General features: G+C 32.9%; 7 protein-coding genes, 1 long non-coding RNA gene and 1 pseudogene across 17 annotated transcripts; 2 read left to right on the forward strand and 7 right to left on the reverse strand.

Moving 5' to 3' along the window:
• The first annotated feature begins 7,700 nt into the window (after positions 1 to 7,700).
• Positions 7,701 to 14,137, forward strand: LOC107937262 (uncharacterized; annotated as a pseudogene).
• Positions 14,138 to 25,153: 11,016 nt separating this feature from the next.
• LOC121225149 (uncharacterized) lies at positions 25,154 to 26,209 on the reverse strand. Its single transcript, XR_005923067.1, has 2 exons — positions 25,661 to 26,209; positions 25,154 to 25,389 (listed from the first exon to the last, which is right to left on the reverse strand). It is a non-coding gene; the product is annotated as an uncharacterized lncRNA (long non-coding RNA).
• A 9,328-nt stretch (positions 26,210 to 35,537) lies between these two features.
• LOC107937252 (O-acyltransferase WSD1) lies at positions 35,538 to 38,252 on the reverse strand. The gene is made up of 7 exons (XM_016870107.2): positions 37,958 to 38,252; positions 36,825 to 37,388; positions 36,656 to 36,722; positions 36,467 to 36,579; positions 36,178 to 36,387; positions 35,966 to 36,085; positions 35,538 to 35,885 (listed from the first exon to the last, which is right to left on the reverse strand). Exons 1-7 carry the CDS (start codon positions 38,207 to 38,209, stop codon positions 35,724 to 35,726), a joined length of 1,488 nt encoding a protein of 495 aa, XP_016725596.1. The 5' UTR covers positions 38,210 to 38,252; the 3' UTR covers positions 35,538 to 35,723.
• Positions 38,253 to 54,676: 16,424 nt separating this feature from the next.
• On the forward strand, positions 54,677 to 57,580 carry LOC107937237 (F-box/kelch-repeat protein At1g16250). Of its 4 annotated transcripts, none has more exons than XM_041109194.1 (5): positions 54,677 to 54,804; positions 54,915 to 54,978; positions 55,290 to 55,692; positions 55,776 to 56,351; positions 56,603 to 57,580. In XM_041109194.1, exons 3-5 carry the CDS (start codon positions 55,610 to 55,612, stop codon positions 57,174 to 57,176), a joined length of 1,233 nt encoding a protein of 410 aa, XP_040965128.1. In that variant the 5' UTR covers positions 54,677 to 54,804; positions 54,915 to 54,978; positions 55,290 to 55,609; the 3' UTR covers positions 57,177 to 57,580. The 4 variants fall into 4 exon arrangements, with proteins under 4 accessions (XP_040965128.1, XP_040965129.1, XP_016725579.2 ...); XM_041109195.1 differs by having other exon boundaries at positions 55,293 to 55,692; XM_016870090.2 differs by having other exon boundaries at positions 55,606 to 55,692.
• A 456-nt stretch (positions 57,581 to 58,036) lies between these two features.
• Positions 58,037 to 60,728, reverse strand: LOC107922444 (myb-like protein X). Of its 3 annotated transcripts, none has more exons than XM_041109197.1 (2): positions 60,590 to 60,728; positions 58,037 to 59,071 (listed from the first exon to the last, which is right to left on the reverse strand). In XM_041109197.1, exon 2 carries the CDS (start codon positions 58,972 to 58,974, stop codon positions 58,195 to 58,197), a length of 780 nt encoding a protein of 259 aa, XP_040965131.1. In that variant the 5' UTR covers positions 58,975 to 59,071; positions 60,590 to 60,728; the 3' UTR covers positions 58,037 to 58,194. The 3 variants fall into 3 exon arrangements, with proteins under 3 accessions (XP_040965131.1, XP_040965130.1, XP_016707979.2); XM_041109196.1 differs by lacking the exon at positions 60,590 to 60,728 and adding an exon at positions 59,486 to 59,874 and having other exon boundaries at positions 58,037 to 59,221; XM_016852490.2 differs by lacking the exon at positions 60,590 to 60,728 and adding an exon at positions 59,486 to 59,865.
• LOC107937226 (protein EMBRYO SAC DEVELOPMENT ARREST 30) lies at positions 60,184 to 66,812 on the reverse strand. Of its 2 annotated transcripts, none has more exons than XM_016870080.2 (11): positions 66,413 to 66,812; positions 66,084 to 66,300; positions 65,894 to 65,984; positions 64,602 to 64,672; positions 64,433 to 64,521; positions 64,108 to 64,351; positions 63,347 to 63,459; positions 63,053 to 63,143; positions 62,706 to 62,834; positions 61,404 to 61,957; positions 60,184 to 61,078 (listed from the first exon to the last, which is right to left on the reverse strand). In XM_016870080.2, exons 2-11 carry the CDS (start codon positions 66,246 to 66,248, stop codon positions 60,652 to 60,654), a joined length of 1,974 nt encoding a protein of 657 aa, XP_016725569.2. In that variant the 5' UTR covers positions 66,249 to 66,300; positions 66,413 to 66,812; the 3' UTR covers positions 60,184 to 60,651. The 2 variants fall into 2 exon arrangements, with proteins under 2 accessions (XP_016725569.2, XP_040965127.1); XM_041109193.1 differs by having other exon boundaries at positions 65,894 to 65,978; positions 66,413 to 66,805.
• A 5,829-nt stretch (positions 66,813 to 72,641) lies between these two features.
• LOC107940082 (probable glycosyltransferase At5g03795) lies at positions 72,642 to 74,395 on the reverse strand. The gene is made up of 3 exons (XM_016873504.2): positions 74,008 to 74,395; positions 73,334 to 73,901; positions 72,642 to 73,258 (listed from the first exon to the last, which is right to left on the reverse strand). Exons 1-3 carry the CDS (start codon positions 74,360 to 74,362, stop codon positions 72,754 to 72,756), a joined length of 1,428 nt encoding a protein of 475 aa, XP_016728993.2. The 5' UTR covers positions 74,363 to 74,395; the 3' UTR covers positions 72,642 to 72,753.
• A 7,359-nt stretch (positions 74,396 to 81,754) lies between these two features.
• On the reverse strand, positions 81,755 to 83,916 carry LOC121225150 (probable glycosyltransferase At5g03795). Of its 2 annotated transcripts, XM_041109199.1 has the most exons (4): positions 83,357 to 83,823; positions 82,454 to 83,021; positions 82,246 to 82,285; positions 81,755 to 82,144 (listed from the first exon to the last, which is right to left on the reverse strand). In XM_041109199.1, the coding sequence occupies exons 1-4, from the start codon at positions 83,679 to 83,681 to the stop codon at positions 82,112 to 82,114; spliced, it is 966 nt and encodes a 321-aa protein (XP_040965133.1). In that variant the 5' UTR covers positions 83,682 to 83,823; the 3' UTR covers positions 81,755 to 82,111. The 2 variants fall into 2 exon arrangements, with proteins under 2 accessions (XP_040965133.1, XP_040965132.1); XM_041109198.1 differs by having other exon boundaries at positions 81,755 to 82,285; positions 83,357 to 83,916.
• A 21,843-nt stretch (positions 83,917 to 105,759) lies between these two features.
• Positions 105,760 to 110,983, reverse strand: LOC121203053 (cellulose synthase-like protein E6). Of its 3 annotated transcripts, XM_041109201.1 has the most exons (9): positions 110,598 to 110,905; positions 110,199 to 110,523; positions 108,784 to 108,924; positions 108,538 to 108,669; positions 108,104 to 108,313; positions 107,590 to 107,817; positions 107,139 to 107,486; positions 106,518 to 106,995; positions 105,760 to 106,057 (listed from the first exon to the last, which is right to left on the reverse strand). In XM_041109201.1, exons 1-9 carry the CDS (start codon positions 110,888 to 110,890, stop codon positions 106,047 to 106,049), a joined length of 2,166 nt encoding a protein of 721 aa, XP_040965135.1. In that variant the 5' UTR covers positions 110,891 to 110,905; the 3' UTR covers positions 105,760 to 106,046. The 3 variants fall into 3 exon arrangements, with proteins under 3 accessions (XP_040965135.1, XP_040965134.1, XP_040965136.1); XM_041109200.1 differs by lacking the exon at positions 105,760 to 106,057 and having other exon boundaries at positions 106,288 to 106,995; positions 110,598 to 110,983; XM_041109202.1 differs by lacking the exons at positions 105,760 to 106,057; positions 108,104 to 108,313 and having other exon boundaries at positions 106,288 to 106,995.
• Positions 110,984 to 115,101: the final 4,118 nt, after the last annotated feature.

Consider the following 115,101-nt stretch of genomic DNA (forward strand, 5'->3'; position numbering starts at 1 on the left):
TATTTTCACTTGAAACACTATATAATTAAACGTTCTTGTTGACACCTTCATTTAAGCCTTATTAACGTAGTTCTCATCCCTAATTTGTAATTTGGCTTAGTATAAAAAAATAATCAAAACATAGTGGTTTATCTAGGAAGTACAGAAAGGAAAAAGATAAAAAAAACGTCTTTATATATATATCCTATGCTTATTTTTCGAGAGAGAAAAATGCGGCTTTTTATAAAAATAATAGTAAACAATTAATTAATTATAAATTTGGGATGTTTGCTAGAATAGATTTGGGTGTTTGAAATACCGATAAATTTTGTAGAGTTTAAATTAATAGGAAAATGAAAAAAAGTTGAAAAAAAAAATTGTGATGTCGCTTGACATATTAGCGACATTAATAAATTTAAAAAATTTTGATAGAAAAAAAGCTGAAAGGGTGGGGGAAAATTGGTTTTTGATTCCATACAACAAATTTTTCTCTACATTTAATGTCTTAATAGTTTTTCTATGCATTTAATGTTTTAATGTCTTTTTCTTACATTTAACTTTTTTTTCTTATATTTAATCCCTAAAACAACAGTTTTTTTTTTATTTAACTAAGAGGTGCGCCGGACACATTAATGACATCAATTAAATTTTTTTTTGCTTTTTTAGCTTTTTTCTATTAGATTAAAAAAAAATATTGATGATGTTAATGTGTGAGGCAACACACAAAGTTACTGTAACAAACATTCTATTTTCGTAATTAATTTGTGACCATCCAATTTTTATAATTAACTATTTTTTAATATTATTTTTATAAAAAAAAAGAAAAAAGAAAAAAAAAGTGATGTTTAACAGGTTGTACTTTATTCATTGCCATGTGAAAGTTTTGTTTGGTAGCAATGAATCGATGGATTTCCATGTAGATTGTGACTATGAAAATCATCACTTTTCAACATCTTTTTCCAATGAGAAATTAAATTGTAATATATAATAGATATTATCATATTCACCACAACCATTATAGTTTGATTTCTTTTGTGTAATTTAATGTTCAATTTCAATTCTCTATAATTGTTACTTTTCATTAACTGAATATAAATAGCATATATTATGGAAATAATAGGATACAAATAGAAGCCATTTGGATGAATGCAACTATTTTAAGTATAACTTTAAGTTGTACCAAACTTTTCATTTTTCTTAATCTTAACTTTTTCTAAAGGCTTTTTCTAAAGTCAATAATGACTTTTATATATTTTTATGACATATTTGACTCATTTGGTAATTTTCAATCAAATTAAAGATGTTTAGGCATAAACTTGACTTGGGTTTTCTTACATGAATATGACTACTACATTGTTAATACAATGAGAGACAGATTGTCCTTGACTTGTTGGTGCGCTATGGGCCCTTCACCTTCTATGACGTTAATCTTGTATCCATGGAGCCATTAGCTAGCAAGTCACAGGAAGAATTGGATTTTGACATCTATAATTCGGAGCGTAATGAATGGAAGTGCTTTAAGGTTGGGATATCAGACTAGGTTAGCGCTCCACTGAACCGAGAAACTCAGATGGAAGAGGACTTTTTGGAGAATGAGGCTGTTGAACCTCCCGTTCTTTTTATAGTCATTGCAAATTGTTCAAGTGTAACGGTGGGTTGTAGAGTATATTAACATGCTGCTAAATCAAGATAAGTTAATAACCGCAGGAAACCATCTATGAGTAATTGCGTACAACATTTGAAGTAAGGTTATCTTATTTAATAGACCATACTGTTGAAAGTTGGCCAACCATGCAATAGTGGCGTGCAAGCCAAAAGTGCAATTCAAAGTGGCGGACAGTCTAAAGAGTAAGCTAAAGTGGCGAACAAGCCAAAAAGTAAGCCAAAGTGGCGTGCAAGCCAAAAGTGGTGTCAAGCCAAAACTATAAGCCAATGTGGCGGATAGTCCAAGTGTAAGACAGAATGATGGACAGTCTAACCACCGACTGCCTGTAGCTTTTGTTACAAGCTAACAAGTTGTCAACTTGTTTTGAAAAGCTGTTAGATTATTTTATATATCTTTAATCTAATAGGTTAATGTAAACGGTGCTAAAAAAGATAGAAATCAGCCAATAAGTGATCCAATGTACCTAGACATGCCAACTTGTCAAGTTGCAGTTGGTAAAAATTTCCTATTTAAGTGTATACTTTGTATGTAAAAAAATGTAATGCAATGGAAAAATAGCAAGTCAGTTTTGATTGCTAAATTTTTATCTATCCATATTTTCTTTCTTAGACAAAAAAAACTCAAAAAATAGTATCTAGAGCTAGTCATCTTTGAGGGCTTTTGATTTATTAAGAAAGAAAGAACAACCTCTATTTTCTTGTTGTTTTGTAAAAATGTCTTCAGTTAGTTTTACACCTCCTTCACCACTAGTCTTTAATGGTGAAAACTACATATTTGGGTAGTCAAAATGAAGACCTACCTACAAGCTTATGACTTATGGTAGGTTGTGAATGTGGATGTAGAGCCACCACCATTGAGAGCCAATCCGACGATAGCATAAATCAGGCAGCATAGTGATTATCGTGCTAAGACATTCAAGGTGATGTCATGTCTTCAAAATGGTGTTTTTGATGTAATTTTCACCAGAATTATGGCTTGTGAGACTCCAAAGCAAGCTTGGGATAAGCTGGTTGAAGAGTTTCAAGGTATAGACAAGACAAGGCAACAACAAATTATCAACTTGAGGAGTGATTTTGAGAACTTGAAGATGAATGAGTCCAGAACTGTTAAAACAGTATTCTGACAGAATCGTGGTCGTTGCAAACAACATAAGATTTCTTGGAGATCACTTTCTTGATAACAAGGTAATCAAGAATGTGATCACTACACTTCTTGAGAGGTATGAATAAAAAATATCCTCTCTTTCTATTAGAGTTGATAAATGCCCTGTATGCTCAAGAACAGAGGAGAGCTGCAAGGCAGGAGGAGCATGTTGAAGGAGCTTTTCAAGCAAAAAATAAGGAAGGCTCAAGCTCCTCAAATAACAGAGAAAAGAAAACCTGGTTAGACAAGACAAAGAAGAGTTGGAGAGATGGTAGCAAGGAGAAAAATCTACCATGCTCTCATTGCAAAAAGAGCACTCATTTGGAGAGGTATTGTTGGCTCAAATCAGCCATTCAATGCAGAAGTTGTAAAAAATTTGGCCATATAGAGAGAGGATGCAAGGATAAGGGGCAACAACAGCAGCAGCAGAACCATATTCAAGCTCAGGCTGCTGATGAAAGACAACCAATGGAAAAATAGCAAGTTAGTTTTAGTTGCTAACATTGATCTGTCCATCTCATCTTTCTTAGACAAAAAAAAAACCAACACATACGTTAGCGATATAAAATATAAAAGGTGGAAGGTATCCATCATCAATGTAAAATGTAAAATCTAAAAGGTGTAGATTACTCGTTGGTTGTATATAAAAGGTGCAACCGTGGATGATTGCAACCCGAAATTACACAGTAGAATGCCAAAGGTGCAACCATTGATTCTTACAACCCAGATTTACATAATAGAATGTCAAAGGTGCAACTATTGTCAATGTTAGCTTGAATTTACATAAAAAGTTATATGTTGATCACACAACTGTTAGCAATATCAACTTGGATTTACATGGAGAGTATTGGATTGATGGCACAACCGTTGGTTCTTACAATTCAAAATTACGTGGAGAGTAATAGGCTGATCGTACAACCATTGGTTCTTACAACCCAGATTTATATGATAGGATGTAAAAGGTGCAACCGCTAGCAATGCCAATCTAAATTTACACAAAGAATTATATGTTGATCACATAACTGTTGGCAATACCAACCTAAAATGTACATGGTACAATGCTTGTAATTCCATGTACATGTGAAGATAGCAAAGTTTAGCGTTTGGAATAAAAATTCATAACAATCGGGGTAAAAATAAATTGAATAACAACAATAGTTTATAATGGTAACTTTAACCTTTATAGCAGCTTTTTTATCTATACCAACAACAGTCATGAAATATAAAATACATTCATTACTAAATTTAAAATATCTAATAAGGTTTTAAACAAACAAGGAAACTTTATTTTGTTGGATGTCTTCTTTTACTGACATTTGGCAGATCAAATGAATGACACATGTATAAGTTAATATTAAAAAAAACATTAATTATGGGGATCTTGAGAGATAACCACGAAGATTGGATCATTGGGTTTTGTCAACAGTTGAGGAAATGCTCAATACTTAATATTGAATTATGAGAATATCTTGAATGGCTTATCACTGATGCAGAAAGAACAATGAATTGAATTGTTGATACAAACAGACTGCTTAGAGGCTATTAAAGCAATCCAAATTCCGGAGTCAATACCTTCAAAGTTAATGATCATCTCCTAAAAATATTAAAAAATGAGAACTTGAATACATCCTTAGAGAGGAAAACGCTGAAGCAGATCGAATAGCTAAAACAACCTTTATTAGGGAAGAAGGGTTGCATGTGTTTACAGACAATCTTTTTAATATAACTTAACTAGTTCTATCTTTTCTTTTCTATCACAAAAAAAAAACACTAACTACACCATATGGTAATAAAACCAAAAATTATTTAAATTTATATATTTAAAAAATGAAAGGCTAAATTTTCAGCTGAGAATCAATAATACATTGATATTTTATCAACAACTACACATTTTTATCAATGATAAAACTCAAACATTCTAATAAGAATTAGAAGCTTTACTATATTCAAGAAGTTTATCTATTTTAAAATTATCTATCTGCATCTTGGCTTCAACGATTTATTAAAAAATGATACCAAAAAAACCAACCTTTAAATTGATTTTCTATCAAACTTACTTTTTAAAAAGAAATGTGATTTTTTTTTATTTTATTGAAAAATAAAAGTGGAGTTTTACAAAAATTTACAAACAGAAAAAATGATTTTTTTTTAAAATAACACTTCAGTTTTTGAATAAAAGCGGAAGGAATGAAAATCCAGTGTTTTTTTTTTTAAAAGACTTACAGAAATCTGGAATTTTTCACCAGAATTTGGAAAATGATGAAGTTATGGGTGAGAATCTGAAGATTCCGACCACCGAATTCCTTGAATTAAAATTGAAGTGATAGATGAAAAGTTTTTTTGTAAAAAGGGAAAAAGAATAAATGAAGCAATTACAAAGTTTTATTAATATATTATATGTTTAATTTTTTTTTAAAAATTCACTTATAACATATATCATAAAAACTATAAGGTAATCATTCTTTTATATTGATTTTGATACTTCCTTTTTTATTTATTTCAACTCATTTATGTTTATATATATATATAAATGTTTATTCATGTTTAAATTTAAATTCTCAATTATATATCATATGATTCTAATTACTTATTACATTTTTCATCAAAATTTTAAATGTTTTAATCATATAAATACACACTTTGCATTAATAACTATTCTTCTAATCACAAATAAATTTTAAAAGATGAGACTAGAGGTACTCATGAGTCGTATCAGGTTGGGCCTAAAAATGATATTAATATAATTTTTTTTTGTCCAAACCTGGCTCGACTTGAAATATGAATCTAAAATTATACTCAAATTCGTTCATATTTGCAAAAAAACTAATCTAAATCCATTCTAGTTCTCCATTTTTTTATTTTTTTAAATTATATTTTATTATTTTAATATTTAATAATTTTATAAAATTTTTAATTTATTAAAAATTTTTGTATAATTATCTTTAACATTATTTTAATTTTAGGTCCTCCCAAGCCCCTGCTTCCAACACCCGACTCGCTCATATCACCCCCACACCAAATCTAGATAACTACAAATGCCTTCCACTGCTCCAGAACTATCCTCTGCTGTCATATACATCTTATCACTGTCTGGATTATCTACTTGAGGTTGTGTTGGTGGTGGCTTCATTCCATGTTTGGTCCCTATTCTTGCTTTGAACTTTCATGGGAAACAACTTCATTGTATTCTCCGATCAAAACCCAAAATATAGGTGCCATCATCAAGGACAAGTTATTGTACAACACGAAACCCCAAGTGCTGAACCTAAGGTTCATCACCATATACTTAGGGTCAGTTCTTCATTGCTTTTGAAAATTGTTTTTGAAAAGTACTGTGGAAAAGTACTTTTGAGAAGTACTTTTAAAAAGTTTAGTTTAAAATTTGAGTATTTAGCATTGCTGTCAAAAAGTGCTTTTAAGAAATAAAATGTTCATTTTAGACATGTTATTATCAAGTAACAAATATGCATTTAAATAATATTTAAATTAGTTAATATTATTATATTTTAGTAATAATATAAAAAAATTATTATAACTTGTTAAAATTTTAATATATAAAATATAAATTGTAAATATTTTTAAGTAATAAATATTAATTATTTATAAAATTTAATTAGAATATATAAACTATATTTTGAATATTTAAATATAACCATTAAATATTTATAATTAGTATTTTAAAAAATATTTTTTTATTTTTAATTAATGATTTTAACATAATTATAATTAAGCACAAAGAAAAAAAAGAAAAATATTATGTTATTGGAGGGTTGAAAAAATAATTAAACACCAAAAATACTTTTAGAAGAGTAAAACTAAAATTTTTAGCTTATTCTTTTTAATTCCTTTTCAGAAGTGCTTTTAAAAAGTACCTCTAAAAAGTTAAAAATTTCAGTAAAAAGTAGCTTGTTCTTCCCAATTTTTCTTTAAAGAGTGTTTTTAGAATTAGAATTATTTTTTTAAATAATGAAGAATTAGCTCTTAATATAAACCATCCGGCCCGGCCCGGCCTACGGACATGTGTAGGCGGAATTCAATATAAAATTTAAGTTCCAGCAATACCCTTACTCGTCTTCAGTTCGGTCTCTAATTTTTCCTTCACTTGCGTTTTTATACCTTTGGTTCTTTTGGGGTATAATATAATCTTAAGCTTTGGTTCTCTGTAATAGAAAAGAAAAAAGAAGAGAAAATTTATTCATAGTTATAGTCTTCGACTTTCCGTCTATATCTCTTGGGATTTCTATTTAAGGTGATGTGAAAAGATTTGGTTTCCTTTGCTTTCAATTGTAGCATTTCCTCGCAGCACTTTCTTCACCTCTGTGTTGTTTTTGGTGATATTATTGAGAATTTGACAATGAGTATTTTCTTTTGAGTTGTCATTGCTGAAGCTGGGAACTTTGAGGAGCTATTGTAATTGAATTAAAGTTTTGATTTTTTTTTTATTGTTGGTGTAATTTATAATTATGTGAGCTGGTTAAATTCATGTAATTTTTTTTATCTGTAAACTGATTTTCCCATGATTAATTTGTTATTCTCTTTTGTTCCCACTTTAAATTCTATATTTTGCTTTAGCTCTACAGCTTTGCTTGTAATTGTTTACTGCAGTCATTTGCTTCCTTAGAAATGAATCAGTTTAAATCTAATGTCACTCTATTTAATTTCTGTTGCTGTATATTTTGAGATAGCTTGTGAGGTCAAATGCATTTGCACATGTGCAAGTTTCTAATTTCTTTTGATATTTACATCATAAAAATTGCTAGTTTTGATTGTTTTTATGTTGTTCATTAATTTTTCCTTAGCTATTATATATCACTTCTACATAATACTTTATGCTGATTCATGAAATTTTAAATGCAGCATGTTGCTTCACTTCTTTATTTATACAAGATATCCTTCTTCACTGTGAATGTTCATGGGGGTTTATGAATGGTTGTTGAAATTGGTATCTCTTCATAGTAAAGATGGTGAAGACGATAGCAAGAGGATATGTTATCAACACAGCTCTACATTTAAATGGAAATAGATTCTAAACCTTGTTGATGTCTTGATTTTCCAATGGACTAGTTGGAACCGAGGAAGCTGTGCCTGTATTTTTTGTCTGTCCTAATTTCTTTTTATGTGTTTGGATCTCTGGCTATAGACATACGTAGGAGCTATCAGTGACTTCTGAATTTTATTTTTTTTCGATAAAAAATACTATTTATAGACTGTTCTCTTGACATGCAAAGTAGTAGAGATGTTAACTTCACCTCAAGGACAGAAACAGAACCCCCCAAAATCTGTGCGAAAAGTCTCACCTAGTGAATCACATAAAGATTTGTGGCTTGCTCTGCAAGAAGGGTCCTTGCCTGATGTAGATTCAGCATTGACGCTATTGAAGAAGACTGCTGGTACCGTAAACTGTAGGAACAGGTTTGGCCTGACTCCTCTTCACATTGTAACTTGGAGAAACCGCCTTCCCATTATTCAGAGGCTTCTAGCTGCTGGTGCTGATCCTGATGCTAATGTGTTTTATTCTTCTTATTGTTTAGTTAATCTGAATGTGTCCTGGTTTGTAATAGATGCCTGTCGAGTACCTTGCTTTAGAATGTCTATTATCTTTGTGTTAAACATTATGAAGTTATAGAGATCTATGATGGTCCAATTATGCTCAATCCTCTTTCAAATTACACTTCAGAATGTATGTTTCAGGATGGAGAATCCGGATGGAGTAGCCTTCATAGAGCTCTGCATTTTGGTCATCTTGCTGTAGCTAGTGTTCTCCTTCAGTCTGGTGCTTCTATTACATTGGAAGATTCAAACTGTAGAACACCTATAGATCTCCTTTCTGGGCCTGTGTTGAAGGTTTTCGAAAGTGGGCTTGATTCAGGTACCTGCTACTATCTTTACTTTGTTGGAGAACATTTGATTGTTATATATAATCAAATCTGCCTTTTTTTAAGTATAACACGGTTTTCCATGTGTTTTTAGTTGCTACCAAGGTGTTTTGCTGGGGAAGTGGTGTTAACTATCAACTTGGAACAGGAAATGCCCATATACAGAAGTTACCATGCAAACTTGATTCGTTTCATGGCTCCATAATCAAGTTAATTTCTGCGGCTAAATTTCAGTGTAGCTGTTACTGCTCATGGAAAGGTCTACACCTGGGGTTTTGGAAGGGGGGGGGCGACTAGGGCACCCTGACTTTGACATCCATAGGTATAAGATTTGTTATCCCTTTGTATATGACAGAATCTTACCCACTTTAATGATTCTTCAAGCAGGAACTCTGAAGTTAAATTAAGCCATGGGATCTTTAGATGTTGAATTCTGTTAGTTTAAATTTTACATCATGTGTTTTCTTTAATTTACTTTTTTTCTGGAATACCATACTGAAAATTTTAAAAGTTTGAAACAGTTTTGTTTTTATTTTTATTTTGGGTATAGAGGATGATGTGAGTCAACAACCATGAACGTATTATTTTATCCTTTATACTTTTCAGTGGTCAAGCTGCAGTTATCACTCCCTGCCAAGTGACTTTTGGTTTGGGGGCTCGTCGGGTGAAAGCAATTGCTGCAGCGAAACATCACACTGTAGTTGCTACGGAGGTCGGGGAAGTGTTCACTTGGGGATCTAATAGAGGTAAAAACTCATTGGTTATACTAGCATTTGGTGACCATAGGCGATAGTTATTTCCTGAAGTGAAAATTCGCTTGATTGTATTAATTGATTCAATATTGCATGCCTTCTACATGTTGACCGGCAAAATAATGTTCTGCATTGTTCAAACAAATCAAGGACTTATAGGCTAGAAATGCTGAAGTAGACATTATCTTGTGTTGTGCAGAGGGTCAGTTGGGCTATACGTCTGTGGATACCCAACCAACACCGCGTAGAGTAAGCTCACTTAAATCAAGAATAGTTGCTGTTGCTGCTGCAAATAAGCATACTGCCATTGTCTCTGAGTCTGGTGAAGTTTTCACTTGGGGCTGCAACCGGGAGGATCAACTTGGTTATGGCACCTCTAATTCAGCATCAAATTACACACCAAGAATAGTTGAGTACCTCAAAGGCAAGGTCTTCAAGGGTGTTGCAACTGCAAAATATTTCTAAATTCACAATTGTATTGGGAGCTGACGGAGAGGTGATTATACCAGCACCTTCTATAATTGATAATTACATTGATCTCTACTTGCACTATTTCTAAATCCCATGTACTTGAATTCAAAATTCACGAATGAGAGTTGCGTTTTCACTTTTTTGTGGAATGAGAGTATATTTTTTGCAATATAGGCCTAACCGCAGTAAAACTTGTATGGCAGGTATATACTTGGGGTCATCGACTTGTTTCACCTAGACGAGTTGTCATTACCGGAAATCTAAAGAAGAGTGGAAGCACCCCTATGAAATTTCATCGAAAGGAGAGACTTCATGTGGTTGCAATAGCTGCCGGGATGGTACATAGCATGGCTATTACTGAAGATGGAGCATTATTTTATTGGGTTTCCTCGGATCCTGATCTTAGATGCCAACAGGTTCTATTCCATTGTCTTCGTTGATTTTAACTTCCCCTGGAGTGAAGCTTATTATTTACTTCATTTGGATGAATTTGTACAGCTATATTCCCTTTGTGAGAAAACAATCATAAGCATTTCTGCTGGTAAGTACTGGGCTGCAACTGCCACTGCTACAGGTGATGTTCACATGTAGGATGGCAAGAAAAGTATGGATAAACCACCTGTTGCAACTCGGTTACATGGAGTTAAGAGGGCTACTTCAGTTGCAGTTGGTGAAACTCATCTTTTGAGTATTGTTTCTCCCTACCACCCCATCTATCCTCCCAATATGCCCCCAAGTGATCAGGTCCCGAAGTTGAAAGTCAATGATGAAGTACAAGAATTGGATGAGGAAGTTTTGTTTAATGATCCCGATTCAAGTGGCATGAGATCATCCATGCATAAATTTGGTTCCGAGAAGAAGACCATACCTAGCTTAAAGAGTCTTTGTGAGAAAGTAGCAGCAGAGTGTCTAGTGGAGCCACAAAATGCAATTCAACTACTTCAAATTGCTGATTCACTTGGAGCTGATGATCTAAGGAAGTATTGTGAGGTAATCCCCTCTGAGGTCTTAACAATTTTTGGGAGAAATTTTTTCTTATTTTCTTCAGAAGGCTTTAGTTTGTGCCTAATTTGTAATGTTGGCTTGGATTCCTTCTTTAAGCCTTTCCGGTAAGGTTTCTTGACACGGTGTTTGGCATGGAAATATACTTTGACTACAAAGTTGTTTTGACTTCATGAATGCAGGATATTGTCATTCGTAACTTGGACTATATCTTAACAGTCTCATCACAAGCTTTTGCAAGCGCATCACCAGATGTTCTTGCTAGTCTTGAGAAGTCATTAGACTCGAGATCAACAGAATCATGGAGTTACCGACGGCTTCCCACTCCTACTGCTACCTTTTGATATGGGAGAGAATTCGAATAGAGAACAGAGAAAGATTTGAAGGAGAAAAGAGAGAGACTGAGAAATTTGTTTGTTGAATAATTCCTTGAATATCGCTTCCCATGCAAAACATGCAGATTTAAAGAGATTACAAATAAAAAATGACGTGGACTATTCTGTTATAACAAAACGCTCCGTATCACTAATCCTTAAACTCCCCGTTTTGACTTTGGCTGTGAAAATTCTTCTGCTAACATTTCAGCTCATAACACCTTTCCGGTTTTCATCAATAGTGATGAGGAGGATAGTGAAAGTGAGGTTCTAAGGACCCCGTGATAACAAGAATAAAACCTGTGTTGTGAGTGAAGGAGACAGATTGGATTCTTTTCTGCAACCTAAAGATTATCTTAATCAAGGGATCTCCGAACAAGTTCAAGCTTTACAGAAGAAGTTGCAGCAGATCGAGGTGCTTGAAATGAAGCAGTTGGGTGGATACATCCTTGATGACCAGCAAATTGCAAAGCTGCAAAGAAAACCTGATCTTGAAAATTCTCTTGCTGAGCTTGGTCTACCAGTTGAAAAATCTCAGTCGAAAGGATCTTGTTCAGTTTCAGCAGATGCTAAAGGAAATAAAAAGGCTGAGGTTTCAAGAAAACAGAGGAGGAAGAGCAAACAAAGGGTAGCTCAAGTTGAGAGAGTCTTGGATTTTAGTACCAGTAACATAGAACCAAACTCTGTGACGGACATTTCTAATATCGAAATCCCCCAAGTTTTAATGAATAAGGTTCGATTTCTTATTAAAGATGTCTTTCTAATGCCTCACTTTTTAGTGGACACTTAACTGAAGATTTGCTAGGTTGTCGTTCTAGTGCTTAATTGTTTGCAGACTCTTTGGTTGGATTCAAGTGCATTTCTTTCTTTTGCTTTCTAAATGCTGTGAGAGTGCCGCACATGAGATTTTAAGAGAAATAGGAACCCATTTAAGCCCTAGAGGGAAAAAAAAGGAAGTGCTACAGTTATGTTGCACATTCTAGGAGTCTATTTAAGTTCTCAAGGGAAAAAGAATTGCTACAGTTTTGTTGCATGGTCTAGGAATCTGCCTAAGTTCTTGAAGAAAAAAGAATTGCTACTCATTTGTTGCATGTTCTTTCTTCTATCCCATATTGAATAAAATCTTGTCTAGTTTATTTCATTTCCTTCGCACTCTATCATTACTCCTACCAACTCTCTTTTTCGTTGCGAGTTTCTCAAAATTTTCAACTAGTAGGTCCTAGATGCAGAACCGTGAATTATGGTTCAAAAGTTTGCAATAACTTATTATAATTTCTACGCAGGAGCATAAATTAAAAATTGAACCCCATGTTTTATCAAATGATCTTGACATTCATCATAACTAGCATCCATATGATAATCAATATCAATTTTCTACATTATTAGGTTTGATGTTTTAAAAGACTCTTTGATATTCTAAATTCCAGATCATGAGCCGGTTTGTACTTTGAATCAGTCATTGACATTGTTGTAGTTCGGCAATATGCAGAGACTTATTATTTTGGTCTTTTGTGAGTTTGCTTTTTGGTATTTCTTATCCTGATAAGTCTGCTTAGGGTCTCATATTCTGCATCTCAAAGAGTAATCTTCCGTTTATTTAAATAAATTACTGAAATGAAAAAAGAGGTTAAAGCTACTTGAATAAGTTATCTTATGTGTTGAAGTCTTTGTTATTTTTGACAGGAAGAAAATGCTATGGTCGAAGGAACTATAACGGACCAAGCCTCGGAAAAGTCTACTTTCCTTGTTCAAAGAAAGGACAGCTCGGTCCATGCAGAAGATATGAGTACTTCACAAACAACAACAAAGAAGAAGAAAAGGAACGGTGGACTTTCTATGTTTCTGAGTGGTGCTCTTGATGATGCACCAAAACACATTCTACTCTCTCCACCAACACCCAGAAGTGAGGGCCCTGCGTGGCGCGGTGCAAAAGTTTTGAAGGGAAAAGCATCACTCTGTGAAATTCAGGATGAACAGAGCAAACTACGGGTGAACTGGCTAACTGGAAGCAAAAATCAGGTGGAAGATCTTCCCGAGGTTAGAAATGAAGAAGGAAAAATCCTGCTGAGTTCATTCTTGCCATCCAAACCAATTTTTGTCGGCCCAGTTCAAGCTTCACAAGTATCTGATGTAGAAAGAACCACACCTCCTTGGGCTGCTTCTGGTGGTACTCATCTTTTTCGGCCATCTCTTAGGGACATTCAGATGCAGCAGGTACGCGAAGTTCCTGCAAACCTATCTCTCTCTGTCTTTTCAGCATACATGCATCCTTAACTGGTTTCATCATTTATAGTAATTTATCCGCATTTCCTCCTTGTATTACATTTTCATCCCATTCCATTCCATGCAATGCATCTTGAACCGCGTTATGCGGCTCATTCCCGCCATTTGCAGGACTCACTTCTTTTTCTTTCTTTCGGTCTGTTCAACTAAAAGCAGGGAAAACAACTGCAGACTTTCTCACAGTCCAAAAACCAAAGTGAGTGGGTGTCCAACAGCTACTGGTCAAGATTCGCCATTGGATTCCCCTGCAATGAGTCTCCGGTTCATACCCGAGGTTGAAGCAACTTCTTCTATTAGATAGATTCAGATTGAAGAGAGGGCTATGAAGGATCTCAAACGGTTCTACAGCAGTGTTAAAGTTGTCAAAAACAAGTCGTAAGCTAAGAGGGCTAAATGACAGATATTTAGCTTTTTCCAGGTAGCACCAAGGCTTTTCAAATTTTCCCCCCTTAGGTTAAATGTAAATTTGATTGTACACATGTTATCTCTGTCTACTAACCTTCTTCTTATTTTAGGTCAGAGTAATTTCTATTATAGTAGGAAGATGCTAAAATGTGCTTCAGCATTCAATAAAATCACGTCACTTCAATCTTTTTAGTGTTGAATAACATCAAATGTTGATAGAATATTTTTCAGCTCAAATTAACTTTCCAGAATAGAGTAGGATTAAACCTACATGTGATCAGATTTAGACTTGGAATTTAAACCTATGTTTTTGTAAACTCTTTAATAACAAAACTAATATAAGCAACAAATAAAAGAAACAAAGAGAAATTCAAGATTAAATCTTAAAATTTAAAATTTAAAATTTTAACTTTAAGCAGATGCAATCAACATGTACAATAATTCACAGGGATCATGCTTCCTGATTTGGGCGTTGTATATGTATATCTTGTTATGAAAATATGGTACGATTATAAGATATAAATATAACATTAAAAGTGGTTTGCTTAAAATGAAAATTTCAATGGAAGTGTTAGTCTACAGTTGCTGTTATGACTTGTGACTGTGAAAAATTGTGCAAACAAAATAAAAATAACATAGAGATTTACTCTAAATGAAAATTTCAATGGAAGTGTTAGTCTGCAATGACTATTATGGCTTGTCACTGCGAAAAATTGTGCAAGCAAAACAGAAATAACACAGAGATTTGTTTCCGTAGTTCAGTTTACTTACGTCTGCGAAGCTTAGCTTAGTAAGAAATTTCATTATCTTTTATTACAAATACAACAAATGAATCACACTCTATCAATCCCAAAGTATAGAGATCTAATATTCACCTATAAGGACTTAATTAGTTCACTTGAATCTAATCCAATTTTCAAACTCCAAAGATTGATTTCCATAAATGGACCAAAATAATAACCAGATCCAAAGATTTTATTTATTAAATTATCAAACCAAATGAGGTAAGTTTTCAACATCTCAGTGACCGTATGAGTTGACAGTGTTGAGTGTCACTCAGTCATTCTCAATTCATTTTACCTCAATAAAAATAATGAAAATGCAACATCATATAATACAACATAAAAAAGAAAATAAAAATATACGAATATATCAAAATTTAGACAATATAACTAATATATAAAAAATTACATAAATATATAATATTATAATCACAATATTAAAACATAAAAAGGAATTTTGTGCTCAAGATCTCATTCGAATATATATGGATAAGAGAGTTTCAATTTCCAATTAAGAACAAATAAAGAAAATACGATAATAGATAACCCAAAATTTGGCCAAGTAATTGTTCCATATTTTTCTATTGAAAAACACACACATATATATATTAAAGAAAAAAAATTTATGCAAATCCCTTTTTTTCCAAAAAAGTAAATATATAATAATCTAAGTAATATTAAGGATTAAAATATTAGAAAATTCTCGTACTGTAGTGGAGGCCCATATCGTCACCTCTGAAATCATCAGAATCTCGCATGGCGCCTTTTCTCCTCGTTATTTTCAGTGCTAAGCTCATGATATTTGTCCACTGAGATAGCCTGTAAAAGTAGTCTACTTTTTTTAATTAATAATTTATGTATTTGTATGGCATTAATTATATTTTATAATGTGACAATCATATTTATTGCATTTAATATTTATAAGTAGCATACATTTTAAACCAGTGGTGATCTGTCTATCATGTGACCATTTATACGTCTTCTTTTTTATTAATAACAATTTCTCTCGCGGTCATTCCTTGTCTCACCCTTTCTTGGATACATGTATATATAGGCTGAGAAGCTTGATACTTTGCAGCCTTATTTGATTGCTGAATCATGAGAGAGAGAGGGTCATTGAGAAATGGAAAAACAACGGGGTGTTTGAATTGAAGTTTATATATATATATATTTGCTTGATTTGTGTGTGCATGCTTGTTTGTCTCCTTGATTTACATATATATATTAAACAAAAAGGAAGCCCTAGATTCCCTAGGTTGATTGTTAAATAAAGAAAGAAAGAAAAAGAGAGAGGTAAAGATCATTCATGTAAGTATATATAATGAGGAAGGGAAGGGTGTATCGATAGGGGAAGGTGATAAGACTCAAAATAGGGTTAATATAGAAGAAGAAGAAGAAGAAAAGAGGGTGTAAGGAATGAAGTTTGATCCAAGATCCATCCCTCCGTAATGGTCTTTTCATCATTTTATAACTTGATGGTTCATGGATGGATCTCGGACCGGGCTTCATTCCTCACGCCACGCTTTTCCTACCTCCAACGCATTCAATTCCATCTCTAATCCAGTTTCAAGTGAGAAATAGGTTGTTATGCTAGTAAGCCAAGCAGGGGCTCTCTCTTTCTCTTCCCTTCTCATCTTTAACTTCATATCTTTTTCTTTCTTCACTATAAAGACTTTGGACTCAGTTAAGCATTCAACCCTATCTGCAAACCTAATCTATTTATAGGAAGAAATTATAGGGATACTTGATGAGAGAGTATCCCAAAAAAAAAAACCCTAGAAATCGACGTAAATATATATGTAGTGATACTTGATCCATTGAAGACATTGAGAGTTTATTATAGAATGTGTTTGGTATTGTAGAGAGTAATATTTGTTTTATAGAATTTAATTTATTGGAATGTAATTCCAATTGTTGTTATGCAAAAATGCTTTACTTTCCTTATTATTTACATTTCCACAAATAATGAAAATTCAGTCTTCATAATTAACAAGAATGTAACTTTCCTACATTGATCAAAAAGTAACAATGGTTGCTAAAACAAAATTATGTTAGGGTATTAACTTATTATTCATTATAAATAAATAAGTACAAATTGTTGCTTCTTCTCTTGTCTTTGCACTTTTTTTTTTGCTTTAATTTATTGTAAGTACGTAAATAATTATATTTTATTTTGTTATAAATATTCTTTAAATGTATTTTTTTCATTAATATCAAAATTTAGTATTAAAATCATTCCTAACTATATGCACAATATATGGATATGTACATTGTAATGGAAAAAATTGCAACTTGTACATCATCAAAATCTTGAAAAATATGTAAGTTTTTTTTTCAAATGTATTCATAACTAATTCAATCAAAATGTGAGAAATATATATCTTGTAGGTTGGACCACATATTTATTATTAAAAGATATTATTGAAATATTATTAAATATTTAATTCAATTTTTTTAATAACAAAAAAATATTAAAAATTATTAATATATATTAGTATTAATTTTATTTAATAAGGGTAAATTTTTAAAATAACATTATAACTTCAATGAAATTTTAAGTGTACTAAAATGTTATTTTAACTTTTTTGAGATTTTAATTATTAGTTCTGATTTGAGATTTTAACCATACATTTTGATGAATACCAAATGTTGTAAAGTAACTTTTTTAATAATCACATTCTATCTATTGCATTCCAAGAAATCATATCCCAATATTCCATAACAAAAGATTTCAAAAACTCTCTCCACATGTACGATGGAACCCACAAAGAACAAGCAGTGTAATTGAATAGTCTAATAATAGAATTAGATTTCACACCCAAGAAAAATGTATATAACAAATTTAAAATAATATAATAATAAATGGCTTTGGTTCAACTGGTAAATTTTTTTAAAAAAAATCATAATATTTTGGGTTCAAATCCTTTTTGCTCAATTTTTTCTAGATTTTATATAAAAAGACAAAACTACCCTAAATATAATAATGTCTATTGCCTATTAAAAACAAGTACTTTAAGTAAATTCATTACTGAATTTGTGATCCGATTAAGAGTGACTAATTTAAGGTGTGTTTGATAAATTGAAAACTTAAATGTTGAAAAATTAAGTACTGAATTTTTAATGCTAAATTTTATAAGTGTTTAATTTATATAGTAAATTATTTGGTAAATTATTAAATATAAGTACTAAATATAACTATATTGTTTGATAAAAATAAATATTGATTTTTAAAAGATTATTTAATTTTAATTTTTTAATATAATATTTTATATGATTTTAATTAGTAAATATAAGTACTAAATATAATTATATTGTTTGTATAGGCTACAGTAAATTGCCCAACACAATAGACTTATATTCACCTCCATGATCAATATTAAGAATTTTGATCACACTACTACTCTATTTTTCAGCAAGACTTTTGAACTTCTCGAATGCTTCAAAAGCTTCAGATTTTTCCTGTAAGAGGTACACCAACACTTCTTGACTGAAATCATCTATAAATGTAATCAGATTGGACCACAGAGATCCGAATGGACTAAATCAAGTTGTTTCTTAACTCTCCATGCCTTGCCTTGTGGAAATTGAGCTTGATGTTGTTTGCTGACAACACAATCTTCACATATTCCTTATGGATTGTGATTGGAGAAAGTCCCTCCACCATCTTCTTTCGGTGTAATGTTCACAAGCCACCAAAATTGAGATGACCGTATCTAAAATGCCAAATCCATGCTTCCTCATTTAGTTTTGTCACAAAATAAACATGAGTTGAATCATGAATTTTAAGGGGAAACATCCTGTTTTGCATCATATAAACTTGAACGAGTAAGTTCTATTGCTGATCATAAATCTTGCAAATTCCATCCTTAAATGCAATTTCATACCCCTTCTCAAGTAATTATCCCGCACTCAAAAGGTTCGTCTGCAAATCAAGAGCATAGAATAAATCATTAGTAAGTTACATTTTCTGGCCCGTTTGAAGGACTTTGATAGTACCTTTTTCCCATGACTGAAATGGTAGAATTATCTCCAAGCTAAACTTTGGTACGATAAGTATTATCGATTGATGAGAAAGTCTCATTGTTGCAGCACATATGATTGCTACAACCTATGTCAAGGTACCATAAATTTGATGAAGACATCTTTTTTCATGACATGTCATTAGAAGTGTCTCTTTTTCTTGCTTCTCTTCTTCATTTGTTGTTACAAAATTTATTGCCTCCAAATGTCGATCGAGATTGGTCTGGCATACAGACTTGTAGTGCCCGTACTTATGGCATCTAAAACATTTAACTTTTGATATGTTTGCTTGCCCTGGCTTGTACCCAGTCGAATATCGACCTTGACCCTTACTTCATGTAGAATCTGAGGAAAAACCTTCAATTTTTTTATTGTTGAAACTACTACGATGGTGAAATCCTCTTCCTCTCCTTCTACTATGATCATGACCTTTTTAATTGGTGGTTGCCTTCAATGCTTGTTCTTCCTTATCTTGGCGTTGCATTTTTAGTTCATGAACCAATAAAAAACCCTACAACTCACTAGTTGATAGTTCTTCAACATCGTTAGCTTTTTCTATGATGCAAACAACAAAATTGAATTTTGTTGTCAAAGGTTGAAGAATATTTTCAACAATAGCATCATTTTCGTCTTGTCACCATGAATTTGCATCTTATTCACAATTGCCATAGTTCTTGAAAAATAATCAGGAACCAACTTCATTGATTTCATTAGTAGTGTTTCGAACTCCGTACGAAGAGCCTGGAGTTGTTGCCTCTTTACTTTATTCGAACTTTGATACTTCTTCTTAGAATCCCATATCTGCTTGTAAGTATCCTTGTTAAGAATCATCTCCATGATGGACCTATTTATTGCTTGAAACAGGTAGTTCTTCACATTGAGAGCTTTCAACTTTGTCACTTCATGAGTTGTTTGTTGTGCTAGTACTAGAGTTGCTCATTCTTTAGGTTCAATAATTTCAGAAGTAGCAACATTCTAATATTCCTTAGACTGTAGAAAATTTTCCATTAACACACTCCAATGGTCATAATGACCATGAAAGCGAGGGATTGCCTATTGGAAAAAATGTGAATTTGTAGCCATAACTACTGCTGCAAAAATAGTAATTAAACCTTCTATTTCCTTACGTGTTTTAACTCTCAACTCACACTATTGCTAACTTGGCTCTAATGTCACGGGCCGCAGTTCAAAGCCCGTGACCATCGCACCAAATGCATCCAATGGAGGTCTACTGCTCAGATGGGGATCTTTTGGCTCACGAGAACTGGCCCGATTCAATGAGATACTAAAGAAGCCTGTCAGATTGAAGCCTGGTTGGCCCCGATAGCGAAGAGATGGTAACTTAGGCTAATATGGTAACTAATATTAGAAGATATGATATTATAATCTTAGAGATCTTAGATATGATATGGAATCTTATAAGATATTATTTTATAAGATTACATATCTTATCTAAGATATGGAATCTTAGAAGATATGATATTATATTCTTAGAGATTTGATGGTAGGTAAACTTTAATCTCGTCCGTCGATGTAATTGTATCTTGACCGTCGGTTTTGGGGGAGCTCAAGTATAAATAGAGAGCCTCCCCCTCATTTGTACACACTCCATTCATTGTTTCATTATTCTTTGTGAATAAGAGAATAGAGAGCATTTACTCAAACACTTTGTGTGTGCCCCTTTCTGTTGTTCTTTATAAGCTTCTTTTGGCATAAGTTTGCTTCCGCTGTACGAGTTGGTGCCTTGGAGGAGTTCTTAAAGAATCCTCATTCGAGTAAAGGCTGACTTGGGCGAGTTTGGACGAGCGAATCGCCTAAGGCCGCACGGATCGCGAGACGAAAGGTCTAGCCCCGTGTCAAGTGGTACCAGAGCCAGAGTTCGAACCAAGAAGTATCCGAGCTATTGGTTCAAAGGCACTGTTGGGATGTCGAAAGAAGTCGTTGGTCAGAGTGAGCCAATGGAGACCTGTGGGAGGGCTAGAAAATCCAGTCGCTCGAGGGAGATGCTGACAGCTTTGAAAAATCGAGTGGTGAATCTCGAGGAATCCGTAGGGAACGTGAAAGAGACGCTTGAATTGGTCGAGGGACGCACAGATGGGTTAGACTCAATGGAGGAGCAACTCAAAGATTTTGTGTTGGACTCTCTCGGTGCAAATAGGGAAAAGATAACGGAATTACTCGAGTCCACTGAGGTAAAGCTGGCAAAGAGGGATGAAGCTCTCGAGGATATGGTGCTAGCCATGCAGAAAGAAATGGAGGAGCTCAAAGGAGAGCTCGCGATTTACAAAGTCGCTTTGAGTAATGGGATGTTGTCTTCAAGGCCGAAGCAACATGCAATGGATGTTCCCAAACCAGAGAAGTTTAAGGGTGCACGATCCGCGAGGGATGTGGACAACTTCTTGTGGGAAATGGAGCAATACTTTCGAGCGATGGGCATCGAGGATAATGGCATTAAGGTAAACACTGCTTCGATTTACTTTTCTGATGTTGCTCTCTTGTGGTGGCGACGTAGGTCCACGGATGAGAAACGTGGAGGAACGACTATTGGAACTTGGAAGGAGTTTCAAGGAGAGTTGAAGAAGCAGTTTTACCGTCAGTTTGCCGAGAAAGAGGCTCGAGCAAAGTTGCGTCGTCTCACGCAACAAGACACTGTTCGGGAGTATGTGCAGGCATTTAGCGAGTTGATGCTTCAAATCTCAGACTTGAGCGAGAAAGAAGCATTCTATTGGTTCGATGATGGGTTAAAGCCGTGGGCAAAGCAGGAGTTGCGAAGGCAAGGAATCACCGAACTTACTGTAGCCATGGCCGAAGCAGAGTCCTTTGTTGAGCTTGATCCAGCGGGAGACAAGCTTGAGGCATCTAAGCCCAATGGAAGGGGCAATGGTGAGAGAAACCATGAAGAAGATGAAAGGGGACACAGCGATGGGGGCAACAGTACTGTTAGCACAAGTGGCAACGGGAAACCACGAGATGCGAAGCGGGGATTAGACAACCCAAAGGACAAGAGGAAGAAGATGAAATGCTTCCTTTGTCAAGGACCACACATGGCGCGTAAATGTCCAAATAAAGTGATGATTTCGACAAAGAATGATGAGCCGAATGAGGAGGCGAAGCCTACCGAGGGAAACACATCGAAAGTCAATTCGATGGTGCTCATTCCTGGGAAGAGGAATGAAAATGGGTTGATGTTTGTAGACATCAACATTGCGGGTCAGAAGCGGAGTGCTCTTATTGATACGGGAGCATCAGACTTGTTCATGTCGGAAAAAGCTGCGAAGAAGCTTGGTCTGTCGATTAGGAAATCGAATAAGAAGATCAAGGTAGCAACTTCTGAGAAAGCCCCAACTGTGGGAGTAGTTCGTGATGTGGAACTACAAATCGGCGAATGGAAGAGCAAGGAAGAATTCGAGGTAATCCAATTAGATGATTACGATTTTGTGCTTGGCTTAAGCTTCCTTGTCAGGGTTCAGGCAACTCTGCAACTAGGGGCCGATCAAATCCATATTGCCACCGGTCCATCAACAAAGAGTATTGTGCCGGTGCATCGGGATGTAAAAGTTGGGACTAAGGTGTTGTCGTCAATCCAACTAGTCGAAGATGTTTCGTATGGGAGAAACATTAAATCGGCAAAATGGAATGCTACGAAAGCCTCTTCGGAAGTGTTAGTGGCGCAAGGGACCGATATGAAGCCTGCGGGATCGACTGTGGAGCTGACACCTTTGGGAAAGGTGGGTTGTGCATCGGGCTTCAAGGGAAAAGGAGCGATGCAAGGACAGTCGAGACGAGTAAATGCTACGAGTAAGGTACATTGCAAACACTCTGATAGTGTTTTGAATTCTGACTTGTTGGCTTGGCAAGGTCATAGGGGCCCTTTCAAAGTTCATAAGCGAGGAGGCCAAGGAACTGTGGGCAGTACGAAGCCGAGGTATGAGAATCGAGGGGATTCCAACAGAAACAAGTCAAAATTGGGGCAAGTTAAAGTGGAGACTACTTGCCAACAGAATGTACCAACGAGTGGAACAGTTCAAGATAAGAGGCGACGGAAGTCGAGGCATAAGTTCCGAAGGAAGGGACAACCTGATCGCACGACGAGTCAGGAAGAGGCCGAGACAACGAAAGAGTTTCACAGTGAATCAAGTCAGTGTCATCCAGAAAACGCAACGAGGGCGTTGCGAGATTGGGTGGGGGAGAATGTCACGGGCCAAAATGCAAAGCCCGTGACCATGCCGCAAGAAGCGCCCCATGGAGGTCTATCGATTAGATGGGGGACATTCAGCCCACAAGAACTGGCCCGATTCAAAGAGCTACTAAAGAAGCCTATCAGATTGAAGCCTGGTTGGCCCCATGATGAAGACATGGCAACTTAGGCAAAATATGGTAACTAATCTTAGAGGATATGATATTATAATCTTAGAGATCTTAGATATGATATGGAATCTTATAAGATATTATTTTATAAGAATACATATCTTATCTAAGATATGGAATCTTAGAAGATATGATATTATATTCTTAGAGATTTGATGGTAGGTAAACTTTAATCTCGTCCGTCGATGTAATTGTATCTTGACCGTCGGTTTTGGGGGAGCTCAAGTATAAATAGAGAGCCTCCCCCTCATTTGTACACACTCCATTCATTGTTTCATTATTCTTTGTGAATAAGAGAATAGAGAGCATTTACTCAAACACTTTGTGTGCGCCCCTTTCTGTTGTTCTTTATAAGCTTCTTTTGGCATAAGTTTGCTTCCGCTGTACGAGTTGGTGCCTTGGAGGAGTTCTTAAGGAATCCTCATTCGAGTAAAGGCTGACTTGAGCGAGTTTGGACGAGCGAATCGCCTAAGGCCGCACGGATCGCGAGACGAAACGTCCAGCCCCGTGACACTAACACCTCTGTTGCACTGGAGAAAACACAAATATAAAAGGAATACTACACACACACTTTATTCAACAAGTAATGAGTCTTTATATAGGCTGTTCTACAATTGAAAATAGCTAAAATATAGTTAAAAGTAGCAACTAATGCTACCAACAACTCCTGAAAATAGTATCCACTAATAACAATAAACCTATTGAACAGGTCTACCACACGAGTGGCAGGTTTATGGAAATAATTAGCAACCAACTTTGATTCTTTCTAATAGAAAGAATAAAAATTTAAACCTTTTTTTGTCGAAACCGAGGTATCTACATTGTCAATAGTAGTGACTAATCCTCTTGTTATGGGAGCTCTCCGAAGAGTTAAACGACTAACCACAAAATGTGCTCCATACTTGACAAGTGTCAAAAGTAACATATTTTAGCCTCATTCCTAGTGCATTTTTGGGTGATTATGTGATATTAATTGTGAATTATATACTCATAATCCTTTATATTCATGTTTTGATGCTTAATAAAACACTTAAGAGCAATAAAAGTGAAAAAGCGGGTGGAAATTAGAACATTAGAGTAGTCCAGAAGCTAAAAACATGCAATAGAGAACCACACGGGCTGACTACATGGCCATGTGAGCCACATGGGCGTGTGCCCAAGGCGTGTGGATATCGGGAGCCATGTGCTCTAACAGCTAAAAGTGATGATATTTAGATTTTTTAGAACTTTAAGAAGGTATAAATAAGGAAATAAATAGGAGAATAAGCAGTCGTCATAGAATAGCACGAAAGTTATTCGAAGAACACCATTAAAGTCCATTTCCAAGCAACTTTCTATCAAGATTCAAGTGTCCAAGTTGATTTCCAAGGGAGTTATGAGTTCCTTTTATTTTATTGGTTATATTGTATTTTTTGTGTTTATTCTTACAAGTATGAACTAATTTTCTTAATACCTAAGGGGGATGAACCTTAGGATGGATTTTATTATTTGATTTATGTTTTTATGCAATAAAACCTTAGTCTCTTTGTTTTCAATTAGGAATGCTTAATTATTCTTGGGTTGATAAATCTAGAGCATTGATTCATATTTGATGTGCATAAGTTTGAGGTTGAATAGACTCTTCTTGTGATTAGATTTTGTATAATTGATGCAATCCTAGAAATAGGATGATATAAATATATTAGATTAGAGTCAAATCTAATAGGGAGATTCATAGAACGAATTAATGCGATAATTGGGGTTTTAATTAGAAAGAAATTTCAATTAATCTACTTAGAGCTAGTTGCTCTAATGCTCAAAAGAGATATTAATATAAATTAGGGATTTCTACAGATAAAAAAAACTAAGAAAAGAATTTACATAAATTAAATTGAGAATTATAGATGAAATCTAAGTGGATTCTTACCTAGATATTGTTTTGTCACTTGGTTGATATTTGATTTTTTTTGTCTTTTATTTCTTTGATGTATTCATTAGTTAATTTTAGTTTTAATCAATCTTTTGAATTATTAGGTTAAATAATAGGAAGACGATTGTAATACCAATTATTTGCCTGGCCCACATATAAAAATAATGAACAAAAAAACCCAAATAAAGAGTCCATTTTCTTTTACAAGCCCAATATCATTAACCAGCCCAAAACCCAGGACCGATTTTAGCATGGTCCAAAGCAAACATGCAGAAGCAGCAACCCTAGCCGCAACGCCTCCAGCGGACTCCATGCGACGTACGTCTCGGAGCTGATCCTCCCTACGCGCGCACGTACACCTGCAAACACGGACTCAAAAGAGTCCAAAAGAAAAGAAACAGTGAAAAATAGCACTTGTATTTGATTTTTCAGGCTATATAAGGCCGACTTTTATTCTGTAAAAGGGGGGATTTGGAGTGTAAAAAAATATGAAAATAGAGAGAAAATACTGAGATTACAAAGGGTTTTTTCGAAGGTGAATCGTGTTTATTTTTTTCATTTTTTATTCTTTTTTATTTTATTTTTTATTTATTTTTAATTTAAAATATAAAGAATGGAGGAAGGACTTACTTCTCTCGCCAGATTCGTCGAGTCGGCGCTATCTCCGTCGCAATCGGAACCTTGGCGCGAGGCTAAGCGGCGGCGTATGAGGGTTGAGGAAACCCTAAAAGGGTCTGGTTTCTCCTCTGGAAAAGGAAACCCAAAAGAACAAATAAATGTTCTTTTGTTTAATTTTCTTTTTTTCCTTTAAGACCTAAAAGATGGACAAAGCAGGCGCCAATTGGTTTTTGGGGTGGGGTCCGTGCATATCAGGCTTAAATGGAGATTTGTGCTACTAGTCCCTCCTTTTTGCGACGCGTTTTAATCAAGTCCATTGTTTTTAATTTTGCCCAAATATTTTGCCCGTGTTACGATTTAGTCCAATGCTGTGCAGCGTTTAGGAAGGGCGGGATTAATTCCTTTTTGACCCTTCAGGTTATGCGCCTTTTGCAAATATGTCCTTTATTTTAGTTTGCTTTCGTTTTTTTCAGTTTTGTTTTGTTCTCAACTTGATCTTTTGCATTTGTTTTTCTAATTAAATTTAATATTAGTTTACTATTATTATTATTTGTTATTATTATTAATATTGTAATCATTATTTTCATATACATACAAACATTTTTTATAATATATATACTTTTATATTTTTAATTTCAAAAACTTTTTTTACTTTTGTAAATATGTACATACGTATACTTCTATATATGTTTTTTTATATTATTCTTCATAATTTATTTTTTTCCATAAATATAGATATATAAATATACATACACATTTTAATTCATATGTGTTTCCCATATTTTACAATTTAAAATACACATACATTTTCCATGATATATTTATGTATACATTTTCATATTTTTAAATCATTATAAATATTTTTATTATTTTATATATTGTACATATATGTAAATATTTGGATATATACATAAGCGTATTTTCATGACTTACCTATACATAGACGTTTATTTTTTTATTTTGTAAATATATATTCATATATGCTTTAAGTTAAAGTTTTTGTCTCATATTATACACTAACTTTTAACTTACCTTTTGGGAAATACATTTTGGTTTTGATAATACATCAAAATTATTTTCTTGATTTAAAAGTTTTTTTTTGAATAAAAGCAATATTCAAGGTTTGAAATTTTCGAGGAAATTGAGCCCTAACGTATTGGGTTCCGATTTTCTTTGCTAATCCTAGATAACCGAGGATATTCTTTATTCAAAATGCATGAGTATAAAAATCATTTTTGGGAACTTAACTTGTTGTGTCCTAACGCATTGGGTGTGACATGTTACTTTCTAAAAATGAAGATTTTCACATAAAATAAAAGTGATATTCAAAGTTCGGGAATTATGAGGAATTGTACCCTAATGTATTGAGACTTGATTTCTTTACATGACTTGAACAATTGATTATCCTTTTTCAAATTTCATCATTTGAGTTAATTTTGAAATCTTTTTAACCTTCGACACTAAGACATTAAATGATCAATTTGGTACCGATTTTGGGCGTTACGAGGGTGCTAACCCTTCTTCGTGCATAATTGACTCCCGGACTCGTTTTCTCAAAATTTGTAGACCAAAATAATTTTTAAGGTGAGCCGATCACACCTTAATAAAGGATCGGTGGCGACTCCAGTTTTATTTTTAAAGTCGACAACTAAATTTTTGTTTTCAAAAAGACGGTTTCGACAACGATAATTACTAATAATTATAGTCCTCGAGAGAATGATATATGTACTCATCATAACTATACTATTAATTAATAGATGTACTTACCTTAATCGATTTATTAGTCAATTTAGTGGATATTGATACTCATGAGTGGGAACTGAATCCCCAATCATATGGTTAAGAAACTAACACTATGTTTCGTTGGCTATAATAGCTATTACCGCCATATTCGTTTCGGGATTATTCAGGGTGAAAATGTATCAAACCATTCTATGCTTTCTGCATTGAATGGTAATTCAAGGCATGGGTGGAATAGCAAATTAGGGAAATGTTTCAATTTTACTCTCACCATTTTCCTCTCTTTCTCACGTCTGAAATCCCCAACTAGTAGCTTTTCTTTTCTATTTTCATTCTTCCCTCCACCCGAAATCTATACTCATACTCTAACCAAAAAAGAAAACCCCATAAATATATACTATATTTTTTTTATCGACAATTGCTTACATATAGAATTGCAACATTCCAATTCTCAAATATGGCCATTAGCAAAGTGGAAAAGAAGACTAAAAGACACTTAACAAAGCCTTATTCTTCAGTTCTACCCTACAAAGCAAAAACAAAAAAAAAAAACTAATAACAAGATTGATTTGCTCACAGATAGTCCAAAAGCAGAGGTGATAATTAATTTTTTATTAGACCTAAATACACAATATCTTGATCCATTGAAGAAAAAATAGCGTTTTGATTTATAGATCTAATCTACCAATTCTTCTTTTGTTCAATACTCTTTTATCAAATTGCATGCTTTTTGCATTAATTTAAATCTTTTATTTCATGAATCAAAGAGAAGATTTTGTTGTATTTGTGAAAATTCTCTGGTTTTCTTTGTTTTTATTTGTTTACGATGCGTTGGGTTTTTTTTTTAATTTCTTCTATACCAATTTAATATCATGGGGTTTTCTTTGTTGTCTTTTCCATCGACTCTCCCATGATAAGGTTTTTGCTGAGCTACCTATGGTTTATGTTTGAGTTTTTGATGACTCCTTTTTCTCGAGCTGGTGGTTTCATCTTTTGCTAACATTTGATGGACTATTAAGTTATATATGATTGTAAAAGGAGATATTTCTTATTTAGTATCTAGGCAGATCCAAATTTCGATTGTTATGTGGTTGGTACATCTCGTTGGCTGACTTTGTTTGCACTTGACTTGATTAAGCTTTGTCTTCAAAGATGCTAGTATCAAAAAGTTAGATGTTTCAAAGTAAGGAGGATAAAAATATATGGTTTCATCTCTAACAAAAGCTTTATCCTATATAAGATATTACCATGACATACACACTACACAAAATAAATTTTTTAATCCATGTTAGGAAACCATGCTTCATAGTGTTTTGCATCAATGTGTTAAAAATGTCATCGAATGGATTTTTTTATTCAAGTTGGTGGTTGGCATATATATATTTATCTTGGAATTTGGCATGAAGTGCAAATTTACTGTTTTTAGTTACTTTTCAAGTTTTCATAACATACTAGTTTTTTTTTTGTTTCTTTCTTTCACAAGGCTTCTCAATTTGCTGCAAGGATTAAGTTATTATGTATGTGTTCTGTAATAGTAAGTATGTCTCGTCTAAAACTAAACAAATCCTTTGTGATCTTTCGATGTTTGTTGGATCTAAGATTAAAACGATCGAACAACTAACGTTATCTTCCCGTGCATCTTTTTATTACCATAGATTTATGTTTAATGTTTAAACTTACACTATGTTTAATATTTCCTATACTATCAATTATTGTCAAATCTTAGCTCAAATCAGTTCTCTGATGTCTTTCTTTCTTAGCTCAAATCATTTGCCATTATCTTCATTTCACTTAAAAAAAGTTCATGTACTACTAATGTTTCGATCTACCTCATTTATTAGCATTATGGATGAATTTACGGTTTTACCTTAACTGCCTCGCTGAAATAGTTGTCTCATGTTCAGATATATATCATATGTCTTTGTCCTGCTTTATATGTGTTAAAAATATAATGTCGGTAATGACAATATATAGCAAAGAAAATAGAAATAGAAAAATAAAGAACACACAGATTTTACGTGGAAACCCTTTCGGGAAAAACCACAGGCAGAGGAGGAGAAAATTCACTATGTCGAATTCAAATCAATCACAAGAGGAGTAGACTATGCCTATTTATAGGCTTGTAAACCTTATTCTAATAGTAGTGAAACTCCTTATTCTAATAATATCAAATAGATGGAGTTTAATAAGGTTTAAAAAACCTTATTCTAAAATAAAATAAAAGAAGTATAATTCTATAAGGATTTTAATTTTATTTTATTTTACCACAGTATTTAATTTAAATAAGGATTTGGGTCACTTAATTCTAACAATCTCCACCTTGACACGAATTCTTAATGAACAAGTTCTTCATCGCGAACTCTCAACGAACAAGTTTCTCCACTCTTCCATAAAACCCTTTAAGGGTTTATTTTCAACAATGAACACCAACCAAGTCTAAGCAGTGCTCAAACTTGGTTATAAGAAGTGACTTAGTCATCATATCTGCAGGATTTTCATCAGTACTAATTTTGCTCACAACAATATCACCACGAGCAATAATATCACGGACAAAATGATACCGAACATCAATGTGTTTTGTTCTCTCATGAAACATTTGATATTTTGTTAGGAAGATGGCACTCTGACTGTCACAAAATACTGTATTGATTTGAAGGTCTTCATTGAGTTCACTAAAGAGCCCCTTCAACCAAATAGCTTCTTTACAAGCCTCAGTAATCGCCATGTAATCAGCTTCAGTGGTAGACAAAGCGACTGTAGTTTGCAAAGTGGCTTTCCAACTGATTGCACAACCTCCGATTGTAAAGACATAACCTGTGAGAGATTTTCTTCTATCGAGGTCTCTAGCAAAATCAGCATCAACATACCCAATGACTCCATATCTAGTTCTTCCAAACTGTAAGCAAACATCGGTAGTACCTCGTAAGTATCTTAAAACCCACTGAACTGCTTTCCAATGTTCTTTAACGGGATTCGCCATGTATCTGCTAACTACACTAATTGCATATGATAAATCTGGACGTGAACAAACCATGGCATACATGAGAGATCCTACTGCACTAGAGTATGGAACATGTGACATGTACTCAATCTCATCATCTGATTGTAGAGACAAAGCCGATGAAAGTCAGAAATGGGCTGCTAAAGGAGTACTAACAGACTTAGCATTCTGCATATTGAATCTGGAAAGAACTTTCTCAATGTACCCTTTTCTGACTTAGGTACAATTTACTTGCTTTTCTATCCCTGAGAATCTCCATACAAAGTATCTTCTTTGCTGGTCCCAAGTCTTCTATCTCAAATTCTTCACTTAGTTAAGCTTTGACCTTTCTTATCTCTCCTTTATCTTTCGCTGCTATCAATATGTCATCAACATAAAGGAGTAGATACACAAAAGAACCATCACTGTTTTTCTTAAAATAAACACAACTGTCAAAGCTACTTCTTTTAAAATCATGAGAAGTCATAAAGGAATCAAACCTCTTATACCACTGTCTTGGTGACTGTTTCAAACCGTAAATGGGCCTTTTCAGCAAGCAAACATAGTCCTATTTTTCTGAGACTGTAAAACCCTTTGGTTGTTGCATGTAAATATCCTCCTCAAGTTCTCCATGCAAAAATGCAGTTTTTACATCTAGCTGCTCAAGCTCCAAATCATGCATGACCACAATACCAAGCAAAACTTGAATCGAACTATGCTTCACAACTGGAGAGAATACATCTGTGAAGTCCACTCCTGGAATTTGACTGTAACCTTTTGCAACAAGCCTTGCTTTATATATGGGTTCTTCAACTCTTGGAGTCCCCTCTTTCTTTTTAAACACCCATTTACAACGAACAACCTTTTTACCTTTGGGAAGTTTCACAAGATCCCATGTTTTATTTTTGTGGAGTGATTCCATCTCCTCTTGCATAGCAAACATCCACTTTTCTGAATCTTCACAACTAACCGCCTCAGAATAATTAGATGGCTCTTGGTTGCATCTATATCTTCAGCGACATTTAAAGCATAAGCAACTAGATCAGCCTCGGCATACTTCTTTGGAGGTTTAATTTTTCTTCTAGTTCTATTTTTGGCGATAGAGTATTGTGGTGAAGAAGCAACTCTATTTTGAATTTTCGTACTGGCTTTAGTAGTCGACTCTGTTGTAGATTCTAGATTAATTTGATACTCCACATGCTTTTAATTTTCTTTATTGGAAGAGTCTTTAAGAGATAAGTTAGGTAGCATAGCAGTTTCATCAAAAACATCTCTGCTAATCACAATTTTTCTATTTTCAGGATACCATAACTTATACCCTTTTACACCAACTTTATAACCAAGAAAAACACATTTAATAGATCCCGGTTCCAATTTTCCATTATCAACATGAGCATATGCAGGACAACCAAATATCTTTAAATCAGAATAGTCAGCAGGATTACCAGACCATACCTCTTGTGGAGTCTTTTTCTCAATGGCAACGGATGAAGATCGGTTGATCAAAAAACATGCAGTAGAGGCTGCTTCTGCCCAAAAAGACTTTGATAAGTTGGCATTAGACAACATACATCGAACTTTCTCCATGATCGTTCTGTTCATTCGTTCTGCAACGCTGTTTTGCTGTGGAGTATGACGAACTGTCAAGTGTCTCACGATCCCTTCTGACTTGTACAGTTTATTAAATTCATCAGAACAGAACTCTAAGCCATTGTCTGTGCGGAGGAATTTTATTTGCTTTCCCATCTGTTTTTCAATCATGGTTTTCCAAGACTTAAATGCGGAAAACATATCAATTTTCTGGTTCAGGAAGAACGTCCACACTTTTCTAGAAAAATCATCAATAAAAGTTAGCATATAATTAGCTCCACCTCTCGAAGGTACTCTAGATGGCCCCCACAGATCAGAATGAATATACTCTAATGTTTCCTTCGTGTTATGGATTCCTCTAGTGAATCGAACTCTCTTTTGCTTCCCAAAAATGCAATGCTCACAGAACTTCAGTTTGCAAATTCCTTGCCCATTAAAAAGTTCTCTTTTGCTCAATTCTGCCATGCCATTCTCACTCATATGCCCTAGGCGCATATGCCAAAGTTTAGTAATATCATCATCTGACAAGGAAGAGGATGAGACAACTGCATCACCAGTAACAGTAGAACCCTGCAAAACATATAACTTGGCAGTCTTTCTCTGCCCTTTCATCACAATGAGAGAATCTTTGGAAATCTTCAAAACCCCACTTTTAGCTGTGTATTTGTACCCTTTTGAATCAAGAGTACTCAATGAAATTAAATTTCTTTTTAATTCTGGAACATGTCGTACGTCACTGAGTGTTCTGACAACTCCATCAAACATCTTAACTCTGATTGTTCCAACACCTAGAATTCTACATGAAGCATTATTTCCCATCAACACAATACCTTCAGACACTATTTCGTAAGTTGTAAACCAAACTCGATTGGGACTCATGTGGAAGGTGCAACCCGAATCAAGAATCCACTCATCGCTCACTTTGGAATTGTCGACAGAAGCGACTAGAAGTTCACCATCGTTGTAATCTTCTACAACATCAGCTTCACCAGAATTTTCTAGTTGTTTTCCATTTTGATTCGCAGCCTCCTTTTTGATCTTGTTCTGTAGCTTATAGCACTCAGTTTTAATGTGCTCTTTCTTCTTGCAAAAGTTACAAGTTTTACCTCTGTTTGAAGACTGTGATCTACCCTTAGATTTACTGTGAGGATTTCGTTCCTATTTCCTCCCACGATCATCATCAGCATTCCGATCTTATCTCCCACGAACAATAAGACTCTCTCTCTGAGAGTCGGTTTTAACCACAAGATGCTTCACCTTATCATACGAGGTTAAAGAATCATAAACCTCATCAACTGTGAGAGACTCACGGCTATATAAAATCGTATCTCTAAAGGATGAATAAGACAGGGGCAATGAACAAAGTAGAATCAACCCTAGATCTTCCTTATCATACTGAACCTCCATGGCCTCTAAGTTTGAGAGAATTTCTTTAAACACTGTTAAGTGTTCGTGCATAGATGCACCTTCCTCCAAACGATGAGCATAAAGACGCTGCTTCATATGTAGCTTGCTAGTTAGAGTTTTCGACATACATATCTGTTCCAACCTCTTCCATAATTCAGCGGTAATCTTTTCCTTCATCACATCCTGCAATTTTTGTTAGACAAATGCAGATGTAACTGTGTTAATGCCTTTCGATTCTTGCGCTTCTTCTCTTCTTCCGTCAATGTTGAAGGCATCTTATCTACCCCTAGTAGGGCTTCCTCTAAGTCCATCTGTGCAAGAACTTGTTGCATCTTTATCTGCCACAACGTAAATCTGGTGTTGCGATCCAACAGCGGAATTTCGTACTTCAAAGACATCATTACCGTGATTGAGATGAACAACCCGGAAGCTCTGATACCAATTTGTTAAAAATATAATATCGGTAATGACAATATATAGCAAAGAACACATAGATTTTATGTGGAAACCCTTTCGGGAAAAACCACGGGCAGAGGAGGAGAAAATTCACTATGTAAAATTCAAATTAATCACAAGAGGAGTAGACTATGCCTATTTATAGGCTTGTAAACCTTATTCTAATAGGAGTGAAACTCCTTATTCTAATAATATCAAATAGATGGAGTTTAATAAGGTTTAAAAAACCTTATTCTAAAATAAAATAAAAGAAGTGTAATTCTATAGGGATTTTACTTTTATTTTATTTTACCACGGTATTTAATTTAAATAAGGATTTGGGTCACTTAATTCTAACAATATGGTCCCTAATATATTTATATTATTCATATATATAATTAGTTTCTTTTTTATTTGATTTGCAGAGCAGTGATGGGAGAAATAGGCAGTAAAAATTTGGTTTTGAAAAAATTCCTTCAATAGTGCAAGTGAGCCTTAATGTGAGCCAAGAAACAACTTAACATTTCTTACAGATGTTGAAAATCGGCACCATTATCATCCCTTGTACCAATCTTAACACCGGGCATGGAGTGTGATCAACAAATTTATGTTTCTATATTTATGGGTGTGTAAGTTTGAAATTGTATTGTAATAAAAATGTAATCTAAGTATAATAGAGTAAAGTGGTTCAATAATTGGCCCTTGTCAAATTTGAAAATAAAAAGTAATGGAATATTGAGTAAATTTCATTGGTAGTCATCTATCTAATACGAACTTTTGTTTTGATCTCTTAATTTTAAAAAGTTATAAAATGGTCATTTAATTACTCAATTATTTTGTTTATGGTTACTAGCCGTTAAGTAACTAATGAAAAATTGATGTGATAACTTTTAAATTTGGTATAATAACAACTTTAACCCTTAACATTTATAGTTATGCCAGTTTAATCTTTGCTTCTAAAAAATTTAACTCTCAACGCTTACATATGATTTTTTCCTTTTACACTTTTCCTTTTCTTTGTGACATTTTTCGACATTATCCTTGCATTTGATTCAATGGAAAAGTGAACAACGACAAGAAATAGAATGACCCAAATTTGAAGAAAAAAAATAGTCATCTACCTAAAATAATAATAATTATATTAAGAATGTTATTAAATTATATATTATTTTAATAAACGGTATTTAATAATTATGTTAAAATATGGTTAAATTATTTATTATAATTTTTATTAATTCATATTTTTAATAATAATTATATTAAGAATGCTTTTAAATTATATTTAATAATAATATTAAAATTTAATAACAATAACAATAGTCATCTATCCTTACGCTATTACAACATATATCCTATCAAACCAAGCACAAGAATACTATTACAACTCTATTCAATTCTATTTAACCAAACAATTGAATTACTGATTACAGCTCTATTTTATTACATCTCTATTCCTTTCGTTCCAACCAAACATGGGGTAAATGAGCTACCATCACACTGCTTACGAAAGTTTTAACTTTCTTTTTTCTTTTTTCTTTTTTTAATTTGTGGGAAAAAGCAAACAGCAATTATAAAAAGCAAATACATTCATTGCTATCTGATTGAATTTTTAACGTTAAATTAACCGAAAATTCGGCTTATTTGACTTAACAAGCCCTACAATTATTTTGAAGGTAAAGATGTACACAAATCCGTAAAAGTTCAAAATTTGTAAACAAATTGCACGAAGAGAAAACATATAAAATTGCATACTTTTTTTTCCGTAATATTAAACTTACCCAGGAATTCAAGCGTTCAGTAAATATAGTTCATAAACACGACATCAAGTAGATAATAATAAAGAAAGCGTAGACGCCATCCTAAACATATTTAAGCAACTTTATTACGGGCACAGGCCACTACTGCAACTGATAATGGCGATTCTTAGTTATCTATCACACCTTGACCAATGACACAATTCTTAATGAGCTTCAGAGCTTCTTCAAGATCGTCACACAACTGATAGGGATCGGCAATAATGTCCTCATCAACTGATAGCACCATACTCATCTTGTTCACATAGCTAACGACATGAATTGTGAGCGCCTGCAGCAACAAATCAATTTCTCAATAATTACTGAACTCCAATCATCAATCAAATTCAACTCGTTTAAGCATGCAATTACCACTGGTTGACCATATATCGATGGAGCGATGAAGGCCACTTGATTCCCAAGAATGCTAATTGGCTCCTGAGGCCCCGCCACATTGGAAAACCACATAGTTGTTGATGGGAACTTGGCCAGCTGCCATTGTACAATTGTCAATACACCTTTTTGCTTATTTTTTTCTTTGGGGGGGGGGGATTTTCAATCTAATTAATATAAATATGTCTTACTTTGGTAGGATAAAACCTCACAAAAACCTTAGCCAGAAAAAGTCTGAATTTAGCTTCAAGAGTAGCTTTTTTTCTATCAATTTTTGCTTTGGCATCACGAATGTAATCCAATGGGTTATCTTTCAATTCAATTTTAAAAGGGTAGAGAACATAGCCTATCTTGTTCCCCCACTCCGCTTTGCTGTTCTTCTTCACCATTTCTTCTAAGGCCTGTAAATTCATTACAATTAGATTATTGAAACTTTTTTGTTATTCTATTAAGGAAAGTAGGTAGTAATGAAGTAAATACATAAATCCCTGGTGATGTTCTCAAATTGATGAAAAGAGTCGCTGTAAGACGAATATTGTTGGGAAGGTTGTTTTCACATGATTCCCTTGCTTCTCCATCACTCTTAGCTTGGCCTGCCATTCATTTTATTTCTTACTTATGGATATCAATATTCATTTTTCATGTGTTACATATTGCAACCATAATTACCATATTTTCGGTTTAGATAGCGAGATAAGCCTGCCTGTGTCATTGCTAGCACCACGTCATTCACCGTCTGCATTAATTAATTCCCCAAATACCTCATCATAGTCATAGAACAACAATCCTTGCGTAAACATATATATATATATATTAACCAAAAGAAAAATGGACTAACCGTGTGGGTTGCAGTCTTCACCAATTTGACATCGTCCAAAGAGAAAGTTCGACGCACAATTCTCCGTGGAGTGAAAGCAACATCACTGGAAGGTGCTTTGAGGGGTGTTTGTGTGTCTTTCAAGAAGTAGGTTGTGGCCACACACATCCATATATCAACCAAAGTGTTCCACATTAATAACAAAACAGACCAAGATTTCCAAAACCAAATCGGAAACCAGCCGGCCCCGCGGGATATCGGTTTCTTCTTCATTGCCGGAAAACTTGGCAATGCGTCAGAGCAAGAGAGTAGGAGTGCCATGAGAGATGTTCCATCGGCAAGGGAGTGATGAACTCGAACGACCACGGTGGATTCAGCATCAGAGGTTTTGAGGTTTAAAATATGGAAATCCCACATAGGAAGGGACATGCTCATCCGGGTCTTGCTAAGGTTGGCAACGTAATCTTCAACAAACTTATCAGGGGAGGCCATGTATGGATCAACCATGGGGACTTTAACATGTTGATTTATGTCTACATTTGTTTTCACCCATTTCACCTCCCCACCACTCTTCTCATCTGCAACCTGAATTTGTTGAATTTGATGGGTTAATTATTTTCTTAATTAAACTTAGTTTGAAATTTTATTCATCTAATTCAAATTAAAACAATTTTTTAACTAGCTAGGCTACCAGATACATAATCTTAAATAAAAATTAAAATCCTTTAAAAAAATATTATGCAAATTTTAGTACTAGATACACTACTAGAGTTTTTCTATGCTTAATAATCGAAAAACATTAAATTAGTGAATGCAATATACTTGTATTTAATATAAATATAGTAAATAAATAAGTCATAGGTAGCGAAACCTCAAAGAACCGTGAGTTTACACATAATATATATATAAACCCCATTAACCTCATATATAAATCATAAAATAAATATAAAAAATACCTTAAAAATTAAATATTATAAAATTTCCAAGCACAAAAGCTAAAACTTCTGTGGAAATCAAAATGTTATAAAAATCTAAAGTAATCAAAATATACTTTATGTCATGAGACATTTTCTTATTTACTTTTAATAGACATTTAATTATTTTTATAAGTTGAACTATTAATAAAAATCGAGATTCATTATTGTAGGTCTGACCTGCAAGCAAGAGAAACGAGGATGCTTAAGAAAAGTCTCCGTCAAATTTGTTTTGTAAACGTCTGGGTCGATGAGTCTCTTATAACCCACAATAACAACAATATATATGTTAGATTCAGGCTGATGGAACATACGAGCCATGGGACTCAAAGGCTCCTCTTCCTCGCCATTTTCTTCTCTTACTTTGATTCTTTTAAACCCAAGATTATAACTTCTCGATCTTAAGCCCCCCTTCATATGCTCCACCTCCATTTTTATTCTCAAAACCCCTTCAAACAATATTTAGACTTAAGATTTGTATGTTGTTACTTGGATTGGATATCATTTATAGAAAACGAAACTTGAGGACAAAATTGTAATTAACTGCATTGAAATAAAACAAAAATAACTAATAGTCAGTGTGTCATATAAATTAATGTTGTTTGGTGTAACGACTATAACATATATTTTACTCAAACGCATAAGCATTTTGATTTTTGGGGACTTTTACTTATTTAGTACCTAAGTAACGTCAACTTCAATTTATAACAAAAGTAATTTGTTACCATGGCTATTACTATTTTTTTTATTCTCTATTTATGTTTTGTAGTTTTTGTTTAGGATTTATGGCAACCTTTTCCAATAATATTGTCTTTTAACATTCAAATATTCTCTCCTCACTTAACACTTATTTTTTTTATGAATGTTAGAAATTTTATAATATAAAATAGATATATTTTAATTACTATTATGATCTTAGCAAATCGTTTAAAAAAAATTAAAAAAAGTCCCCATCCCCATAGATATATCATAAACAAGAACATACAGGTGTATTATATTAGAAGTAATGAAATCAAATTGCATGTAGAAGGAACAAGCAGAGGGAATATTAACCAATATGAATCACATGTGATCAAATTCTAAGAATCAATCACATGCGATAAAATGCTAAGAATTTCGTTAATTATTAGGTTGTCAGTAATAAAATAGCTGTTTTAGGAGTTTAGCTCAATTCAACTTCATTAGTCAAGTAGTTATGGGTGAGCGTTCGATTGAATCGAGTGAAAAAATTTCGAGTTCATGAGTTTTATATTATCATCCCAACTCAATTTGAATTTCGAATCAAATCAAGTTGAATCAAGTGAACAAGCCAATGCCTCTAAATAGTAATAAAATTAACAATAAAACAAGTTTTATACAATATCCAAATAATAATAACAAAATAGTAGCAATATAATTGTGAAATGGTAGCAAAACAGTGAAAAAAAAAGAAAATAGCAAAATAATAATAATAATAATAAAACAACAAAAAAAAGAAAAAAAATTACAGTTTTTTTTTATTTTGCATATTCGGAGTAGGTGGGGCTCGGGCAAAAAAGCCTTACCCAAGGCCTAACCCATTTTCGAAATGGGTTTTTTTTTTTTTGCACAAACTCATTTTTCTTGCTTATATTTTTACTTAAACCCTCTCACTTTTCGAACGGACCTCAACTCAAACATGAACAAGCCTACACAAAATGCTTAATACATTCAATAAAAAAAATTCTCAAATTTATTCAATGATTAAAAGGGGTGGCCTAAGATCCCTATTTATAGGCCAAATTACAAGAAAATCTTCGAATTATGTAAATAGAACTCCTATAAACCAATGATGTATTACAACCAACAAGAATTGAGGATTGCTGTAAATAGTACATAAAAATCAAGTGCTTAAACTAGATAGAAGCTTTTTGGGATGGGTAGCCATACAAGTCCCAATTCAACCATCTCTCTTTGTTTTATTTATTGCAAAACTCTAGCTTACTTCATGGTTAATGTTGGTATCGTCTAACGATGGTGCAATCGATTTTGAATTGTTTTTTAAAGTTAGAATTATATCAATAGTTTGAATCATAATCAGCACTGAATAAGTAATTTAATTCAAGCTAATTAAATAATTAATTAATCAAAATAAATCTAAAAAAAAACTTATTAATTTACAAATTGTGAGACTAAAGTGATCTTGAAATTATGATTATGCCAAGAGGTACATTAAATTGTTTATTAAAAGTGCATGCACGTGCTTCTACTTGTGGTGACAACAAATCGTCAAGGGCGTGATAATAAAATTTTGTCCATTGGTAAAAACAGACATTTTCTGGATTCCTACTTTGTTGAAAAGAATATCGAATCAATAATGGGTGAGCAGTTAAATCGGCTTGAAGGACTCAGTTGAAAAAAATCCCTAAACCCTAAACCCTTATCTCAAGTCAACAAAGTCAAAATGACCAAAATCTTTCAGATCCAAAGATCCCAACTTTCCTTCAAACCCAGCACCAAAACACAGATAAAACAGCAAGAAAATTAAAAATTGACTCATCACAGCTAGAAAATCCTAAGATAGCACAAGCATTTTCAGACACTACAGTTACCACAAGTTTCACCGACACCTTTTCCTCTCGAGGATAACAGTTTCCATTTCCAGCCTCCAATTTTTGCAAGAACACTATCATGAACAAAACCAAGAGCATTGGAAAGTACATTTCTATTTAACTCTAATTATTTCTTTTCCTAATATATAAATATAGCATGAAACAACTTAAAAAGAAAATTGAAGAATAGCATTAATGCACATCCGACATAAGAATAACATTGGACAGAATTGTATTAGATGTGATTCTCGTACTCAGATTTCAGTCAAATGTATTATGAATAGTTCTTGCCATGAACCTTCCAAGTGCATATAGCACCAAATCTAGACCGGGTTAAGAAATTTTCAATAAACTTCAATGGAAGGCCAATTCAAGAAACAAATTTCATGATAGAGTTATATATATAGCTTCTAAACATGAGAATTCAAAGTTTTTAACAGTGAAACCATTGGATTTCCCATCAGGGTACGTTTGGTTCACTGTAATGGAATAAAGCTGTAATCAGTAATTCAATTGTTTGGTAGAATGGAATGGAATAGAACTGTAATAGTATTCTTGTGTTTGGTTGAATGGAATGATGTTGTAATAGCATAAGGAAAAAAAACTAAAATGACTAGAATACCCTTAGCAGAATTTTTTTTAGGTAAATAATTATTGTTATTGTTATTAAATTTTAATAGGATTAAAAAATAATAACTAATTTAATCATTTTTAAAAAAATATAATTATTATTAAAATATGAATTAATACATATTATAACCTTTAAACTAGATAAATATTATTTATTTTATTAATACATATTTTGTATATCTAAATTAATTAGATTTAATAATAAAATAAGAATATTATGATAAAAATTAATATCAAGAGATATTTTTATAAATTATACTTCAAAGATTAATTTGTTCAAAATTTCTTTTGGGTATTTTATATATACGTACTATATAAAAAATGCATGTATTTATATTTTAAAAAAGTATTTTTAAAATTGATTTAACACCCACCTAATAATAGAAAATTTAATATTACTTTTTAGTGTTTTTATTTCTCTTTTTTTTATCGTGCCTCTCTCTAAACTTCATCATCACTCTTAACCATCCACGTGTGATTTTGAAGCAAGGAAAACAATGCCGGAAATCACCAAAATTATATTGAGCACATCTGCGGAAATGAAAGCCGAAGAAGTTGGGAAGATAACAATACAATGCATTAAATCAGGAAGTTTTAACATCCCCTGCAAGCTTGATGGGTGAGCAATGGCAATAGCTAAAGCTGGTTTATCCCCTCAGAGATGTTTCATCAGGGCGTCCCTTGAAGTGGCTTTTGCCGGTCTGTTTCGGTTTGTAGCTCTGCTTTTGCAATGGAACTAGTATGGGATTACAGAAAAAAAGAAGGAGGAAATTCATAGAAAAAAACAGTAACGGCAAGTTTGGTTGACTGAAATAAAATAGAATTGTTATGTAATAGTAATATAATAGAATATAGCTATAATGAAATAAAGTTGTAATCAATAATCAATTGCTTGGTTGAATAGAATAGAATTTAAAAAAATAATATTTTAGGTATATAATTATTGTTATTTTTATTAAATTTTAATATAATTATTTTTATATTAAAATAATTAAAATATATTTTTTAAATTTTATATTAAAATATTTAAAATATTATATTTAAAGATTTAATATATTAAAATATTAATAATTCAATTCTAAAAATTATAATAGATAATTTTTTTACTTATGATCTCCCATTTATTCCTCCATTATCTTTTTCCAATGCTCTCCCCCTGCTCCCCTCATTTAATCCTCCATTATCTTTTTTCAATGCTCTCCTCCCTTACCAATTCCCTTTCATCTTTCTCATCTCCCTGGTTCTTTTTCTCAATCATCAAATTTTATTAATGGAATAGAGTCATTCAAAGGTTCTAGAAAAGCACGTTCTCACTTGTCATTCTGATCCTCCATTTTTTTTTACATTTCTATTCTCTCTAGCTTGTTCCTATTCTCGTTCCCTCTCCATCTTCCTAATATTTCTATTATTCTTCATTCAAGAACACAAAAAAGCCAATTTTGAAAACTACTGCATGCACCGCCGATCGTCGCTACATGCACCGGTCATCGCTTCATCAGTTCATCTCTGACTTCATATTATTATTATTTTAAAAACTTATGATTTATTCATTTTAGATTTGTAAGCTCAACGTCTACTTCCTATATATATTCCCTTGAAGCTCAGAGAATTTTTTTTTTTGGTCTAATTTAAAGTAAAAAAGTAAAAATTGTTAATTTGACTTTGATTTGTGATTCACTGATTTGAGATAGAAATAACAGTTTTTGTATAAAAGAATTTTTTTTTTGTACGGTGGGAGTTTGAGTAGCTATTCAGAGCTCTCACCACTGAATTCCTATTACAAGAGTTGAGGAAATAAAGGTGCAATAGAATTCTACAGAATCACTTAAACAGTGAACAAAATGAATGAATTACTGTAGCGCATGAAATAGTGACGGAATGGAATAGCAATTCCATCGAACTAAACATGCTTTAAGCTTTAAAAAAAAACTTAGGATAAGCTTTATCCTATTCAATAGATTACAAATTATATACCAAATTATTTTTTAAGGAATATCAAAATTTCTAAGAACAAACTCATAAATATTTTAATAAAGCCTACACCAAAATTTCTAACGCCAACTCTTTAAAAATTTTGGTATAGCCATATTTTGATTCTTCGAATCAATTTTCATTATTTAGTTAATTTGTGCAATCGTATAAGGATATTTGATTTCCTTGTATCACAAATATTCATGGTATTAAGATGGATCAAGGACTCTAATAGATAATTTCTTCCAAAAATCTCAAATAATTATAAACTTAAACTATATAACATTTGACATTATAGATTTATTTATAAGTCGATAATAATGTAGATATAAAGAAGATAGAAATTCTTGAATAAATCACATCATAGAACATTTAAACATATAAACTTTGACATAGAAACAACAACTGTAACCTCTTTGTTAGAGATTATGTGACCCAATTTTTGTCACTTATTGAAGAAATAAATACAGTGATAAAATAATGGGTGAAGGGGTGGAGTCCCCGCGGTATAGACCATACAACACAAGTTGAATCCATATAGAACTAATCTTCTTCTATTTGACTTTAATTAAAATAGGGTTTTTCAACCCTTAAATAGATGTAGTCAAAACTCCTCTTATATCATTCGTTTTTCAACATTAGTAAAATTTTCCTCCTCTACCAATGGATTTTTTCCCGAAAGGGTTTCCAAGTAAAATTTGTGAGTTCTTATTTTTCTTTTCTTATTGCTTTACGATTGTTCTACCGTCATTATCGGCGTTTATTGTAATACTCCTCAACCTGGCCTAAATGTTAGACCCAAATTTGGGAACATTAGCCACCAAGATGGCCCAGTAAACTATCAAGGTTTATAAAACAGACATTTTAGAGCACTTGTTTATTTTTAGTGAAAAAAACTTAGTCTATTTTTGAAAAACTTACGAGTTAAAAGAAAACCATTTAAAGTCGCAAACTTATGTATAAGTTTACCTTTGAAAATCTCGTCTACTATCAATTTATTTAGTACTCAAGATTTTAATTATAATTTAGCAGCGTAAAAGTGATAATTGAATTTAGTTTTAGTTAAGTGAAATCAGAATAAGTTTAAGCTAAATTAATTCTTAACCCATGTTTCATTATCCTAAGTTCACATTAAATATCATGCATGCTTAACTAAACCCAAAATAGAAGTCTCATGCCACGATTGAAATAAAGCTATACAATTCTCCAAATAATTGAAATTTCAAATAGAAAATCTTAAAATACTTCTTAATAGAAATTGATTCGAGTCGAGCCCTCCATATGCCTAATCCTCGTCCTAACCTGGTGAGTTATCTGTAAAGATGAAAAATAAAAAGGGAGTGAGCTATGAACCTCAGTGTAAGTTCAGTAACAAGAAAACCAATGCAAACAGTAGATCAATCAAGTAGAATCATCAATTCATAGAATAAATCATAATTAATTAGCAATACAGAATATCAGTAATTCACATCAACTAATCAACATAACATCTCAGTATTCATAATCATGTGTATGGCTTATGAATACAATGCAATTTCAATTTATTAGAAAAAGTTCCTACCCCGCCGCTACACACCATAATAAAAGTTCCCCAAAACTTCATTTCCTTTACACCACAGTGTGGATGAATCACTAAACGTTGTAGATAAACTGCTAATACAATATGGATAAACCATTATTCGGTGCAAATAAAAGTTGTTAATTTAGTGTAGATGAACCACTTATAATAAAAGGGTGGCTGAACCACTGAAGTTTTTGATATAGAGTTTTTGTAGACAAGTTGCTAGTAGGTTGTGGGTGCACAACATATTTGTAGATTAAAATCGCTGTAACGATTTGGATAAACCACTAATCGATGCAAACAAGCCGCTAACACTTCCTCCGTTCATACCGTCGTACCCCATGTAATGCAATATGGAATGCTCAAAGCAGATTATTACAGTAGCATTTAGTTATGATTTTAATAGAAAAATACGCTAGCAATCAATATGTTTATGTCAGTTTAATATAGTAGAAAATAATATGCTTATAACAAAGCAACTCAATAGAAAGAGTCATGATTTATTAAGTGTTCGATTTAATGGTAACATAAGGCATGATGTATGTACAATCACAAATACATATACAATAGGTATACATATTGTTCAGATATCATGCATAATTATATAGTAACAATAATTCAATCAAACAAATCATGGGTTTTAACATTAATTATATTATTAAAGACTCAATTGAATAAAATAAAATACTAAAAACTATTCTAGAACCATTCAGAGGCTAATATGCACAAAACATAAAATTTTGAGCAAAAACTATAAAATCTGTAAACATAGGACACATGGCCCTGTGATCAAACCGTGTGGGAAGCCTTGGATTGTGTGAAGGTGTTGCATGTATGTGTGGTTAGGCCGTATAATAGACTAAGGTTGTTTGGAAATTGTAAAATCAAGGTGCAAGGGAGACACAACCGTGTGGCAGGCCATGTGAAGGATCCTAGGCCGTGTGAAAATCGAAAAACCTAGGGTTTCAAGGAGATATGGCTATGTGAGGGGTCATGTGGTCCACACAGGTGGTCTACACGCCAGTATGGCCCTATCTCAAGGCACGACTTGTCCCGATTCGCTTGTAAAAGAATACAAACTTTCATCGAGATTTCGAGCGATGTCCCTCGCGTTCAAATATGGTCCAATGAACCTGTAATGGGTACTTCAAATGAAATTTGTACACGATTTAGGGTTTATTTTCTAAAATCTATCAAGATCCAATTATATTAATGAAAGATTCATCAAGAACTGTGAAACATCGACTAATTGATTTGAAAGATCAATATCAGATAGAAATTTTACAAAAGTTTGGGCCCTAAACTTTAGATCTAGATGCATTTACTGAACTTGATGGAATTACAGAGGCTATCAACAATGAATTCAACAATCAGTAGAGAACCAATTTATCGTAGATTGATTTGATATTGAGAGTAGAAATAATTTTAGCAATGGAATGACCAATTTGATGAAAAGAAAAATGGGAGAAAAGAAAAAAAGAATTTAAAGGGAAAAGATAGAGAATTCAAGTTGAAATAGGAAAGAAATCAAAATCTTAGGGTAATTAGGAAAAGAAGGACTAAAATACTTAGGGTTTTCAAAATTTAAGGGGTTGCATGGTAAATTACCCAATTTTAGCCGAAATTTAAAATGGAAATAGGGAAGGGTGCCATGATTCAAACCTAGTATGTAAAGGGAGAGTGGATGCTTAACCAATTGGGCTACTGTCAATTCTTGTTATATTTTCACTCTAAATATTATTTATTCAAATGTAATTTTCATCCTAGGTTGTTGAAAATAAAAAGAGAAAAAATAGGAGAGGTGTGTTTTGAATTTAGGACTTCTAAGGGATGTACAAGCTAACTAACTATCAAGCCTAAGGCTTATTTCTTGCTTATTCATTACAACTAACCCCCTATATTTTTAGGTGTGACAAGAACATACATGAAACCTCTATGTAGCACATTATGGAGGAATATTTGTTAGAGAGAATAAATGTTGCAAACAAGTGGATGGAATGTACTAGGAGAAAGTGAAAGGTAAGACTAGAGTAGTCCCCGTAACCTTGATTGTATCAGTAGGTGATGGTTTGTAAGGTGGAGAAAAAGTAAGTGTAACTAAGAATAACGTTGAGCGAAGGAATAAGTTGAGAGAGCTTTAAAAAGGGTTTGCAAGACTTAAAATGCCAAAAGTGCCTAAAAGTCCCTTCACAAGTTGTGATAGGGTCCTATTCATATGTTTCAAAAATAGAAGTTACAAAGCCAAGTATTTAGTAGGAGTAATAATTTTAACTTTTTCCAGTTACAAATATATTAAATGTTTTATTAATAAAGAGTTTAAGGTATTGGTGTTGGTGATAGTCATGAACAATATAGTTCACTATGTTTCTAAAAGAAGAAAGGAGAAGCACTCAATGTTACATGAAAGTTTAAGAGGAAATCTTTTAGCCATCTCCTTATGTGATCCACTAAGCCAAGTTCTTCAGAACATTCAGTGAAGAAAACCCAAGAACTCTATCATAATCCAGGCTTATTTTCACTTCTTTTACGTTGGTGAAGTGGTAGTGAAACATCTTCTATGGAACACTTCTTGAAACACAATCTATTCTTAAAAAATAACTGTTCTTGAACAAGTATTTTTCCTGAATAAAGGTTATTCTGACCTATTTCAAATATCAGTTATTCTCAATATAGTTGTTCCCAACATATTTTCCCTAACAAAAATTATTTTGTGGTGATTTTTTTTTTGAAAAGAACTTGTTCTAAATAATGACTATGCTTGAAATGCAATTATTCTAACCATAGTATGTTTTAAATGATAGTTGCTTTGAATATAATTATTCTTGTAATGAAAATATTTGAAACAAGTGTTGTTTCTAGATAGAAGTTGCTTTCAATAGTAGTCGTTCTCAAAAGAGAACTAGACTAGATGGCAATTATTCTAAAATAAATCTCTATTATGAGCATAGATGTTCCAAACATAGCCATTCTCAAACAATGATTGTTCTGAACAAAAAATATTCTCATTAGTTGTTCTTTGGGAAGAGATATTAAATGAAACAACACTAATTATTGTCTTGAGTTAACTTTGTTATTATCTATAGAAGTGCAATTTCTTGAAATTTCTTGAAATATAATCTTATTTATATCTAAGAAGAGATGAAATATTGATAGCCAAAATTAAGTATCTACACACATGTTAAGGAAATCACAATTCTTACCTTGATATGATGAAATAAAACTTAAAGGTTTCACTACATCGTCAAAGACTTGATCGTGTTGATAACGTGTTGTAAATAAAGAAAATAATAGAGAAAGATCATATAAATGATATTCTGGTAATTGTAGTTCTTTAGGAATTAGTTGCTATTAGTCTTTTCTTATTCCTTTTCTTGATTGAAACATGTCTTTTATAGGACTTTGGGTTATAAATACATAGAGATCGGTACATTACACAATTTGTGTACCATAATACATACATGAATTACATAAAGTCATAATGACATTTTTAGCCCTCAAACTACATTCAAATTCTTTCAATTGAGTCTTGTTACAGGCCATTTTACCCAACAAACCCATTAAAACCCGGGGCCCAAACACTAAGCCCCAATACCCAAGCCCAATGGACAAGCCCACATCAGACTAGGGTTTCAAAGACTGAAACCCTAGTGCCCCACTTGCCGTCGCTGCCACCACCTGCTTCTGTCACCTCAACTCTCTGCCACCGACCCACCACCATGCCCATTAAATGCCTGCAAAGAAGAAAATAAGCAAGCAAAGGACACAAACAGTAGCAAAATCAGCTATAAAAGCCAACGAAAATGTAATTTGGGTTTTCCGGGCAACTTCTGTAAAAACAAAAATAGATTCAATTGAAAGAAATATTAAAAACGGATTCAAGGTGTTTTTCTTTTCGTTCTGGAAGATTTTTTCTATTTTATTCTCTTTTCTTTTCATTTATATATATAAGTAAAGATAGTAAAATAAAAAGAAAAGAGGGTACCTTTCTTACAAAAGCCGCGCCGGAGGGGTAGAAGGCGAGGAGTTTCGGCTCATTTTCGAGTCTTTGGCCTCCCCTTTTTGCGAGTTTCGGCCCCATATCCTCGCCTAGAAGAACGGGCTACAAAAAAGGACCAAAAAGGTCCAATTTTGAGCCTCTGGCCGCCGCACACGGTGGCGCTACGGCGGAGGCTCGCCGGAGTCCCAGGCGGGATTTGTGGCCTGAGAGAGCATCTCTCTCTCTCCCTCTTTCTCTGTTTTTTGTAAAATGAAGAAACTGGTTGTTTTTTTGGTTTTTTATACTAAACATAAAACGGCGTCGTTTTGGTGGGGAACCCGCACGCGCGACCCGACCCGCGTCTCAGGATCCGCGTGTTTTGGATGATTGGGTTATTTACCCATTTGGTCATTCTTCCTTTCTGGGTGTTTCAATCTAGTCCTATTTGCACTTTTTATATTTTATAATTTTCGCCCAAATTATTTTTAGCGTTTTTGATTTAGTCCTGTGCTCACTGAAGGGACACGTGTCCCAATATTCGGGATATTTTCCGTTTTAGCCCTCGCCTTTTCAGCGTGCGTTGCAATTTAGTCCTTTTTGTTTTGTTTTATTTCGATTTCGCCCCGTATTTGAGATTATACTTCGATTTAGTCCCCTTTTTAGCATTTTCATTATTTTCTTCACTATTTTAATGTATTATCATTTATTATTATGATTATTATTTCTATTATTATTTATATCATTTTTATTCATCATATTATTATTATATGATAGTTTAGATATACATGTATAATATTATTATCATTTCTTTTTTTTAAAAGACTTAATATCTTTTTATATATCTATATAACCGTTTTTCTTTTTTTTTCTTACGAATATACGTATACATATTTATATTTTTATATGGCTTCTTTTATATCTATACATATATATATTTATCATGTTTTATTTTTTTTATATATCTCACATGCACATTTTTATATATATTATATATATATATTTATATAATATTCATATGTATTTGCGCATTTTATTTATATGTTATGGTTTATCATTTCGTATGTTATCGATTTGTTCTTTTTCTTTATTTTATTTTAGTATTATTGCCCGTATTATTTTTATACTTTTGTATTCATCATGGTTTTGCCATGCATAATAATGTAATTTGCTTTCACATTTTTATTACGACTTCGTGTTTTTATTTCACTCGATATAACAAAATTTGTTTTAAAAAATGACACTTCGTGTTTAGATTCGAGAAGATCATACCCTAACTTACTGGGTTTCGATTTTCACAATAAATCCAAACACGTGAATATTTTCAAACTCGAGTTTTCAAACGATCTCGGGAATTAAGAAAAGATCGTGTCCTAACTTACTGGGCATGATCCCTTTTCTAGACCCGAGATAATTAAAAGTCTTTTTAAATAAATAAATTTTTCGGCATGTACTCTCGTATCGGGAATTTGATACGTTGTGTCCTAATGCATTGGATATGACATGTCGTTTTCTCGAGATGAGGATTTTTTAAATAAGGCGATATTTTGCATTCGAAAATTCAAGGAACGTGCCCTAATGTGCTGGGTTTCGATTTCCCGATTAACCAAATTGTCAAATATCCTGTTGAATTTAAACTCATGCCATTCGAATTTTTTTTTAAAAAAGGGATCGTATTTTAAATTTCTTTAAAGTTTTCAATCTTCGACATTAAGACATTAACTAATCAACTAGGTACCAATTCTGGGCGTTACGAGGGTGCTAATCCTTCCTCGTACGTAACCGACTCCCGAACCCGTTTTTTTGAATTCCGTAGACCAAAATCATTGTTTTGATAAAAATTAAATCGGTTATTAAAAACAACTACTTTTCGAGGTGACCCGATCACACCTCACAAAAAAGATTGGTGGCGACTCCCGTTTTTAGTTTTCATTTTCAAAACCCAAGTCGACCCCGTTTTTAATCCAAAAATGGTGTCAACAAGTCTCTCTTTTTTTTTTCCTCATTTAGCCCTCATACCTTTAATTTTTGTTAAATAAATCAGAATTGGAAGGAAACGTTAACGTCATTGTTAACTTATTGGTGTGGCATTCAAGCGCTGCTATGGCATCTTGCATGGTAGTCCACATGTGTTTGTTACTAACATGGTACTATTTTTGTCTCATATGCCACGTCGTCAAATAAATAATTTTTTTTTAAAATCCCTAAAAATCTAAAATTTTCAATATATATAATTAAAATTTTGAAAAAATTAATATTGAAAAATAAACTAAAAAAATTCTAATGTCATTAAAATTTATTAAAAGAATTCTTTGTTTTCCTTTTATTGTATTTTATCATAAATGAAATAAAAATGATGAGTCTTAGGATCTAATATTTTTTTTAAAAATTATAATATTTATTTTTAATTTTATATTTATTTTTTAAATTTCCAAAATTTTGTTATTTTTAATAATTTTTAAAAATAAATTTTGGGAATTGTTTGAATTTGTTTAATTATTTGTTGACTTGGCATATGAGACTAAATAGTGCCACGTCAATAATAAAATGTTAGGGACAGTGGCTCCTACCTGCACCCTCTTGTATCCGCCAATGATTATAGACATATTAATCTGTGTAATGTTGGGTATAAAACTATTACCAACATCATGGTTAACAAAATGAATAAGAGTACGAAGAATCTTGTATCTCCATACCAAATAGACTTTGTCAAAAGAAGGCAAATAGGTAAGAATGTGTTGGCAAGGACAAGCTAGATGACGAGAACCATAAAAATTTCAGTACAATATTGAGGGAGTGAGAGAGAATGGTAAATTTGAACTTATATTTTCAAAATATTAAACAAATTTTTATTTGAAGTTTGTAGTTGATCCTCATAATAATGTCATCTCTAATACTTGAATTTACGTACCTTCTAAAGATTAATTTTAGTAGACGTTGATATCATCACAAATATAATATAAAAAAAAGGGAAAAATGATTGGTGAGACGTGGACCTCACGGTGTGGTTACTAATATCATCCATGCCCATTTAATGGTAGAGCAAAAGTTAAAATGGGGTACACGGGAAAGGGAAACTGATGATAAAAAAAGGATGCCAATGACACAAAGCGGGGCGAGAAGAGAGCATTGAGAAGAAAAGGGGGCTTTCAAGAAAGAGAAGAAAGCTACACGATACAAAGAAGAAAGACTAAGAGCGATCCATACATTGGATGAATATGACATGACTATTGGTTGTTGGCTCATTTACCCGACATTGAAAGGGATAAAATGGTTGCCGCCTCAACCATTATATAAAAAGGATGGTAGCCTTTGCTTTCAATATCATCCCAACATTTGTTCTCTCCCATCTGGATTTTTATTAATTTGTAAACCTTTTAGTATTAGTGAAGTTGTCATTTGGTGTTGTTTAAATTATAGTAGAAGAAATTGCTACAAGTAACTTAATATCTCACATGGATTAGCTGATTGGTTATAAAAAGTTAAAAATGATTCTTTTTTAAACAAATAAATATATTTTAATTTTTATGATAAATTTTATAAATGTTGAAGATCAAATTTATTAAATTTTTTAGAATTAGAACTAAAATAAAAAATTTTGTAAGCATCAAAGGCTAAATTTGTTGAATTTTTATATTTAGGATTAAATTGATAGAATATGTAAACATTAGAAGGCTAATTTTGATATTAAACTAATAAAAAACCCACATCAATTTGAAGTGAATAAAATATTTAATTTTAAAAAGTTTAATGACTAAATAAATAATAATATTTGAGTGATCAAAATAGAACGAAGGCCTAGTTTAATAGTAATTTTAATAGTTTACCCGTAAAAAATAATTTTTAAACATGAATTTTTAACCTTTCACGTTATTATTTAATAGATAAAATTTAATAAGAAGACTAATTTATACGTTTTAAAAATATATAATAAAAAAAAGATCGAAATATAATATGCACTAAATACTGGGACTTCCCTAATCCTTCAACCTCACGACGGCTTTGACTTATAAAAAATGTTGGCTGGTTCCGCTGCATCTTTTTCTAGGTGGTTTCCGCCATATTGCGGCAATTATATGATTTTTAAATTATAGTTGATGTGATAGTATTTAATTTATATTCTTTCAATAAGATAATCTTGTCTGATTTGCTACAAATTGTAACTAAATGTAAAATATATATTATACGTATTAAATTATATATCATCTACTATATGAGTGAAAGTTTAAATAATATATTACATATATGATTAATTTTCCATAATTATTCTTTAAATAAATTGGTACTTTTTAGTAATTAACTAAAATTTAATGTTTTAATAATTTTTAAATATAAAAATTATATTTAAAATTTCAGTAATTTTCATAATTTCTTTAATAATTATTTAAAGAGTCGGTGACTCACATCTAAAATAAATTTAAATATTGTCCATGTGCATTTGAAACTGGATAATAACTTGTTCACATTTATTCCATATATAATAAATTTTAAATACTTTGACTAATTTTTAATACTTTTAATAATTTCTTATAACTATTAATAATTTTTCATACTTTCTCTTAAATTTTTAGTAATTATTTAAACAATCAAGTTTAAGATAAACTTGGACAACTAGTTGTCCAAGTTCATTTTAAATATTTTAAAAAATATATTTAATTTTTAATATTTTAATATTTAAAATATTTATTAAATGTTACCTCAATATGCAATCCACATGACTTGTCACTATTTATTTGAATCATTAATCACATTAATGATCAAAGGTAACCAATGACCTGGTGAGTATTATTTTTCAGTTACAAGGGTTCAATTTGATACAAAATTTTCATAAAAACTTGATTATTATTATTATTATTATTATTATTTGTTGAGGGCCTCTTTTACTATTAAGCATTATTTTTATTTTAAAAAAGTTTAGGGCTTCTTCAACATTTAAATCATAAATAAAATGTCAATTTTTTAATAAAGAATAACGATACAGGTTTTCCAAAATTGATATCAACATAATTTTTAAACATAATTTTTTTTTGTCTAACTAGAATAAAATTGGGTAAAGTACAATAATAATCATCCAATTATTTATTTTTTCTATTTTGATCACCTAACTATTAATTTTTTCTTTTTAGTCACTCAACTTTTTGAAATTAAATATTTTAGTCACTCTTGTTGTTAAAATAAAGGAAGTCTAACATGAGACTCTTTTTATTGGCCTAATAACAAATTTAGCTCTCTAATATTTTTAAACATTTTCATTTTAGTTTTAATTCTAAAAAATTATAAAATATATTTAGAAATCTTAAAAATATTTGTACATTTACTCTTTTTTTTTTTAATTTATATTTATTTTTTCTTATCAACCATGCTTATTTTCTACTCAACCAAACATACGAAAAACCTATAAATTAAAGCTATTTTTTTATTCAATCTCTTTTGATTTAGTCCCCTTTTTTTCTCTTTTACTACCTTGTTCATTTCAAATTCCTAATTAAAAAAAGAAGCTCAAAATTAACAAATTTATAAACTTATAAAAATGGTTAAGTTGATGACACCGACTCCGACGACCTTATTATTTGCTATAGATATAGTACTAGTTTTAGGCTCTCTACTCTCGTGTATTTATCTTTCCTAGCTCAAGTATTGGAAAGAGACTGCAAGTCAAGGTCATGACATTTGATATTTCCAACTTTGTTAATTGAAAGAAATAAATAAAAAAAAGTGAAAGATACAGTTTAAAGTCATTTTGAGTATAAAAAAAATCTTAAAATATTTTTATATTTACTTTTTTTAATTTTAATATTTTTTAACATATTTATAATTAGGACTAAAATGACAAAGCTTATAAACATTAAAAGTTACCTTTGTTGAATTTTTTTAAATTTAGAGTTAAATTAATAAAATATATAAATATTTAAATTTATTATTAGATCAATAAAATAAAATCCACTTTAAATTTGTATTAGACAAGTGACTAAAATATATAATTATGAAACATTATAATAATAATTAAGTGGGTAAAATAAAACGAATGTTATTGCCTTTACCCAATAAAATATGAAAGGAGAAAGGACGAGTTCTGGAAATATTTCCCTAGGATGTGGAGGCCCAAGCAAGCATATTACAGTAGTGGACCCTAAGACAAAGATCCAAAATTTTAATGTAAAGACATAAAAGGCAGTGCCACGTCCAAGTTTCTATTTATTTCCTTCTCCTTCCAATTTCTCTTTCATTTTGCTTTCTTCCCCTTTTAAAAATACACTACTTTTTATCATCCAAAGTCATTTCTTTCTCCCTCTCTTCAAATTCAGCAGTTTTGATCCAAAAGGTAAAAAAATTCAAATACAATCCCAAAATTCTTCATTACCCATTACTCAGAAAAAATCTACTTTCCTTTGTTGTCCTTTAATCAAATTATTATTAATTTTTGTTTTGCAGGTGGTTAATTCCAAGTTCACCTTTCTAGTCTTTAAGGTTTATGTCGATCGGCTTTCTGAAGCATGTAAGTCATATTGCTTCTATTACAATTATGAGCTTGGGTTTTTTTTTTAATTTTCAATTGAAGTTTGTTCGTTTGTTACTTAGCTTCATTATTTATTTATTTTGTTAATTTTCGAATTATGCTATAGAAATAATTGCTCAGGGAACTTGTTAAGGAAGGTATATTTTCAATGGAGATAAGAAAAATAGCAAAAACCGAAGAGGAAAAGCCTTAAGTAATTAAAAATGTATGAATGGTTGTGTAAGTGTCACGTGATTGTCCTGGATCAAGATGCTTTATGTAACTCATTAAGTGTATTGGAATCTTTGTAGAAGCTTCATGCCCAGGTGCGCTGCTGCCGGCTTCTATTGGGACGTAGGCACATTTTTCTTTTGTTGTTGATGAAGCTCATTGTTTGTATCATTTTCTATTGTGTTTCGTGTGTGCTGTGTATTATTTATATACGTCTTTAGGGATATGGTGAACCGTCTAACCCTTATTGCTGGAAACTTTAAACTCCGCTGTTGATGAGTTTTGTTTGTAAGCAAATGTCAAGACTATAGGGAGCTTGCAAATTGTAAAAGGATTGATTAGGGACTTTGAATGTGCGTCCTCTGATATTTATATAGTTTATCACAACTTTGACAGTTTAATGACCTGCAAATTTTATGGCATCAACCCTTACCAATTTCCCCAAAAAGGCGAGAAAACTGATGGTCTTCATCTTTGTGCACTGTTAGTTTCTTATCTTTTTTCATATTTGCTAGAGTGGTTTTCAAAGTTTTGTTAAGCTTGTTTACTGTTGCATTTCACTTTAGGGAATCTGCTCAAGAAGCTCTTCTTCCTGGATTGCCGGATGATTTGGCTTTGAGATGTCTAGCCAGGTTGTCACATGGTTACCATGGGGTGCTTGAATCTGTCTCAAACAGGTGGAAAGATTTGGTTCGCAGCCCCGAGTATGCAAATTATAAAGCTAACCAAGGATGGTGTGGGGATTGGTTATTTGTTGTGACCGAACGTTCCAATAATCAGTGGATTGCCTATGATCGTGAAGCCGATAGATGGCATCCTTTGCCAAAGATTCCAACTGAACATGATGGCTTACAGCATTTTGGATTTTCATGTGTGTGTGTCCACAATAGGCTCCTTGTGATCGGTGGCTCCCATGCTCCACGTGATACTGCTTATCCGCGTCAAACCCCTGTGATAACAAATGCTGTTATACAGTTTGATCCTTATAAGAAACAGTGGACCAGATTATCGAGTATGCAAACACCAAGATCTCACTTTGCATGCTGTGTTATGTCAGGGAAAGTTTATGTTTCTGGTGGGCGCAACTTATCTTATCCTCGAGGGCTTTCTCTTGCTGAAGTTTATGATCCGCTAGGTGATCGGTAAGCTCCAGTTTTTCAAGGATGATATGTTATTGTTTAATATTAGAAGGTTGATAAAACATCTAACTGTAACTGTAACTCTCTACTACTTGCATCTGGTGCATCGTTGATGACATCCGGTGGATTTTTAATTGTTTGAAAATGTGTCCGAATCATATATTTCTTACCTTTTTAATCTATAACCTATGTATGGTTTTCTTTTATTTGCAAAATTCCTTTGGCTTGGTTTATGACTTCAATGGTAGTTGCAGTTGGGAGGATATGCCAGAAATGCCGAATCCACAAATGGACTGCCTAGGTATATCATATAAAGGCAAATTTCATGTTTTGAGTGACCAGGTAGGCTTGGCAGAGCAGAACCCATCCGAAATTTTCGATCCATCAAATAAAACATGGTGCACAGTCAATGACATATGGCCTTTTTCGAGGGCAATGCAATTTGCAGTTCAAGTGATGGGGGATGATCAAGTTTATACCGTGGTGGATTGGGGGGAGAGCTTAGTTAAAACTAGAGATTCTTTAAGAGGAGAGTGGTACAATGTTGGTGCTGTTCCTCCGGTTCATCTTCCTGATCACTGTCGAGAACTTGAGGCCTTTGGTTATGGTTTTGCTGCACTAAGACATGAATTATATGTTCTTGGAGGAAAGGTTCTCAAGTGGGAAGATTCAGGGGCTGGGAGGTTTGATGTGGTGAGGTTAGCTGGGGTGAGAGTTTGTGATCCGTTACGGAGGCCATTAAACTGGAGGGAAATCCGGCCGATGTGTAGTCCAGCTGGTGGTTCGATCCTAGGCTGTGCCTCCATGGAGGAAAAATACACTCCTTGATTCAGAAAAAAGAAAAAATTATTTTCTCATGTACTCTCCAGAACCAAGCACCCTTAACCATAGAGCAGCAATACTGAAATGCAAATTCACATGCAGCAGCAGCACATATCTCTAGATGGCAAACCTGGAGTCACATGAGTCCCAGAGCGAATTAGAACCCTCGGGTTTATTTCGAGTAACCAATTACCGTCACAGAACATAGCACAGCAGAAGTTTGTCTAGATCTGTTCATGTTATTAGTTGGATATGTTATTTCAAGAGAAATCATGGAAGTTGACTACAATTTACCCCCTTGTACCCTTTGTTCTTCATATATGTAATAATCATCTCTGTAATTCTCAAAATTTTCAAATATGCTGTTGAACAGTGCTTGCAGAACTTGGAAGTAATCCTGTTATTCATAACCCGCAGAACTTGTAAGTAATCCTGTTATCCATAACCCGCAGAACCTATAATGCAGCTAATGCTTGTTCTAATCCGGACTCAGGATGAGTGTTGGATATGGCTTGCAGAACCTGTAATCCTGTTTTTTCATAGCCCCCAAAGCTTGTGTTATGGTTGCCATGAACAACTTGTGGAACTTCTGAAATGTAGGTGCAGTTGCTTGTTCTGAGCTGTCTGGTCAGCTAATGCAGGTAATGTTTGTTCTAATCCACACATGGATTAGTTTGGACAGGTAAGTATTTAAAATTCGTCCTAACTTGTTAATGAACATTACACTTACCACTTGTGACCAAACTATGATTGAACTTCAGTTTTCTGTTGTGTATCTCAGACATGAACTGATCATTAACCATACTGAGAACATGTCTAACAATTGTAAAATATGTCAACATGCTAGCATCAAGTATCACCAATGGTAACTCAAAATCACATTATTATCTTATTCAAATAATATTGGACTGCTACAAATAGTTTTCTGTAAATTTGTAGCTATCTTTTTTTCACATTAATGGACGTATGTTATTGTTTGAAATTGAATACGTCTATAGCATATTGGTTTGTCGGAGCCACTTACTCAGAGTGTGGCTTCGGTGATCTGTTCCTCGACTGCAGCTTTGGCTGCGGCTGCAGCTGCAGCAGCAGCAGCAGCAGCAGCTTCACTGCACTTTTTCTCCTCGGCTTCTTTAATCCGCATTTCGATGTCCGCCTTTCTTGCAATAAGGATTTCTAATCTCTTATTAGTTCTCTCTAGCATTCGATTTAGCTTGCTAAGATCTTTGACTTTGCCTTTTCCCTCACCTTCTTCATGATCTTTATCCTTCTTCTTTTTCTTCTTTTTCTCTTTTGTCTCGTCATCTTTCTTCTCTTTGTGTTCATCTTCTTTCGGCTCTTTATCGTCTTCCTTCTCTTGCTTCTTTTTCTCTTTTCTTTTCTTTTTCTTATCTGAATCCGAATCAGAAGACGACGAAGAAGATGAAGATGATGACGAGGAAGAAGAAGATGACGATGACGACGATGAGGAAGAAGAACCTTTATCCTTCTTCTTCTTTCTCCTCCTCTTCTTTTTTTTCTCTTCGGATTTTCCTTCTTCTAACTCTTTATCCTTTTTCTTCTTTTTCTTTTTCTCTTTCTCTTTCCCATCTTTGTCTTTCTTCTTCTTTTTCTTTTCTTTCTCTTTCTCTTTCTCTTCGTCTCCCTTAACCTCTTTATCCTTATCCTTTTCCTTCTCCTTCTCTTCTTTTTCCTTAACCTCTGTATCCTTCTCCTTCTCCTTCTCCTCTTCTTTTTCCTCGACCTTCTTCTCTTCTGTCTCTACCGATTTCGCCTTCTCTTCATTCTCACCGCTCGGCTCCATATTCTTCGTCTCCACTTAGAAATGCAATTCTTCCTTCTTGACCTTTATGGATTTAGACTCTTGGCCACAACTCCAACTCGCATCCTTTCCCGCTTTACTAAACAAAACAAGACCAAAATGTAAGTAGAAACTTGGGATATAAGACGTATGATTGTTCAAATCTCAATAAAGAGTACTGCAACAATCTCATCTCAAACTCTAGGAATCCCTTATGATGTGCTTTTGAGATCCAAAGCTCATACTTCAACTGCCATTGTAAGAAAAGGAAACATATTGCATATTGTAAGAACAAAGAAGACAAGAAAGGGTTGCTAGGCCAATGCAAAGGAAATATATATATGAAGTGTTCATGAAACATCCAAAACCAAAATAAACATATCAAAACACCAAGAATCAACAAAAATCAAACTTTTGTATTAACAAGCATTAAGAAGAGAGAAATGGGTGCAAAAGAAAAAACTAATCTTGAAACATGCAAAACCAAAATAAACAGCATGGAATCTAAACTCACAGGTACGTGCGCCTTAAGCCAAAAAAAAACCTCTGATTTTGCAGATGGAAATGGTGTCAGAGTGTGTGTAAAAAAATGGAAAGGGTGAGTTAGTTTATATAGCAAAAAGGACGGGCAGTGATTGGGAAGCGAGGAAGATGGAGGGTGAGTCTGAATGTTACACTGCAAAACGCCACGCGGTCCAACCATCTCTGCCTTTCTCATCTCACTTGTTGCTTAGCTGCTTTGTCGGGTCGCTTTTCCAGCTTATTCTATTCTATTCTTTTCCAATTTATATAATATTTTCCACCTCATTCTATTCCTATTTACATATTGTTAATATTTATTAGACTTGGTCCATCAATTTTGAAGATACATGTTCAAGAAGTGTTAAGAAATCTTAAACTACATAATCTAATAACATTTTTTATTTTATTGTAATTATACGATTAAATTTTTCATTTTTATTTGACTCAATTTTAACTCTAAATTTTGAGTGCAACCATAAATTATTATATTTAACAAAATGGTTGAACCCATCCATCATCTCTAACAATATTTTGCCTTCTATCACCATGCAGAAATAATAATCATAAATTTGAAGTTCTTTCTTTTGGAAAGGTTACATGTTGCACCAAGTTGAAATTTGAGAGGGTTATCCTGCTTCATTTTTTTATAAATAAACAAAATACTTATCCAAAAGAAAGAAACAAAGAATTAAAAAAAATCGAATAAATCACATGATACCAGAATGGTCTATTACAAAACTGTCATTGAAATCCTTTCTCTATGCAAATTTACACATGTAACAGTAAAAAAAAAATTGCAGAACCTCAGATTTACAGCAGAGTTTCAGTTTCTCTCCCATGAAGACTAATAAGAAGGGCAATTTTAATGCTAAAGGCTGCAATTCTTTCCACTGTTCTTCTAATGTTAGAAAACTTTGACTGTATAAACCATATAAAATAACTCTCTGGTTTTTCTTTGTGCCTGGAGAATTTGATTGAATGAATCTACTCAATGAAGACAAAAGTAATTGACTACTTATTTTATCTCAAAAGCTGTGAAATAAAAGAATGGCTGCTACCCTTGTGACATGAAAAGTTTCATTGCAGAACAACTCACCGGAAACTGAATTCAGTCCTTTGATGATGTAGGGAGGAGTTTGTATCATCTCCTGTGACCAGTTAGTCATTTGGATCCCATTCTTCATCATGATCAATCAGCGATGTTAAGCTACTTGTGGCATCAACTGCATCGGGTTCTAGCTGTTCAACTGTGTCATTATCATCTTCTGCTGATTCCATGTCGTCGTTTCTAGCCCCTTCAGCCCTAGCCAACTCCATCCATTTGGGGCACTCCTCTTCACCTCCAAAAACAATTCTGCCATCTTTGCCTTTTATTTGTTTTGTGGTTTCAACAGAAGGGATTCTGCAAGAGCATTCGGGAAGTGGATGCGACAGAAAAGAGTTAGGCTTCGACAACAGGGATTGCCTGAAGAAACCATCTTCACTCAAACTTCTGTTGAGATGTTCCTTAACCGATAACATCCAATCACGCTTCGGATGGTACATTTCATCACGCGTAATGTTGAAAAGTGCAGCAATAGTTTTCCTGTTTGAAGAAATGAAACAGATGGTGTCAAACATAAATATAAAGATGAACTAATTTTTATTCAAAGAAACTTAGCTAGAATCTGGTGGCAGGCAAACTAACCAACTAGCAGGTAAGGGGGAGAAAAACAAGATTGCCATGAAAGGAAGTTTATCACTTTGTTTAAAGAAGCTAATTAACTACATGATCTCAAGAATAGATAACTAAAATCTTATAGATTCCTCCCAAATATGCGAATATTATGACAATGATCTACAGAATTCCAGAGAAGAATTTGAATAGCATGTAAATATATAAAAAAGAGCAGCATTTTGTGCATATAGACCTATCTGATCGGTATGTCCTAGAAGAAGCCCTCTCGTATAACCTCTGTCCTATAACCAAGCCTGAGAAATCTGGCCATCCACTGCCATCGTTGTTAAAACCAGGAAAAAGAGCATCTGCTTCCACAGAGACGATATAATCTAGGGCATCCCAAATTAACCTGTGCGCTTGCATCCTATGTTCCATAGGTGAAGGGTCCGGTTCTTTGTCCTTCTCCAGAATCCAAGCATACCAACCTTCTTTTTCATGTTGGTATATGGGCCTATCAGGAGGTGGAGGAAGAGGCCGGGGCCGTGGACCAGCCTTTTTCCACTGGTCTATAAGTTGCTGTTCTCTTTTTGGAAGAGGTAGTCGGAAAATATCAGCAGGCAGAGGTGCTTCAGGACCGACTAAGTCTGACAACTCTGTTTTGCTGCACAATGTAGTGCGATCTACTAGGTTCCCAAACAATGCACGTAGAGGGCTCAGAAGACGTTGACCACCAAAAGTTTTAGATCCTGCCAGGTATATAATTGTTTTAGAAGGATAACCCAATGCACGAAGAAGAAGCCCAACCTGAAAAAATCAGGAAATAAATGAATATAAGAGAAGCACAACAATCCATTATGTTGTCATTAAAACATCCTTAATGTCTTCTTGACTGGAGGATTATCTCAAGTACTTATTAGGCTATATGTTTAAAAGGGTTAGAGTGGATTTTGCATTTTCATTAAGGAAATATGAGTCATAATCATAAATACTCTAGTTTGGTAATGTTACAACAGCACTGGATCAGTGGAATACTAAGTTTTCCGTATCCGGTCGTACTTTATTTCTGCCCTTCTGGTTTCTCACTCTTTTTCCCAACTCTTTCGATCCTGTTTTCTCTCCATTGTATTCCTCATTGTCTCCTGAGTTACTTTTATGATGACCGAACATGTAGGCGATTCCAAGGCTGTATATATATGCTAATAAAGCTTAAAACTACAATCAATTAGTCTTTCACTTTACAAAAGCCATTTTTCTCATTTTCAACATTGCTAGCTCAGATTGGCTAATACTAATAAAATTTCTTAATGGCTGGCTGAGTGCCTCAATGTTCTTTCCCAAACAAAATAGAATTCAGAACCAATAAAAGCATACTTGAGAATCCAATCCCATAATTAGAGGTCAGAAAGTTGTAAAAGCTTAAACTTCGATAGATAAATTTCAATCAACTGAACTTGCAACAAGGAAATTGCTGGGATTATCAAAGGATCCTACACAAATAACATGTATCAGGCACAACCTCAGTCTGCAACAGTGAATTCTATTTGTAACATACCTCTTCAGGCATGAGAGGACATGAACCATTTTCTCTTCGAGAGTGTGAGTCAACGCTTAGTTCATCATTAATGATTCCTTGCTTGATCAACTGTGCCCTTCGGTATTGTATAAGTTCCGTATGAACATCCTACAAGTAGCACCAAATACTTGGATGAAGTAAAGAAAAATACATAGAACTGGACAAACATGACAATTGAAGTCCTTCGATTATTTTTTTGTTAAATTTGCAATATACTTCAAAAGAACATCAAATGCTGAATTTGACATAGACTTCAGGGCAGTTAATGAAAAGATGGAATGTAGGGTAGACATGGATACGGGAAAGAAAAGACATAAACAGCTGACCTGGAAAAGTTCAGCACAGCCATGATACGCCAAGGTGTCTCTTACTAAACCCGGATGATATGCTAGGAAAGGCTGTCCCGATGCTCGTAGCCTGCAGGAAGATTAGTAAGCTCTGATCCATCCAAAAGTAGGCATATGATACTTGTGCAAGTATAGTAGCAGATGCATTACAAAAAGATGATATGTAGCACAAAGAATCGGATAAATCTTGATTGAGCATTGGATTACTTTTATATATTTTACTTGCACTTCAATGACTTAAGACTTCAGGAGAAAGGCAAAAGGAAATTATACCTCTCAACCATCCGGAGGCCAAGGATCTGAATTTCAGGACGAAACTGGAGTGCATGAAAAGCAACCCTGCATCTAAGCCTCTGAAACTCGGACATACTAGGTGGAAGAATTGACTGAAAGACACATGGTTACTACTTTAATATTTAATCTTATAGTTTGACTTTGAGTTAAAAGTATGCTATCACAAGAAACACTAAACTATTTTCAATCAGGCTCAGTTTAATTCACTGCAAATGATTTCTAGAAATTTTTCTAAAAAAATCCTAAAAGATAGATTCATGAAAAAAAATTGTTCTCTGTTGTTTGGAAGGTCTTAGAGAAAATCAATTTCTGGCGTTTACTGTTCATTTAAAATGAAAACACCCAACATCTTCCTCTTTCTTCCCTTTCGCAGTTACCTCTCTCTAACCCAAAACACCACCGGATTCTAGCTCCAGTCAAACAAGTTTGTCAAAATCCAACACTAAGTCAAACAATAAATAGAAACAGATGCATAATATTCACCTGTGAGGTGTGGTATATTTCCCTTGCCTAACATAAAAACCATGAAGCACGGTTTACTTGCTTATAAATTGAGGACTTTTTTTGCACTTGAGACAGACATGCAATCACCTCTAACACTCAAGCAGGGAAATTACACAAAGAAACATAAAATTTTACTATCAGTCAAAAACCTATATTGCACCAGCAAACTGCTAGCAAAAATTAACTTCAAATGTTTCTTGAGAAAAGAAAAGTACAATTATAAGACTTTGAACTACCTTCAGGCACCCTCCACCCGTGACAATCAACCCAACAACCTTTGCTTTCCTTAAGTTTGGCAAAACTTCTTTGACATAAAAATTTGGAGAAGCAGAATTTTTGGGCTTGAAAGTAGGGAACTCACTCCTTCGTCTCGCGGCCTTTAAATACTCAGGCAAGCTTTTTACAATATTGACGTCATTTTTAAGCAACATGATAAACTGCTCCTCATCGTAAAGATAGGAAAAACTCTTGAATTTGTAACTGTATAACAATGAATCGGGTAAGAACATATCATACAAGGCCTGAAAATCAATTTATAACAAATACAATAAGCAACTATACCTGACACCTTTTGAGCGGGTACTTTGTTGTATCTCTGGAATTACAAGAGTAGCATTTAGAAGCCTGGATATGGTGACAAGATCACAGATCTAGAAATTTAACAAATATGTTACAAACGGCCAATAAAAAAAAAGGAAAAAGATACTTTAGTGCATCTAATAGGTCATACCGAAGATCTTATCTTCTCGAATCCACCAAAAATTTTTGCATAGATGAAACCATTAGTGTTTTCATCTGGAACTGTTAAAGGAGAGATGATTATTTACTAATCAACAGATTAAAAGAATTATTTTGAAGATATTCAATTATCAAGCAACAAGAACAGCCAAACAAGAAGTAGCAGTTGTATTTAATTGGAAAGTCAACAGAATATTGCAATTCTGATCAAACTTATGTAGTAAAAATATTATTAAGAGTTATCATAAACTATGTTACTTGGATTCGATTGTAGATGTTGGATACAGGTATGTTCAAGTTTTTCTAAGTTTTCATGTATTAGGAGGATCATATCTCCACGCTCATGTCCAGGAATGAGAACTTCAAGAAAAATGAGGAATTGCAGTAACATAGATCATGGAAATTACAAAGAAAATTGTACTATCAGCAGCTCATTAAATTACCTGCCACTGCTATATTGCTTTTGTCACAAACTTAGATTTAAAAAACACAAATATAAACCTAATGGACATTTCTCATCATCATCATCAGAGAAAAACTTCTTATACAAGCTGAAGATGTAGATATGTTGGTATAACCTAAGTCCCCACTCTTGAAACAGCAGAGTTCTACACTTCAAACAAGAACATGAATAATTTCATATGCACCTCAGTCATCAAGAACTGTGAAGGAAAAAAAAAAGAGTTCCATTGGCAATAACGAGAAAAAAAAATACAAAAACATTAGTGGTTAGTCCACGTCATGGGAGCATTCAGTGGTCCTCGCAAACCAAATGATGAAATCTATTTCTCAATTGATTTCAAGATAGGAATCAACCAACATGAGCTAGGACATTACAATTTATCAATGCCATTTCAAAATTTAATAGTGCTCTAAACTTTTTGAAATTGCATAGATAATCATTGGTCCAGCTTCTTCTACTGATCATGGCTTATCATTAAGATGTCAAATCAGGGGTATATCATAACTAAGAAAGCTAAAAATATTATCCAAATTAAAAAACGGTGCAAGATCTAGTTAGCCTGTTATCATCACCTAGACAACAAAGATAAATCTATCATTACTTCATTATAAAAAACATAAAAATTTGACAACCTCTTGAATACATGGGCACATTATGTCTATGTTGCCAGTGTCCAACAACTGTGTCTAACACATTTTCAGACATGGTAGGCGATATGACCCTTCAAAAACATGTACCCCTATCCGACATTCAGCATTATGGTTTTTTGGCAGTATAAAAGCATAACTACATAATTAAGTAGTTTGAGCAAAACCCTTTACCAGGATAGCTGCTTCTGGGGTTTGCATGTGGTTGCAAAGACTCCAGAGACCTCACAGCACCCCATAGCCTCTTATTTCTTCTAGTCTTCAACTTAGGAACAAATAAACAGCATCAAACCAACAAATTATACAACCAAACAGATGAAGAAAAAGCATTTGTTCTTCAAATCCGAAAATATATATAACTTACTGGTGATCCACTATTAGGAAAATCATGGCTTAAAGCCTCTTTTGCACTATACTGGACTAAATTCATACTTGAAAACTTTGTCATTGAAAGATGAGCAACCAAAGATGCCAAAGATAGAGTCAATGCAAATAATGCAACCCATTTTATCTTAGATTTGAACGCCATCTTAACTCAAAAAGTTACTTTCTTGGATGTTGAATTTAACACCCAATTCTCCCTACAATCCAAAAATCCAAATATATACATTAAAATTCCAAAAAACCACATTAAAACAAATCAAAGTAAAATAAAACATAATGAAAAAAGACTCTTTTTTTTTCTTTTTTTACCTGGAAAGTTGCAGCAAGCCCCCAGTGAAGAGAACCCAGTTCTAGAAAACCACCAAACAACATGAAGAACCCAGATTTGAATCAAAGATTTAGAACCTTCTTTTTCATTTTCCCCCTTGATTTATTAGGCTGGAAAACAGGGAATTGGGAAGTGGGTAGAGTTCAAATCTGGATTGGAAGCAATGGACTTAACACAAAACTTTAAACACCCTCCGATGCAATCACAAGGGAAAAAATCCCACAACAAGACAAACAGAGAAATATGGAAGGAACTTTAACAGAGAATTGATAAGAGAGAATGCATGAAGAAGAATGAAGAGAGGTTAAGAGAAAACAAAGTGTTTCAAAGAGGATGGAGAATTCTCATTGTAAATTCGTTAATGCGTGTATGACTGAAACTAAGTTATATTACACTTACCCACTTAGCTAACACTTAATTCACGTTTAGACAGCTAATACTATAATTAACTTTTACTTTAATAATTGGGCTGGGTCAAGTAGATACTCTAAGTTAAAAGCATGGTGCCTACTTCAATACATTTACCAAATTTCGATCACTTCACATTTTATTCAAATTTACTGGTTCAATTTTAGTTAGATTGGTACTAGCATTAGAAGAATGTAAGTTTAAGCGCACTGAGTATATTTATCCTCTTATTTTAAGGTTAAAAAGAGATTATATATAATTTTAGACATTGTATTAAAATAAATAAATTCTATTGAGATTTAATCTATCTTTAAATGGATATTTCATTTTAGTGTTTTTGGATGGATATAATTGAACGAGATAAAAAAAGAAACAAAGAATGATAATAGTGATATTAATTATTTTTTGGAGAGATATTCACTTATATATTGATATAAAGTTATTTTAGTTTTACACTATTTCGCATAGTTTTATATAATTAATATATTAACAATTTAATCATGATATTTTATATTCCATTCAGGTAGATTATGCATGTTGTATTTGATGTATTTGTTTCATGTAAAAAAGACTTTTCATTATTTAATCAATATTAATATAAAAAATATTTTAGATCGATACCACAGAGATATCGAATTGATTAAAAAAATTGCATGCATGACAAGTATAATCATACTGAAAAATATAATAATTAAATCGTTAAAATATTATCCATACAAAATTACATCAGTATTGTGTTACTTTAAATGACTATATTACATCGATAGCATTTTACAGTGGGTTTCTATTACTGTTTATTAAGGAGAAATCAATTTATGAGAAATTTATAAAAGCTTAATTGAGATATAGTAGTGAATAATTATGTAAGGTTATAACATACTTGGTATAAAGTTTTAATATTACCGAAATCAATCATAAAAGATGAAAGTGATTTATAAATAGTAAAACAAAATGCTTAGCTAAAAAGACAATGGTGATTAATATAACATTAGGAACAGATTTATTTATAATTATATATAGTATTATTAGGAATCATGTAAGCACCATTGATTTTAGAGGAAAACTTAGCACCTGGATTTGTTTAGTTTTATGCGTAGGTTGTAATAAGGAAATGAGAGGTGGATGTCGATAAAGCTTATAGATGATGTTTTAAACTATCATTTCGATAATGGATTTTACAGGAAAACTCTGGTAAAATTTCTATAAATTTAGTAAAAATCAACTAAACAAATTTGTTAAGAGAATTTATTATAGATCGAAAAGAGAATGATGATCATAGGTGACCCCTTGACATTGAACGTAGCACTCATTACGTGGAATACTGTTTATACTGGGTAGTGGGTATTACAAAGAGAGTAAATACTCTTCTAAGATAAAATGCAAAGCAGGAGGAAATACAATGGCTTGTTAAAAGGAAATTGAGTCAATGAAGCACCAGTTAATTACTCGAGGAATGATGAGTGGTTGAAACTAATGGAATTGTTAGAGTTATGACCCAAATTCCTGTTAAAGAAATAATACAATGGTAAAATTAGGGGATCTATGGTGGGCTTAACGCCAACCACAAGTAAAATCCGTATAGAATTACTTTTCTTTTATTTGACATTTGTTGACACCATGTTTTTGAAAAAACGGGGTCGACTTGGGTTTTGACGAAAAAAAAAAAAAAGGAGTCGCCACCAATCCTTTTTAATGAGGTGTGATTGGATCACCTCGAAAACTGGTTGTTTTTAATAAACGATTTGATTTTATTAAAACAAGAAGTTAGGTCTACGAAATTCAGAAAAACGGGTTCGGGAGTCAGTTACGCACGAGGAAGGATTAGCACCCTCGATACGCCCAAAATTGGTACCTAGTTGATTTCTTAATGTCTTAGTGTCGAAAAACTGAAAACTTTAAAGAGATTTAAAATACGATCCTTAAAAAAAACTCGAATGGCATAGATTAAAATTCAAGAGGATATTTGGCCATTTGGTTAAACGAGAAATCGATACCCAGCACCTTAGGGCATGTTCCTCGAATTTCCAAACGCAAAACATTGCCTTATTTTGTATTTTTTTTGGAAAGGATATTAAGCCAGTTGGTTGAACGAGAAAAATCGACACCCAGCACCTTAGGGCATGTTTTCTCGAATTTCCAAACGCAAAACATTGCCTTATTTTAAAATTTTAAAAGGATATTAAGCCATTTGGTTAAACGAGAAAAATCGACACCCAGCACCTTAGGGCACGTTTTCTCGAATTTTCAAACGCAAAACATTGCCTCAATTAGAAACATTTTCCTTTTTGAAATATGGTATTTATATGCATAATGGAATAATGAATAAAATGATGTGACTAAAATAATATGAGCAAAAACAAATAATAAATAAATAAATAAACCTAATTCATCATGTATATACAATAACAAATAAATAAATAAATAAACTAAAACATAAAAATGGGCATATAAATAAATAAATAAGTGAACAATAAATAAAACAAACAATAATAATAAAGTACATATATATATAAGTTATAAAAATATGTACACGTATCTCCATAGATATATATATTATAAAAATGTATATAACGTATATATATAAATTATAAAGTACATAAAGTATAGAAGTATGCATGTATATAAATCAAAAATATGTATATATATAATTAAATCTAAATTAAAAATGTATAAATGAGCAAATAATAAATACGTAAACAATAATAATACAATAATAATAGCAATATGAAAAAATAATAATAATAGTGAAAGTAAAGGCAATATTATTAAAATTAATTAGTTTAATAGCAACAATAACAAAAAAGACTAATTTAAACTTAACACAGAAATCTGGTGGCAAATTCGCAAATAAATAAAAGAAAAGGACCCCATCGAGTACACGAATAACATGGAGGGACTAAATGAGGAAATATCCCCACCCTCTCCAAAACGCGCAGCTTCGTTAAGGACCAAATCGTAAGAAAGGTAAAATCTTGTGGCAAAAATAAAGAAGAAAGACCCGATTGCAAAAAGCCTCAAACGCGAAAGGACTGAAGGCGTAAATAGCCCATTTTATCCAAAAACGCGCGGATCCTGGGCTTACAGGTCGGGTCGGACTCGGGTCATGCAGAACGGCGCCGTTTTGGCCTGAAAGGCTTGCCCCAAAACGACGCCGTTTTGAGGGCCTATAAAAGCCTAGTTTTCCAAAAAAAAAAATCATTTGGCCCTCTTGTTTAAAAAAAAGGTTTGAGAATTCTCTTCCCCTCCCCTCTTTCAGCCCAGGCTCCGGCCAATCGCCGCCGTGCCGGTCGCTGCTCACCGGCGCCGGTGCCGCCGTAGGCGGCAGTCAGTAAGGCGAAAAGTCGTGGTTTTTTTTTATCTCGTTTCAAATGCCATTCGAAGATCAGGCTTTCACGGCCCTAAGGCTGAGAGAAGAAGCCCCAAACGTCACCTTCCTCGTCCATTTTTGATGACCCGAAGGACTCCGGCGACGTTACAAACACGGCGACTCCGGTATGTTTTCTCCTCTTTTATCTTATTTATTTATGTAAAAAAGTAAAAGAAAAAGAAAAATAAACAGAGAAGAAAAAGAAAATCCATCGGAAATGCTAAAAGAATCACCTTTTAAACTGTTTTTTATTTCTTGAAACTGTTTTTTTGTGTTCTTTTTCCAGCCCCCCAAAAAACGTTACATTTTGCTTCGGCTTTTATAGCCGAATGTATCACTATTCTCTACTGCTGTTGTTGTTGTCCCTTTTTTTATTGCTTGTAGGTGTTTGATGGCGGGCTACAAAGGCAGAGGGCATGGGCAGATGGGACGCGACGAATGATGGAGGCAGTCTAGGATGTGGGGGTACGGTGCCGGTGACAGAAGGCCGAGGGTCTAAAGACCATAGATGCGGCGCTTAAGGTTTCGATTTTTGAAACCCTAGGCTGCCTTTGGTTTCAGAATTGGGCCTCGTTTTGGGATTAGGCCGATTGGGCCTCGTTTTGGGCTCCGGGCTTGGGTTTAATAGGGTTTTGGGTTAATTTTAGTTTGGGTTTAGGTTGTAATTGGGCCTGGGCAAAGTTTTTAGTTTGGGTTTGGGTTGTAATTGGGCCTGGGCAAAATGGCCTACAACAACATTGATTGCACAAGTAGAATCAATATAGAACTACTCTTCTTCTATTTGACATTGATTATAATAAGGTTTTTCAGCCTTTAAATAGATGTAGTCAGAACTCCTCTTGTATCGTTTGATTTTTAACACTAGTGAATTTTCTTCTCCTCTACTTATGGTTTTTTCTCGAAAGGGTTTCCACGTAAAATCAGTGTATTTTATTTTTCTTTCTTGCGGTCGTTCTATATTGTCATTATCGACGTTCAATTTTACAGGAACTTCCCACACTTAGACAAGGAATCCATAATGGAGGGGGATGAGGAGGCTTGGAACTCGTCAACAATGGAATCAAACTAAACCTAATAGCTTCTTTCAAGGTGAGGAGACCTTGTATGAAGTTGAGATCTTTAGGCTTATTCAATTGGTGGGTTGGTGGTCCATCAGGTAGGTTAGTGAAGATGATCCAAGGTTCAAAGTATGGGGATAGTACCTATTCACACTACTTTGGTTTCGCCTTAACATGCTCCATGTCCAAGGGATAGGGATAGTACTAGCAATGTTTGCACATTCAGTTCTATATCGTTCCTAGGATCATCCCTTTTTTGTGCTAAGCATTATTGTAGTGGTTATACTTGATGTTTTATCTTACTATTAAGCAATTTTTGGCATTCTCAACACACCTATAAGAGAAACTACGAAATTATTTCAGAAAATCTTTAGAGATATTCTTATTATTTATAACTTGATTCTAGAAGTTTAGAGAAATTACGAAATTACCCTACTAATAATTTTGAGAAATTTTTTTTGATTTGAAACGAGCCCACACACGATAGACGTGAGCTTAAGAATAATGGAGAAGACTACTTGGTGAAAGTGTTCATCATAGATGAATCATAAAGGTACGATTTTGATTAAGTGTTTATTACTTTAGATAACATAACCAAGTTCTTATTTTTGAAAAAATTAAAACTATGATTTTCCTTTAAACCTATTTTTTGATGTGTTTTCTAAACCCGATTTTCCAACAGGGCCACCTTAAATGTACTAGATTTCGAGATTTATTTGGCATTAGAAGACCCCCAATCAACCTCAGTATGAACGTTCGCGCGAGTTTTTTTCTTTCAACCGTACTAGAATAGTTGTTGAAATGTGAGAAATCATCTTCTAACCATTTCATATCTATCCGGTTACTACTAAACTTGTCTGGCATCTTGCCTAATAGTTAGTGGCAAATTGCACTTCAATCACCAACGTGCACTACCTCGTAACAAGTAGTCCATTAACTGGTAGATTGAGTTGTAATGCCACCTCCTCAAGTGTAATAGTATATTCACCACCCGAAAGATAGAATGTGTGTCTCGGGTCTCCACTTTTCTAGCAAAGCACTAATAAGTGCAGGTTCCAATTTAGTCCCGCCGAGCATACGGACACGTGCAAGAATCTCGTCTCTTCTAAGTGTACACTTAGATTGTGTATATATGTTTTGATAATCTAATCTTTGTCTTAATTATATAAACATAAAAGAGATGAGATGAGAGAATATATGAATGGGATTGAATGAAAAAGTTTAAAAATGTATAGAAAAAAAAAAGGGATCATTGAGTTGGTTTTAACATTGGTTCCCAATGTATCTCTGCCTCTCCCAAAATCGAGTTATTTCCATAATTTTAAAAGAATTAATTTCTTTAATCTAAATCCCAAATTAATTTTAAAAAACTACGTATTTACCAAATAAAATTTTGTTTTCATTCATGATATTTCATTTATTGGTTAAAATGATTTAAAAAGAAAAAAAAATACAATTCCAAACTGAGAACACTTTGAAAAAGAAAACCCTACATAAACTCCATGGAAGGGGTTAACCTAACCCTCACAACACCTCGACGTTTCCATAACTCATACATGGACATATGAAACGCATCGAAATCAATGGGGGGAGTATGCCATTGGAAATGTTTACGAACTCTCAGCGCATTGCTTTGTAGCATCGCGAACTCTTCGTTGCTTATTCCTTGAAGTATTTTCTTCAAAACCGGGATATCGATATGGTGAACCACGACCGAGAAGCTTTTCCAGTTCAATATATCGGTGAACGGTAGGTCGTAATGGTTGGCTAAAATTATAGGGACGCAACCATAGAATAGAGCGTCGGCCACGCGCGCCGTGTTTACCTCAAAGCCTTTGACATGGATGCAAAACTTGCTTCCGAGGAATTGCTCGGAGTATGGGGTGTTGAGGCGGCCGAAGTGGGCGAAAATTTCAGTGTCATTTTCCCACACTTTGAGAAGAGCTATTCGTACCGGAGAGTTCACTGCTCCGGCGAAAAATGCAAGCCTCTTCCTATAAATATAGTTTTCATTTATGTTAATACCAAATAATGAATTTAACTAATTACGGGAGTACAGTGCGCCTTACCTCTGCGATGTAAGAAGGTTGGGAGGGTCGCCTCCTCGAGGCCAAACTTGAGGCAGAGAAGCATCCTTGTGAGGAAGATACGATGAGGGAAAATAAGTTGAAGAGCAAACGAGTTGAATAACATTGAGTCTTGCTACGAACGCCTTCTTAAATGCAATCTTTCCTATAGAATGGCAAGCAACATAGAAATGATCGGCTCCACCGGTCCGATTCCAGTAAGGATATTTAAGGGTAATATTGGAGATATAATTCTGAACGAAATCGGGGATGCCGTGAACATCGATCCTGGGATCGCTCCTCATAGAAGAGATGGAGAAAGGCATGTAGAAAAGATGGGCTTCATTGGGATCTTTGGTGACGAAATGGGATTCCATCAAAGCTTTCTTGAACATCAGCTCGCTTGCGTAGTTGCCTTTGCAGTCAGTATCCGGAGGCAATAACACATTTGCAAAAGGATCATCTTTGCTGTGAGGATAAACATAGATCTTCAAGCTTTTGTTCATTTGTTTGTAGTCTTGTAAGAAGATATCACCATCATGGTAGGCTTCTTTATTATTTGTATCATTTCCTGAATTTTTTTTAAAAACAAAACATAATTGAATGAGTATAATAATTTTTCGATATATTTAATTAATTTATACAAGAAATCACATCTAAAAAATTCATATTCATACCATCAATTAGGCCGAAAATATTTCCAAGAAGCCATTGACTCGCCCTAGACAGACGAGCAGTTCTGGAAGGATCAGCAAACAAATTATCATTATCATCTTCATTATCTTCAAATGGAACGATGGGGAGATTACTGGTTTGATCAATATTATTAATCAAAGAAGGCAAAGTTTGAAGGTAAAGAGTGGTTTGGGAATGGGTTTTAGTGACATTTGCAGTTGTGGAAATGTAAATGAAAATGAGAAGAAGTGTAGTTAGCGCTAAACTTATTGGTAAAAAATAGAAAAACCCTTTGAATGTTGCTGGGAATCGATGCTGAAATATTTGGTAAACCAAGGAAGATGATTGCTTCCCCATTAAGAACCCAGATTTTTCCTAATGAATATTTTTCTGAATGAATGAGTTTAATATAGTTTATTTGATGATTTAATTTACAGGTTAATTGATAGTTCCATTCATTCAAAGGGAAAAAAAACGTGGTTTATGAGGATGCTTTCAACCATTGTTTTTCACTGATTTATGCAAAGGGGTTTTTTCTTCTTCAAATTATTTTTAGAACGTATCTTTTATTATATCCTGCATAAAATCATTTTCAATAATAAAATATATATTTTTTGGAATAATAAAAATCGACAACTAGTATTTAAATGTAAACTATTCTTTTTTGCTTCTTTCTTTCTTTTGTTTTGAGCTTTTAGAAAAAAAGTTAAATGTCATCAATTTTCAGAAAAGGAAATAATTTAATTTCAACATGGATTAATCAAATCCATTTCAATACCTTTTTTTTTTTGTTTGTTTAATTTGTTTCTTTGTCCAACTTCAATTCTCAGTCCATTCATGAGAAACCATTATTAAAATATGCCGAAGAAAATATGCTTAACTATGTCGGAAGTAGACCTATGGGTCGGGTCAGGCCTTACTAAAATTTTAATTTCATTTGTTAGGCTCGACTCGGCCCGACCCGAAAATAGACTTAAAATAATGTCTAAATTTGGTCCGAATAGAAATGTTAAAATTCGGATTCAACTCGGTCCGATCGAATTAATTCTTTTTATATAAATTTTTTTTAAAATATATAATACATTAAAAATAAAAAAAATTATTAAAATAAATATTTCTCAATAAATTGAAAATAAATTAAAAAAAATATTTATACTCAAATAGCACTAATACAATCAGTGTAACTTAACAAGCAAATGTCTCTAAAATAGTAACAAAATTAGCAATAAAATAATAGTTATACAATAACCAAATTAATAATAACAACAAAATGATAGAAACATAATAGTGAAATGGTAGCAAAATAGTAAAAAAAATAACAAGAAAATAGCAGCAAAATAGCAAGAAAACAGTAAAAAAATTATCTTTTTGCTAATTCAGGTCGAGCCGGGCCCTGGCCAAAAAAGCCTTACTTGAGGCTTGACCTGTTTTTTTAAACCGGCCTTATTTTTTGCCCAAGCTCATTTTTCAGGCCTAAATTTTTGCCCAAACCCTCCCACTTTTTGGCCAGGTCTTTGGCGACAGGTCTACTCGAAAGTAATAATTTCTAGGGTAAATTACACCCATGGTCATTAAACTATTAGTAGTTTACGCTTTGATCATCAAGTTTCAAAAAGCTACGCTTTGGTCCAAGCAAAGTTCAAAGATTGGTATGGTGAATCAGTCCCCATCGACGAGTAAAAAAACATACATTGGATCCAAGTCAATTTGGTGGTCAATGTGGATGATCAGAGAAGAAAACCGTTTAGATTTTGGTTCATAAATTCATGACATATAAAGTTGTTTTATGAAAAAAAAACAAATTGTAGAAGAGTAGGGGAAGAAGAGTTTTCAATTGGTGCAAATAGTGCAAACCATAGGACATATGACAACGATTTTAACAACCCAATAACTCAAATGAAAGCTTTCAATCAGTTTAATTATCATTTTGTAACTTTTTGAAGTTGAGTAACCAAACCATAACTTACTAATAATTTAGTGATATCGGGTATAGTTTACCCTAATTTTAATAAATACAATACAAAAAATTAAGGTTTAAAAGTTAAAGAAGCCTCTAAACTTTTAAAAAAATCAAACAAGTCCTCAAATGTTAAAAACACATCAATTAAGTTCTTTGATTTACAATGTTCATGGTCATTAAAAACTATTAAGTTAGTTGTCATTGCTAAAAAATTAAAAAAAATACTAAAAAATAAGCTCAAAATGAATATGGACTAATGGAAGTCTAAATTCATTTAAACTTAGACATTCATTTCTCCTAATACATTGTAGACATAATTTCTTAAATTATAAAAAATATAAAAAAAATTAAAAATTGTAAAACATTATAAAAAATTATAAAAGAAAAACAAGAAATGGTGATTCTTGCTATCTCTTATTAAGTAAATCTTATTTATTGTTTTTAAGTTTTTGAAGTTCTTTCACCAGTTTTTCTTTTCCTTTCTAATTTGTTCATCGTGACATTGGTGTTTAATATATTTTTGTAACCTAAAAATATATGGTTTAATATAGTTTTTGGCTGAATTTTTTTACTTTTCCTCTCAAAAACACTTTTAGTGTTTAATTATTTTTTACCCCTCTAACAACATAGTACTTTTCTATTCTTTTTTTTATTGGTGCTTAATTAAAAATATATTAAAATTATTAATTAAAATAAAAAAATATTTTTAAAAATAATACAAATGTGTTAATATCTAATTAAAAATATTTAATGATTATATTTAAATATTTAAATATAGTTTATATACTCTAATTAAATTTTATAAATAATTAATATTTATTGCTTAAAAATATTTAAAATTTATATTTCATATATTAAAATATTAACAAGTTATAATAAATTATTTTTTATATTCTTACTAAAATATAATAATATTAACTAATTTGAACATGATTTAAGTGTATATTTGTTACTTGATAATATCATGTCTAAAATGAACATTTTATTTCTCAAAAATATTTTTTGACAACAATGCTAAACACTCAAATCTTAAACCAAACTTTTCAAAAGCATTTTTTTCACAACACTTTTCGAAAGTATTGTTAAACTATTGTTAAACTACCCCTAAGAGAGAACAGTAGAGACAAAAGTGGAAGGATAATTCTACTTTTTCTTGAGATACCTAAAAAACCTATATATGCCCTCTATTTATAGGGCCTCAACCACCATAGGTTACAAAACTCTAATAATTATAATTTAGGTACGTTATAAAATTTTAAGGGTTACAAGAGTTACAAGGAAATGAATTCTTGGATGTTATGAAAGCTATATGGATATTCATTTCACGACACTTCCCATTAGATGTCCATTAAAGAAAAATGTGCCTTGTTAAAACTTTATTAGGAAAAGCCTAGTGGGATAAAAACCTAATTAAAGAAAAAAATACACAATCTCCTATTACAAGTTGTCTCGTTAAAAATATTTACCAAAAAAATTTGGTGGGACAAAACCTTGGTTAAAGGAAGAGAGTGCAACATGTTTTTGACACCTCCTAGTGACAACATCACATTACATCTTTAAGTCAACGCATTCCAATCTTGTGTAGTGGTATATCAAATGTTGAAGTTGGCAATGCCTTGATAATAAGATCTGCTAAATTATCACTAAAACGAATTTATTGAACTTTTCTATTACCTTTCTTGTCAAGATCATGGGTGAAGAATAATTTTTCGTTCTGTCACATTTGATGTAATCATCTTTCAATTGAGTTATACATGCTGCATTATCTTCGTATAAGATAGCCGATATTTTTTTCATTAAAGACGGATGATACATAACATATTTAATATTAATGTAAGATTTTTCTTTATTAAAAGAATATTGTATTTTAAAATTAATAAAATATTTGGTTTAAAAATATATATCTATATTTAATATTTAATTAAAAATATATATTTTAAAAACATATATAATTTGCTAAACAAATTGACCAAATTATCATTTATAAGGAAAGATATAGGTTTGTATTAGTATCTTGTTATGTCGCATTATTTGTTACCTAATTTGGAAGATACATATAAAATTCTTCTTAATATTATTGTACAAGCCCAATTTTGACTCGGGGCCCAAAACCCAAATAGACCAAAACCAAACCTAGCCTAGACCTAACCCAATTACAACCAAACAACAACCCAAACCCAATTAATAACTCTAAACCCAAATACAAACATAACCCCAACCCAAAATTAACCCCATCCAGCAGCAGCAAACCCTAGCCCCTAAGCCTCTAGCGCTGCATGCCTTGCTGCTGCCACCCTTAGCCCCTAGGCCTCTACCCTGCTAGCCTACCGCTACTGTCACCGTAGCCTCCTCCACGCACACTGTTGCCTGCAAGAGAAATAAAGAGCAAGAGGACAACAGCAAGAAACAATCACAAATGACAAAAAATAGAAGTTTAAGGATTTTAAAATCGGTTATATAAGCCGAATACTAGCACTGTAACACTTCTTCCTTTCTTTACGAATCTTGAGAAAGAAAAACAAAAAACAAAGTTTTAAGGTGATTCTCTTTTTATTTCAATCTTTCTATTTTTTTATCTTTATTTTTATTATTGTTTTTTATTTTTATAAACAAAAATAATATAAAAAAGAAGGGGACTTATCGGAGGAACGCCGTGATCGTGCCCGCGGAAGGTTCCCCTCCGTTGTGGCCACCGATTCCAAAAGGCGCTGAGGGTCTTCTTTTTTTTTCTTTTTCGGGGTTGAGGGGTTTGGCCCTCAAGGATGCTCCAAGGTCGAGGTTAAAAGTTTTTTCTCCATCGCCGGCCACCAGTCTTTGTGGCCACGGCGGTGGCGGGCCGGTGGCCAAGAAACCCAAGGATCGGGTGTTTAAAAGGAAAGGGGAAAGGTTTTGAAACTTAAAAAAAAAAAAGAAAAAAACAAAACAGAGGCTGGAATGAAAAATTTTTGCTTAAGTACACTAAGTAAAACGGCGCCGTTTTGCAACTAGGGTTCAGGTGCCAAAACGACGTCGTTTTGGCCCTGACCCGCAAACCGACCTGTCCATCCTCAGGATCCGCGCGTTTCTGTGGTAAAGGGTATATTTGCACGCGGGGTCCCTCCGCTTTCGCTCTGTGCTCCAATCTGATCCCTGTTGTCTTTTTATTTGGGCCGCGTAATTTTCCATTCGTTCCAATCTGGCCCACGTTGAACGTTACGCATGAGGGAATGGATTATTTTCCCAATTAGTCCCTCACTGTTAAAGCGCGTTCTACCTTGGCCCTTAATGCCTCTTATTTATTTACAGTTTCAACCCCCAGATTCTGGTCTGTTTCCAATTTCATCCTTGGTTCTTTAAATTTTTATTATTTTTCTTTTAAATTGCTTTTGTTTATTATTATTAGTTTTCTTGTTTGTTTTGATTTCATTTTTATTTGCTTTTTAAACTGTGTAGTTTTTTCTTTATATATATTATTTCATTTAAACAGTTTTGTTATTTTTTTACATATTATTTATATTAAACCATTTTTGTTTATATATATTATTTTAAATTTCCTTTTCTATATGACATTCCAAATTTTTTTATATGGTATATTGATTTGCTTTTATTATTATTTATTTTATTTTATTGTTAAGATGTATTATACATGTTAACTATTATAAATTGTTTTATACTGTTTTCTTTAAATTACCATTTTTTTTATTTTGAACTCATTTTATGTATTATTTAGTTAAAATTGTTTTATTACTTTAAAATTGCTTTATATACCTTTTTTAGACGAAACTTACTTATTTTAAAATGCTTCATTTGTTTTTATTTTCAAAGATTTTTCTTTTCTTAAATTACTTATCTTATACTTATATATATATATATGTACATCATTTATTTTATTTATATATATATCATCCATTTTAAAATTGTTTTGTATATTATTAACCTTAAATTTCTTGTTTTGCATTATCTATTTTAACCTCATCACTATCATTTTAGAATTATTTTTTACATTTTATTTGATTTTAATTTGTTTTATACTTTTTTAAATTATTGTTTAATTCATTAGTCTTTGTTTATCGATGTTTGTATTTGAATGATGAATGTTGTGAGATTATTGCCATGTGTGTACTTTAATTTGTTTATTCGCTTTCATATCATTGGTATTCACTTGTATAATATGATATTCATGTATTAATGTCCCGTGTGAGCTATTATATTTTATTTCATGTCATTGCATCGTGGATATTTCAACGTAGTTGTTCAATATAATCCATTTCATTTACTCCCAAACAAAATAAATGTATGCCTTTAAGTGTTGTACTCGCGACTATTCAAAAAGATTTTTTAAATAAGGCAATATTTTGCGTTTGGAAATTCGAGAAAACGTGCCCTAACGTGCTGGGTTTCGATTTCTCGTTAGACCAAATAGCCAAATATCCTCTTAAAATTTCAAAGTATGGGTTTTGGAAATCATAAGGTGATCTTGGTTTCGAGGGTTTAAAGTATCGTATCCTAACGCGCTAGATGTGATATTCTTTCAGAACGAGAGAATCCTAAATTCCAACCCAGGTTATTCGAGTTTTTTTAAAGGTTCGCATTTTTAAAACTCTTCAAAGTTTTCAATCTTCGACACTAAGACACTAGTTAATCAACTAGGTACCAATTTTGGGCGTTGCGAGGGTGCTAATCCTTTCTCGTACGTAACCGACTCCCGAACCGATTTTTCTAAATTTCATGGACCAAAAATTGTTGTTTTAATAAAATCAAATCGTTTATTAAAAACAACCACTTTTCGAGGTGATCCGATCACACCTCACCAAAAAGGATTGGTGGCGACTCCCGTTTTCGTTTTCATTTTCAAAATCCAAGTCGATCCCGTTTTATCAAAAAAATGGCGTCGACAATTATGCATTAAATTGTATTGTTTATGTAATATAAAAATAGCAAATCTATAGTATGAAAATGGGTGGAATTTTTTATTGTTCACAGTGTAGTGTATTTTTAAATGTTAGCTTATTTGTTACGTAATAGATTAAAATTGCAAATTTATAATATGAAAATCGATGGAATTTTTTACTGTTCACTGTGTATTGTATTTTTTAATGTTATTCAGCATTAAATGTATGGAATCTAAAAACTGCAAATTAGTAGCCTGAAAATCGGTGGAATTTTGACTGCACTAACACTTGGTACTGTAATATGCCGTCGCATGACCAACTATGCCTTGTGTCATCTAACTGAGATTTCCTAATTTGTTAAATACCTAGCTATATATTTCGCAAAAGAAGCAGGTAACCGCTGCATGGTACAATTCCCGTATACATTATAAGAAACTATCAGCCCAATAACGGAACCATCCTGATACTTTTACCACAGACTATCTCCTTTTATTTTCCCTGTCATGTATTTGCTCAGAAACTTGCGACTTGCGACCCTCCATGCTGCTTTCCATGTAAACATATGCATTCCAAGCAATCCCCAAAACAATAGAATTCAATCTCCTCCCTTTCAGCTTGCCAACCAACTCATGAAACAACACACCATCTGTATTCCTTTCCATACTATTGAGTCATCGCACTTGAAAAATATGATCCCACCTATTTTTGAATTACCATCGTCCATGGCTCCATGACGCCAAACAAGCTTGCCCCATTCAACCTTCTTCTGCTCTAACCCTGAATTTTCTTATAGTATTTATTTATTTATTTGATATTGGTAAGTTTTGACCCCTGGTCACTACAATTAAGAGTCGAGCACTCTATCAACACATCGCATGCCTGTAGGCTATTTTCTTGTTGAAAATTCTATTGATGCTATTTTGTTTTAAAAAAGCATTCATTGAAAATTTGACAAATTGTCATTAGTCATTACTCATTCGAATACAACTTCTTCTGAGCCATAATTCATACATCACCATGAAAAATGCATCGAAATCTATAGGAGGAACATGCCACTGGAAATGTTTACGTACCTTCAACACATTGCCTCGTAACGATGAATATTCGTCGGAAGTTATCCCTCGAAGAATTTTCTTGAGCAACGGGATATCCACAGTTACGACAGCAATCGAGAAGCTCTTCCAGTTCAGTATATCAGCAAACGGAAGATCATAGTAGTTAGCTAAGATTATCGGGACACAACCATAATATAACGAATCCGCTATTCGAGCTGTGTTAACTTCGAAGCCTTTTACATGGAGGCAGAACCTGCTACCAAGGAGCTCGTCAGCATATGGTGTTTTAAGCCGACCGAAATGAGCATAGATCTCAGAATCATTTCTCCAAAACTTTACAAGCTTTTCACGTACCGGGGAGTTGATCGCTCCGGCAAAAAACGCAAGTTTCTTCCTGTAGAAAACATGGTTACGTACCATTAACAACTATACCGAGAACTTCAGCAACTATGAAATGACCTCAATTCAAGCTTTGATCATTTCATAGAAACTAAAAAACAGAACACAGAAATCATTTTTAACCAAAGCAGATCAAACACATCAAGGAAGTGAGTGTTTTCACCTTTCGGATGTAGTGATAGTAGGAGGATCGTCGGTTCTCGGCCATACTTGAGGCAAAGATGCGTCCTTGTGAGCAACGTACCCCGGAAGGAAATAGCTCGAAGAACACACAATCTGTATGGCATTAAGTTTTACTTCCTCGGCTTTAGCCATGGCCGATCGTCCGATAGAGTGACAAGCAACGTAAAAATGATCTGCTCCACCAGTACGATTCCAGTAAGGGTACTTTGTACTAATGTTGGAGATGTAGTCTCGGATAAAGCTTTGGATACCGCCTCCACCAACTCTACGATCATGCCTCAACCTTGCGATCGAGAAAGGCAGAAAGAAAAGATCCGCCTTCCTCGGATCTTCGGTTATGAAATGGCTATTCATAAGAGCCTTCTTAAAGTAACTTTCACTAGCATAATTGCCCCCAGGTTCGAAATCCACAGGCAAGAATACATGTGCAAAGGGATCATCTCGCCGGTGAGGATAAACATATATCTTGAAGCTCCGGTTCATCTGTTGATAATCCTCCAGAAAGATATCTCCGTCACGGAACACATCGATGTCGTTCATGGAGTTTCCTGAACCGTTAAAAAAAAAAAAAAGGCATTTGAATACTTGTAATTTCCTCTCTCTCTTTTTTTCCCCTCTAATTTACACCCATGAATGTTCAAACCTTGTAAACATCGAAAGCCAAACAAATATAAACAGAGCCCATAACTATAAATAATTCAGTTTCTTAGAAGTTCATCGATGCACCGACAGCATATCCACAAAAACTAGGTGAACATTCGAATAAAACTCAAAACTCATACAAAGATCAAAGCTCAAGTGAATAATCAGAAAAACAAGAAATGGCAGAAGAAACGTAAGAACTAACAAATACCCATTATTAAACATAAAAATTTAAACGTACCCTTTGACCCAAAATGAGATCTTGAGGACACTGGACTCACAGTCCCATCTTCACCACCAAAAACATCATTGAATGGAAACTTTGCTGACAAATGAAAGCTCCCATTTGAGGGAAGAATTGGGGTCAATGGGGAAGACTGAGAGGGCCCAAGTGGGTATTTTAAGTTGTGTTTATGTTGATGGGAAATGAAGAGAGATGGAGTTGTGAAGATGTAAAAGAGGATGAAAAGTGTAGTAAAGAGAGCTAAAGTTGCAGGAAGGAAGAAGAAGGCGTTGGAAGGGAGGGAGGCAAGAGGCCTATGGAGGAGCATTGAAGGATGTGCCATTTGCTTTGGGTGATTGAGAGGAAGATATTGACCTTTTTCAAAGTTTGAAAACAGGGCTACTAAAACAGAGGCAACATAAACTGAACTGGATGTTTCAGTTGCCTCCTTCGGAAGAAAGTGTAAATAAACAAGAATGAGTAAATAATAATGATTATTGTTTTTGAAAAAAATAGTAAATGTAACGTATGTTTAGGAATGAATTAAATATTAAACACAAATTTCTTGAACTGACTAATTAAACAGTGACGAGGAACCAACAAATATTAATTTAAGATTATCAATACAATAAACATGAAAAGTATTTTATTTCTAGAAAATATAAAATAGTAAGGTAATCTCTTAAGAGTCAAGTCTTCTAGAAGAATTAAAAATCATAAATACTCGTATTTTAATTTAGTTTTTTATGCTAATTTATCCAGATTGGAACTATGATCTGGTTTGTTTCAGAAAACACCCCTTCTTCTCTTCAATGATTAGAGTTAAATATGTATGTGAGGATGAGCATGGAACGCAGACCAGGCATGATATCATGCATTCAACTACTCAGTACGCAATTAAGACTGGAAAGACGGATAAACACAACACACTTAGCACCCAAAATAAGGAAACAGAAGATTATGATGGTCAACAGGACTCGCAATCCAACCCTTGAATCTTGATTCTCTTACCAAACAAATCACTAAAAATGGGAACCGAGGAACAAACACACAGGGTTCGGAATTAGCAGCGGAAAAAGTAGGATTGCTCTTAGTAATTTTCTAAATTTTGTTAATTCTAAAATATCTCAAACATAATATAATATACCAACACAATATCATATCTAATTTCTTTATTTCATTCTATGAAATATCAATCATAAAAATAAATAATAATAACTTTTGAATGTTAATAAAATTTTAAGCATTTATCATGCTAATATTTTTTAGGTTTAAGTTCAAAAAAACTCCTTACAAAAAAAATTAAAAAATCAATTAAGTTATTAAAAAAATTTGAAACTTAGAGTCTTCAATGATGAAAAAAAATCAACTAAGCACTTTTGTTAATGAAACTGGTAAAATATTTAAAAATTAAAAATTATTTAAAAATATATATATTTATTTAAAATGAACAGGACAACTTGGGCAACCATTTATCTAGATTCATTTTAGATGAGTGTAAATTTATAAAAAGAATTTAAAAAAATTAAAAATTATTAAAAATTACTAAAAGTTATAAAAAAATATAAAAATTTGAAAATGTAAAAGAAATTCAAGAACACAAAAATATAAATAATATATTAAATTATAAAAATGAATAAAAATGCACCTATAAAATAATCTAAATAAATAATTGTCCAAATTTAAATGAATTAGAATATAAAAAATGAATCAATATATAAATAATTTATATGGAGGAAGAGGATGTTGCCACATACAGGATCAACGCAAGAGAAGATCCCAGAACATTGAAGAAAACATTGTACATAAGGCCTCCACATAACATCCTCACACAATCAGGGCTAATCCAAAAATGGGAAGAAACTAGACTAAATCAGTAAATCTGCAGATGATTTCTTAGCCTCCATGAAAGGTATGGAATGTATGCATGAGAGACACAATAGTATAAAGGATAAATATGAAACAACAAAAGGGAGTTTAATTTTTACAATTTATAATTTTTTTATAATTTTGCACTAATCTGAAATGAATCTAGATATCTATATGTTAGAGGTGATCATGGGCCGGGCCGGGCCCAAAAAAATTTTTAGGCTCGAAATGAATCTGGATAAATGATTGTTCAAATTCAAATGAATTAGGACATATCAGTCCTGATGAAACTGAGTTGATGCCTGCTTACATTTTTCCTACTATTCCCCTTGAAGAGGCAACGCAAATTTTTTTCCTGATTCTTGTAAAGCTATTATTTGAGGCCTTGTAAATTCTAGTGTGTGTTCCAAGTGATTGATTCGCTTTGTAGGTGATTGGTCCTGTGGATTTTGTTTTACTAATGGTCTTGCTACTTTTTCTTTTGATTTTACTGTGTAGGGTATGTTTTCTTTTTCTGTTGTTGTTGCTCATCTATGCACCCAACATTTTAATCTGAACAGAAGCATGATCCCTCGAGGTGATCAGCTGATTAATGGCTGAACATTTTCTGGGGATGTAGAGATCCCTGTTTTGACCCTCTTCGTTCCGCATCTCTATGAATTGCTTATCCCAATAACAAACATGAGAAAGAGAGGCGACTACTACTGCAAACGAGACTATGTTTACCTTGTTTGATTATTCAATTGAGTTGTTTTTGTTGTTGAACATGGACTGCAATGCAACAATAGGCCAAGAAGCAGACTAGCAGCTGCAGTAGACAAGAATTCGAGCAGGACCAGAAGCAACTTGGTTCTTTTGTTTACTTTTGATTATTTTGTAATGCTATCAAAGCTTGAATGTAACTAGACCTTAGAGTTGTTAGGATTTGAATTTGATAGATGTAATGGCTGAATTATTCAGCTCTTTAATTTGTGTTATTTTGTATTGCAACTTGCTAAAACTGATGGGAGCAGTTACATATGTTAGGTAACTGTCATACTATTTTTGTAGCATCTTATATTTCAAAGTTTCAATGAAAAAATTTGAATCACTTCATCGGTTACTTGCTGTTCTTAGTCTTTCATTTTTCTTTTCATTGTTTTTGCTTGCTGTTTTCTGAGCTTATGCTTGGTGAAGCTTCATTTTGTTTTATTTGCTGCTGCCATTGATCCAACAAATGGTAATCAGAGCCTCCTATCTTTGAGGACCTCTATTGTTTAAGTTTTAATTTTCAAAACCAATTTAGAATCGTGTTTGCAAAGTCAGTTTCAGCAGCATGAGTTTTGCACCTCCTCCACCACCAATTTTTGTTAGAGACAACTACCACATTTGGGTAGTCAAGATGAAGACATATCACCAAGCACTTGACCTCTAGAGTGCAGTTGAAAGTGATTTCGAGCCACCACTATTAAGAGTAAATCCTACCATTGCTCAGATCAGACAATATGGTGAGGAACGAGCCAAGAAGCACAAAGCTATGGCCTGTCTGCAGAATGGTGTGTCTGATGTTATCTTCACTCGCATTATGGCCTGTGACTCTCCTAAGCAGGCATAGGACAGGCTGAAAGAGGAGTTTATGGGATCAGATAAGACCAGGCAGCAACAAGTCATCAACCTGAGAAGGGAGTTTGAAAACTTAAAGATGAAGGAGTCAGAAACTATTAAACAGTATTCTGATAGAATTATGGCAACTGTTAATAACATATGACTCATAGGAGAGGATTTTAATGACAGTAGAGTGGTTAAGAATGTGATTACCATTCTTTTAGAGAGGTTTGAATCAAAAATCTCCTTACTAGATGACTCGAGGGACCTTACAACCATTTCTTTGTCTGAATTGGTTAATTCTCTCTATGCACTCGAGCAGAGGAGGGCTAGCAGACAGGAGGAGAACCTTGAAGGAGCTTTTCAAGCAACAGCCAAAGAAGGTTCTAACTCAAATCAGAAAGCTAAGAAGCCTTGGTTTAAAATAAGGGACAAAGTAAATAAAGAAGCTAACAGAGAAGCAGGCTGAAGGAGGTTTCCACCATGCATTCACTACAAGAAGACCAATCACATAGAGAAATTTTGCTGGAACAGACCAGACATACAGTGCAAAAGCTGTAAGCAGTATGGCCATCATGAGAAGATTTGTAGAAATCATGAGAAGGCTCAAGCTAGTACAAGCCAAGACTACTAAGGATATGTAAGCTCAGGAGGAGCATGTGTTCACTGCTTCATGGTTTGCAGTCAACAGCAAATGTAGTTGGCTTGTGGATAGTGGTTGCTCACACCACATGGCTGCTGATGAGAGCCTGTTCAAGGATCTTGACAAGGGCTATGTCTCAAAAGTCAGGATAGGAAATGGCAACTTGATTGAAGCAAAGGGCAGAGGTAATGTTGTGATCAACACTGGATCAGGTAACAAAGTTATCTCAGATGTGCTTTATGTGCCTGAAATTGATCAGAACCTGCTTAGTATAGGCCAGTTAGTCAAGAAAGGTTATTCTCTAGTTTTCAAGAATGATTCTTGTGTTATAAGTGATGCTCATGGTAGGGAGATAGTCTCTGCACCTATGGCAGACAAATGCTTCATGCTGGATGTGAGTCAGCTTCAGAAAAGTGCCTATACAAGCTCAGTTGACAATACTGATCTTTGGCACAAAAGGTTTGGCCATGTTAATCTCAAGTCACTCGATTTGCTGCACAAAATAAGCATGACAAAGGACATGGTGAAGGTTAATGCAAGTGAATCAATTTGTGAGGTGTGTCAGCTTGGTAAACAGGCTAGGTTGCCCTTTTCAGCTAACCAGGCATGGAGGGCTCGAGACAGACTTGAGCTGGTGCACTCAGATGTCCGTTTATTGAAAGGCAGTAAGTACTTTATATTGTTTATCGATGATCTGACCAGATTTTACTGGGTTTACTTTATGAAACAGAAGTCAGAAATGTTTGAAATGTTTGCAAAGTTTAAAGCTTGGGCAGAAAATCAAGCAGGCTGCAAGATTAAGGCCTTAAGGACAGACAATGGTTCAGAATACCTGTCTGAAAAATTTCAGAAGCTATGTGAGCAGGTTGGAATCCATCATCAGCTGACTACAGTGTACACTCCTCAGCAAAATGGAGTGAGTGAGAGGAAGAACAGGACAATGATGAACATGACCAGGTGTTTGTTGTTCCAAAGCAAACTTTGTAACACCCCTAACCCGTATCCGTCGCCGAATTAGGGTGCCGAATTAGGGTTACGAGGCATTACCAAACAAACACAACCATTTTTAAAAGCAAACTGATCACAAACATGGAAATTAAACCATTTTTGCATGGCTATTTATATTTTACAATCCAAATCTAACCAAAATCATACTCAAACCTATACATGCCATAAGATCGAGTTCAAATTTTTAACAAAATACCAAAAGAAGCCGATACTGTGATAGACTATGCTGATGATCCCTGAGCTCGTAACACGTCTCCAAAATCTATAAAACAAATGGACAAAAACAATCAAAGTAAGCTTTTAATGCTTAGTAAGTTTATAGCATATTTAAAATACATATAAACTAACATATGTATAATCATTATATGCTTAAAATCAAGTTACATACATAATCATTAATTGCATATGAAATTTCCAAAAATACTTATCATTTGCATTTCATTGAATGCATGTCTATGATCTTTCAAATACATATGTCAAAAGCTTATATTTTTACTTATCAACTACATGAATCAAATGCACATTTATACTTCTAATCCACATGTGCCGATTGCATACCTGTATATTCAACAATTTTCATATCAACCAATATATGTGCCTATTCACTAAACTCATAGATCGAAACATTTATAAGCTCATCGAATACGTATAAATAAATATTCATATACTTATTCATTATATATAATCCAAAATCATTTATATATATATATATCAAATGCCTGTAATCACTTAAATTAACGTATTCACCCGCACTTAGCCTGCTAGGCTTATAGCCTGATTCAGATCACCGGCACATAGCCTGCTAGGTTTATAACCTGGTTCAGATCACCGGCACATAGCCTGCTAGGTTTATAACCTGATTCAGATCACCGGCACTTAGCCTGGTAGACTTAAAGTCCGAATTAATTCATTGGCATTAAGCCTGCTAGGCGCTTAGCCTGAAAATTTCAATTTCACAGATACAAAGATGATTTCTAGTATATTTCTTAATAGCAACACACGTTCATAACATTTATGTATAATTCACAACCTCAACTTTATCCCAAGAAAATTGGTAATCCATGTTTGAATCATACAAGCATTTACAATTTATACTTTTAATCCAACTCAAGTATTTGTATCTATTCGAACCACACACATGCATATGTAAAGTCCATACTTTACATTTATTTCAAAAACTTATATATATACACATAACTATATATTCGAACCTCACACATATGCATATATGTAATATTCGTACTTAATTAATTTCAATTCATATACTTTTAATTATAGCTCATCAAATATACAATAGATGTACATATATATATATACATATTCGAACTTCATTTATGCATATATATATAACACTCATACTTAAAATTCATTACAAGAACATATACATATATGTGAACATGCTCATTCAAATATAGCATATACATATAAATTACAACTCACATATACATATCTATTCGAAACTACACATACAATCATGGGTTACATATCTTTAATAAAATCCAAGAGTTTATACATGTATATACCTATATATATATGTTCGAACCTAATATATATATATTATACATACCTTTGATTAAAATCAAGAATTTATACATATACAACATTCATACTTTAACTAAATTCAATAACTTTTATATATATGTATATATATTCGAGCATTATATACATATATATATACTTACTCATACCTTTATCTAAATTCAAGACTTGTTTATGTATTTACATATTTATATTCGAATTTAACATATGCATATTTAACTTTCTTACCTAAATTCAATACAAAATATTTACATATATATATATATTTATGTATATGCTTATTCGAATATCAATTATACTTATACACATTTCTTACCTTCATTTCAACCCATAAATCTATACAAGATTATACTTGTATATTTGAACATGCTATATATATAAATATCATCCATACTTCAAAATTTATTCAATCAATATACTTTTAATTATAGCTCAACACAAAATACGATTAATATACTTGTATAAATATTAACTTAATAACTTTTAATTGCTAATAGACTTACCTCGGACGATGGAAAATTGAAGTCGGACGATTATTCGACTAATTTGGCTTTTCCCTGATCCAACTTCGATTTCTTTGGTTCTCGGTCTAAATATATTCAAAATAAGATAATTTATTTATTAACACATTCAATTTAGTCCAAAAACACATAATTTGGCAAATTACTATTTTGCCCCTAATATTTTCACTTTTTGCAATTTACTCCCTATTGCATAAAACACAATTTACACAAAATTTGCCCATACCACACAAGGGCCGAATATTCATGGTTCTCATACAAGTCCACACTTTGCATTTATTTCACATTTTAGTCCCCTAAAAATTTAATTTCACAATTTAGCCCTATTTACTCAATTTCACTAAAAATTCCAATACAAAACATATCAATCTATCACATATCTTTCATTTTTCATCATCAACTATCACAAAGTCTAAGCATTCATCAATGACACATTTCAAAATCATCAACAATTCACAAAATTAAAACATGGGTTTTGAAGAACACAAAGCAACGATATCAAAAACGTAAAAATTATTAAAAACCGAACAAAGAACTAACCTCAATCAAGCTTTTATATGACCGAATGTAGCTAGGTTTTCTTTCTTTTTTTCTTTTGTTTACTTTCGGCTAATGAAGATGATAACCTTGAATTTTTTTTCTTTGTTTTGTTTTTAATTAACATATATTAGTTTGTTTTATTTATTTACCTTATTAACCTTTAATAAACTATTTATATTTCATATAACATAAGGATATAATTGTCCATAGCCACCACTATTATTTCAAATGGTCTAATTGACATTTAAGACCTCCATTTTTAAAAGACAACAACAATTAGGTATTTTTAGATTTAACCCCTAATTTTTTATTTTACGCAATTAAACCCTTTTTATCAAATTGAACATTCAAACGATTAAATTTCCACACGAATTTTTCACACCTATAACTTAACATATAATAGACACTAAAAATAATATTAAAATATTTTTCTAATTCGGATTTGTGGTCCCGAAACTACTATTCCGATTAGGGTCAAAACTGGGTTGTTACAACTCTCCCCCCTTTAGGGATTTTCGTCCCCGAAAATTCTTACCGGTGAATAGGTTTGGATAACGCTCTTTCATCGTATCTTCTAACTCCCAAGTTGCTTCTTCAACTCCGTGTTTATGCCACAATACTTTAACTAACGAAATTTTCTTATTTCGTAATTCTTTGATCTCACGAGCCAGATTGCTAATCGATTTTTCTTCATATGACATATCAGAGTTAATTTCAATCTCCGTCGGACTAATCACATGTGAAGGATCAGATCGGTATCTACGGAGCATCGAAACATGGAATACATTATGAATCTTTTCTAACTCAAGCGGTAACATCAATCTATAAGCAACCGGTCCAACACGCTCTATAATCTCATACGGTCTAATGAATCTCGGACTCAATTTGCCTTTACGACCGAATCTGAGTATTTTCTTCCACGGTGAGACTTTCAAAAACATTTTATCCCCGATCTAAAATTCTATATCCTTTCTTTTCAAATCCGCATAAGATTTCTGACGATCCAATGCTGATTTCAGACTATCCCGAATCACTTTCACTTTCTGTTCAGTCTCTTTAATCAAATCAACCCTGTGTATCTTGTTTTCACTGAGCTCGGTCCAATACAATGGTGTACGACATTTACGACCGTGCAAAGCCTCGTAAAGTGCCATTTTGATACTAGATTGAAAGCTATTATTATAAGCAAATTCAATCAAAGGTAAGTATCGTTCCCACGTACCTTCAAACTCGAGAATGCAACATCTCAACATATCCTCAAGTATCTGAATGATTCGCTCGGATTGACCATCTGTTTGTGGATGAAAAGCTGTGCTAAAATGTAGTTTCGTACCTAAAGTATCTTGTAGTTTCTTCCAAAATCGCGATGTGAATCTCGGATCTCTACCTGAAACGATAGAAATAGGCACACCATGCAATCTCACAATTTGAGAAACATACAATTCAGCAAGTTTATCGAGCGGGAAATCTGTACGAATCGGCATAAAGTGTGCCGATTTTGTCAACCTATCAACAATAACCCAGATTGCATCTTTCTTGTTCGGTGTCAACGATAAACTGGATACAAAATCCATCGTAACTCTATCCCATTTCCATTCAGGTATCATGATCGACTGAAGCAATCCAGAAGGTACTTGATGCTCGGCTTTTACTTGCTGACATATTAAACATTTCGAAGCAAAGTCAGAAATGTCTAGTTTCATATCATGCCACCAATAGTGTTGTTTCAGATCATTATACATTTTCATGCTACTCGGATGAACAGAAAATCGACTGTTATGGGCTTCATTCAAAATCATCTGAATTAACTCTGGATTTTTCAGAACACATAATCGGTTTCTGAATCTCAAACAATCCTCAGCATCAACTAGAAACTCTGAATCAACATTTAAGTCACGCTGAGTTCGTTTTGCAATTAAATCATCATCGGCTTTCTGAGCTTCACAAATCTGTTGAACAAATAATGGTTTTGCTTTCAACTCAGCTACTATCGCTCCATCATCTGACATAGCCATATGCGCGTTCATTGCACGCAAAGCAAACAATGATTTTCGACTTAGGGCATCAGCAACAACATTAGCCTTTCCCGGATGATAGTCAATCACAAGCTCATAATCTTTTAGCAATTCTAACCATCGGCGTTGTCTTAAATTCAAATCTTTCTGGGTCATCAAATACTTCAGGCTTTTGTGATCTGAATAAACATGACATTTTTCGCCAAACAGATAGTGACGCCATATTTTTAACGCAAATACAATAGCGGCCAATTCCAGATCGTGAGTCGGATAGTTCTTTTCGTACAGCTTTAACTGTCTCAAGGCGTAGGCTATAACTTTGCCTTCTTGCATCAAAACACAGCCCAAACCATTTAAGGATGCATCACTATAAACCACAAACTCTTTACCCGATTCTGGCTAAACTAAGACTGGAGCTTCGGTCAAAAGAATTTTCAACTGATCAAAACTTTTCTGACCACTCGAACTTAACATCTTTTTGTAATAACTTTGTCATCGGGGTCGCAATCATAATGAACCCTTTCACGAACCGTCTATAATAACCAGCGAGCCCCAGAAAGCTTCGAACTTCTGAGACATTTTTTGGAGGTTTCCAATCAAGTATAGCTGAAATTTTACTCGGATCAACCCGAATACCCGATGCTGATACAACATGGCCCAGAAAACTAACTTCACGTAACCAGAACTCACATTTACTAAACTTTGCATACAACTGTTTATCTCGCAAAGTTTGTAACACAAGTCTCAGATGTTCGGCATGCTCAGTTTCGTCACGAGAGTAGATCAAAATGTCATCTATAAATACTACCACAAACCGATCCAGATACTGTCTAAAGATCCGATTCATCAAATCCATGAAAACAACAGGTGCATTAGTAAGTCCGAAAGGTATAACCAGGAACTCGTAATGTCCGTACCTCGTTCGGAAAGCTGTTTTTGGCACATCAGAGTCTTTAACTCGCAACTGATAGTAACCCGATCTCAAATCTATCTTCGAAAACACTGAAGCCCCTTTTAGCTGATCGAACATATCATCAATACGTGGCAACGGATATTTATTCTTTATAGTCACCTTATTGAGCTGCCGGTAATCAATACACATTCTCATCGTTTCGTCTTTCTTTTTCACAAATAGAACTGGTGCACCCCAGGGAGAAAAACTCGGTCGTGCGAAACCTCTATCTATCAATTCTTGCAACTGTGTCTTCAATTATTTTAATTCAGTTGGTGCCATACGGTACGGAGTTATTGAAATCGAAGTCGTCCCCGGTACTAGGTCAATTCCAAATTCTACCTCTCGGATAGGTGGCAAACCCAGCAATTCTTCGGGAAACACATCTGAATACTCACACACAATTGACAGAGATTCAATCTTCTTTACAGTCACTTTACTATCAAGAACATATGCAAGATAAGCTTCACACCCTTTCTTCATATACTTTTGAACCAACATCGAGGATATCACTGCTGGTAAACCATTTAGATCATTAGATTCAATCTGAATAATCTCGTCATTCAGGCACCTTAAATCGATAGTCTTTCTTTTGCAGTTAACCACCGCATCGTGAAAAGTCAACCAGTCCATACCCAGAATTATATTGAACTCATCAAATGGTAGCAACATCAAATCAGTCAAAAAGCACGAATCTCGAATCATCAAGGGACAATTCTTACACACTTTGTCAACCAAAACACATCGGCCCAGGGGGTTTGATACTTTAATTACAAACTCAGTAGGCTCAACAGGTAGAGCCTTACTGAATACTAAGGTCTCACACACATAAGAATGAGTCAAACCAAGATCAATCAACACAATAACATTAGTATCATAAAGAGTGAAAGTACCAGTAATAACATCTGGAGAAGAAGCCTCCTCTCGAGCACGGATGGCATATGCTCTGGCAGGCGCACGGGCCTCAGATCGAACTGCTGTGTTCTTTGTCCCTCTCTGACTGCCACTTATATTACCCAAATGCCTTGGCGGTCTACCTCGTACTGACACATTACTCGATCTGGTATTCTGCATAGTATTTTTCTCAGCTACCATCGGACACTCTCGAATGAAATAATCCTTTGAACCACACTTAAAACAAGATCGATCATGTAATCTGCAATCTCCAGTGTTGACACCATTTTTTGGATGGAAAAACAGGGTCGACTTAGGTTTTGAAAAATGAAACGGGAGTCGCCACCAATCCCTTTTTTATGAGGTGTGATTGGATCACCTCGAAAAATGGTTGTTTTTAATAAACGGTTTTAATTTTATTAAAACAACGATTTTGGTCCACGAAATCTAGAAAAACGGGTTCGGGAGTCGATTACGTACGAGGAAGGATTAGCACCCTCGTAACGCCCAGAAATTGGTACCTAGTTGATTAGTCAATGTCTTAATGTCGAAAATTGGAAAATTTAAAAATTTAAAATACGATCCTTTGTCTTAAAATGACTTGTATAAAATAGGTTGCTTATATTAAAAAACTCCTACGATAAAAATTAAAAAAAGGATATTCAATTATTCGAGTCAGATGAGGAAATCGCAACCCAATACGTTAGGGCACAATTTCTCAACATTCCGAACATTGAATATTGCCTTGGTTGTTTTTAAGAAAATCCTCATCTCGAAAAAAACAACGTGTCACATCCAATGCGTTAGGACACGACATATTGAATTCCCAATAATGAGCTTTTATTTATTTATTTTTAAAAAAGTAACCTCGATTATTTAGATTCAACAAAGAAAATCGGAACCCAATACATTAGGGCTCGATTCTCTCGAAGATCCCAAATACCGAGTGTTGCTTTTATTTTGAAATTTTTGTTCTTGATAAATTCGAGTAAAATGATGTAAAATAATGATAATGATGTCAATGTAAATAAAATGATACAAGCAAAACAATAAATAATAAAAACTATCATACGAGCAAGGTAACAAATAATTAGGAACTAAAGTAAGAAAACAAACAATAATAAACATGCAAATAAATGAGCAAAATTAACAACATGATGCAAATATAAAAATATATAAACACACACACACACATATATATATAAATAAAACAATGAGAATATGAAGAACATGTGTATGTGTACATATTTCGGAATTATTGTACATTAAAAATTATGTAAATGTATGTACATACATATATACATATATAATAATCATTAAATATATAAAAGTATATATGTGTAAGTATATATTAGTCATAAAATGTAAAGAGTATATACAAGGTATATTTTGAAAGTATAAAGTATATGTAAGTGTATATATAGATATATAGATACTTTTATAAATTATAAAATAGATAAAATATGAGTATTTATATGTATTAAATAAATTATATAAGATATATATATGCACTTATATAATAATAATGATAATATAATAGGAAATGTAGAAACAATAATAATAATAACATTAATAATAATAGCAATAAAAACAATGAACTAAATAATAATAATAAAAAAAGGGACTAAGTCGAAATGAAAACAAAATACTGGGCGAGATTGCAAAAATAAAAAAAAAACTAAAAGGACCAAATTGTGACGCGCACTGAAAGAGGGGGACCAAAATAGTAGATAAACCGAAGCCATCAAAACGCGGCGTAGCAATAGACTAAATTGAAGCAAAAATAAAACTTTGTGGCCAAATTAAAAATAAAAGGAAATAGCGAAATAGGACCAAATTGAAGCACGCCACAAATCGGAGGGACTGCGCGCGTAAATAGCCCAAAGATTAAAAACACGCGGATCCTTCGGGTCGGATCGGGTCGATGCGCGGATCCCCCTTACCCAAAATGGCGCCGTTTTAAAATTAATAAAAATACTAAAAAAAAAGTTTAAAAACCATTTTTCTTAAAAAAAACAGAGAGAAGCTCTCTCTCCCTCATTCTCTCTGGCCAAGGGGCCGGTCTAGGGCTCCGGCGAACCTCCGCCGAGGCGCCACCGCGTGTGGCGGCCGGAGGTTCAAAATGGAACCTTTTCGGTTCCTTTTTGAAGCCGAAGGCCTCTTAAACACGGATCCAACGTCGAATCTTGTGAAAGGTGAGCCCAACCCCGCCAAACGAGGAGTAACCGTCCGTCTCCTCCTCCTCCGGCGCGGCACAGGTAAGGTTTTCTTCTTCTTTTATTTTTTCGTTTCCCTTTATTTTTATTTATGTATGTAAAACAAAAAAAAGAAGATGAAAAACGAAATAAAAAAACGAAAAGAAAGAAAGAAAAATGAAAGGATTCACCTTAAATCTTTTTTTTTTGTTTCTATATTTCTCTGCTAATATGCGTTACAAAGGTCGAAAAAAAAGAAGAAGAAGAAAAAAAAAGCCTTTTTGATTTTTTTTCGGCCACCACGGTGTTGGCCTGATTCTGGGCAGTGCCCAGGGAAAGGGAGAGTGCAGAGAGAGAGGGGAGAGAACTTCAAACCTTTTTTTCTGAAACAACAAAGCAAAATGATTTTTTTTCTAAAAAAAAACTTGGTTTATATAGGCCCCTAAAACGGCGTCGTTTTGGGGCAAGCCTCTCAGGCCAAAATGACGCCGTTTCATGCTCAACCCGCGCATGCGACCCGACCCGACCGTGAGGATCCGCGTGTTTTGGACTGTTGGGATATTTGCGCATAAAGTCCCTCCGCTTTCTTGCCGTCGTGCAATAGGGCCCCTTTTGTTTTTTTAATTTGGCCGCATAATTTCCTGTGCGTTTCATTTTAACCAGTGCCAAAACGCTGCGCATAACGATGGGAATATTTTCCCAATCAGCCCTCTGTTCTTTGAGCGCATTATATTTTGGTCCCTGGGATTACCTTTTTGTTTATTTGCATTTTAAAACCCCGATTTTTGTTTTAAAATCCAATTTGGTTTTTATTTTTTGTTATTTTGGTTATTTTATTGTTAAAACCAATAAATTTAATATTGCTATTACTTATTATTATTAGCTTTCGTTTTCCTTTTATTCATTTATTCATTATTATTCCATTATTATATAAATTAGTATTGCATTACTTTTTTATATTATATACTTTATTTATTTGTTTATTTTTCTAATTTATATATATATACATAGATATGCATATTTGTTTTTTTTCATATATGTATATACATTCATATAATTTATAATTTATAATTTAAATATATAGATGCACATACGTAAATATTTCATCTTTTATAATTCGTATTATTATCGTTGTTTTATTTGATATTTATTTATTCATTTATTGAAGTGTTCATTATTTTTGTGAAATGCTTTAGATTTTTTATTCATTTATTATTTCATGTATCTTTGATTCGTTTATTATGTATTTTATTTGTTGCTCATTTTAGTTGTGCTTGTATTATTTCACTTACATTATTATCATTATTATTCCATGCCGCTCATTTTTATTTAGATTTCAAAAAAAATTTTAAAAATATAAGTAATATTCGGTATTTTAGATCTTCGAGAGAATCGAGCCCTAACGTATTGGATTCCGACTTTCTTCGTTGAACTTAAATAATCGAGATTATTTTTTTTTAAAAATGATAAAAAGCTCGTTATCGAGAATTCAATACGTTGTGTCCTAACGCATTGGATGTGACATGTTGTTTTCTCGAGACGAAGATTTTTCGAAATAAATGCAATATTCAATGTTTAATATTTTGAGAAATTGTGCCCTAACGTATTGGGTTGCGAGTTCTTCATTTGATTTAAACAATTGAATATTCTTTTAAACTTTATTACACGAATCTTTTCAAACTCAAGTTTTAAACGATATTGGGAATTTAAAAAGGATCGCGTCCTAACTTACTGGTCGTGATCCATTTTTTAAATAAGTATTTTTCATTCGCGTATCGGGAATTTGAGACATTGTGTCCTAACTTACTGGATACGATTCTCTTTCTCGAATAACGTGAAATATGCCCCTTTTCCTGAAAATTTTCAACGTTTTAATATAAGGATCGTATTTTTAAAATTCTTCAAAGTTCTCAATTTTCGACATTAAGACATTAAGTAATCAACTAGGTACCAATTTTGGGCATATCGAGGCTGCTAATCCTTCCTCGTGCGTAACCGACTCCCGAACCCGGTTTTCTGGATTTCGTGGACCAAAATCGTTGTTTTAATAAAAAAACAAAATCGTTTATTAAAAACAACTAGTTTTCAAGGTGATCCAATCACACCTCATCAAAAAGGATTGGTGGCGACTCCCGTTTTATTCGTTTTCGTCAAAACCCAAGTCGACCCCGTTTTCATCCAGAAAATGGTGTCAACATCCAGGATGCCATTTCCCACAATGCTTGCACTCTGATCTATTTTGTCGAACACTACCAACACTAGCAACTGAAGTAGCTCGTGAACTCACAGGGGGTCGATCTCGATCATGCTTAGGAAACCCTGCAGTAGCTTTAGATCGGCTATGATCCTTTCTGGATTTCCTTGAGGCCGACTGAAACGATTTACTAAATGATCGTTTACGGGAATCTCGAGCTTCATAGTCAGCTTTTCTCTTCTCTTTCCCGAGCTCCTCGGCTTTACAAGCTCGTTCAACAAGTACTACAAACTCTTTTATCTCAAGTATGCCAACTAACAGTTTAATATCTTCGTTCAGCCCATCTTCAAATCTTTTACACATAATAGCTTCAGTCGAAACACACTCTCGAGCATATCTACTGAGTCTCACAAATTTCCGCTCATATTCTGTCACTATCATCTGACCCTGTTTCAATTCAAGAAATTCCTTGCGTTTCTGATCAATGAATCTCTGACTGATGTATTTCTTACGGAACTCAGTCTGAAAGAATTCCCAGGTCACTCGCTCTTTCGGAACCACCGATACTAGTGTATTCCACCAGTGATATGCAGTGTCCCGTAGCAAAGATATGGCACATTTCAAGCACTCATCAGGGGTGCAAGATAGCTCATCAAATACTCGAATAGTATTATCGAGCCAGAATTCAGCTCGCTCAGCATCATCATCATCAGTAGCTCTGAACTCTTCGGCCCCGTGTTTTCAAATTTTATCAACAGAAGGTTTAAGTAATCTCATCGGATCACTTACTTGAGGTATAACAGGAACCAAAGATGGATTAGTCGGGGGTGGAGGTTGTTGTGCAACCAGATTAGTTCGGACATATTGAGTAAACTAGTCATTCATCATTTGGTAAAAGGCTTGTTTAGCCTTTCCCTCCTGGTTACTCGAGATCGGTCGAGAGTCCACCGGTTCTGTCCCTTGTACGGGAGCAGGCGCTATACTCTCAACATCATCGGCTACGGCTAGTTTGGGATCCATTACTATACGAAAACACATTTTTACATACCAGTAGTCATTACACTATCTTAGTATAAAAATATGGCATGTATAGCTAGACTCATACACACTACGTTAGTCCGAGAATCGACTAAACCGTAGCTCTGATACCAATAAAATGTAACACCCCTAACCCGTATCCGTCGCCAAATTAGGGTGCCGAATTAAGGTTACGAGACATTACTAAACAAACACAACCATTTTTAAAAGCAAACTGATCACAAACATGGAAATTAAACCATTTTCGCATGGCTATTTATATTTTACAATCCAAATCTAACCAAAATCATACTCAAACATATACATGCCATAAGATCGAGTTCAAATTTTTAACAAAATACCAAAAGAAGTCGATAGTGTGATAGACTATGCTGATGATCCCCGAGCTCGTAACGCGTCTCCAAAATCTATAAAACAAATGGACAAAAACAATCAAAGTAAGCTTTTATAGCTTAGTAAGTTTATAGCATATTTAAAATACATATAAACTAACATATGTATAATCATTATATGCTTAAAATCAAGTTACATACATAATCATTAATTGCATATGAAATTTCCAAAAATACTTATCATTTGCATTTCATTGAATGCATGTCTATGATCTTTCAAATACATATGTCAAAAGCTTATATTTTTACTTATCAACTACATGAATCAAATGCACATTTATACTTCTAATCCACATGTGCCGATTGCATACCTGTATATTCAACAATTTTCATATCAACCAATATATGTGCCTATTCACTAAACTCATAGATCGAAACATTTATAAGCTCATCGAATACGTATAAATAAATATTCATATACTTATTCATTATATATAATCCAAAATCATTTATATATATATATATATCAAATGCCTGTAATCACTTAAATTAACGTATTCACCCGCACTTAGCCTGCTAGGCTTATAGCCTGATTCAGATCACCGGCACATAGCCTGCTAGGTTTATAACCTGGTTCAGATCACCGGCACATAGCCTGCTAGGTTTATAACCTGGTTCAGATCACCGGCACTTAGCCTGCTAGACTTAAAATCCGAATTAATTCACTGGCATTAAGCCTGCTAGGCGCTTAGCCTGAAAATTTCAATTTCACAGATACAAAGATGATTTCTAGTATATTTCTTAATAGCAACACACGTTCATAACATTTATGTATAATTCACAACCTCAACTTTATCCCAAGAAAATTGGTAATCCATGTTCGAATCATACAAGCATTTACAATTTATACTTTTAATCCAACTCAAGTATTTGTATCTATTCGAACCACACACATGCATATGTAAAGTCCATACTTTACATTTATTTCAAAAACTTATATATATACACATAACTATATATTCGAACCTCACACATATGCATATATGTAATATTCATACTTAATTAATTTCAATTCATATACTTTTAATTATAGCTCATCAAATATACAATAGATGTACATATATATATACATATTCGAACTTCATTTATGCATATATATATAACACTCATACTTAAAATTCATTACAAGAACATATACATATATGTGAACATGCTCATTCAAATATAGCATATACATATAAATTACAACTCACATATACATATCTATTCGAAACTACACATACAATCATGGGTTACATATCTTTAATAAAATCCAAGAGTTTATACATGTATAGACCTATATATATATGTTCGAACCTAATATATATATATTATACATACCTTTGATTAAAATCAAGAATTTATACATATACAACATTCATACTTTAACTAAATTCAATAACTTTTATATATATGTATATATATTCGAGCATTATATACATATATATATACTTACTCATACCTTTATCTAAATTCAAGACTTGTTTATGTATTTACATATTTATATTCGAATTTAACATATGCATATTTAACTTTCTTACCTAAATTCAATACAAAAGATTTACATATATATATTTATGTATATGCTTATTCGAATATCAACTATACTTATACACATTTCTTACCTTCATTTCAACCCATAAATCTATACAAGATTATACTTGTATATTTGAACATGTTATATATATAAATATCATCCATACTTCAAAATTTATCTAATAAATATACTTTTAATTATAGCTCAACACAAAATACGATTAATATACTTCTATAAATATTAACTTAATAACTTTTAATTGCTAATAGACTTACCTTGGAAGATGGAAAATCGAAGTCGGACGATTATTCGACTAATTTGGCTTTTCCTCGATCTAACTCCGATTTTTTTGGTTCTCGATCTAAATATATTCAAAATAAGATAATTTATTTATTAACACATTCAATTTAGTCCAAAAACACATAATTTGGCAAATTACTATTTTGCCCCTAATATTTTCACTTTTTGCAATTTACTCCCTATTGCATAAAACACAATTTACACAAAATTTGCCCATACCACACAAGGGCCGAACATTCATGGTTCTCATAAAAGTCCACACATTGCATTTATTTCACATTTTAGTCCCCCAAAAATTTAATTTCACAATTTAGCCCTATTTACTCAATTTCACTAAAAATTCCAATACAAAACATATCAATCTATCACATATCTTTCATTTTTCATCATCAACTATCACAAAGTCTAAGCATTCATCAATGGCACATTTCAAAATCATCAACAATTCACAAAATTAAAACATGGGTTTTGAAGAACACAAAGCAACGATCTCAAAAACGTAAAAATTATTAAAAACCGAACAAAGAACTAACCTCAATCAAGCTTTTATATGACCGAATGTAGCTAGGTTTTCTTTCTTTTTTTCTTTTGTTTACTTTCGGCTAATGAAGATGATAACCTTGAATTTTTTTTCTTTGTTTTGTTTTTAATTAACATATATTAGTTTGTTTTATTTATTTACCTTATTAACCTTTAATAAACTATTTATATTTCATATAACATAAGGACATAATTGTCCATAGCCACCCACTATCATTTCAAATGGTCTAATTGACATTTAAGACCCCCATTTTTAAAAGACAACAACAATTAGGTATTTTTAGATTTAACCCCTAAATTTTTATTTTACGCAATTAAACCCTTTTTATCAAATTGAACATTCAAACGATTAAATTTCCACACGAATTTTTCACACCTATAACTTAACATATAATAGACACTAAAAATAATATTAAAATATTTTTCTAATTCGGATTTGTGGTTCCGAAACCACTATTCCGATTAGGGTCAAAACCGGGTTGTTACAAACTTCCAGGCATTTTTTGGGCTGAAGGTGTCAATACTTCAGTATACTTGCTCAATAGGCTGCCAACACATGCTGTGAAGGACAAGACCCCTTTTGAAGCATGGTATGGTCTCAAACCTGTTGTCTCACACTTAAAATTGTTTGGATGCATATGTTATGTACTTGTACCAGCAGAAAGGACCAAACTTGAGAAGTGGTCAATTGCTGGCATATTTGTTGGCTATAGTAGCTGTAAGAAGGGTGACAGAATATTTGATCCCTCGACCAAGAAGATTTTGGTAAGTAGGGATGTTAAATTTGATGAAACAAGGTTTTGGAACTTTGATGATTCAGATACAAGTCAGTTTGAAGAAGAGAAATGTGATAGCAACCTGGAATTGGCAGAAAGTGAAGTCAGTAATGCCAATGTTAATGATGCTCCTGTGAGAGGGACCAGGTCTATTGCTGATATCTATCAGAGATGCAATGTAGCCATTGCTGAACCCTCAAGCTATGAAGAGGCTGCTAGAAGCAAGAGTTGGAAGAAAGATATGGAGGCTGAAATCGATATGATTCACAAGAATGACACTTGGGATCTAGTGGACAGACCTGAACAGAAGAAGGTCATTGGTGTCAAGTGGGTTTACAAGGCTAAGCTCAATACAGATGGCTCTCTGAACAAGTACAAGGCAAGGCTTGTAGTGAAAGGGTACAGCCAACAATTTGGCATTGATTTTGAGGAAACTTTTGCTCAGTAGCAAGGCTGGACACTATAAAGTTGTTGTTTGCCTTGGCTGCGCAGAAACAGTGGAAGGTCCACCAGCTTGATGTCAAGTCAGCTTTCCTGAATGGCTTCCTTAAAGAGGAAATCTATGTAGAACAGCCTGATGGATTTAAAGTTCAAGGAAAGGAGGACAAGGTTGATAGGCTGAAGAAGGCACTTTATGGTTTGAAACAGGCTCCTCGAGCCTGGTATGACAGAATTGATGAACATCTGTCTAAAATCAATTTTGAGAAGAGCTTGAGTGAACCAACTTTGTTTGTGAAAAGGTCCAAAGATGAGACACTGTTGATAGTGTCAATATATGTGGATGATTTGTTGGTTACTGGAAGCAAAATTGAGCTGATTCAAGAGTTCAAGGAGAAAATGCAAGTCATGTTCGATATGACAGATTTGGGGATTATGAGTTATTTCCTTGGTATGGAGGTGAGTCAGATTGGTCAGGGTATTTTCATCAGTCAACATGCATTTGCCCTGAAGATACTCACTAAATTCCACATGGAAAATTGCAAACCAGTGAGTACACCTCTAGTCACAGGACAGAAATTAAGCAGCTATGGAAATGAAGAAAAAGTGAATGAAAGGGAGTATAGGAGTCTAATTGGATGTTTGCTTTACTTAACAGCAACAAGGTCTGATCTTATGCATTCTGTGAGTCTGTTATCTCGTTTCATGCATAGCTGCAATACATCACATTTAAAGACAGCAAAGAGAATCCTCAGTTATGTAAAAGGAACCTTGAAGTTTGGAGTGATGTTCAAGTCAGGGAGTAAGCTAGAATTGACTGGCTATTCAGACAGTGATTGGGGAGGTTCGATTAATGATATGAGGAGTACCTCGGGCTACCTTTTTACACTTGGTTCGGGAGCTTTCTGTTGGAGCTCTAAAAAGCAACAAACAGTTGCTCAATCAACTGCTGAGGCAGAGTACATAGCAGCAGCTGGAGCAGTAAGTCAGGCTATTTGGCTTAGAAAATTGTTGTGTGATTTGAATGAGGAACAATTTGAGCATACTGAGATTATGGTTGATAATCAATCAGCAATAGCTATCTCCAAAAATGCCGTTTTTCATAGTAAAACAAAACATTTTAAACTCAAATTCTATTTTGTTCGAGAGGCAGTGCAATCAAAGGATGTAAGTCTTGCACATTGTAGCTCACAAGACCAATTGGCGATATTTTGACAAAGCCTCTTGGTACTATGAGATTTGAATCTCTTAGAGAATCAGTTGGTGTTTGTTGCCTACAGTCCAAGGAGGAGTGTTGAACATGGACTGCAATGCAACAATAGGCCAAGAAACAGACTAGCAGCTGTAGCAGACCAGAATTCGAGCAGGACCAGAAGCAACTTAGTTCTTTTGTTTAATTTTGATTATTTTGTAATGCTATCAAATCTTGAATGTAACTAGACCTTAGAGTTGTTAGGATTTGAATTTGATAGATGTAATGGCTGAATTATTCAGCTCTTTAATTTGTATTATTTTTGTATTGCAACTTGCTAAAACTGATGGGAGCAGTTACATGTGTTAGGTAACTGTCATACTATTTTTGTAACATCTTATATTTCAAAGTTTCAATGAAAAAAATTGAATCACTTCATCGGTTACTTGCTGTTCTTAGTCTTTCATTTTTCTTTTCATTGTTTTTGCTTGCTGTTTTCTGAGCTTATGCTTGGTGAAGCTTCATTTTGTTTTATTTGCTGCTGCCATTGATCCAACATTTGTCACCCCATACCTGCAACCCAAGCCAAAAACGAGAAAGTCAAACAATATTTAACATTTAAAAACTTTCATACGAAAATTAAAAAATAAACCACTATAAGTTAAAGTGGAAAGAAAATTGGATAGATGGATCGACCGGTAGAAATATAGAAAAAATAAATCACTAATATACACCTTCCATGTGTATTTTAATTTAAGATCAGTCCAAGTTTTCAAGTAGAAGTTTGGGAATATGATAAAATATTAGGAAAATGACATATACATGAATCGTATTTCCTTAAAAATTACTTGATAAATCTAGTGGCATGGGCCTGAAACTTTACGTTCTAAACTTTCGAATCCAAAATTACATCTACTGTGTGAGTTTCGAGCTCGGCTGACCACATGCAGGCCATGACACTAGTACATGGCTAATGTGGAAGCCAAGAGAGCGAAAGCAATGGAACGAAGTGTTGTAGATGCTGGGATTTTACCGCTATCTTTTCGGAAGAACATCCCTTGATATATCGGCAGGTTGACGAAAACCAAAACACAGCAAAGAAGTATCTGAAAACCGAATATGTCGAAAACCTTGATACGAGCATCATCATTTATGGCCTTGTTTGTTCCTACCACAACGAGACCGAATAGATTGAAAAGTGCGAGCGTTGCTAAAGCCGTGAACATCGGTGATGAAGTCCCAAACTCCATGCTTTCTTGCTCGTATCTTCGGTTTACATCGTCATCGGCCACTTTGCCGGTGATGATGAAGGCTGACTTCGAAAACCCACATAGCTTGAGGATGTTGTCAATGGCAGCGAAGAAGTAGGAAGTTGTTCTTTTGAACATCCACATCCTCTGTTCATTCAACCAACCTCGGACTGTGCCTCCCAACCATACAAATTCCACAAGACTGTGAACGCGGTGGACAACGATGACATACAAATATGGCATGCCCCAAGAACTTGATATCTAGCAATTCAGAAAAATAAGTTGTTAGTAGCTGACAAGACCTGTAATTTCGAACATGACACTATAATGAATCTTAAACGAAAACTGTAACGAGATTAATCGGTTCAACAAAGAATAAGCAAATAAAGTTAAGGATACCATACCTTGGGAAATAAAGAGATGCCTTTAAGCATGCAAAAAGAAGGCACAAAAACATAGTAAAGAGTAGCAAAGCAGTTTGGGGCCCAAAGAAGGTAAATGCAGTAAGAAAACTGAAGTTTGAGAGGCATGTTTTGACAACCATACACGAAAGGACAAAGCTTGGATTGAAATATTTGAAAATCGCCTTCGGCCCATCTCTTGTGTTGTACTAAAGTATCCAACAATGTTGTGGGAACCATTCCTAAGAAGGCTTCCCTTTGAGGAGTCAAATATACCGACCGCCAACCTCTACTTTGTATGCATATTCCTGTTAGTATATCTTCCACTACACACCCATATTTCACTCCCATCTGCAATCAGCCTAATATGTTAGTATAAAATGTAACACGAATATGATACGAGAAAGATAATTAAAATATGATACCAAATACGACACAAGAGAAAAGAAAGGACCTCTTTTCCCCAAGGTGTATTCTCCTCGTAGGTACAACTTGCAAGAGCTTTGCAGTTTCCTTCAATGGAACTTGCTTTTTCTATGATCTTTCTATCATATTTCATTGCCTTCCATTCAACTACAAGTTCCTTGCTATACTTCATTCCACAAAGACTTTCTCTTCTATGAACACAACCGGTTCCAATATAGCAAGGCCCTCCATTCCCATCAAATCCTGCAAGCTCAAGCTTTGGTATATGGATACATTCAAAACATCATCAGTTCTATTCAACTTTAATCATGATATTGAAAAATTAATTTTGAACCTTGATTCCTGTAATCACATTTAATTAAAATGTTGTATTTAGAACATCTGTAATCCATTTTTTAAATCCTGAACTATAAACTATTTCCTACCAAAACCAATAATATTAACTTTGAAGAATTTGAGGCATTTAACAAATTCGAGTTCAAATTTTATCATTTACAAAGATAAAAAATTTTGAAAATTTTGCTTCGGTATTTAAGGCTCACCTTCATTACGACTCTCAAGGATCCATAAATTTCATTTTTAGTGAGGTTACCAAAAGTCTGTGGATATTGGACATAACCAATTTCACGTCCATTCTCTTCGTCAAGAAAGAAGCAAAGTGCATCCCTAATTGCCTTGGAATCATTTGAATGCATGTCACAATCCACATTTAAAATAAAAGGTGCATTACTTATTCTCGAAGATATCCTTATCTGTTCATTCATAAATTCAAGAATTAAAAAATAATCATTTAATTGAACAAAATATTTATATATAAATATATATTTTATTTAGAATTAAGGTGAACCTTGATTATAGATATATTTGTTCATTTAAATTGAGCTTGGAGAAGCAAATATGACCACAGACCAGCACAACCTTATAGTCAAAGGAAAGTAGAACAATTCTGAGTAGCCGCATACTATAGAATGGTTACCAATGCATTCAAGGCTCCAGCTTTGAAATTATGGTGGATTTGAGGTCTCTTTTCACGTGCTAAATATACAAGGGTTGGCAAAGCTTTTCCTTCAATGTCAATAGCGTTAGGGTCTCTTCCATCAATCAAGATCTACAATTAAGTTTTTAAATGCACAATTTGAAGCAATTATAAGAGGTAGGAGTGAAATGTAGTAGTTATAAAGTTTGCGATCCAAAAGAATAAAAAAATATTGTAGCAAATTACTTGAAGAATGGATGGATGATCATGACGACTAACAACAAAGTCCCATTCATCAAATCCCTTGTGTTCTTTACGTATGTCCGCTGGAACCTTGCCCAATCTTGTCATGCTTCCAATCCGAGTCTTCATGTCTTCATATGTTTTCTATAATTCATGCCAAAAGATAAAATAATCCATTCAAACATTTACAACACAAAACATAATTCATTCAATAGTTTTACTATCTCTATTATCATTAAAGCCCTGTCTGGATTTAGTGTCATGAACTACATTCAAGAAATTATAAATTTACTTCATATATTTGAGTTTAATTTTATCTTTTTTTCTTGTACTTTAATATTATTATACAAATTTTGTTACCTCAATCTATTAATCAAACATTTACAAATATAAAAATTTAAACCCGTGTCATTAGAAATAAAATTTTAAACATTTACGAATTAAATGTTTCAAGTGGTAGATTGCATAGTGAAGATAATTTTTGACAGGACATTTAAAGTACAAGAATTTGGGATGTATCTAAGCAATTGAAAGTAAGATTACGTGCACTAAGATTAATGGTCTTTTAGCTTATGGGAACTTAAGCTTCCTTTGGATCACCAATTAACATTGCCTTTTTATTGGAGTGTTTGGGTGTTTGGAACACCAATGGTGAGACACGTTTGGAAAGCCTCACATCACTTAAGCTCCACTGAAGCTCCAATGAAAAAAAAGAAAAAAAAACAACCCCCGTCAAACTCTTTTTTACAATTTTAACCTTTTATTTAATGTAGGTTTGTATTGCTGATTTTTTTAAAAAATAGTAGTTATATTACCATTATAAAATTAATATCAATTAATTAAAAATAAACATTTTAATAAGCAAATTTTATTAAATGAATTTATAAATTTACATATTTTTAATAATTTTGTAAAAGTAAGGTAATTTAAAAAACTTCTATTATATATCATTTTTAATCTAATGTCCTTAATAGTTATTTTTATTCCCATCTCATCGCTACAGTTGTGTTTACATCTAAATACATATCTCATGGATATTTTTAATCTCACTGCTACAATATCTAATTTCACCGTTATATTAACTAATCTCACCGTCACTGTTATTTTTAACCTCACCAAAGATAAATACACCGCTCATACAAACTAAGCCTTAATTTAATTTAATGTATTTGTGTTGTTTTCTTTACAAAATAAAATAAAATAAAACTAAATCACAAATTAACCATGAAGTTATAAATTGAGACGTGTCAATGGAGGAAGGTCCCTTAGAGTCTTTTTTTTTATAGATAAAGTAGAAGAAGAATGCCTCTGAAGAGTAGAATTTGATACGAAACCGTCCATTTCCTTGAGGTTAAAATCATTTTATGTTGCGGTGGGGCAAACATCCGTGGTAGAATTAAAGGAAATAAACATGTTACCTTGATGATTAACCACTCATTGGCCATGAATGCATCATCCACTGGTTCAGGAGTGGTCTGGAAATAAGCCTCAGGAGATGTGGGCTCTACTTTCAGCTTCCTGCAAAATGGAAGCCATAGCTGGGCAAACCCTGAAGCTTCTAATAAAGCATAAAATGTCAAATCGGAGCAACCATCATCAGATAAATAGACGCTTAGCTTATGAGGTGGGTAGTCATAAGCCATGACCGATAACACTGTGCTGACTACCATTGTTGGTGGCTCTAATCTTGGGTCTGCCGTGCACACAAATATGTCTACTCCTGGCAATTCTTCTTCTTCGTACCTGTAAGAAACAAGCAAGCGCTAGGAACAAGTGAAACGGAATATATGGAGAGACAGAGTGAAAGAGATGAAGACCTGGAAGAGAGTCTGTCTTTGAAAGTGGAACGAAAGACAGGGTTCCATTTAACTATTACAGTGACGAAGAAATAAAAACTAAACCAAAGTTCAGCTACAAACATTCCGACCCAAACCCATCTCTCTGTTACTGGAAAATAGCTGACTCTATGGAAACAAATGAAGCAGATGCCTATGAAGATGGAAGCTGCGTAGGAGCGGAAGAAGACAAGTCCCCTAGCTGGCCTTGTTTCAAAAAGAGGAAGATACCCATTTTTACCCATTCTCGTCTCCTCTCCCTCTCTCCACTCCATTGACTCAAATGAGTAGAGAGTTGATTTTTCATATATATATAGACTTTAGAAAAATCTTAGAAACCACACTGACCACAATTTGGGCAAGGTTTCGTGACTTTCTAAACTTCTTTCTTATAAAAGGTTAATTTTGAAAAGAGTTAATTCCATTTAACATCCTTAAATTATGATTTTTATTTTAATTTGATCCTCAAATTTCAAAATGTTTTGACTATATCCATTTTTACAATATTCACTTTTATTTTTTGTTTTAAACTATATTACATAAAATTTGATATATAATTTAACAATTAAATTAATAATTTAAATAATCGAAAGACATAATTAATGTAGTACCAATAGTTTAAATATAATTAAAACATTTTGAAGTTTGAAGATGAATTTAGAATAAAAACTATACTTTAAAGATAAATAGTGTAATTAACTCTAAATATATAAATCCAACAAATTCTCAAATTCTAATAAAAAAATGCAATATATATGGCTTGATCTTGCTTCCATTACTACAATTCTGAATTCGTAATTGTTGACAGTTTTAAAATATTCAATCTAATACTTGAACTATTAATATGGATTTTGTTTTTGTAACTGAAGTTAATACTGGTGGTAAGTTGTTGAACCAACCAATGAAAATTTGATACAAAATTTTTCTTTTCAAATCATCAAGCACACATAAATAATATAATATTACGCGAAAAACTAAGTAAAATAAAAAAAATTAAATTAAAAAATAAACAACTAAACATATGATTAATAAAAAAAAAGTAAACGCTAAACTTACGTGAAGGATAATAAAAAATATTTAAAAATTAATTAAAAATATTATTTCAAATGGATAACTCATTGAAGAATATTACTATTTGGTTAAACCAAAAAAAAAGACATTTTTGCTTATATAAATTTACTATTTTTTTGGTTTAAATGGAAAATATGACATTTTGTTGCTTATGAAAGTTTAGCATTAACCATACGTTTAGTTATTTGTTTTTTTTAATTTAGTTCAATTTTTTTTTCTTTATTTAATTTTTCAAATAATGTTATAATAAAACACATTTCGAATATTCATTGATTGGTTTAATTATTTAACTTAAAGTATTATAATAAAACACATATTGATAATTTATGTATCACATTAGACATTTTATAAAAGTACAAATATCAAATATGACATTATCCCTAAAATTTATAATAATAAATTATATATAATTTTAAAGCTTCATTTATTACATATACATTTTCTACTTTTAAAGAATTCAAATGTTTTTCTTTAGAAACATATTTTACCGATTTGTTTTAAAAATATTCCAAACAGATGATATCCTCGATTATTTGTAGAGTTTAAAAATTTTTATGTCTTGTATATTTGATAGATTTAGATATATATATATACATATAACTAGAAATACAATATTTAAACCTAAACATTATATAATTTTCACCATCTCAATTTTATCATTTCAACTAAAGTTAAATTTTTATAATAAAAAAATTTATATTAAATGAATTGGTTTTCTAAAAAAAATTTAAAAAAAATTACGGTTTAAAAGAGAAAAAAAAAACTCAAGTTCAAACATGTTACCATTATTTCCATCCCAATATTGTATCAAAAAAGAGAAAAAAAATCATAATATTAAAAATAGAAGCAGTCAACTTAAACTTAAACTTAAACTCGAAAAAATTATTCTCTATAGACAATAAAACAAACACGAAAAATATCTTATTTCTGTCAAAAATTGAATAATATAATAGTCTTTTCGGGGGCTAAAATTGTTGAAAATGCCAAAATAAAAAAGAATTAGGAAAATGGAAGCGCTTTCTGACTCTTTTAACATATAAATTTTTTTGGCCAAATGGTTAAATGTTAATAGTTTTGTCCTTGAGTCTTGGGTTCAATTCATCTCTTACTCACATTTGTATTTTTATTTCATGTTGTTCCAAGCTTTGCTTTTATTTTTAATTACTACTTTTAACACATTAGCTCTTTTAGTTAGATGGTTAAATAATAATAAATATATTCTTTTCAAGTTTTTCTATTTTTAATTCATCTTTTTAACTAATAAATCTTTTATTTATAAAATCAAATAATTATTACACATTATATAATAAAAATATATTTTTGGTAAAATTGATATTTATCATAAATATATTTTATTTTTTAAAAACATCAACTAATTTTTTTTATATATTTTTCTTTATATATAATATTTATATGTCAAATATGTATTTTCTCCACCTAGATTGTGGGTATGGTGTTTTCTAATATTATAAAATTAAATAATTATTTCAAAAACCATTATTATTTTTATATGTAAAATATTTCAAATATCATTTTTTTCATCTACATTATGGTATGATATTTCAAATGTTTTTACGTGTGAAATATTTCAAATAATTATTTCAAACACATAAAAAAATATATAATACTAAAAATAATGATATTTGACAATAATTATTTGATTTTATAAATAAAAGAGTTATTAATTAAACTGATGAATTAAAGAAACTTGAAAATTATATTTATTAATTAAAAAAAGGTTGAAACAATATGAAATAAAAAATAAAAATGTGCTCAAAAAAATTAAACTTGGGCTTTAAGAATAAAATCACTATTAATTAACCATCTAATTAAAGAAGCTAATGTGTTACAAACAATAATTAAAAGAAGAAGAAGCTTGAAACAACATGAAATTAAAATACAAATGTGAGTAGGAGATGAATTGGACCAGGGACTTAAAGAAAAAAAACCACTAACATCTGACCAAAGGAACTGATGTGTCAAAAAGATAGTGAAATGTCAATGAAAACGTATCCTACGGGGCAGCATAAAACATTCCTTGCAAAATGTGTTTTTTTGTTTCTCTCCAAAATTAACTTATTTCCCTAAATATCTCAAAAATCGATCCAAAATCCTAAATATTTTTTAAAATTAACATTTTTTTAAATCACGCCTTTTAAAATAATTAAATATCATAAATATCTTTTTTTATATATAAAAAATCATAAAATATCTTTCAAATTATAATATACCAGTATACATCTCATATTTGGTGTGGGGTTGGATAAGTCAATTATATAAGTTTAGCATAACTTCTTAAAACTGCTTTTGAGGTCGAAAACTTTTTTGGAGTCATAAGCAATACTAAATATATATACAACTTATTTTTGGAGTCAGAAGTGTATATTTTGTTTTTCTAACTTTTGCTTTTGGCAAAAGTGCTTTTAAGAACAAATGACCATTTTAACCATTATAAAGTATTTTATATAATATTTATATTAGGTATGTAATTCCTTTTCTATTTAAATTTTTATTGTTTATATTTTAATATTTAAAATATAGTTTATATATTCGAACTAAATTTTATAAATAATTAATATTAATTTTTTAAAAATGTTTAAAATTTATATTCATATATTAAAATATTAACAACAAATTATAATAAATTATTTTTTATATTCTTACTAAAATATCATAATATTAACTAATTTAAACATTATTTGAATGTAAATTTGTTACTTTATAATATCATGTCTAAAATGATCATTTTATTTCTCATAAAACCCTTTTTGATAGTAATACTAAATACTTAAATCATAAATCAAACTTTTAATAAGTACTTCTCAAAATCATTTTTTACAAATTTAAAGGTGATAAATTATTAAAAATTTTCATTTCATTGAGAATGAAAATTTTCAACAGTTAAATTTTTTAATTATGTTTGATAATTGTACAAGCCCATTTGCCCGAACCCAACAAACAAAACAAAAACAATTAAACCCAACTAGTCTAACCCAATACCCCAAACCCAATATCCAGCCCAAACCCCAAATCTGACCCAAAAAGATTAGTCAAACTAGGGTTTCAGAACTGAAACCCTAGCCTAACGTTGCAGCCACCAACATCCTTACCTGCCCCCTGCTACCGCCGTAACCACCACCACCGACTCCTCTGGCACCTGCAAGGAAGAGCATACGCAACAGCAAGTACAATAACAGTAGGAAAATTGTAAAAAAATGGATGTAATGGGCTATAAATAGCCGAATATCAACATTGTAAGGGGCTTTTGGGGAAAAACAAATTGGAAGAAATAAAAAAGTTTTTTAAGGTGATTTACTTTGATTTTTCCGACTTTTTTTTTCTTATTTTTGTTTTATTTCAGTTTTCTACATTGTTTCTTTCTCTTCTCATTTTTCATTTAATCAATATACATAAT

Source organism: Gossypium hirsutum, chromosome D13, assembly GCF_007990345.1.
Source record: "Gossypium hirsutum isolate 1008001.06 chromosome D13, Gossypium_hirsutum_v2.1, whole genome shotgun sequence".
Classification (NCBI taxonomy): Eukaryota; Viridiplantae; Streptophyta; class Magnoliopsida; order Malvales; family Malvaceae; genus Gossypium; species Gossypium hirsutum.

What these genes read in the sequence shown, in the direction of transcription:
- LOC107937252 (XM_016870107.2), bottom strand. Translation starts at nt 38,209, where the DNA reads ATGGAGGTGGAGCATATGAAGGGGGGCTTAAGATCGAGAAGTTATAAT. An exon ending in CTATCTAAACCGAAAATATG is followed by an intron (nt 36,580 to 36,655) that starts GTAATTATGGTT and finishes AATGAATGGCAG; the next exon opens with GCCAAGCTAAGAGTGATGGA. An exon ending in TGAGGTTTTATCCTACCAAA is followed by an intron (nt 36,086 to 36,177) that starts GTAAGACATATT and finishes GTACAATGGCAG; the next exon opens with CTGGCCAAGTTCCCATCAAC.
- LOC107937237 (XM_041109194.1), top strand. Translation starts at nt 55,610, where the DNA reads ATGACCTGCAAATTTTATGGCATCAACCCTTACCAATTTCCCCAAAAA. An exon ending in GGTCTTCATCTTTGTGCACT is followed by an intron (nt 55,693 to 55,775) that starts GTTAGTTTCTTA and finishes ATTTCACTTTAG; the next exon opens with GGAATCTGCTCAAGAAGCTC. An exon ending in TATGATCCGCTAGGTGATCG is followed by an intron (nt 56,352 to 56,602) that starts GTAAGCTCCAGT and finishes TGGTAGTTGCAG; the next exon opens with TTGGGAGGATATGCCAGAAA.
- LOC107922444 (XM_041109197.1), bottom strand. Translation starts at nt 58,974, where the DNA reads ATGGAGCCGAGCGGTGAGAATGAAGAGAAGGCGAAATCGGTAGAGACA.
- LOC107937226 (XM_016870080.2), bottom strand. Translation starts at nt 66,248, where the DNA reads ATGGCGTTCAAATCTAAGATAAAATGGGTTGCATTATTTGCATTGACT. An exon ending in TTCCTAATAGTGGATCACCA is followed by an intron (nt 65,985 to 66,083) that starts GTAAGTTATATA and finishes TTTGTTCCTAAG; the next exon opens with TTGAAGACTAGAAGAAATAA. An exon ending in GTCCTCTCATGCCTGAAGAG is followed by an intron (nt 61,958 to 62,705) that starts GTATGTTACAAA and finishes TGATTTTTTCAG; the next exon opens with GTTGGGCTTCTTCTTCGTGC.
- LOC107940082 (XM_016873504.2), bottom strand. Translation starts at nt 74,362, where the DNA reads ATGGGGAAGCAATCATCTTCCTTGGTTTACCAAATATTTCAGCATCGA. An exon ending in TATTTTCGGCCTAATTGATG is followed by an intron (nt 73,902 to 74,007) that starts GTATGAATATGA and finishes AAAAAAATTCAG; the next exon opens with GAAATGATACAAATAATAAA. An exon ending in AACCTTCTTACATCGCAGAG is followed by an intron (nt 73,259 to 73,333) that starts GTAAGGCGCACT and finishes CTATATTTATAG; the next exon opens with GAAGAGGCTTGCATTTTTCG.
- LOC121225150 (XM_041109198.1), bottom strand. Translation starts at nt 83,681, where the DNA reads ATGGCACATCCTTCAATGCTCCTCCATAGGCCTCTTGCCTCCCTCCCT. An exon ending in ATCTCATTTTGGGTCAAAGG is followed by an intron (nt 83,022 to 83,356) that starts GTACGTTTAAAT and finishes TTAACGGTTCAG; the next exon opens with GAAACTCCATGAACGACATC. An exon ending in ACTATCACTACATCCGAAAG is followed by an intron (nt 82,286 to 82,453) that starts GTGAAAACACTC and finishes TGTTTTCTACAG; the next exon opens with GAAGAAACTTGCGTTTTTTG.
- LOC121203053 (XM_041109200.1), bottom strand. Translation starts at nt 110,890, where the DNA reads ATGGAGTGGAGAGAGGGAGAGGAGACGAGAATGGGTAAAAATGGGTAT. An exon ending in ATCATCCATCCATTCTTCAA is followed by an intron (nt 108,670 to 108,783) that starts GTAATTTGCTAC and finishes ACTTAATTGTAG; the next exon opens with ATCTTGATTGATGGAAGAGA. An exon ending in CTGGAGCCTTGAATGCATTG is followed by an intron (nt 108,314 to 108,537) that starts GTAACCATTCTA and finishes ATGAATGAACAG; the next exon opens with ATAAGGATATCTTCGAGAAT.